Source organism: Rhea pennata, chromosome 4 (assembly GCF_028389875.1).
Source record: "Rhea pennata isolate bPtePen1 chromosome 4, bPtePen1.pri, whole genome shotgun sequence".
In the NCBI taxonomy this organism is placed as follows: Eukaryota; Metazoa; Chordata; class Aves; order Rheiformes; family Rheidae; genus Rhea; species Rhea pennata.
The window spans coordinates 8,474,073-8,617,552 of NC_084666.1; the positions used below are offsets into that span (position 1 = coordinate 8,474,073).

At 41.5% G+C, this 143,480-nt stretch overlaps 4 protein-coding genes and 1 long non-coding RNA gene across 15 annotated transcripts; 2 read left to right on the plus strand and 3 right to left on the minus strand.

Moving 5' to 3' along the window:
* Positions 1–13,983: 13,983 nt before the first annotated feature.
* On the minus strand, positions 13,984–20,697 carry SLBP (stem-loop histone mRNA binding protein). The gene is made up of 8 exons (XM_062574594.1): positions 20,558–20,697; positions 19,884–20,012; positions 18,008–18,112; positions 17,419–17,478; positions 17,048–17,179; positions 16,220–16,369; positions 15,393–15,477; positions 13,984–14,806 (listed from the first exon to the last, which is right to left on the minus strand). The coding sequence occupies exons 1-8, from the start codon at positions 20,602–20,604 to the stop codon at positions 14,690–14,692; spliced, it is 825 nt and encodes a 274-aa protein (XP_062430578.1). The 5' UTR covers positions 20,605–20,697; the 3' UTR covers positions 13,984–14,689.
* Positions 20,698–21,710: 1,013 nt separating this feature from the next.
* On the plus strand, positions 21,711–24,083 carry LOC134140289 (uncharacterized). The gene is made up of 3 exons (XR_009958380.1): positions 21,711–21,782; positions 23,224–23,380; positions 23,951–24,083. It is a non-coding gene; the product is annotated as an uncharacterized LOC134140289 (long non-coding RNA).
* Positions 24,084–25,800: 1,717 nt separating this feature from the next.
* Positions 25,801–39,854, minus strand: LOC134140288 (uncharacterized). Of its 9 annotated transcripts, none has more exons than XM_062575233.1 (12): positions 39,516–39,680; positions 36,257–36,361; positions 35,373–35,504; positions 33,280–33,429; positions 32,327–32,464; positions 31,528–31,644; positions 30,299–30,406; positions 29,779–29,889; positions 29,347–29,454; positions 28,583–28,775; positions 27,298–27,659; positions 25,801–27,193 (listed from the first exon to the last, which is right to left on the minus strand). In XM_062575233.1, the coding sequence occupies exons 1-9, from the start codon at positions 39,596–39,598 to the stop codon at positions 29,373–29,375; spliced, it is 1,026 nt and encodes a 341-aa protein (XP_062431217.1). In that variant the 5' UTR covers positions 39,599–39,680; the 3' UTR covers positions 25,801–27,193; positions 27,298–27,659; positions 28,583–28,775; positions 29,347–29,372. The 9 variants fall into 9 exon arrangements, with proteins under 9 accessions (XP_062431217.1, XP_062431226.1, XP_062431224.1 ...); XM_062575242.1 differs by lacking the exons at positions 25,801–27,193; positions 39,516–39,680 and adding exons at positions 37,744–37,785; positions 39,798–39,813 and having other exon boundaries at positions 27,210–27,659; XM_062575240.1 differs by lacking the exon at positions 25,801–27,193 and adding an exon at positions 37,744–37,785 and having other exon boundaries at positions 27,210–27,659; positions 39,087–39,602.
* A 675-nt stretch (positions 39,855–40,529) lies between these two features.
* TMEM129 (transmembrane protein 129, E3 ubiquitin ligase) lies at positions 40,530–51,181 on the minus strand. Its single transcript, XM_062575243.1, has 4 exons — positions 50,941–51,181; positions 50,063–50,537; positions 47,066–47,225; positions 40,530–44,748 (listed from the first exon to the last, which is right to left on the minus strand). The coding sequence occupies exons 1-4, from the start codon at positions 51,143–51,145 to the stop codon at positions 44,500–44,502; spliced, it is 1,089 nt and encodes a 362-aa protein (XP_062431227.1). The 5' UTR covers positions 51,146–51,181; the 3' UTR covers positions 40,530–44,499.
* Positions 51,182–54,036: 2,855 nt separating this feature from the next.
* TACC3 (transforming acidic coiled-coil containing protein 3) lies at positions 54,037–73,658 on the plus strand. 3 transcript variants are annotated; one of them, XM_062575244.1, is made up of 16 exons: positions 54,037–54,071; positions 57,170–57,350; positions 57,496–57,641; positions 60,037–61,125; positions 62,373–62,472; positions 62,935–63,127; positions 64,133–64,185; positions 65,003–65,136; positions 65,244–65,337; positions 66,066–66,218; positions 69,059–69,135; positions 69,224–69,267; positions 70,255–70,415; positions 71,745–71,851; positions 72,070–72,190; positions 73,481–73,658. In XM_062575244.1, exons 1-16 carry the CDS (start codon positions 54,061–54,063, stop codon positions 73,544–73,546), a joined length of 2,730 nt encoding a protein of 909 aa, XP_062431228.1. In that variant the 5' UTR covers positions 54,037–54,060; the 3' UTR covers positions 73,547–73,658. The 3 variants fall into 3 exon arrangements, with proteins under 3 accessions (XP_062431228.1, XP_062431229.1, XP_062431230.1); XM_062575245.1 differs by having other exon boundaries at positions 54,038–54,071; positions 65,247–65,337; XM_062575246.1 differs by lacking the exons at positions 54,037–54,071; positions 57,170–57,350; positions 57,496–57,641 and adding an exon at positions 59,300–59,318.
* Positions 73,659–143,480: the final 69,822 nt, after the last annotated feature.

Sequence of the window (143,480 nt, forward strand, 5' to 3'; positions counted from 1 at the left end):
AATTGTTAAACTGCTTGTCCCCTCTTATGTAACTTCATCTCCATCACTCTGTGGAGTCTCTTTCCCTTTACAAGGGCAAACAGCCCCGAAGTCACTCATCATTAAGCAGTACCAATCTTCAAGCAAAACCGCATCACATTTTCACACCTTGGAAATATCTCAAACAAGCTAAAGGAAAAAAAGCCCACATGTAATTCTTCCAGACACAGTTGGTTTGCATACCATTTAGCAGTTTGTCACCTGATGAGTATGGGGGAGGCTGTCCCATCCTAAGCCTTCCCATCCTAAGCTTGAAGCCTAAAGATGGGCTTATATTCACACTGAATTAAACCTCAAAATACTTGTGGAATAATGAGCTATCTACTGAGAGTAACAGAATCCAGCCTAGCCCATCTAAGTTCAGGATGTTTGGCAATCCAAAATGCTTTAATGCAGTAAAAGAATCTCATGTTTCAAAACTTGTAATGAGTAACATCAGGTATTTTATATTTTATATATTTGGCCTCTATATCTGACACACTTTATTCACAAGATAAATCTATAAACAACTGCTACACTTGGAAGAACCTAAACCATGGCTCTGGCAAGCAAAGAAGAAAAGCATTTCCTTGTATATTAATATTTACTGCACAGAGATTCCAAGGCGAAAGCACCAGGAATAGGAATAACCCATAACAAATAGGTTATGTGCAAAGTTTTGTGTTTGGTGCATCTGTCTGTCAGATGAGTTTGTAGTCTCAGTACAACTCCCAAATCATATGGACTCAGAGATCACTCCAGCAGTTGTACTGCTTGTGACTTCAGCAGAAAAGCTACTTCTGTTCAAAGTTATTAACCATCAAAGGCTGGTAATTCCCATCCAAAAGAGCTTACTGATAGATATATACACTACTTAGTTCCTTGTAGGATTTTCCAATGGAATGATCTGTGTTCCATGTCCACGGTGAAATAACAGATTTAAACTGTAGCAAGAAAGAGAGCATTAGCAAGAGCTTCCTAATAGTAAGAATCATGAAGCAGTAGAAGTGATTATCTGGAGAGGTTTTGGAGCCCCAGTGGTGTAGGTTGTTAGGAAGAAGGCTAGGCAATACCTCTCAGGAGTGTGATAGATGAAGCTGACCCTGCCTTGGCAAGGGCATCATCTTGCAGACTCTTCCAATCTCAAGTGATGCTGGTGATCACCTAGAACTTGCTTCAGCTGTTGAATTTGAATCACTTCTTCCACCCACCCCAAAATATAGATGTGGTTATAAATTAGAGCCAAATTAGAAGGGTCAGTAAAGAGTATAAGAATGCAAAAGCATTTAACGTTTTAAACTCTACTGGATTGTGACTTAAATCAACAGTTTTCAAGTGGTTGTGACCTTCAGCACAACACAATCCTAAGTGGCTGTGCAACATGAACAGTAAGTCTGTTCTGCTGCATTTCTCTAACAGAATACAACTGCAAAGGATGAAGGAACACATTTTCAGGGATCTCACATAGTTTTTCTGAAAGTCTTTTACTAATTGCTGTAAGATGCCTCACAGACACCATAATCTTACCCCTAGCTCTTCATGGAAGATGAGAATACAACTGGAGATGCAAATTCAAATCTGACCACCCAGATGGGATGGCTGGGTGCCTGGTGAAGGCCCTACATTTGAAAACCATATTCAGTAAGTTCACAACAAAAGAAGCCCAGCATAATTAACACATTGCTGTAGCCTAGAATAAGAAATCAAATGGAGGCAGCAAAGCTAATACAGTAGAACTTGTCTAACTTACCTGTCTAGGTCTGTGCTTTGTGGCCTCTCCCAGCACTTAATTCAGGAGCCATTTCAAGTCAGCGGAAGGATTTCCATTTATCTCAACAGATCTCAGATCAAACAAGTTGTCTGTAAAGCATTTATGTCTATAAAACTTTCAGCCACCAAAGTCTGTTGGATCAGCTACCTGTTCAAATTTATGCAAGTTTTGAAGTTATTTTCTAGTATGAGGTGTAGGCACAGCTGTTGGGAGAGGGTGCTTAGAGAAGGTATTTCTTAATTAAATTATTTTTAAAAGGATAAAAGTGATCTTTCCAACAGCCAAAGGAATGACATGATTTTTCATACTCTGAAGCTAAATACTTCATTGTGCTGAAGGCCAGTGTCTATTCTCTCTGAAAGTGTTGCAGAAAGTTGACAGGAGCTTTAAGAAACCCTACTAGAACTATCACAGTTGTCACTGGGCTTGTCTTTTGTTTGGTTAAAGAGATTATAACTCAGTCAGTAGTAAGCTTTTGATGCCAAAGAGACAGGTTTTTTCAAGATTTCTATGCGAACAGACCTCTCTATGTCTGCTCCATTAAATATACCCACCCAAATAAAGAGAGCAAATCCTTGGACACAGAAGATAAAATACATTTAAATTGTATTAAAGCTATAGTTATTGCAAACTCATGGCGATAAAATGAAGAAAACAAATGAAAATATAAACTGTGTTTCTTCCAGTCAGCCTGCAAATGCTGACAGAAGAAACAAGAACCTGTATCTCATTTTGTTTGGACTGCATGGGAAAGGAGGGAGGACCAGCCAGAGCAGCTGCAAATAACTATGTCTGTTTCAAATTCAGAACAAATCATTTTCCTGCTGTAATTCCTGACAAATAATTTTCTTGTCCAACAATTTTTAGGTTCATCCCATAGGACTGCTGGGATAATCATCCTGACACTGCAGATAACAGGATTGTGATCATAAATCTTAAGATTCAAACACATTCACCATGGTTGGGTGACCACACATTTTAAGGGAAAGAGAGTATTTTTCCCCTGAAAAGATGACAGCACGAAGGGCACATATGCAGAAAGTGAATTCTATGAATTATGGAACAATGCATAATTTTTATTTTCAATTTGCCATGCACTCCTTATCATTTCACCCACACTCTGCCCACTAATCAAGGCAAGAAGGGTTGGCTAGTGAAGCTGGTTCTGGGTAGATTTATTTGTGGGTGTTGCCATTGAAGCAACAGCAAAAATGCCTTTTTTTTTTTCTTTTTTTAACAGAATAATCTAGCCTCTGTCCCAGAATATAAATGACCTTATCTGAGAACGATTATTTTTGCCTACAGAATAACACAACCTTTACTCCAGATTAGCCTTGTGAAGAGCTATTCCAATCAAGTTTGTATAAATGATGAAGGGAAGCAGGTCTATTCTCATTATTTGACCATGGTTGGTAACATTTTGTCTTTTCCCAATGGAAGAGGAGAACTCAGGTATCTAGCGCATATTACTATTACAGAACTACAGAGTTCTGTGTTTCCTTAAAGCATGACAACTTTTGCCTTTTGAAGCTGGTTTATCTTCTGCAGGCAAAATGACAAAAAATACAAAATAAGTTATCAATATGAAACACTTGTGTTAGCAGCTGATGAGATGCACTAATACCCAGCCAAACCCTAATAATAACGCTGACTCATATATAAACCGTCACCTACTTAGAGTAAATGGTTTCGTACGTGAATACACTCAAATCTTATTCAATACCTGAACTACAGTGTGAGCCATTTATAGAACTAACCAGAGTCCTACACATCTGTGGTGATCAAAAACAATCACCTTCAAAAGTGTGAGGACTTTAATAAAAGAATATGCATCAGCGTGCTTCACCCACATAGGCAACATACTTAACTTCTCATGCATGCCACATTATATCACTTGCAAACTAGCAGCAACATAGGGCCAAAACATTATTTGATGCTACTGTGCAAAGCAGAGGAGGCTCTATGTCTGGACTCACTTTTTTCCCTAAGGAACTTGCCAGCAATTAGCATTTTTTCCTTAAATAGCTGTCAGGTTCTGTGCACAATTCTCTTGTACTAGTAATACGTGGTAGATCTTGTAATTTCTGGCCTAATGTTGCAAAGCACTCTCCCCTTCTGCACTCTGCATTCTCTTGTAACTTGTTCTCTGGACACAAAAGATTTCCTCTTTAAAAGAACACAAACAGCAATGGAGCTAAAAACTGGAAGGTGTGGAAATGAAGGACTCTGGAAAAAGCAGAACAAGGATATATGCTGAACTGCAAATTAGCTGGCAGGCTCTAACAAAGGGACCCCTTTGCCTCCATTTTCCCTGTGCTGCAGGCAGTCTTGCAAAGCAAACAGACCTCTACAAACAAAGCACCACTGCTTCACAGACTGCCCAAGCCTTCCTGGAAAAAGTTGGTTAAATCAGTCAGTAAACAGTTTTGTCTGGATTGCAATGAAAGTGACTTGGAGCACAGCGAAAGCTTCTTACCTTCTTTCTTTGTTCCAACTGCAAAGGCTCATGCTACAGGACCCTCATACTCTTGCTACTTGGTTTATATATTCTATGTGCGTGGGAGTGAGTGTTCAGGGATTTAGGAAGGGGGGTAAGGGGGAAGAGTCCAAACAAAACATTTAAATGTAATTCCTTTGATGGAGCAGCTGTGAGAGGGCAACCATCTGAGACTTTATTTTGATAGGATATTTCAGAGACTGCAGTTTTACCTTTATTAAATATGCTTCAGAAGCAGCACGGAAATAATGTATCCACTGCCAGCCTCTCCTCAAATCATCTCGTTTGCATAGTGGACCTCTGTTCTACATTCATATGCAACACCAACTGATAGTTCATTTTCCCCCTTTCTCATGTCCTCCCCCTGCCCTCTTCTCTCTCAAACATTGCACACAAGAGCTATTTCCTGAACAGCACAAGCAAAAAAGGAAGGATGAGGACAGTCTCCTTTGGGAGAAGTCTGTACAATAGACCCTAAATGAGAAAGATAATTCACAGGGCATCATGCCTAGTAATTGGGCTACCTGCTTCATTCCCCAATTCTTTACACGCTTTCTTGGGCCAGACCAGTACATCACTTAGCCCTTATCTCCACGGGGCAACGAGCACGGTCCACCAAAGAACAGTGGAGCAGCATTAGAACTTGGAGCAGCCTAGCAGCGTAATGCAGCCGTGCTGCAGCAGATCCAAACTATTCTGTGCACAGAGCTATGCTGAACTACTTGTCCACAGGAGTGCAAATTACTGCTAGCTTGAATTGCTCTGCACCACACTTCTGTACCTAGTAGATAATCTCTCTACCTGCCCTATCTCAGGACCACCTGAAAAATAGGAATGTTGGTAGCAAGTGACTTTACAGGGAATGCCTGGAGAATAAACAAGCTTGTTCTGCAAATCTGCAACCCTGGGCTCACAAACTATTCAACCCTTTCCATCTAAAGTTGGTTAAATCAATGCTAAGGACACAAGAGCACTACAAGGCCAGGCTAGCATGAGCAGTGGACTGGAATTTCTTAGATAAATGACCACATGGCAAGGCAATGAATCAGCTATCTGCAATGTTATGCCATTTTATTTCAATGGAAATGGGAGAAGGCAGAAGAGTCTTTGAAGTTTTCTTTTTTCAGTTTTATCCTCCATATTCAATGCACACCAGCAGGTTTTTCAAGCTTATTAGAAGAGTCATTTCTGCATATAACTAGGAAAATTAGGTGAGCCTTTACCAATAGGTCTAAACCACTCAAAAATGTAGCAAAGAAACTCAGAGTCACAGAGCTCTCTCTTCATTATTAGCTTCTCTACTATGCAGTAGTGACAATTACAGAGCAAAGTTTAAATGCTCTTCCCTCCCTCCCAAACCATTCATTCACATCTTCATAGCCTAGCACCTAGTTCCCTGGCTAAGCTCGCCAGTACCTCTGCATACTTGGTATTTGCATCATTAATATCAGGTGTGCAAAAACAATAAACCTCTGTCATACACTAAAACGCATCCAATAGCATCTGGATAGGGAGAACAGGCGTAAGGTTACCTAGGAGCTTTAGGATTTTCTCTGAAGCTTGTGGGTTTTTTTTTCCTCCCCCTCTTCCCCTCTACTTCTCTCAATGGTCTAGTGCCCTCAGAGTCCAGGCACAGACACCAGCTGGCCCTAGCAAAGGCCACATCCCCCACTGCCAGTGTTGTTCTCTTCAGCTCAGCTATATGGATGCCTTAATTGCATGCATGTCTTTCAGGCTATTCTCCATGCATGAGCTGTCAGCAAAACCTTGCTGGAAACACTGGAATTTCACATTTTTCATGGAGATTTGCCATATCAAATGGGCAGTTTTACATTTTCCATGAAATTCCTAATGACTACAAAAAACACAGCCATAGCATTTGGAAGGACTTGCTCAGCTTGCCTTCAGGCACCATTTGAGTGTTAAACACATGTGTGTGAATTTACTTAGCATATCATTTCAGGGATGAGATTGGAATATTTTTTGTTGCAAATGACAGGACAGAAGCATGCATTCATCCATTCATAAACTCAACTTGTGGCACTGCACACTGGGGAAGGGAGCTTTTGCATCATTTTTAAAACAGAAAGAGTGCAAAGCCCTGTCAAATGACAATATCCATCCAAGCTGTCATTGCCAATCACTTGAATGAACTGCAGCAGAGAGTATTTTCCACAATGAGATACCAATGGGGGTGACCATTAGGTCAGGAATCTTATTTTCTCAGCTCACCAACCCTTGCAAATAAATTCTCACCAAAAGGAGAGAAAAGCCTCATTGATTTGACAAGCGATCAGACGTTGCAGTTGTCATTTTCCCAGCAGTTGCTAGCATATTTTTGCCTGGTGTGAGAGATATGAATTTCCTGACTTAACCTATCAGGCTCTTAAAGGGATCATCCCTTTTACATCTACATCCTTGTGAAAAGTGCAGCTCACAGCAATAAGCAGACTGAAAGACAGTCTCAGCTTTAAAATGTTATTACAACAGTCAAAGTTCAAACAGAAGATCTACTTTGTTCAGTTAGTTTGACATACTCCATGAACAAGATATTCCCTCACACACAAGCAAAACCACTTTTTCTTTGTACAACGTATCTTTACAGTTTAATGGGTTTGCTTTATGAATACATCAAAACCAAACCAATGAGGCTAAGAAAGCAAGAAAAACTGTATTTGCCCAAGAAAGCAAGCACATTTTCAGATTTCTGTTCCTAGAAATGAACATTGAATTTTCACAACTATTTAAAACAAGCAATCTTAAAATTTTGCACTAAAGTGAAGAAATTCTTGTGCTGAATTCCAGCACAGGTCCCCAATTCTATTAATAGTCCTAGTAAAAGAGACTTGTCCTAGAAGATCAAATATATTTTGGTTGCATGCTGCTCTGAATCCACCTTAACTTTAAAATTTATAGCTTGAAAGTTCATGTTAGACTTGTTACGGAGTTTTTTTTTTTGTAGGAAGTATCTTCTTAGTGTTACTATTCAAAAATTAGCCAAAGTAGAATCACATTGATTCTAATTACATACTTTTATTTTTATTTATTTTATCAGAAGTTTCTTTGGGAATGGTTTCTGACCACAAGGAGAGCATGACCCCTACCATAAGAATAGTTAAGAGCCTGCAGGTATGTGACAGACCTTGGTTTAACCACCTTCTCCAAGTCAGGTGGAGCAAGGATCTGATTCTGCGTTTCCTAGAGGGGCATCGTCTCTTTTTCCATTAAAAAACAAAAAAAAAAAACAAAAACAAACAAACAAAAAAAAGGAGATACAGAAGTTTTTCACGTTATGAAAAGCCTGTCCCCACTCACTTCTAGATAGTTTCCAGAGAACTAGCTTAAGTGCTTGCCATCTTTGTCTGAAGAAAACTACTTCAGCTAGCCTAAAGCTAGCCTTAATTTTGTAAATTAAGATTTACAAAACCCCATTCATTTTTTATTTTTCAATAATAAAACTGCATTAGGTCTCAATCTATGACATTATTATTCAGAAAAAAAAAATCTTTCAGTTTATTGCTGACCTTAACATCGATATCTTACAAGAAAGCAAAAATTAAGAAGATACAGTATCCAGTAAATATCAGAAGCACTTACACCAACTTTTTAGTAGAGATGTATTTTGAGGAGATGAAAATCTGAAGTAGTCAGAATGCTCCATTACAAATAACAGATCAGAAGTCTGATAAAGTATCACCTCTATACTTTTCTCTTCATGCCATACTTTGTCTAGGATAAAGATTGTTCTTGCCAGTTTACTTTGTTCTGCTCCTATTCTTAAAGTCAGTGAGAACAAGGAGAAGAAATTTTATGGTCAAATGCTAGAGAAAAATTTTAAGTTATTCTTTTGGTAAATTGACAGTTTTATCCCTAGACTTAGTATCAAATGCATTTCCCATCTTCAGACTGCCTTTGTTAGTCAGTACTGTATTTTCTCTTACTTATGCATTCTTCGTGTCATCCGCAATGGCCTTACCAGTATATTCTTTTCAGTTATTGCCAATTCCCTATCTTGATTTCACATCCAACACTCCTACTTCAATGTAAATTTCTAATTTGTATTATAATTTTACTGCACTGATCTGATGATTTGTTAGATATATGAGAAACATACTTGTTAAGAACATGTTGAAGAGCATGGCTTCAATCTTGCATTATAAACCAAAGGGACAAAAAACTCATTGTGATCCTCCATTCTTACTCACCCCTTACCAGAGAATAGTTTATAACTTGATGGTATTTGATGACCTGTCCAGGAAGCTTCTGAAAAGATTAACTGGGCACAAAATACTGAAATGAGTTTTCCTAGGGAAACCTCTAAACCTCAGGAAAAGATCAAGTTTTTTATTTTTTGCATAAGGAAGATGTCTCCATAAAGCAATTTAAATAAGCATTTTCAGATAATTGTACCGTGCAGTACTAAGGATTTTAAATTCAAGTGGGCTCATAGTATTTGTCAGGAGGACTTTTCCACCTAAAGTCCATTTTTTTTCCTCTCTCTGTCTGTTGTTAAGTTACTATTATCCTCCATCCCTGTAATAATGGGCTTAAGATCAAGTGAAACTGAAAATGGAAAGAACAGTGAAAGATGACAGACTTGAAGGGATTTTATTGGAACTATAGGTTGCTCCTAAGGTCAGAATCAGTAAGTATAATTAGATTCCTGGCATTTACAACAAATGTAAAGCAACTCTGAAATTTCTTTTGTGTGCATGTAATTAAACATGCACTTTTACTGCCCTCTGCAGTATTGCAAAGTTACTTTGATTTTAGAACATGAAAGCTGATTGAAAGAGCAGATGCAAATCTTCACTTCTATACTGCACTCATATTTCTGAGGACAAAGAATTTTTTAGAAGAAATGGAACAGCCCCTTTTTAAAGAAACACAGAAGGGGACTTGTTTTTACTAATAATTACAGCCCTTTCAACAACTTCCAGGAAAATTTTCAATAGTCTTGAAAAAAAATAGGTCATTCCCAACATAGACAGCTGAACCCTAGCTTAACTCATCAAGAAAGCTCCAGTTTTCCACTTAAAGCTAACTGATTTCTCAAGTGCATGAATCAGCATCTTAATGGATAAATTAGTGTCCTATTGTGTTTAAACACAGTCCAAGGGAGGTAAATAGCAAGCTTAAAGAATGAAGAAGCCAGCACTGGTGGTAATTCAAATATACAGTGGGGGTCAGAACTGAGAGAGGCCAGATCTTGATTCCTGGTATATTTTACATTTAGATACTATACAGATACCACAGAATTAAATACTGGATGTGTTCAGTAGATTCTGCCCAACAATACTACTTTCTCCCCCAGCTAGTCTGCCATTTAGACTACACCTTAAGTACACTGGTTTCTTTGAAAATAAATAAAATGGATTCTAACACTGCCCAAAGTACCTTAAATCTCTCAACTGTTTGTATATTATTTTTCCAAAATTATCCGTATATGTCAGGAAGTACTTGAAGTCTTCAACGCTTCTTAGCCAATCTTCTCAAGTTTTGAGAAATCATATAGATGCATCTCAAGAAAACACAGAAGAATGAGGGATCTTTCAGTATTTCTCAGAGCAGCTCTTTGACCAGTCCAGGTATTTCAGCTGAATATACTCGATCATTCCCCAAGAGACTTCTGCATGGATCCAGATTAAAGCAGAGTTACAAAAAAGTTGCCTTTATACCAATGCCTTATGTGTATCAGCAACGTGACGAAACAGAATCATTTCGATTCCTGAAAATAACTTTACTAAACATAGCCATTCAAACAGTGCTTTGCTCATGTGTATTTATGATTCAGAAATGAATTCATTGAACAAAGCAAATTTTAGTTTGGTTTCCTTAAAGAGACTTAAATCACTGTATTGTCAGGTCCTTTTTTCTTCTGCTTTCCTCTTCCTCCCTAATTTCTGAACTAGCTTTCTAATTCTGTCTATATTTAACAGAAGACTAGATATAATTTTTCTTTCAGCTTTATGATATAAAAACTAAGTAATAAAGGAAGACCCGATTAATGCCCATGCGAAGGAAGAGCAGGGACAGCTTAGCACTAACCTGTTCCGCCTGCCATTCTATCAGCACAGATTCACCAACTATCCAATCAACACAGATGTAGCTTTAAACTGGCCATGGCTAATACTGCTCTCACTTAGCCAGGCATGATATGAAGGATGCTGAAAGAGGATTCAAGACTTCTCCTATGAAAGGAGTAAGAGAATCATAAAACAAAAAGGCACAAATCTTTAAGAAAGCAAGGTTCACAAGTTCTGTGGCTTACATTTAAAAACATTAAGAATTCTACCTAGTATTTCTAAAGTTGACAGAAGTACTCGCCAATTCTCCATCTTAAGTAAATTTCATTACATGAAGTTGCAGCTGAACATACAAATGTTGTATCTTTCATAAGATTCCAAACATACCCTAAAAGGGTAAAGTTATCCCACGTTTAACCACCAGAGGGCTTTAACAACAAAAAGAAGCTGCTTTCCAGCTCCATGTTCAACACCTTTGGAAAGGATTCAAGCTACGTGGTCACTCGCTTTAGACAGCTAGCTAAATGCAATCCATAAAAATCTTCTCTAAGTAGTTGAAGCAAAGCAGAATAACTTCTAGGATTAAGGACAACAGTACAGATACCCAGCTGTCTTGAGATCAGTTCAAAATCTGAGCCCATTTCAGCAACAGTCACCAAACAGTCCAGCTTAAAGAAATTACTAGGCTCAAACTGTCTACTCACACATACCTGGGCTAGGTATGCTGAACAGCACAGACTTCACCTGAGGATTGCTTTTAAGGCAGCCAAGCAAAAATAAGTTATCTGTAAACAGCCAAAGTGCATGAGAGAAAGATAACACAGGATGAATTATTAGTACAGAGAGGAACAGCAAAAGAACCTTATTCTTCAGAGGCAGGGGCAACCCAGCACAGGATGAGTCATTCTTCTATCTTCCAGTACACAGGTGGAAAAGGAACTGACAAGGTGCAACACAATGGAAATTCTCCAGAGCTTAAAAGCCGAGGAAGGACCTGAAAATAAGATGGCATCTGTGCCTAGATAGGGGAATTGGATCTGGTCAAGAAGCAAGGGGTAGGCTGGAAAAGCATCATTATTCTCAAACAGATGACTGTTGTGTATGAAAGCATTTGTAACAGCAGAGTCAGGAGGCAAGCTGCATGCAATGCTGAGAGCAAGATGATCACACCCTAAAGGCCTGTGATAGAAATCTTGGCTGCATGATATCAAGTTAGTTGGCTTTGCCTAAAAGTACATATAAACTACCCACCGAAGAGAGACTCTGTATGAACTTAGAACTATCTCAAGACATTTGCTAAAGGAGAAACATCTTATGCATTTCATTCTAACAACAGAAAACCCACACTTAGATGAGGCGTTTGCCCAATATATTAGTACTCCACAGAGGTACTATGATTCTCCAAGATGTTTTACCAACATTTTTCCCATACTTGAATTTTTTGGTGAGAGAAAGGGTCCTGTATTTCCTTTACAAACCCCAAAGAATGCAAGTCACAGAATCCTAGTGACTGTCACAAAAAACCTGAATTACACACAAAAGCTTTTACAGTATTTTTCATTTAAATATAAGTCTCAAATACCCTAGCTAGAGGCTTCCTGTAAAGAATGTGAAGTTATGCAAGAAGCATCATAAAAAGCTTTCTATAGATATGAAGAGTGACAGATTTCTGGAGAATAAACAGAAGATGCATACATTACAGAGCTATCTCAGTGGATACCTGCTGGGTATGATATTTTTATTTAGAAACTAGTTTTAAGTATCCTTACTCTTTGGAATCAGCCTTTAAGCAATCTTTTTAATATTCCACCGATTTTAACTTGGTCAGTTGTCTAGAGAACATTTACTTCTCTCTCTACCCCCCCCCCTCCCGCCACCCGCTGGCCTTAACCATGCAAGATGCATTCTGACACTCACATATAGGTTAAAAAGATTTAAAAGATTCCCCCCTCCCATTAAAAGTCTCACCTAATCTTTGCTCCCTTAGCACAGGGCTCCAGTAATGCCTCATTCTGGTTCTATTGATTCACTACAGGACTATTTAAGGTGACATTTTATGGCCCATGTTATCCAGGAGATCAAATTACATGAATTTGTTAGTACCTCAGGACTTATATTAATTCAAATTATCCTGAACAGTCTAGGTATATACTTGAAGAGTTCTGCCACTTTAACTGTATCAGGTTTTGATATAATCTGAAGTTAAGAACAGAATGCAGAGATACTAATTCACTGATCACCTAATTACTTACAAAGCCATTACAGTATGATAACAGCAAACTAGAAAGCTTGAGCATTATGCTGGTAGGAAACAGATCTCCAGTAGAAGTACCTGGTATCTCCTGAAAACATGTGAATTGAAACAAAATCTAGATGTAATATATTATTGAAAAGTGTCAAGTTCTTCAAGCTTATGAAAAGAGAATCAAGGTAACCTAGGCAACCTATGAAATATTAGTTTACAGTTACTCAATGTGATTTGCTACAGGATTTTTGCCTTACTCGTTTCACATTGGATAAAAGCACTGTCATTAAAAATTAATACTTTACACTTGACTGATAGTTGTGTGAACTTTTCATTGCTTAACATTCAGACCTGTTGTTGGCTTCATGTCACTCATTACTGATCTTCAAAACAATTAGAAAGTATCCTCAAAAGTCTCCTTTGACAAGTTTAGTACCACTAGTTACAAACAGTAAGTGGCAGAGACAGAACTCTAAGCTTAAAATGACTGACTCACGTTAGATGCATTAACCATAAACACATGCAATTGTCTGGATTCCAGTTAGACATGGAAGAGCTTGGCCTGACCTTAAGACTACCTTTATTGAAAAGGATATAGGAAAAACTTTCTGAAGTGACTGGTAGCTCAGGCTAAAAATGTGACAAAGCTGCTAAGAACAGTAGGGACCATGTGGTCAGGAAATGAATATGAAAGAAAACGAACTAGGGAGACAGCAGAAGGCAACACACAGAATAGAGGGATCAGAACTAGGAGCCATTGAATCGATCCCAATAAACCTTCTCTTAGGTATATGTCCTCACTGTCCTAAGGGCAGACAACATACAAAAAAGGCTGTCTGCTTAACACCAGAGTGCAGCTTTATCTTCATCCCAGCCACAGCTTCCTCTTGAAATTTTCCCCATCAGATCTTAGACAAGAATCTTAGGGGTGCCTGATGGATTAGATAATTAGTAATACTTCTGACAGCTAAGATACACATTTGAAAGTTGAGAAGTTTTAACCTGACAATTTCTTAATACTCACACTCAAAAATTCCAAGATAAAACCAGGTGACTTTCCTCGATAAAAAATTCTGTTTAATAAACAAGACTGAACTTCCCACCTACCTCTTCTAGCAGCGTTCTAGATAACTGAGCTTGATAGCGAGCCAATGGACAACTACTAGTCTCAGCTATTTCTAAGGAGCCTGAAAAATGTCAGCAGGCTTACTCAAATAACTTTAAGCCTCAAATTCACTGCAATGCCTATATAAATGCAAGTAGGTTAGAGAAAGTCAGAAGATGTTAAAGAACATTATACGCAAGTGTAGGTATTAATACCAGTCTCAGATATATATTTTAAAGCATGTTACCAGCATTTTGTTATCCACAGAACACAATTAATATGAAATGAAGCTTAAGAGGCATAAAATAAACACACGTCCATTTATTTTCCAGCAACATCCCATACAAAAAAAGCAATGGAAACATTAACTGCTTTCAGCAGAAAGACTGTACAGTGTTATCATTTACAACAGTTTTACATTTAAAATCAGCAAATTAAAGAGACTTGAGCATTTTGCCTAGACACTGTTTTCTTGAATGCTTTAAGAGTTCATGACTATTTACAGACTTCTCAGGCTACTGCTTTTAACTGCAGTGGCCCTGTTTGCTAGTACTAATCATCACCATGGTTCAGCTGCCACCTGCATTACGTATTGATAGACCTTTCATAGCAGAGCCAGGCAGAAAAGCAAAGTAATACATAGATGGTCAAAAACATCTCCCTACTTTGCTTTTGATCTGCAGGCAGCAAGTGAAATAAACTCAACTATGGGAAAAACAATGAGATGTAACTGAACTATTTATAATTACTTGTGGACAGCATTGCCTTTGGCTATTTTTGTATTGAAAAGTTTTATAAAAAAAATCTGATACACATAAATTAGAAGTTAAAAAGAAGTCACACAACTTAATTCTATTTTTACATAGGTTTGGTCCACAGGATATATAGACCAACCACAGCTTAGAGAACAGTTTAACTTTGCTCAAGTTTTCATACTATTAACAGGTAGATAACACCCAGTTGATTAATCAGGCTAACCTTTCAAATTTAAAAGAAACTTCCATTAAAACAGTTTGCCCAAGACTATTTAACTCACAGTGTTGAAATCTTTAAGTGGCTCACTCAAACATGCTTCTAAGTCAAATTCACCTTCTGCTTGATAGTTGACATGTCTGACTTTTGTGGGAGTGCCAGAATAAGTGTCCTAGAATACAAAGTCAATGAATAATTAGTAGTCAAATGCAACTTCATTATGCAATAACATTTCACTTCTGTAATTCATTTAGCCTATGCTATAAGATGCTTATGAGCACTTTAAATATTAGAGAAAAACAAGACTAGTATAAGACTGAAGAATTTAAATGACTGCTTCTCTGCTCATCCAACTATTTTCTAAGATTTCTTTAATTATATGTTCAAAGGATCTAAATATTCAGGCACTGAAATATTATACAGATTCAATATTCAGAGAAAAAACAGTAAGAAACCCATATTAAATCTTTATGGAAGTTTACTGTCCAGCTGTGCAAAATGCTTCCAGCATACAAAAATAGCCTACTTCAAGAAGCAAGTGTGCCATGACAGTTTTATTAATTATGTCCTGCTTAAACATTAGGTATCACAGTCTTAACAAGTGTTTTCCTATGTACACTGCAGGTCACAAGTGACATAAAATAGTCTGTCTACACCTGGCACCTTACAGAGTCCGATGTATTCAAGCTACCCTGGATATAATTATAATTAATGGATTAATTATTAAAAACATTTATGCAAGTGACAGATATTCTTACATCATTATCTTGAGAACTTGTTTGAGATTCAGTAGAATTGCTTCCTATGGATTCTGTCTCCATCTCGCCAAGATCAACAGGACTACTGTAAAATAATTCAAAAGCATACAGCTTAGTATGAGAAAACTAGGTTTGTTCTAAGTTTATTGCACTTTGTGAGTGTGGTTCTAGAAGTGGTGCCAGAACAAGAACAAAGAGACCTATGGAGATTATAGGGACAAAGTTGACAAGTTGTTAAGACCAAACAGAAAAATAAGTTAACTAACAGTCAAAACATCCACCCCTCTGCTCCAAAAACAAGAATTTATACCACTGCTCTTGAAATAACAAATTAAAAGAGTATAAGGCATGTTTTGTACATTGTATTGTTCTAAGCTCAATATTCCTGAGTCATCTGCAAGTAAGTTAGTCAAACTTTCCAGCACTGCTTTCACCACAAGTCACTTTTGTCCTCTGAGAATTAGCCTACAGACTATTCTGAAAGGACTAGCTTGCCTCGCTGGTGTGGTACATCTTTTTATAGAGCACTGCAGTAGGACCCAGGATTTCACCCTGGGGAAATTCACTAAAGAAATGAGGCTTTTCTTTGCAAGGACATTGGCTTAATCTAGTCTCACCAACTAAGTCCCAAAACCCTCAAAAGTTAGCTAACACATTTGTTTGCAAAAAAACAGAATACCCCTAGATGGCACTAGATATAGACAAGCAGCTAGTGAAAACATTCAGTGATCACTGATGGGCCTCAAAAAGGGCTATGTTGTTTTCTCTGAGCATAAGATCGTATATATTAAGTTTCTTTAAAGATATCCTGAATACTCAATACATACATTTCTTGCAGATCACATCCTTCTTCAGTAGGGGGATCCCAGGAATGCAATGCAACTTTCCATAACTTAATTTGCTGGTCCCATGACCTACGGCTGTACTTCTTAAATTTATTTGGAGTTCTGGGATGAATTCCTGGTATACGATGGCATCTATTCAGATACGAGACAAAAAAAATTCATGCTTTTGCTTTTCACACAGACATATCAAATAGCTTTAAATTCTAAGACTGGTTGCCTGCTAAACAGGCTGATTGCAGCCCAAGCACATTCTGAAATAAGTAACAATCACTTGGACAAAACACTCCACAATCGGCACAACTCTAGCCCTTAAGTGAGAGGTTATCTCCATATTTGCACTTTTGGATTTTCCATCTTTGGGTAGTTTAAATATAGATTAATCAATCTTAAGTCTGAAAATTTCAGCATGCAGCTTCTGCATATAACGTCTTTTAAAGTTAAGAGCAACTAGGCTCTGTTTTACCTTTTAGTTTAGTAAGGGAAAAAGCTGCCTGGAAAAAAAAAATCATTTCTTCTAATTGATTATTACAACTAGAATAAAGAACAGCTTCACTTTCATTTTCGCAACATGAGAAAGTCCTAAGTGATATTCCTCATGCAAAGTAGTTGGGGGAAATAATCCAAGTCAAGTTACATATAATCGTTAGTTTCAGTCATCTTGGAGGGGATAAAAGTCTTAGAAAATCACATTTGCAGATGCCTTCATCTTAATATGCCTCAGGTACCAAGCTTACCCTATTAATATACTTATAATGAACAGGTATGGCATAACTGCACATTTACAGTTTTCCAGAAATTCAAACACCTTACCTAGGAACTTCTTTAATGTATCTATCATATGCAATTGTGTTTTTTCCATAGTTTATCTGTTTTTGTCTTCTCATCAAAACTACTTCATCCGTCTCAAGTTCTACTGAGACAGTGGACTCCTTCGAATCAGAACTAGAGAAAAAAAATTGGGAGTATTAGAAAAGAAATAGGTGAACTTTTCAACTTCTACATGTATTTCTTTCACTGTCATTTGTTAAAAGCAGTTGATAGGGTTCTTATTGAATTAAGATGTTAGAACAGACTTATAATGAACTATTTCAAGTTGAGGATTTTCAGAAGCAACATGACACGTGAAATTGAGACCCATTGTCAGGATTTCCCTCAACTAAGCTAAAAAATTTTTATCTTACCTTCCAGAGGAGGACTTCCTTTCTCTTGAAAATTCATTTATTAGGAGTTTTCTTCTATATCTGTAAGAGTTCAAATCAATATTCTTAAGAATATACACAAAGAGAAAATATAAGATTTCCCCATACACAGAGCTCATAGCTGATTTTCCTCCTCAATTAAATAAGTAACAATCTTGAAGTTAACCCATAGACTATAAATATCTTCCCATTTAGGGAAAAATGGAAAGATCTGTTCCATAGACCCCCAAACTTACTTTTCACAAGTTGTCTCCCTAAAATTCTTGTTATAGTAACTACATACAAAAACAGCAATCAGTGCACTGACATTCAAATTCAGAGATCTAGGACAGGATTCTTCCAAAAGGGTGACATTCAGCAATAGACATTACCTTTCCAAAGAGTATGCTGTGTCACTCCTATAAGACCCCTACTGGGCCAGCAAAAGCTGACCTAAAAGCAGAATTTACTATCTGCATACATTAGTCTGACTTTACTATAATTGTGATGTAAAATCCAACTCAGTACATATTCCGCAAGACAAGTACCATTTCCCCTCCTTTTCCCATTTCATCCTACACACTCATGGTACCTTGCAATTTCTTTGTTAACGCTGGTCCTCATTTCATCTTCTTCCACTGCAGTTCCCCAGTCTGAACACCGTGAAAGGGGTCCAGGGCCTTCTGGTGTTGTAAAACTGAGAAGAGCACCTCTACATTAAAATTTTATTTTAGAATATTTCCCCATATTCCCCCCATTTTTAGCTTACTAGGTATTTCATGTATTATTTATAGTACTACTTATTATTTGTGAGAATATTGTGAGAACTTTCCCTATAGTTCTATTAAAATGTAACCATTTTAAACCTCATTGTAGGGTCTCACTTCGGGTTTGGAGGGGGTGAGTTTTTTTTTTTTTTTTTTTTTTTAACTTTACATACATGTGTAGAAAGGTGCCAATGTTGCAAGCAACCCAGTCTACAATATTTTTCATATTATAGCTGCTTTCCTTCAGAAAACTTATGTTAAATACCATTATAACTCATTTACTCCCTTATGTATTTCCAGTCCACTAAAGTAGTTAAATATTTACCCTTTCATGATCGCAGACCCAGCAGAGAAGTGGCAAAAATTAGAGCACAGAATTAAGTTGTACAACTACTGAAATAAAACTATGTGATGGCACCAAGACCTTCAAATTATGTTTTCATGAGGGGAAGAACAGGCAAACACAAAAAAAAGTTCAATTTTTAGCTCATAAACTGAGATTTGTTCTGACCTTGCAAACTGATAACTTAACAACTGTCTGTATTGTAGCCCATTAATGTCATGAACAGATCGAGACTGCTGCAGGGCAGGGGGAGCTAACAGCTAATTTCAGATTCTTAAATATGTTTTCCAACTTAGCTCTCTGTCCTCCTGATGACTGAATTTCTTCAAAGTACAAACTCAAAACTGTAACCTACAGTCCAGAGCTTTTTCAGTAAATTTGACAATATTCTGGAGAGTTAAGATTCTGCTCAGAAGAGTCCTCTGAAGTCAGGGAGTTAGATCATATCTGAACTAAAACCTGTTCCAACTCCCTCTCTGCTCCCAGATCAGAAACAGGCTTGCACTACTACTTCAGCTTTTTTGTTAAATTCAAATTAGAAGTCCTCTTTACATAAAGAAACCTCCCCAACACACACACACACACCAAAGAGCAGAGGTCCTTTTGCAAATACCTGTTCAAACTACAAACACTTGCTACTTCTAACATTTGCTCACAGTGACCCCTAATTGTGCTGAGAATGCAGACTATCAACTGTTCTCCCATGGTAGAAAAATGTGCATTATTGGCAGGAGCATCCCATAAGTACCTGGTTAGTCCCACCACGTCAGCTTTTTCCTTAACATTCTGTCACACCCTTTTGCACATATTTGTTTCTGTACCAGTTCTACGTATATAGGAAATAAGGGAAATATGAGAGGATCTACATGTTTCTCTTGATTATTTCACTCTGTAACAATCTTGATACCACCCCTACTCAACTCACTAGACCCTCATCCCCACGCATCAGTTCACACTTGAGTAGGAACTCTGGGTCTGGGCTAAGATTGCAAATAGCGCTTAAAACTCTGCCAGAGCAGGAAAGAAAGGCTTCAATCCCACAGATTGACTTTTTGATGTATGACCCAGCCACTATGATGCTGGCTCACAATAAATGGCAGTAAATAAGCATAGAACAGGATAGAAAATGATGAAGACTGTAATGCTAGACATACGAATGAAAAATATTTTTTAAGAAGTGGCTCCAGATACAAACACTAGGCCAGATTTTTTTCCTTCCTTAAAGCTATTTAACACAAGCAATATCTGAATGCATAGGACTTGAAAAACTAAGTTCAATAACCAACCTGACACCTCCTGATGCGTGACGGAGCAGAGACTTGCTCCTGGTGCTTTCGTGCCACACAAGTGTCACCTACCTGTCCAGCCTGCTGTCAGAAGGCCTATGCTCATTTTCACCAAAAACAGATGAATCTGGTTCATTCTTTCTCCGTTTTCCATCTGCTCCACGTTTCCTTCCTTGAGACCACCGAGGTGGAGGCTGTGGGCTGGCAACAGGCAAGTAAAACCAACGTGAAGTAATAAGTCCTTTTTGATCTTTGAAACACTGCCACATGCAGATGTGGTAGTTTATTCATCAGCTTCACTCCAACAAACGGAGCCCTGTGGTGCCAGGGCAGCTTCTGGCCCTAGGGCTCTGCAGAGGGGGAACCGTAAACGCCCCCCCAGAACCCTCAGCCTCTGCCCGGCAGCCGAAGCGAGGAACGGCGACCTGCGGCCTTTCGCCCTCCCCGCCCCGGGGGCTTCGGCCCCGCTTCCCCCGGGGGCCCGGCCCGGTCCAGCTCTGCGCCCGCCAGGCCCCGCCGGCAGCGCCGAACATGGCGGCCGCGCAACAGCGCGCGGGGGCCGTTAACGGCCGCGCCGCGCGCCACGCCCGCTGGCGGCCGGGCCGGGCCGGGCCGCCCCCGCTCCCCGCCACCCCTCGCCGCCTCTCTGCCCCCTCCGCCGCCGGGACGGAGCGAGGAAAGGGCCGCAGAGCCGCAGAGCCCCAGCCGCCGCCACCCCACGCTTCGGGGTGGGAGGGCGGCTTTACCTGCCGGCGGTGCCGCCGCCGTGCGGGCTCCTCTGGCGGAAGGACATGGCGCGGGGCCCTCGCGCGGCGCCGGCGGAGCGGGAGCGGGGACCGGAGCGGGGACACGACGGCGGCGACCCGCTGCGCGCCTCAACCCGTTCGCATCTCCCGCCGCCGCTGGCTCCGCCCCCGCCGCGCCTTGGGGCGCCTGCGCGGGCCCGACCACTGCGAGCAGGTGCTCGGGGGGGGGGGGGGACAAGCGCCAGCGCCGCCGCAGCGCGAGGCCTCTCCCGCCTCTTCCCGCCGCGCCCGCACTAGGACGAAGAAAATTCCCTCTTCTCCTGCCCTCACTCCCCGCAGCGCCTCGCGGGGAGGGCGCGGTGAACGGGACGCCCTAGAGCAACACCCCCCCTCGTTCTCATGGTTTAGCCCGCTCCCACCCGCCGCCCCGCGAGGCCCCGCCCCGCGAGGCCCCGCCCCCGGGGCGTGTTGGCGGGAGAAGGCGGCGCGGTTTTGGCGCGCCCCGGCCCGGCCAACCCGAAAGGCGTAAAGGGACTTGGCGCTAAACCGTGTTTCCTGCCCACGCGAAACAGGGCTGGATCGCGCCCTGCCGCTCCCGTGCTTCCACGCTAACGCGGGGAGCTCTCTTAAGTATTTTCTTTGAACTTGTGAGATCTGGAACCTACCGAAATTTCTTAGTAATTCAGAAACAAGCAGCAGAACTCAAGCAGATTTTTTTAAAGAAGCAACTTTCCTCGGCCTCATTGCCAGCGGGCTGGAGGACACGTCCCGGGAAGGCGCACACAGACTGCACAGTGTTTTCTGCCTCAGCCTTGCCACTGTGTTTTGCTTGTTGGACACTGCACGTAACTATCACAATAGCCGTGGTAAAGGCCTCAAGGCAAAGAGGTTTTATTCTGACACTGAAGACAACATTTTCTTGCCTTTTTTTAAAAAAAGCATTAGAGTACAGGTTTGGACTTTGAATACCAAAACTACAGAAATCTTATATTAAAAAGTAATATGGGTGTTTTCACTGTGGAGCCAGAGGAGGCTTTACAAGAGGCATTTTTCAGCTGCTTGTTTCTCAGACCAGTAGACGTCTCAGCTGCGGTCAGATGAAGGTTACAGCTATCAGTGATGTAATGTTTTTATTATTAAACTGACACTAGCGAGTCAGATACAAGGCACAAAAAATAACACTGTTTCTGAAGAAAACAATGGCCTTTCTGATTCTGTTTTTAAGGTATGCATTTACCCCTGCATGTGGTTAGTTGTGTTTTTGCTTGTACAGGTGCAGCCTTTGCATATTCTTTTTCAGCTTTAAAGGACATAGCAATATTGGAATTCTGTTTTTGGTGGCAGGAAATTATAAAAAAAATCTCTGTCATGACACCTCAGCTGAAACCTTAAAAATAGTAAGTACCTGTTTCTGTTCTGTGACAGCATCTTCTTTTTTCCCCCTCTGTGCAGCAGTTGAAATAACAGGATTTCAAAAAATGCAGCAGAACTAAATCATGGTTTCAGGATACCAAAAATGAACTTTTAAGCACTCCTAAACTGGGTGAGAAATGTTAGTCCAAAAATGCAGAGCATAGTTTGTATTATAAATGTAACTTGGTCATTCAAGTTTACTCCAAAAATGTCTTCTAGCAAGCTCTTTTCTGGATGGTGTATGGCTTGCATGTCAGCCTGCATTTTTACTCAGTCAAGATCATTTTTTCTTAACAAATAGACTACGGCAAACACTCCGTATTACATACACTGGTTACTTGACAGAAACGCAGTTATACGTTCATACTTTTTATAGATCATGGTAGATAATTGGATGGAGTCAGAATAAGTAAATACTGACCTCTGAAACAAATACAAAAATTCTGTTCCACAGCTGCAGTTCTGGTAACAGTGTTACAGAGAGTTCAAAGCTCTGGCAAAGAAAGAGTTTATCGTGGAAAGAAACAGATGTAACTGTGAAAACAAGGTTGCCATGTTCCTGAGAAGAGCACTGACATCCCACAGTTACTTAGAGATACTTGCCCAAAACCGAAGTGATGCTGAGGAGACAGGGATGTTCAGCTCTCATGCCAATACATCTGGTAGTACAGCAATGTGAGGGTACACTGAAACAGCAAAGCAATCTGCCACACAAATCCAGTGACGTAGCAGAAATTTCACTGCTAAAGCTTTCTAGTGAAAACGTAGCTTCAGTCCAAAAATATTTTTAATGCTGATATTTAGTGACATAAGACATTTTGCAAAGCTATATGCAAGTCAGAAATGTTTATTTGTTTATTAAGGTTGTAGTAACAACTGCAGTTCTTAAAATTCGCTGGCTTATTCAGACTAAAACCAAGCGCTTAAACAGCAGTTAGGGAAAATTTTGCTGTAAGCTAAGCCGGTGCTAAATGTCCCCGAAATATGTATTTGAAAGATTAAAGAGAACATCAACAGTGAACCTGTGTCTTAAGGGAGCCTAATATTCACTACTATGACTAGTTGTATCTGAATAACATTTGCAAGATCACCAACAAGATGTGTCTAATGAATGGGGTTTGGATAAAGCACATGTTGAGAAGAAGAAAACGTACAGCTACTGTAAAAATGAAGTGGGGTTTCACAAACTAAAACTTTCTCATCTAACAGCAAGCATACACAGAAATGAAAGATGCTGGCTATTCCTATTGCAGGTCTGTGCAGAAGTAGCGATGCTGTTGCCCGGGAGCGGAGCAGTCACAAGGCGCAGTAGGTGGCAGTACACATCTTAACGCCCTAGAAGAATGAATTGTGCAAGCAGCGTGATTGCAGCGGAAACAAATATATTGTTTTGGATCCGTATTATTTAAGGTGATGAAGACAGTTGTCTGAGGAGCAGCACCTGCTCTATGTTGTCTCAGTCTTTCGGCCTTTCTTCAGCATACATAGACATTCATACAATGGAGAACTAACAGCTTCAGAAATGCAGAAAAGACTGCTCTTTGCCAGCCTGCCCTGGGAGCTGCTCTAAGCCAGACTAGGAGTCTTCAGCCAATAATCTGCAAAGGTTTTTAAATAGTTTGACATCTCAGCAGCTGGCTGGCTTGATTCTTTTTGGATTTTTTGCTTTATTTTGCTTGACTCTTCAAAAGCAATGCAGTGCATGTTCTATGGTTTCAATGTTCTTCATTTGTGAATGGTGAATTATATTTAAATTATTTCAATTTTACAAAATGCATCTGTATTCTCATTAAATATATATACCTGGAAGTTTTCTGCTAAGCATATATTTGGAAATGATTTCCAGCTCTTTAATGCTTTTTGGGTGGAGCACCTACTTACCTATTGCTCCTGACTAAAGTCAGCAGTATTTTGAGAAGAGGTGAGAGAGGTCTGAGTCCACTTCCTATCCACTAATGTTTTTTTTTTTTCCTCTCACAGGTTGTATACAGGTCCTGTGCTTTTCTCCTCTGTGAGAGATCTGTTTTAAGTTGTCCAAGATGCCTGTCTTTGGGTGATAATAGTAGGGCTGGCTCTGCTCTCAATAAAACACTGACATATGAAAGCAGACAACGTAAAAGCTGTACTTATCATAAAGTTTCTTCTCCTTTGCCTGGCCTTGGGCCTTGCTGTAATTGTACCCATTTATGCATCTCCTGCACAGCAACAACACAAATACTTGTGCTCCTGCAGGAATGTTTTTGCTACTCTAGCACTATTCCTTTCCCATAAACTGTTAGGGAAAACAGGATTGTTCCTGAAGCAAGGACCTGCTTAAAGTTCAGCACACCTACATATACAAACCCCATTCACCTTAATCCAGAGCAAGGCTGAAGGGATTTAATAGCATGTTTATCTGAATTCATCCAAGATGACAAGATAGAGGAGAGAGTGAATCTGGAAGCCCCATAGCACAGTTAGCATAGCACTATACACAAGTTAAATAAATTCAGCTTCTCAGCAGAACTATCTGCTGCAAGACAGCTTTGGGATTACAGCTGCCTTGCACTTCCTGTCCACTCAGCAAAGATAAAATCTTTCAGAAAAGAACATTCTCATCTCAGTAGGAATTTTAAGGGAAAGAGGAGAGATCCCGTCACCATGACCTCCAAGGAGCAGTTTTAAAAACAAAATATAGTACAAATAACCAATGACATTTCAGGACTACTAGTGAAGGATTGTTTGTGTAAACACAGATAACTGATTGTCTATAAGGAGCCTCTGCCAGTGGAAGCATGCCAATAGAAGACATGCATCACTTCTTGGAAGAGATTTAAGCCTGACTGGTCAAAGCATAAAATTTATTTTGGCATAGCTAAGAGCTACTAAGCACAGATTTATGAAAAGCATGTTTAATTAAAACAGGTAAAATTAATGGAAAGCTCTTCAGTATAAACTGGGAGCGGAGTGCCAGATTTCAGCTTTGCTTATCTCTGTTATAAACTCTACATTAAATAGTCTTGGCTACAGAAACAAAAACTGAATGTAGTCCATCCATTTGCATAACTGCTCTACTTAGACTGATGAGGTTAATGTTGCTAATTAAAAGATGGTGGTTCTACATTCAATGGCAGCACTGAACACAATGACTTCAGCAGCACTCACCTTATCTGTTCAGTATCACTTTCATCACACTAGTAAAGCTCATCCAATTGTATGGAACGTCCATTAGGGGCTGAATTTGTCCAAAATTTAACTGCTACAGGCATAGCAGTTATTCTATTTCTATTCTCTATTTAAAACAAACAAACAAAAAGAATTTCTTGGCTGAAGATAAATAGACTGCTGAACTATAAATCCTGTGGATTTATGTCTGTAACTCCACTGTATGCCCCATCCATCATAGGTAAAAGCCTATGAGCTCTGACAGCTGAGGTTAGATAAATATTTTCTTGGTAGTCTATTACTCCTAACTGGCAGGTTCATCATCTCCTACAGGACACTATTCTTACAGCAGAATGGGTGCTAGGGCCTCAGCTGCTCCATTTCACTAGGTTACAATGCACTGAACATGTATTTTAACATATCATCATGAATTCAAACTGAGGCTTGGACACAAGCCAAGTTGCACTGCAAACTCCCTTCAAGAGTTTGGTTTGATCTCTGAAGAGTCCTCCCTCCTCCCAGAACAAGGGCAAACGAACAACTACTGAACCAACACATTCCGTTTATAATTAAACGCTGACAACAGCCAAACAGTACTAACAGGAGTTAAAACATTAGTATCCTAGTACATTCTAAATAGAAAGTTAGTTTTAAAAACTAGTTCTTTTGCATAAACACAATATGCCAAAGATTTAAAATATTTATTTACAAACATCATATACACATGCACACTGGAACAACAAGGCTCTACATATTACTTTTTAAAAAGGTGCTGTACAGATCTGTTTCTTGTATAAACACATTCCATGCTCTGAAGTCTGCGACACACAAGCGAGCCACCACTGCGCTAGGGTACTGCTGAACACCATGCCTAGGCAGAGTTGGACAAGTGCCGAGAGCGGCAGGAAAAGTCTAGGAGAGGAGTCACAACCTGCAGGCAGTTCTCCTCACCCTCACAATGCCTTAACTGACTTGACTTTCAGTTAGAGGCCTTGCCCTCCTCCTGGGTTTGTGTAAGCAGAGCACACACAGCAAAAAGGACATTCTTACTATTGAGTGGTAGCTGTAACTAGGGCTACCTTTTTTCTGTTTTTTTTTCCGTTAAAAGCGGTAGCACAAATTCCCCTCCTACATACTCTGAAATGTTGATCTTCCCTGGGAACTGTCAAATTTGTGGTAGTTAACTGCAGTCATGAATTTCTGCACATACGGCAGTCCTTGATGAAGGCAAGCTACTGCTCCTGCAAGTGTATTTTATACAGTGTTGTTCATGTGTAAGACGACTTGCAACATACCTGGAAACCCAGAGCAGCACAGCAGTTCTCAAAGCTCACTTGAGAAAGGTCTGAGTAACACAAGTAGAAGTTATGTTTTGGGAGATACTGGGAATAGTCTCTCGGGAAGCAATTTGCTTCAACTTCAACAGCGTAACAGTCTTCGGCCCTTATGTACACAGCTCATTCCGCAGCAAGGCTGCTGCATATGATCACTGGCACTGACACAGTTTCTGCAGTGGCCTTGCAAGAAGACAAAGTGCAACAATGGCAAAGCTAAACTACTGCAGTGAGAATGCCCAGTGCTAAGAGACATTTGTGTTTTACTACATTTTACATTAAAAAAAAAAAAAAAAAAAAGACGATAAGGATTGTAAAAGTTTCTTCTAACACATGAATCTGGTCTAAACTCCGCTGTAGCCAGCACACTCACATTGAGCATCTAAGTACAATGCTAGACAGATAGAACAAAGGTGAACACAGTAGCCCTCAGCAAGGACACCCCTCATCCAAGAGCAGCCACCTGCTCCGAGTCTGCAAATAGCGCTGTTTTCCTCTATTTCTGTAGCAACAGCAGCCACTGAATTCATCCTCCTCTACTGACAGCAGCTTGGCTCTCTGGGTGAGGCAGTAACAGGTATAAAAGTAAAATCCAGGTATTCAAGAGGTATTCAAGCTGTGTTGTAGTTAAGTCACTCATCCCCTCAAAGAGAGGGGGCTGATTTTGATAAACCTTTTCTTTTCTCCTGTCTCACCAGGATTAAGCAGACTCATATACATGATCTGCTAGCTTCATATACATGATCTGAGAATGGAAAAAAAAAAAAAAAAAAAAAGGGATGAACACCCCATCTAAAACCTACTAATAGTTTGTCTTCAACAACTGGAAGAAATGGTAGAATTATCTACCTTCTTCTGAAGTAGTTCTTCAGGTTGGATATATAATTCTGGTCCAGTAGAGGAAAAAGGACTTAACTCCTTGGTTTAAGAGGTGGCGTTCTTCACTCTGACTCAATATTGGACCAACACACCAGCATAACATTAGTGCACTGTACGTAGCATGATGTCCAAATGGCAAAAGCAGAATCCAAAAACTCAAGTAGCCTTTACAATGAGGCACATAGCACCTGCTAACTCGGATAAAGCAGAAACATTCTCACAAAAGCTTTAGGGAACGTCCATCATCTTAGCCCAGGCTTAATGAAATCCAAAGTTTCACATTCGAGGCAAAGCTTGCAGAAGCCTATCTATCCTTAAAGCTCTGGAGAAACCTAAATAAAAAGGTAGACATAACAGCCTTTTATAAATACATCTAGATGTTAACAGCAAAACCCCGACCACATTACCGTCTTAAATTACAGTGTTTCAGTAGTAGTAAATGGAAGAGAGCACTGCACGTAGTTGAACTTAAAGCACAGTATAAAAGACAAAGCTATATTGTCCATACTTCAGGAAGTGTTATGGATGTTAGAAACATTTAGAGAATGTAAATGACTGCAAAAATAACGAGAGCATTAAATAACTGATGCTGGTAAAGTATGTGTCAAAGAAAAAAATGAAGTACTTGAGCCTCTCCCAACTTCTCACATCATCTTTGCCTATGTACCGTTACCAATGCACAAATTACATTTTCTCTCAATTGCAGTTAACAAATTCCTGTCATATCACAAGCATTCTACTCATCAGTTTTTCCTCATTTAAAAGAGCAACCAGATAAATGTCTCATCGTTTTGAGTGTAACAGCCACATTTCTTTTTCCTGTCTAAGACTAAGAATCTCATTAAAAATTTTCTTTCTAGCAAACAGGCAGGGGCTTTTCCATCATGTAATCCATAAATCAGTTTTCAAGCAACATTCTGTTTCCTCAGATAAGTCAAAAAGGTCCTGCCATTTGAGAGTTGTCAAATCTGAAAACAAAGGTCACAGGAATTGCCTCTCTCTGTATATTGATCTCCGCATCACAGGAAATATATACTTTTGCTCCACAGAGAAGCTATTAAATCCACTCTACATTCAACTTGCTACAAAGATAGCCTTCCAATTAGAATAAGTGATTGCACCCACTGAGTATATACACACCTTATTAGAACCTTACGTAGAACAAAGCTGACTGCAAAGCAGATAGGTATCAACTCACTGCCCAAAAGACTAGAAAGCCTCTCCAAACTGTGACGTAGAGACATGCTTCTTTTACCTGCACATTTCACCTTACGTTGATTACACATATGCTGACTGCAAATCTCTTCCTCTTTCAGGGCAGAAGTTATGAGACTGCACCAGTCTTCCAAGGCTTGATCAGCTGATCCCAGAATATATTCCTATCCTTCAAATCGTTGTGTCACAGGAGAAAGTCTTTCTTCTTTGATATTTCTACATACAAAGAAAGACTAGACATTTTCAAACACTGAATTAGCACTTTAAAAAAAATGATAAACCATAGTCTTATTCATAGTAATAAAGAATTTAGTTTAAAATCAGATCAATGAAGTCAACAGAAAAACTGCTATTTATACATATTTCCACTAAAGTCTTAAATGCTTTTTCCTTTTATTCTCAGTAGAATTCAACAAAAAACTTATCTAGTATAATACTACTTCTGTGCCAAATTCTTAATTGGCTTTATTATGAAGAATATTCTGAGATGACTGTTAACATTAGTTAAGAGACAGAAAAGCTGCTCCTGAAATTAAAAAGAAGCACCACTTAATTGAGTGATAGTAAATTGAAATGTTTATCTGTTCAGCTAGAAAGCATAATATTTCTTAAGTCAAAACTATTACATCTTTTAATTAGGCACTACTTTAAAGACAAGAAGATGGGAAGAAATACCGATCATAAAATAAAGGAGTAAAAAGAGAAACTGATCTTCTTGAACTAAACAGTTGGATGCTGTCGAACTGGATTGCATATGAGGTACTGAAACAGAATACGTAAATTAAGTACACATCATGAACTAACCTTTCAACTTAGATTTTTTCTCCTTATTATTTCAACACTTGCACTTCCCCATCCCTCTCAGGGTATTCTGACTGATGTTCTTCCAATAAACTGCTGCAAAGTTTAAGCCTACAAATAAAAAACAATTCCATTCTGTATCTCTATTTCCATTCAAAACGACTAAGCGGTTGACTTTATTATGGTACCTTTTAATACAAAATACAGTTACAAGCTGCTTTTTAATACAGACTGTCCTATAATGATGCCTATGGTTTGCAATGAGAAAACATTAAGAACGAAGTTTTACCACACAACAAATACTGGCCAAAATATCCCTAAAAAGAGCATTAGAGATGCATATTCTTAATAAAACCTTAGTTTAAAATACAGAAGTAAGACAACACACTTCTAATATGAAATAAATAAAGTCCCTGATACACAGGTTTTTTATACCTCTCAAGCCTGCAGTCTGAGTCTCTGCATGTTTTGTTGTCCTGTAGAAGGTTGGATTTTTTCTGTTTCTGATCATTCCATCCTGAAGAACAACTGTCTGGAACCTGGTCACTGCATAAAAACAAACAACCACCTCTGTAGTCAGCTACAAAACAGCTTCATCTCAAGAAAACAAGACAAGAAGTTTTCAAGTGCTAGGCTTCGCAAGCAAGAGGGAACTAACAGTTATTGGGAACAACAGCTTTCCCTAAGACAAAAAAGGGAAAGCAGCTCAGCATCTTGTACGATTAGCTAATAGCAGAGGAAGCAGAAAGGAGCAGAAGGAAGCCAGACTGAGGTTAGCCAAGTCAAGGAACAAAAATAACCAAACAAACCATATGCTGCGGGAAGTATGGGGCGGGGGGAAAGGAGGAAAGACTAAAGCAGGGCTAAAGAAAACAGTGAAGGAAAAGGAAGTTAAAAAAAGCCAAGGGCAGCTTCACAGCACAAGCATTCTGGTATTTGATATTATGGTATTTACCTTGTTACTTCTGTACCATGTTGTATTGTCATTATTTCATCATTTTCACCTGAGGTTCCCCACTCTGAACACCGTGAAAAAACCTCCTGATGTCCCGATTCAGTAAGACTAGAAAGCAAGCAAAAACGTCTAAAACTACGGAGCTTTTTGTTCCTCTGAATGCTTCTAAGGATATTGGAGCTAAGTAAGAAGAAGAAAAATCCACACCTGTACTAAGGTTCTTAACAAAAGGCTACCAATCCCCTAAAACCTAAAACCATTGTTCCAGTTTTCTTTGTGGTTTTGACAACAGTATGTATAAACTGTGCCTCTCTTCTACATAGACAGCCTACCATTTCCCATTTACAAGACGATATTTTATGTAGCAGCAAGGAAAAAAAATAAGGAAATATGATTAAAAACAATTAGTGGAAGAGTAGTTTAATTCCTAAACAACTTTGAATAAAGCAGTGCTAGCCTGAAAAACTCTGAAATATTCAGACATTTCAAAATGCTTCTGCTTCTCATTTTTTAATCGTTAATCTCACTTTGCCCCACTCCCAGATGGCTGACCTATTTTTTGTTGTTTCAACAAGCCTTTTTTCCCATGCCACCTTTCATAAGGCAGGGAAAAGCATAGCTGAAAAGACACAAAACTTCCCCTTTAACATCCTTAATGAATACACATTTTTCCATAAACATCTGTAGTAAATATAACATGTAATAGTTAAACAGGCAGTAAGTTTCAACATGCGCTGACACTGAGGAGTGCACAGGCTTTTTCATGAGTCTCTATTCCTTTGTCATGACATTCATCTACTTGTACATACTCTGTATGCCAAAAGGCAGAATACAGTGCCTGTAAAAGATGTTTCAGTGTTACAAGTACCTTAAAAATCTTATGTGAAATAAGTATGTCAGAGTCCCAAAAATTTCATATTTATAAACTTTGAAGGAGAAACCACATTCCACTGGAAATCAAGGACAAGACATTACCATTGCTTAATTCTACACATAAAATAATCTGCCCTAAAATAACCTGTGCTGTGTATTTTGACACTGTATTTTCTTCACCTTCGCAAACACTTGTCACCAAGGTTATTCTGGCATGATTTCCTTTCCTCATTAGAATGCAAATACGTTTAGATTAAAGCTATTAGCAAATAGGGGAAAGAGGGGATAAATTTCAGTCATATTCAAAAAGCCAGCCATAATGCGAACAGATCTCCGTACAGAGAATCCTTTCATACCCTTCCAGTGCGTGATACAGATGCACGTAATGGTTTTTGCCCTTTGAGCCTGTAGAGGAGTCAGTACTATTTCGTTTTCTGCGTTTCCATACTGGAGAAGAATCGAGAGAACAGGGACTGCAAAAACGAGACACAGATTTTACATAAAAAGCATTCTTCCATCATCTATGTTTAAGTTTGTATCACAGTTATGCAAAATAAAAAACATACCACACAAGAAGAGTTTTCTCCTTAAAACAAGACACACAAGTTACAGCAAAAGGAACACCTAAGAAAATGGTTCAAATTTTGTAACCACTTGACTGTATTCTGAAAACTGAACCAAGTTGTAATTGCCAGTGAAACTCCACTGAGCTTGGAAGAAGAAGCATTTCCAGCCCCACATGCATAGCCCAGATCAAGACATCTCAGTAGACAGAATTGCATGAGATGCTTCACTGTCACTCTCCACGCTGTCTGCACACAAAGAGAACACTTAGTTTAGGCTCATAAGTCTTGCTTCTGAAGAAGAAAGTCTATTTTCAGCACTTGCCAATTTTGGTTAAAGACACCTCAGTACTCCACTGTATGAGCAGACAAGCAGAAAGAATATTTCCTTTTTCTACTGTTAATCATGCGATCTGCAATGCTGGTACTTTTTCCACACTCAATACCTTGTACCAGATTCAACAGTGTAACTACCAAATGGAGAGACAGAGAAGTAACTGCTCCCTCATTAAATACTTCCCACCAAAAAAGTGATACTAGCAATATGCATTGCATTTTCTCAATTAATTCATCACAAAACTTGATTTCATACCTTTCTGATGCATAGTCTGTCTGTTTGCACTGATTTTCACATTCATTTCTCTTCTGCTTTTCATCAAATCCTGGGCAGCCAGAGTCCTCCTGATCTTTATAGACCCATTCTTGGGAACTACTTGAAGGTTCTGTACTACTAAAATGAGAAAAATCGAGATTTAAAAAATTATCCATCTAGCTTATCACTCCCAGCAGAAGACAGTTCAGTTGCAGTAGTTGATAGTTCATTCACACAATACCCAGATGGTGCAAACATTTGCAACCTCCATCACGGAGGATAGCACAACTGAAGTTATTAACACAATAGTTAAAGTGCTAAGAGAATTCCATTCACTCTTCTCCCAGTTTACTTCCCAACAAATACTAGGTATTAGTTACTGAAGCTAGCCCTGTTACAGAAACACCAAGTTCTTAAAAGATTAAAATAGTCTTTCAAATTTGAATACAGTTGCCACCATCTTCTGCAGAAGATTTAAAATCTCTCCAATCTTTAGCTTCGGATTCTCAACAGATCATTATTACAGGAGTAGGGCAGTTCTACTGCCATCAGAAAGAAGTACCCACCATAGTCTAACCATAGATGAAAATATTATGAAGACCAAGGAATCAACAAGTTTCCACTTATTACTATCCCTTCCTAGAAAAAATAGTTTTATCTTGTGTTGACCAGTGCAAACACGCAGGGAATGGAATGTACTACCGCAAACAGACCACATGCTTTCCCCCACAAAGTGCCTTACTGGAAGTGAATTTAGTCTAAACATTAGAAAAATTTTGAAGACTAACAGAATTTGACAGGGGAAAAACAAGGTACTAGAGGAGCCTGAATGGGACTCCTGTTTCTGAGCCTGAGATCAATTCTCTTTCTTGCTCCCAGTAAGAAATGCTCCAGAGAAAGTAGAAACTGCTGTGAAACAACAGATGAGTGCTGATTAATTCACCCATACACACACTGGCTGCAGATCCCAGGTTTCTTCTTCAGGAGGATCCCAGGCATGCAGTGCTATCTTCCACAGCCGGATCTGCTGGTCCCAGGATCTGCGGCTGTACTTCTTAAATTTGTTGGGAGTTCTCGGATGAACTCCTGGTATTCGTTGATTCCTGTAAAAACACAGTAATATTTATACTTCAGGACATGATTTTCTTTCTTCCAAAAAATCCTTAGTCTATCAGATTAAGCAAGCATCAATGGACTATTAAATAAAATACTCCCACGTTAATAGCTTAACTGAAACAGCTATATTCTAAAACACTGTCAGAAACAAACCACATGAGCAACAACTAACAATAACATACTGAGTCAGACCAGAAGTCTTTCCAGTCCAGCAGCCTGACAGTTGCCAAAAGCAGATGCCTACTGCCTAAGGACAAATATGAAACAGGAGATACTCCTTCAATACTCTCCCTGCCTCCAACTATTTCTATCTCAGATTTCCTGAGTCAGATGTAGTTTCTTCATATTTAATATCCTCAGTGAATTTTTCTTCCACAATTGTTCATGAATTATTACAATAGAGACTGTACACTTCTAAATAGCGCTTGCCCTTTGAGAGTAAAGATTTAAAAAACAAAATACCCACATCCTGTGGGCAATATGCAAACAAGTGAGTAAATGCTATGCCTTTTCACTAGATCTGCAACAGGCAAATGCTATAACAACACTGTTCGAGATCACCAAATGGCTGGAAGTGGCATTTCTCAGATGGTATCTCAAACCCAGATCTTGCCCAACTAAAGACTATTGAAGACCTCCCTAAACCATATCTCCAGTACAAAATAATCCTGTGGTTATACTGTGTCATACTGGAGTAGGCTTTTATGCCTGGGAAAAAAGGGAATATTATAATCATGCTTTAACTCATACAAAGTATCTTTCTTTAAAGTGTTTTTCCCACCAGCTTCACAGACAAATACACAAAGCCATAAGAGTTTGACTATCTCTTCTGTAACAGAAGCAGACCCCTGTTAAGAAATTGTGTTATTAACTACCCTGTTAAAATGCCATCCGGTAACTTTTTTTTTATTATTATTATTTTTAACTAGTTTATCCCATGCTTTTTCTGGAATATCATTCTCACTTGTTTTCCACCTACAATTTAGATGATCACAGCCAAGCTATGTGCATGCCAGGCATAACCATAAGACCAGCTACAGTCCTACCACACTGATGATGAAGCGACAAGAAAAAATACAGTTCACAAGTCACACTGAGATTCTTTGGGGCAGGGGAGGGAGGAGGAGAAAGAGTTATTGAAGATATGATTATGATACTGCAGCGTATCTGTAATTGCTATCTGTTGTAGATTTTCAGTCATCTAGGCTACTTTTAAATTTTGCTTAACAGCAAGCTTGCAGTGTCTACTGTGCTTGGCTGACAATTTTCACAACAGACTCTTAAGTGTAGAATCCAGAAAAAGTAGGGCAACCATAAATAACAAGTAATTTAAAAAAAAACCTCAAAACCAAAACTAAGAAACAGATGCACATCCATATGTTCCCACAGAGTAGTTTCTGAATTCTTATAGTTCTGAAGCAAGTAGAGAGAGCTGACTGAAAATCTAAATGTAACTTAAGTACTACAACTCACAGACTTTGTGAGGCCCAAAGTGTCATGTCAGAGAATGGAAGAAATCCAGGGCTTGATTTCAGTTAGCAACCGAATAATCACTGAAGACTAGTTGCCCTTACCCATACTTAAATGAAAAGTTTTATTCAATCCTCATTCCAAAGTGTCACTTTCCAACACAAATTAACTTCATGTTGATCTAGCAACAGTCACCAGAAGCTTCACAGGGAGCTGACCAACAAAGAATTTATTTAAAGCTTGCTACTGACAACAAGAGTACTCAAGGGTCATGTTTAGCTTTAAGCTAGCTTCAGTGCAGAAAATTCTTAGCTTCCTTTTGACAAAAAGGATTATAATTCACAGGTTTTATTCATTTTTTGTCATTCCTATTTTAAGAGAACTAAAGCCATACTCCGAACTACACGTCTGCAACAAGTAACTATTTACTTGGAAATTTGCAATGCACAGTACAACTTACTTTGGCACTTCTTTAATATATCTGTCATACGCGAGGGTGTTCTTTCCAAAATTGATCTGTTTTTGCCTTCTCCTTAGAACCACCTCATCGGTTTCCCTTTCCACTGGATTAGGGGAATCATTTGAAACGGAACTTAAAAATAAAAGTTAGAATCAAGTTAGTAGCTTCACAATAAGTTATACACACATATACTCTAGAACCACTAGAATATACTCTGATAGATGGCAGTGACTCATTCACAGAGGTGATGGTAATGTAACCAAATGAACCACCAGAACAGATCAGCCTTTTCAAGTTTATGTAATTGCTCAGATTTGTACTAAGTTAACACGTATCTGAGGGTACCAACCGTACAACTACCTTACTAAAAGTTTATGACTAGTTCTGTAACAAGGAAACAAAATGATAGATGATTCTTGCATACATGTAACAACCTTCTATTATTTAAAAAAAAACAAAAAAAAAATCAAAAAACCCCTTTAATACAACAGAGACAGATAATATAAAGGAGACTAGCTTGAATGATCTTATAGCCATTTCTCTAACACTAGAATACTGCTTATGTAAAGTTGTAATAAATACGCAATTTAATCTGAAAAGAAAGAGATTCTGATATGATCTCACTAACAGCTTTTAAGACAAGATCTTCTCTGTGCTATTCTCTCCTTCAAGTTTCCTTCAGGCTTGAAATGAATCAGTTTGGCCAACTTAACGGTGAGAAATCCAGAGTGTGACGGAGAGAGAGGCCAAGATATAGGATACCATCACCTCCCTCTTATGCGATGTGTTTCAAATCTTCATTAACGCATGTAAAGTGGTTGGAAGTCATCAGATGGCTGTTGCTAAAAATCAAAGCACCTATTTAATGATTATGTAATACTCACTTTGTCATTTTTTTATTTGATGTCCTCATTGCTCTGCCTTCTTCAATTCTAGTTCCCCAGTCTGAGCAGCTTGAAAGAGGCTTAGAACATTCTGATATTGTAGAACTGGAAAATAATTAGATCTCTATGTGAACATTTGTTGCTCATAAGTTATTTAACTGACAAAAAAAAAATCAAGTGGCAAATGCAGCTTTGCAAATCAAGATAGCATAGTCTAGCAAGTTACCACCCTCCACAACTGTAACACCAACTGGCCATGGGAGTGCTCCTATTCCATTTCACTGTACAGTCAAACAGATTAAAATATCTCAGCTTAAGTCACCTTCCACTGTGACATAAGACCAATCAGTTTTACTTTGCAGGGAAAGAAAGTGATCATGAAGTGAATTTCATATCAGAACCATAGAGCTGATAACCTCTAAAAACATTCCTAGGTCAACCAAATACTTTTCCATACTACGCTAAGGATTTTTTCCAATACCTCAGTTCTATCAAAGAGCACAACACATGAAGTCACCTGAGGTCAAAATTCAGTTTAAACACTGCCGTCAGTGATTAGCAGAGTACATTGTAAAGGACTGAAGAGATGCTTAAGAAAGAGAGAAGCGTCTACCATATTAGCAGAACTAACATTTTGTCAGATACCAGCATGACTTCATATCTTCCCAAAATACAATTTCAAGGATGTATATACTGTCGTGTAAAGTAAAAAATGAAGCCAGGAAGCTCCTACTTTAATAACCATCTGGATCACTAATATTCTGAGTAAAGAGAAATTTATCAATTCCTTATTAACTAATGAAAAGTGGATAATGCTGTAGTATTTTGAAGCGCTGAGAACTCTTCCTTCCACAAAGTTAGTCCCATTCCTTTGATATTAATGCCTCAACATTTAACATAAAATACAGACGTAGTTTTAGTTTAGGTTACAAAACGTTACTCTACCTAAAATGTTTCATACCAACAGCTGTAATTGCCATCCATGCTGCTAATGTCTCTTAATATTACACAAGATAAAGACTCAACAGAGAAGGAACACATCTATTCTGTCCCCCCCAAAAAAAGCTCCAAGTGCATCTAGTTTGATTTACTGTCATAACATATTGTTAAGATTTTTTATAACTTCAAAGACATAGGGACACCTCCTGCATACAAGATTATTTTTCTCAACCTCTTCAAAAGATCTAGTTATTAACTGAAGCAATATCAGAGGCCACCAGAGATTATAACCTTCATATAATGTAATACTCAGAGATGTACAAATTGTATATACATAAAGTCATGTGCCCTCAGTAAAATATCTTGATCAAATACTCATCATCATCTCTAACTTATGTTCTGGTCAGCTGTTTGCAGATACCTAAACATTCATTAGTTTTTTTTATTTCCTGACAAACACCAATATACCTATCTCCACTACTTCCTCTACCTGAGCCTGCTCTCCAGAATATCCAAAAGAAAAGCAGAATACTCTTAGGACTACCTACCTATAAAATTTGATCTCATCTCAAGTTGTCCTCAGTAAGGGACTGCAAAGAAAATAGGTATTTACTAAAAACTGTGGTACAGCTGAATAGATTAAGCACACTGACAGAGGAAGACAAAAACATTATGGTTTGTCCACACACAGATAAATACGCATCAGCAAAGTAAAAAAGTTACAGCATATTTTTCAAGGGACACTTTCTACTAATACAGAAGATGTTACCATCAAAAGGTTTCCAATTGCTGCCTCACTATATAATATACAATTACTCCCTTTCATAGAGAGTAATTGAAAATTTTATGATATGAATTCTGAATAGCCAAACTGTATGGTCTACTCTTACATAACAAGGCTATCATTTGCTAACTCTATGCTCCATATTATTACAAAACTGTTCAAAACTTCTCAAGTTTTGCTGGATTTCTAAAGAAAGAAGTTATTTCACAGTAAAATGAAAATTTAAGCAAATTCCATATTTATTCCTTACCACTCCACTGAGCGATCTAAATGTTTAGACAGATACTCATCACATACCAAAGAATCTGAACCATTCCAGTTTCTGCATTTCTGCTCTAAAAAGCAGCAGTGTGGTGGTTGTACAGAACTAGAAAACAATAATTTTCATTGTAACCTAGTCACTGGTAGGCACTGAACATCACCTTCTCAAAATAAATATGACAATCTATCTATGATCACTTGTCATTGCAAATCACTGATTAGTTTGGCTTACAGATACATATGATTTGCATCAGTGTTTGACTACTGCAATTAAGATAACTAAAAATTAACAGATTAAAGTTTGGGTAACCAAAAAAAAAAAAAAAAATCCTTCCTCAATCAAAAAGGGGGGGGGGGAAAACATCAGAAGACCTTCAGCAGTGTTTATGGAACTGCTGACATACGCAACATCCACAGACTGTCCTGTAGTAGCAGTGCATTAGTTTACATATATATACACCATCCCATTCAGCACTAATCTTTGAGAAAGAGGCCAACATACAGAAAACAACATACAGAAAAATTACTTCAACACAGGAAACAGGCCACCTAGTAAGAGAGAAGTAGGTCAAATGTTCACTTAGAAACACTTTCAGACTGCAAATTCCTTACCAGAGACTGCTGTGTAGTCTTTACAATTATAGGAGAAGGAATGAGAGTGCGGCACTTGCAAACACAAGGTCGGTCAAGGATTACTTAAGAATCAAGAGTTACCTACATTTTCCCTGGCTTCCTCTCCTGTTGTGGGCCTTTGATTTCTGAATTTCTCTTACATGTTAGGTTACTAAGCAAAACACCTTCAGCTTTCAGTGAACACAAGACCTGGCTTCTAGGGTAAAGACGCACCTGCAGGCCGGCCTCGGCCTCCGCCCCCGGGAGGGGACGAAACCTCCACACAATAAACACGCTTCTGCGCGAAGGACAGACCCTGCCGCTGCAAGCCCTCTGCTTTTTCGAGGTGCGCGGGAGGAAAGGCAGGCTTTCGTCGCTTTAACGCTGGACTAACAGCTCCTGTTTTCTTCCCTCGCCTCCTCCCCAGAGCTCTGCACCCGCGGCCCTCCGGCAGCTTCCTGTCCGCAGGGCCCCGGCAGCGACTGCTGCGCAACGCGGATAATTTAACCCCAGCCGCGAACCTAAGCGGCGTCTGAACAAAACGGCGCTTCTAACACGGTCGCTCCCGGCGGAAGCGCTGCGCTGTCAAAACCTCGGTCTGTCCCGCGCCAACGGTCACTGCTGGCGACAGCAAAGGACAGCGCGGCGCCAGCCGGGCCTCACCTACAGCCCCATCGGAGAAGCCAGGAGGGAAACACCGGCCCAAAACTCCGCCTCGCAGCCGAGCTAGGCATCTGCTGCCGCATTTCTCCCCGGGAGCCGCCCGCGGGGTACCGGCCCCTCCCTCACGGCTGGGGGCCCACGCGTCCCGGGAGCAGCGAGGCTGCCGCCGCCCGTCCGGAGGGAGCAACGGGGACCCTGCGCGCTGCGCTGCGCTGCGCTGCGCTGCGCTGCGCTGCGCCGCGCCGCTCCCCTCCCTCCCGCCGCCGCCGCCGCAGCTCCCACCTGCGCGGCCCGCGCAACATGGCCGCAGCGGGCGGCCCCGCCCGCCGAACATGGCTGCGCCCCGCCGGCCGCGAGGGCAGAGCGCAGGCGCGGGATTCCGGCCGGCGGGAGTGTGCGCAGGCGCCGGGGATGCGCGCATGCGCAGAGCGGCTTGCGGAGCGGCGCGGGAAAGGAAGCGCGCAGCAGCCCGGGGCGCTGAGGCGAGCGGGAGGTGACGGTGGACGCGGTCTGCGGGCAGCTCAGCAGCGCGGGTGGCGGGCACGGCGACAGGCGCTCCGCGGGAGTGCGCTCCGCCCAGCTGTTGCCCGTGACAGCTCTAAGCAATGCCGGAATATAAATTTTGGATGTTTGTGTCTATGAGGGGTTATCGCCACAGTATCTAAGAGCTTCTTAGGTAAGAGATTTCTGGCAGTTCCCCCACTGAGTGAATGGGATCCAGTGTCCGTTCCTTGCCCCAGCCACTTATGGAAAGTTTTTTTTCTTTTTTTTGATACACAGATTTTTCATGACGTACTTCCTTTATGTATGGCCTTTGTATTCTTGCATTGAGATTTTTAGTAGGAAAATTTAACGAAGAAGTAAGTAATTGTCAGATGCTCCTTTAGGAGTAAGTCCTACTTTGTATTGACTTATCCTAAGCTAACACACCGTATGTAGATGAATGTCTGATTTCCACCCAAACAATGTTTTGGACTGTAAGAAGTAGTTAAAATGAAAACTAAAAGTCTTAAATACAGTCAATTGTACTTTTATTCAGGTAGTTTTAAAATGAACTACATGTATTAAGCCTTTTGCTTAAAGGCTATCCAAATACAAAACAGTTTTAAAATATATAACTATCTGGGTAAAAAACCTCCCCACACATATACCTGTAGTATATCTTTGGAAGAAAGTGTCTAATAATGCCTGTCAGAGCTTGAATATTCATTTCATCTTAAATATCTAAAAAAATATGTCCTTCTTAAGAAGCAGCTGTCAGAATTTAATGATGTGTTACTCAGGTTTAGTCCGACTGGAATGGCACATGGCTGCTGTCTACAGAGCTTTAGTGCAATAAAAATACTCTGAAGTGATCACATAACAACCAGGTATTCCAGTTTCAAGTTATGGCAAGCCTCATTATAAACAACTTGCATTCGTAGCACAGATTTCATAAGATTCAAAATATATCCTGGTTGGATAAAATGCCTTCCATGGTCAACAAATTATTGGCAAAAATCAACAAAAATTGTATTTTGCCAGTAACTTACGGAATCGTAACATTTCAGATAAAACACAACAGTGGCAATGATACATATAGCCATGTACTCAGAAATACCTATTAAGCCATATATTAACTAACACCTATTAATACCACATATGTGGTATTTATACTGACACTGTGCATCGACGAATAAATTGTTTTATAGCAGTCATTAAATTTACATTTTCATAATATACTTCAGTATACTAACATTGCCTATCTACAAGGCATGTTGAAAAGCATGCACACAACTAAAAAAAAGCCCAACTCTAAAGCCTTAATAGTTAAAGAAATTATTATTAAGTAAATATTTTATCCTATCACACTATTTGTCTCATAAGTGCTGCAAAGAGAAATATTCCAAATACTACCTTTATGTTTATGAAGCATATCATGATCAGTTGGGAGGCAATATATTTCTTTTTCCTGCAAGCAGTGACCTTCTCTAGAAACAGCCATACATGTGTGTGTGGTTTTTTGGAATGATGATTTGAAATTATCATGAAGACAAACACCTATCTTAATGTTTGGCGAATTACGCAAGACAAATAAGATGCAAGATTACCTATGCAGTCAGAAGTCATGGCTGCTTCTTCTATCATCTCTAAATAGTTCATATGGATTTTTAACAAGTTGTTTCTTTAACACAGCCTTTAAGAAGCTTACAAACCTTAGAGGCATGCCGGACTACTTTGAGAATTTGAACTTGAGAAAATGCTTGTTTTAGAAATATAAGCCAGGCACCATTATTAATATAAATCATCCTTTTATTTTACTAATTATTACTAAGTCTTCTAAGAGGCACTTCTGTGGACAGAACACTACCATGAGTATTATACATTTTTGAATACTACTTTTGTTATACTGTCATATTGGCAAAAGAACTAAAATGAATAAAAGCAAAGTCCCCCTTTGATTCCACTTCAAATCATCTCAAAGATAGATTTCTTTAAAGAACAAAATGACTGCACAAGCAATTGGGAGACTAAAGCTTTTACTACATGAGATATTGTTTAACATTTTTTTTGTATAAAAACATCTGCAACTACATGTGTGTCTATAATCTAAGGTTCTCAAGGCCTTTACAATTTAAGCTTCAACTGTCTTAACAATAAATGTATATATTTATTCCAAATTGAAAAATAAATGTATGAATTGAGTGACTGTGAGCAGCAGAGCCAGAATCTGTAATCCTACTCCCCCTTCTGCAGCTATTTCAAGGACCACATTCCCTATATTTGTGCCACAGAAGTAATACAAAATCCTTACTTGTAAAGGCAATTGTGTAGTGAGGAGCTGCACATAAATGACACCACCTGGCCCAGTCAGAATCTACCACAGATTTAAAAAAGAAAAAAAAAATGCAGAGAACATATCTCAAAATTACAAATAACTTTCCCACAAAAGTACTGGAAAATATCTTAAATTCAATCACTGATCAGTGCCCTGATTTTTTTATTAATTTTCAGACTTGTCAACAAATTTGTCTGAAGGCCTCAATTTTATCCTATTCAAATGAGGATGAATGTTAATTAAGATGTGGGAAAGAGAGACAAATCCATTCTGCCAGTCTAAGCATCAAATTTTAACTCCAAAATAAGTAGTAATAATCTAAAATAAATAGTATGAAAACCAGGAAAAAATCGCCCTTACTAATAAGTAGCACAGACGATTGCATAGTAAAGGTTGTATATAACCACTGAGATTGCTGAAGTAATTAGTGTCCTTAAACCCAAGCAGCCTGGCCTTTTACGTGCATATTAGAAAATACATACACATACATATATAAGTTATAGGTCAGTTCTCATATGATGCTGCCAAGTCTTTTGAGTCTTTATCCAAAATGTGACTTGCAGTCACATGTGTAAACATATCCTAGTTTGTCTGGCTCTAAGTGCAGTTTGGTGTTTTCACCATGTCACCTATAGCTAGGCTGAGACTTTAATGAAATATTTCATGGTTGCACTTCCAGTACTTGTACCATTTTTAATGTTCTGTTACCTATTTCTGCTAAAAGCAGTCTTGCACATCATGGTAATTAAGACTTTCTCAATCAATCACTGGCATATCACCTATATTAGTGACTTACTGATAAGATCCTTGTTATTATGCAAGTAGGAAATATTAGGGCCTTGATTCTCATAGACCAAAGCATCAAAACATTCATTTCTCTAGCTATTTGTCCCACCTCTCTGTCAGAGGTTACTGCCCCTCCTAAGATGGGCAACCCCAGCAATACCTGTACCTCAGTCAGTCAGTACAATGTGTAGTTCAGCGTATGAACTCAAAGTGCACATTCTCCAGCAGCTTAAACCTCACCAGGCAGTAGGCTAAATAATTGTCCATTGAAGGGTGACAGACAACAGGGACACTAAGCACTGTATTTAGGTCCAGGAGTGGAGCTCTCTAAATTCAAAATATTTCTCATAAATTTTTATTTACAAATTACTCTGATGCAGACCACATTATGTGCAGCAGTACCCTGCTAATGCTAAAACAGCGACTACTGCTTATGATCAGTCTCTGAAGTATAAGAATGAAAAACTTTAATTATGATGGTCATTCTTGGGACATCTAGCATGGCAACTTATACCTAATTCTGGCATCTCTTTTAGTGGAAAGGTTATCCTTTAGAAAACTTACAGGCTTTGAAATAGCTGAGCATTCTTTCCAAATATTTAAACAGTTCAAATGTTTGCTGCATTCCCTTCAAATGTTTTAAAAAAAAATCAACACCCAAACAGCATTGAAACTAAGCAATACAACTTCCAGGAACATTTAACTACAACAGTCTACGCACAGCAGTAGCAGTGTAGGTAAACAGGATACATTTCTGAATTCTTCTGTTGTTTGAAATAAATACGTCCATTAAAGTACCAGTTAGAGGCAGATTAATGAAATACAAGGTCCCTGCAAGAGCCATACATCTTTAGAGATTAAATTTCTTAGTCTAGTGTAACCAATCCCTTTTAAGTGAACAGGACCAGCAAAAAACACACAGCTGGTGTACCCATTTGGTGAACACTTGCAAAGATGAACATGAACATTACCAATGGATCAAATAATAAAAGTATCAATGAAATCTAATCAAAGCAATTTTCTCAGCCCTTTAGTAAAGAATCAAAACATCAATGTTAAAACTTGCAAAAAGAATAGTATGTAATACATTCATGGGATACCCTTATTCCATCCAAGACATAACGAAAACAAGAAAAAAAAATGAGAGAGAGAGAGAGATTCCAGAACTGAAATATTTGGTGAATAAAAACACACGAATAAAGGTAAAAGTGGAGAGGAACTGAAAAGATGATAGGCTACTGTTTTCAAGGCTGTCAAAGAAAGCTCTAGAGCTTGCACCTATGTAGAATGTCAAGTATAAAAAAGAAACCTAACAGACTTTTTAGCCAAACCCACTATGAAATACATTTGAATTTTAAAAGTAACATATCAAAATATTATTCATCGTATTATGCAAACATCTAAAATGCAAAATTTGGCTCTGCAAGTTGGGCAAGGCACTCGGCTTGACAGCCAGGTCTCTGGGTGTTGCTGATCCTGCCGGCTGGCAAACCATTTGCCCATGCAGGTGAGGCACCACATAGGACGACAGTAGCATTGCTGGCATTCTCCTTCATTTGGCTCTTGGCAGTTCTTGATGAGCTTGATATTTGCGTTAGTCTGCATGCACCCTATGCAAGGCTCCAGTTCCTGAAGGAGGAAAAAAATGTCAAAACTATGAACTTCACAGAATGGCTGATTTTATTACTTTTAAAAGGCTCTTAGCAAATTATCTCCACAGGCGCATAGCAAGAAACCTGAGTTGGGCAGAGCCTCCAGGCAGAACTGCCCCACCAAAAGATATCATAGATATCAAATTTCATTTGATATCAAGATATCAAATGCTTCCAATCTCCAGAAACATGTTTTATAGGAATACAAACTAACGAATGAGAACAAAGTAACTCTTTAAACGGAGAAAATTCATAACTGCTGCATGAGACAGATTAAACAAGTGACTGAAAGCAAACTTTCCATCTCTCTCTGGAGGGCTCCATCTGCTTACAGAACATAGCAGGTAGGGCAAGCTATGCAAGTAGCTATCTTTACCATTCAGACATGTTCTTTTTTCACAAAACACACAATATATAGTAAAGAAAATAACAAAGCAAACACTTCTCAGTGCTTGTTACAGCAAGTTTTCTTCCTATCTTCTTTCTGTGTAAATAGGAGACATAAATAACAGGGAAAGTCTGGGCTCTACTGAAATCAGTGGGTGCTCCCCTTCAAAGACCAGAAATTTACATAATTTTCTTCAAAGGTATTCCAATAACTGGTATTTCCCCACAGTTAATTATATCACATGAACTTGCAGTTGCATATAGGGAAACCATTTTGCTAATAAATAAATAGTAATTCACATTTCCTATGGCTTGTACAGCCAAAGCTCTCCATGAACTTTGTGTACAAAGTTCAAGACACAGCATACTGAACAGGCAAGGAGACCTGACAGCTCTGAGAAAGGAACCTAACTATCTGCTTTTATACTTAAAAAATGGAGATGCTCATACATCATTTAGCTCGTAAAGGTGTTTTAGGGGCATAAATGAAAAAAAGAAGCAAGATGCTTACTAGTATAGTTACAATAAAACTATGCTCATACCAACTGCACAGCTAAGTAAAGTGATGTTAAGGTTGACTTAAGATAGCACCAAGGTCACAGAAAGCAGCTCTGATCTGTGGTCTGTAGGTCCCATCTCCACTGTCTCTTCCTCTGTCAAGTGTCTGTTCAACCAAACGGTCAGCTTCATTATGGAAGGAATCCAGATGAAAACTAGCCTTCTTTCTTTGCCTCTTTTCACTTGGATCATTCCTTCCAATCAGGTTCACTGCAGACAAACTCCTTTCAACACAGGGAAGACGAGAGTGCAAGAAGCAGGACTGCTTCTTTCAGAAGCTGTTTCAGCTTCTAGCTTGTGAAAACAGAGGCCTATCTTAGGCTTCAGGTAGGAAAAGCTCCAGTATTTAGAGGTTAACTAACTTTTTAAGCTTACTCGCGGATCTTCAGAATAGGGGAAGATCCCACGTTGTATTTTAAATCTCCACATCATAGTTTTGTTCTTATTTATCGCTATCAATCCAAAACTTAATACTAAGTTTATACTTAAATATGTCACAAATTAAAAGCCTTTGTAAGAAAGCAGCTCTCTCAAACAGTATCTTTTTTTCCTTTTTAACGTGAACATCTCTTTTCACTGCTTATTGGTGCTGCAATCGGAATGCACAACCATGGTATGAACAAACATATCTGAACCAGCTATATTTTAGCTAGCTCATGTAACCATACAGTGAAGACAACATATAAGCTGCATGAGACTGCCTGTGATATGAAGTACTCACTCTATCAGCTGGAACATCTGCAACAACTTCACTGGAAGGTAACTAGAGCTAGTTCAGTATATTGAACAGTGCTCTAGTCATGCTTCTGACTGCGGCACAAATACTGTAATGACCAAGTCTCTGAATATTACTGAAGGAAATATTCCATGTCCTTATTTACAATTAAAGCAAGCCTCAATTAAGAACCGTTGATCTATTACAGGAAAAGATCCATCAAAAGCTAGCTTTCTAGAACAACAAGCTGTAATAGAGCAAACCGCCTAAAGCATAGTAACAACTACTGTGACTCTAGCTCCCCATAAACATTCTGGAAATGTAACTTTATCATTTCCAAATGTCTCAGGAAAAAAGGTTTATATAAATTATTATAAGAACTTTTTCCACTATGGTATCTCTCATTTCCCAAATATTTAATGTTTATAATATAGTTAGTTTCCCAGAAGGAACAGAAAAAGCAGCCAGCTCCACATTTATTACATGTTTACAGAAATGGAAGGTGAGCCATAAGCAAATACAGTTACTAGACCCAGTAATCAAAGGCTCATCTACACTGAAAAGCAGACTTATTACAGTCTTCCACCATAAATAAATAAATAAATAAATAAATAAATAAAATAAAAAATCTCACCTGATTGCTTGGAGCAGGGTATGTCTGGTTGATTTCCACCAGAGATGTAAATGTTTCTAGAAATAAATCACTGAGGCTTTGATGGATCACCACATTAGCTGCATTGCTGATAGGAGCACGGAGCTTTTCACGGAGCTCCCCATACTCCGTGGAGTTCAACCTGAAGAAGAGATGGAACAAAACATTACCTTGGTTATCCATTCAAGTACTTTGTTCAGCAAATTGCAGTAGTTAACATCAGAATAGTGAATCCTCTGAAAACCTGTTGAGGTTGGTGCGTATTGGTCTGAATAAATGCACAGCATTTTGTTTCCTTTTGCCTTCAGTGGTGGCTTTTGGTTAAGCAATAAAAAAATACACAGTTTATTATATTTTTCTCACAAGTGAACAAAAACATGAAATCCCACATGTATTCTAGTTTTAGCAGGCACATACGGAGACAGATGTTTAAAACTGGCTTCCACTTTAGCATGCTCAACTTAGAGCACTTCTCATCAATGTCTTCCCCACTCTGGAGCTGAGTACCAGGGTTCCAATAATTCGAATAAAGTCACATACACATATTTCAGAAAAATCAGAGCCAAAATATCTCACATGAGACTTCCTTACACTGACATCCCAAAATCATGATCTCTCTTTCAAAATACAGTCCTTTAACACTTATGAAAGGGGACAAACAGAGCTTTAAGAGTGGCATTCAGGGACAGGATGTAACTTAGACAATAAACCATGCTTTCTCCTGCCTTAACCCCAACCTGCAGGTATAAATGAATAAATATAATTTCAGGCTTTATGTCCAGCGTGACTATCATAGTTTCAAACTGCCAACAGGACATACTAGACATAAGTTAAAACATCATACGAAAATAAATTTAAACTAATTACTTTAAAAGCCTAAACAAAAGAAATACAAGTAAATAATCAAGCATAAACTGTAAAATACTGCATATTTTCTGCCTGCCTTGTTTCTGCCTATTTATTTATATTATGTCTAAATTTTAGTTTATAAGCTCCTGAGGACAGAGACTAGTTATTACATCATACGTGGCATATGTCACCTATGTATATAAATATCAGAAGAATATCAATCAGTATCAAGTTTATGTACTTTCATGATCCAGTTTTTATGTGTAATTGTAAGTTTTACAAAGGCTACAAAGAGATCCCAGATGCGACCTACAATTTGATCTGAGGCAGTTTTCATACTGTGTCACTTCTGCTACAGTAAATGTCTCTTAAGTAAGGCCTACAGACTACCTGTGGCACATGAGGCCTGGTACAGACCCTGTAATGAGACATTTCTGTTGTTACTGAACATTTCTGCACAGTTCTGAATTGCAGATTCAGGATTCCCCAGCAAAATGTTTCCACTCATTAAACTGCTTTCACGAAGGAGCCCTGGGAACACTGCCCTGAAATTCCTCATTCCTCCTACCATCAACTCAGTTCCCCAAGGAACAGATCCAGTACAACGCAATACTCGCTTAGTTTCAGCTCCAGGTGCTCTCCATTGCTTTAAGCGCTACAGAATAATATTGATGTTTGCTAGTAGATATTACCTCTGCAAATAACAAAGACCTTTGTATCCTGAGGAAGAACTCACACTGAACACAGAGGGGAAAGTGTCCTGTCTTCACATTTTTCCTTCATTTCCTGATTCTGAAAAGATACAATGATCCAGTGCTCTTAGAAAGGGAATTTTGTCCTACTGCACTTTTCTTAAATCCTGTATCATTTTAGTAGAGATTTACTACTTCTGACAAGTTTTATTACAAGAACTTTTAAACACTCCTTCATACTGTTTTGTTTAACCACGAAAAGAAAATTCTAGTTTTATTACTCTGGCACTAAAGCACTCACAGAAGAAAACCATTAGTTGTTGAATAATTATTTGGTCACCACTTCCACAATTCTATATAAGTCTCTTCTCTTACTATTCTGTCATGCTTACCTTAACTCTTATTCTGAGCTCTGTTTACCAGAATCTAACACAATCATCTCAATGGCTTCCTCACACTTGCCAGACTTTTAGGTGAATAGAGTGGTCCTGGCAATCTGCTTACCTTTAACTACCACTAAATACATGCTGTTGTTATCTGTTAAGAGAAGTTAATTCTTACATGAACTGTTGCTTTTCCCTCAAACCCTGTAATACTCCTTTAGTCTAATCTCCAAATTGTGACCACTTTAAGTGCAGAAAAAGCTGAGCAGATACTGCTCAGCTGCTGATACAGAAAAACTCAAATTGTTAGGAATTACTAGCTTAAAGTAGACCTGACTGTATTTACTATTCTGTGTAAATTTTTTTCTATTAAAACAATATTTTTGTAATACCAACAACCCACTGCATGACATACGTTTTCAGAGCAAACATGCTCAAATGCCTTTTCAGACTTCGTTTCAGGAGCGTGAGTACAGCTTTGTGTACTCCTTTTAATGACACAAGAACACGAAGATATTAGCATCGTTCTAACCAAGAGTGTTTGTTGCAAGTTTCTGCTGAACTTGCATTCTTGTCAAGCTACACAGACTGCTAAAACAAACAACCAACAGCATGCGCCCTTGGTAAACAAGCACTAACAATTCACAGCATGTTTTCCATGATTTACAATTACTAGAACATGTAAATCAAAAGTGAACCTAAATTACTTCCTTGCTTCACTTGAAGTGCAGATTTAAGCTTGCAGTAAGCCAGTGAGAACTCTTAAAAGCAGAGAATAAATTAGGAGTCTAAAGCAGGAGGAGGGAAAAAGAAGTCATGGATGAGCAATAGCCAGTTTTACATAAATCACTAGTTCTTTTCTCCCAAAATTTGGGAGACCAAAGATTTTTCCATTTCTTTCCTGTTCTCCATCTTTCACCCACGTTACCTCCTCCTGCCTCTATCACAATGCCTAGAAACCCAGAAGGCAAAATCCTGGAAGACTTCTGCCAAGAAGCACTCCATTAACATCCCTAAATAGTATACATATGATGATGTAGCATATTTTGTTTTACCGAATATCAAATGCCTTCACATAGGGATTAATACTGGCAACGCGGATGGTGAGGAACTGCACAGGCATATTTGAGTCTGGTGAGAGTTCGTGCTGTCTGGAGTCTGTAACCGTCAAATGAACATCCTGCTGCTGGGCAACGTGTAAACAGTAGGTGGTCACTTTAATCACCCAAGTGTCTGTAACAATCACCCGCGCTCCTGGGGCTCCAGTAGCAAATTTATCAATTCTCCTGAATTCCATGTTGATAGAAGAAGCTACTGCCCTCCAACCTGACTGTGGGAGGGCATGAACAGCAAGCGTCCGAGCTAATGGATGATTATTCCAACCTTTCCGTGACCAGTAATATGCCAGGGCACTGGTGACTGCTGGGAGGAGAACGGCAAAAAAGAAGAAAGTTTTCCATCCTTTTGGAGCCAGGTAAAAAAGACAAAGATGTTTTTCCGGTGCAGCAAAGCACATACCAAGGTAATATCCTGCAAGGAAGAAGATTTACTTTCAGAAACCAAGTACACGCATAAACACGTATCCCTCAATCTTGCAGTTAACCTTACCAGTGAGCTCACCTAACAAATCTGTTTTATTTTTGGGCAGTAACTCACATTCCAAGCCTTCTGGCCTAAGCAATTTAACACAAGTACTAACCTGTCAGATGTCACTTATTTCTACCAGAATTATATCGCTAAAGGGAGCTGATGAGAACTTACTGGTTAAATAAAATGTTATGGCTTCATGAGGACACGCACTCCCGTGCAGTCAACTACTTTCAAAGCTTCAAAAGCGCCCCAAGATTTCTAACGCGACACACGCCGCTCGCAGCCACATCTGCGGGGAGGGGAGAGGAGGTCCCCGCGCCACAGCCTCGCCGCCGGGCCTCACCGAGGGGCAGCAGGGAGTGCGCCAGCAGCGTGCCGGTGCTGCGCCGCAGGTGGTACTGCACGAAGGCCGCGTCCTCGCTGCCCAGCCAGGCGGCCAGCAGGCTCTGCACCGTCAGCCCCGCCGAGCGGACCTCGTCGGGCGGGAAGACGAAGCACACGGCGAACACCACGTAGGCCAGCGTGAAGGTCACGGCCGAGCTCTCCATGCTGCGCTGCGCTGCGCCGCCGCCGCCGCCACCGGACCCGGCCCGCCGCCGCCGCCGCGCGGCTCCCTGGGAGCGGTAGTTCCCGCTCCGTGAGGCGGGGAGCCCGGCCCTGCCGCCAACGGCCGTTACGGGCCGCGCCGCGCGTGCGCCGCCGCCGCGCGGCTCCCTGGGAGCGGTAGTTCCCGCTCCGTGAGGGGGGGAGCCCGGCCCTGCCGCCAACGGCCGTTACGGGCCGCGCTGCGCGTGCGCCGCCGCAGCGCGGCTCCCTGGGAGCGGTAGTTCCCGCTCCGTGAGGGGGGGAGCCCGGCCCTGCCGCCAACGGCCGTTACGGGCCGCGCTGCGCGTGCGCCGCCGCCGCGCGGCTCCCTGGGAGCGGTAGTTCCCGCTCCGTGAGGGGGGGAGCCCGGCCCTGCCGCCAACGGCCGTTACGGGCCGCGCTGCGCGTGCGCCGCCGCCGCGCGGCTCCGTGAGGGGGAGCCCGGCCCTGCCGCCAACGGCCGTTACGGGCCGCGCCGCCCATGCGCCGCCGCCGCGCAAGGGCGTCTCCTCGGGGAGGGGAAGCGCTCCTCAGGGTGCGTCTCGGAGGCCTGGCAAAAGCAGCGAATTCCGGTTCCGAGCTTAAAAAAAGCTCTGTGGTTTGGGGTAATATCCGTCTGAAGTAGGCAAGTGGCTGTTCGCCCCCCCCCACCCCCCGAGGCCCTGGAAAAACCTTCTTCTGGGGTTTCCTGGTGTTTTTATGTAATATTTTCCTTAGAGAAGTATCAGGAAGGAGACTTAAGACCTTAAAGGGTTGTAAAGTGATTAGAGAGATTTTAACATATGTTTGTATGCTCCCAAACACAGTAAAGGTGTAGGCCAGATTGTGGTCTCTGGTTACTAACGAAATACAAATAATTATTAACTACAAGCATCATTGTTTCTCTTAGAAAACAACCCCCAGCACCACCTAGTCACGCTCTATAACGAGTAACCACGTACTGTAACGTTTTCCTATTCCAGAAAAAGGAGGAAATTGCATAATTGCAGAAGGATGGCAGAGAAAACATCATGCAATATTATAATCTACTACTCGTAGCAACCTGGGTGAATAGGAAATGCAGCCCATCTCATTGTGAAATCTTACGCCAGTAGATGGTTGATGTGGTGTTGGTAGAGATCAGATTTCATGGTGGTTTAGTGATTCTTGTATAAGATTGTTGAGTCAATAAAACTACTTGGATTGCATGCGTTGCATTTCACTACAAAACACTTCATTGTTACCAGCTTTATTAATTTCAACAACCATTTCATTGTTACTGCCTAATGACTCAACTCAAAAGAACTATTTTAATTTCTGGAATGGAACATGACATTTAATAATTAATAATAAAATATTGTGAGATGGCAAATTTTCTTTATGTGGTGTTATTCACAAGACTGCAATGCTGTGGGTACATTTGGGGCTACAGGAGACTAATAGTTTTCTGTTGGGAGGGGGAAAGCAGCAAAATGCTCTTAACAGCTACATAGGACAGTTGTGCAAAAGTCCTGAGGGCAGTGGAAGTTCATGTGGATTTGTTTATCAATACGGATCTCTGAACAGAACCAAAATTTAAATGTGGACCTTACTCTTCTAAAAATTTTCTGTTTCTAACCTAATCCAAATTCATCTCCACATAGGTATGATTCACCCTCTAGAGTCCTCTTTGAGCCCAACTCACTGCAGGACTGAGTCTTGGGACACTCCAGTTTTACCAAGGTTGGTCATTTTTTCACAAGGTCTGGTCCACAGTCCCAAGCCCCAGATTTCTTTGCAGCAAACATCTATGAGGGTGATACTGGAGTTGTCCTCCAAAATTTTTGCCCTGTTTTAATATGCACCTTTAGCATTTTGTCCCTGTCTTCTTACCTCCCTCTTTTCAGTGGCCAAATCCCCCATGCCCTGTTTGTTTAGTTTTCTAAAATTTTCCCCTGTGAAAAATCCCCTAAATCCCTTACTTTGGGATTTAGAGACACAATTCTCCATCCTCAAAAGATTCTTTACATGAGTACCCAGCAGTCTGATCTTAGATTATCGGTAAAACCACAAAGACCTTACACAGTTCTTTCCTGAATAACACTTTACAGTTCAGTAACTTAGAATTCAGTGCTTGACTGCAGAATGTTATTATCACAGCACTTCACAAATGCCAAAGGCTGCGAGCAGCCTCCTTGCTCGCAGACTTACACACATCCCAATATACACGAAGGCCGTGTGACGGACGACTGCAAGGTCAGCATCCATCAGAGCCCTCACAGCCCGCTGCCGCGCTGGGATTTACAAAAGGCAGCAAAACACCACTTCTCTTGTGCTAACTGGGGAGATTTTATTGCATGAAGGACTTTTCCAAAGGCAGATGTTGGTTCTTCCGGTTGTAATAACGCACTGAACACGGGGTTTTTCCTCCAGTGTTTCAGCCGCTGCCCACCTCAGAGGAGCGCCATGATGGAAGCCTTCGAACTACCCTTCCCGGCATGCCCCACCGGCGCCCCACCCCCTCCGCGAGAACACCCTTCCGCGGGGCTTATTGGCGAGGGGGTGGCGGCTGGTCCCGCCCCCTTCCAGGGCGCTTTCCCGATTGGCGAGGCTGTTCTGAATGCTCCTTCCTCATTGGCGAGCTGGGGCCGCCGTTGAAATTTGAAATCCTGTGGTGGGGTCTGAGGCGGTGGCTGCGGCGGTGGGAACTGCGAGCCCGCGCATTGCCTCAGCCGAGCGCACGGCGGGGGCTCGGTACCCGGAGGACGCCGGCAGGTGCGGGGACGTTGGGCAGCTGGAGGAGGAGCAGCACCCTCGTGGCGAGAGAGGCTTGGGGAGCAGTGGGCCGCCCTGCTGAGTTGGGGAGCGGGAGGGACGGGGGCGCACTCGGGATCTCGGAGGCGCCTCCAGGTGTTTCAGGATGCGGTGGAGGTGTGGGGGGTTTTGTTAAGGGAGATTAGTGTCGCCTCTGTGAGCGGGGAGTTGGTGGTGTGGGGCTGGGGACCTGCCTCTGTGAGCGTGGGGGGGGGGGTGGTGGTGTGGGGCTGGGGACCTGCCTCTGTGAGCGTGGGGGGAGGTTTGGTGGTGTGGGGCTGGAGACCCACCTCTGTGAGGGTGGTGGTGGGAGGTTTGGTGGTGTGGGGCTGGGAACCCGCCTCTGTGAGGGTGGGGGGGTGTCTCTTGTCAAGGGGTCTTGGGGGCACCCCAGTGAGTTTGGGGGTGCCTCAGGCACACCCTGGTAAGCTTGAGGGTGGGGCTGAGGGGTCTCTGGTGTAGCTGGGGGTGTTGGGGCTTCCTGTGACTTGGGGGGAAGAGTAAGACAGGGCTTGGTCACTTGCTGTAAGGCTGGGTGCCCTGATGCGTGTTCTTTGCCTAGCTCAGGGCAGTCCAGCACGCATATGCTTCACAGCAGCATGTGTCTCAAGTATTTATGAATTGTGGCAATACATGTGTTTTAGCCTGAAACACTAAGCATGTGCTTTATTCTGGAGGCCAATATTCTGCAGCTCCTCTGCTAGAGGATCTCAGAGGATAATTAAAAATTTTAAAAAATTCTACTCTTTGCCCTGTGTGTTCAGTGATCTCCTTAGGCATATGTGGATCCAATGGAGTTCTAGGTATTTCTGTTTAACAGTCATCAGGGCACAAGTAGCTGCTGTGAAACTGTAATTAAAGGAGTCTGGCATCCTTTTCAGGTCTTAAGCAAAGCCTGGTCTTAGAATTAATGGATTCCCATGATTTAATTACCTGATATCATTGGATTTATGTTCATTCTCAAATATGGAGTGAAAGATTTAAGCACAAGTGGCAATGCATATTATTTTAAAATATGAAGTAGTTTCATTCTGGGATCTTGAAATGGCCATAGTGGGAAAACTTGCTGGTTTTCACAACATGAATTTACATGCATCGGACACTAACCACTTTAAGTAGGACTTTTTTTCTTTGTTTTTGTTTAAAGATTTCCTCCTATTTCCTGCAACTGCTAACTAATGAGACTGAAAATCGAGATCAGTTCTTGCTTGCACATATTTTAAACACATAATTATTTTAATGATTTAATTCCATAAAGTGGAGTGTTCCTAATATACCATATTCACTCACAGTTTTAGATATATGCTTTGTGTCAGTATACTGTGTATTTAATCTGATCAAGCAATGGGGTATAAACATCTCAATGTAATAAATCTAAAGTCTTCTGTGAGCAACGGAGGCTCATTTGAGGTTGTGTTGGAAGGTACTGTCAATTTTATCTCATCTTAGGCTTTATTTTTAAACTAGCTAGCCACATTAAATAATCAGAGGTTTTTAAAGATTCAGCTTTTAATCAGTTGTCTCAGTTTTAGTTTGGAGTAACAAAAGGAAGCAGTGAAGCTGATTGAACATTAAGTTCTATAATTTGCTAATACAACTTAGGTATACAACACCTTGGGCTAAAGCATGACTCAAAGAAATAACAAATGCAGTTGTAACCTGCTTGCTATAGTTTGTGTTGTGTTGCTGATAGTGTAAAACTCCAATCTAATGTTGTCTGTCTTGCACACAAAGCAGCAGAGTTCAGTACATAGTGAAGCAAATATCTGCATAAGGATTAATGTAAGAGTGGGAGAGACTTGAATGCACGAATTTAAACACATAGACAGTAAATTTGAAAACATAATGTTTTCATTAATGTTTTTGTTACCTTTCTGAATTATTGTTTTTGTCATAATCTTCAGATGATTTACTTTCAGATGATTTACTTGATTGATCTTGGCTCACTGATGAATAGAAAAGAAGCTAATTGTTAGGTGTTTGATCTTAAATAAAGCACTTGCTTTCTGGACTAGATTACTATTTCAAATGATCTAGCATCTCCTCCAGCTGATGATCCTGATTATCTTTCATAGGTCCTTGTCCGCATCTCTCCAGTGTGTTCATTCTTATGGAAGAAATGGCTTTAAGTATGACTGATAGCTATGCACTTATGAGGAATCATCCTTGTTGGGCAATGGTTATGCCTAATTCTTGCTATATGCTTTCTATTATCTAATTCCCCCCCCCCTTTTTTTCTTTTCAAACACCTCCCTGCATCCTGCCCCCTCCCCCCCAGCCCCTTCAAATCCTCAGTGAGGCTGCTACTGATTTTTTTTAAAACCAACCAGAGCAGGCTCTAATGGGAGGTGGACTGAGTTGAAGTTCTGTAAGTGTTAGCTTGCACGAGATACTTGATTGTTTTTTTTCCTAACTTGTTTTCCTCCTTAATCTTAGATGTAGTGCAAGCTTTAGTTCTTCACACTTGAAATACTAGTAAAATTATTTATGTTAGAGATATATAAAGCTTTACAAGACCATAAAAGATAAAAGCAATGAGTAAGAAATATGTATTTCTATTACAAGCGTTCTTTTTTTCCAGATTTTTCTACTAATAATGCCTACAAAACAAGGATTCTTATGCACTATGTACCTTTACAAAATCCATGTATGTTTAGACAGTGTAGGGAAAGTCTGAATAACTTTATTCAGAACTTTGCTCCTAAACACATTTGCTTTGCTATTTACTGGTGGTATGGTGTGGTAATGAGTCCATGTGAATAAAATGATGAAATGGTGATTTGCTCCTTGCAAAGACTATTTTTCCTAGTTAGATGCCTTACCATAAGACACAGGACTGCACCTCAGTGGCCCTACTGGCCTTAAGGAGTTGGGAATGAAGAAAACACTAAATGATGGAGCTCCCTTTAAAGGATTGGCAGCTCAATTAATAGGCTTGTATGTCAACTGCAGAAAGTATAGTATCAGCAGTTAACTTTTCAGACTCTTATCAAAAGAGGAGTGTCTGTGGAAATGCTGCATTTAAATGCCTGCAGGGTGGTCTGAGTTAGCTTTCCATATCAGGATTTTTAATACTCTTAAAACTCCTTTTGCAGCTGTTAATCTCACTTTGCTAGCAAGTGCTAGGCTTCCAGTGTGTTTGATTATCTGAAAGTGCATCTGGCCAGCCACACCCTTATTCATGGTGTGATGTTGTATATGTGCTGATATTCTAGAATGAGTCTGCAGATTTTAAATGCGGAAAATGGGGAAAACTGTGAAAACATCAGTGATGATCTAACAGCGGAAGACTGTAACTTTTGCTTTACGCCACCGGAACCTACAGGAAGACCATCCATTCTGCGCCTGTCACAGAAAGAAAACTTGCCACCAAGAAGTGTGGCAAAAGCTATGAAGGTAAATATGCTTTTGCATTGATTATGTTCTTCCTTCTATGGTCTCTGACATTGAACTGAACACGGGTGCTATCTGAAGCTTGAAAATACTGTGGTGTTCATGTTCTTCCCTTTTCCTCTTCTCCCTTCCCCCCTCCCTTGCCAAGGTAACCTTTCAGACTCCTCTAAGAGATCCTCAGACTCGAAAAATCTTAAGTCCTACCATGACAGACAAACTCGAGGCTACTTTTACACTGGACGATTGCAAGGAAGGACCAGAGGATGATCTTTTATCTGCATTCAACAATGTTGAGTGAGTAGTGTCACTGCTAATAGTCTTAACAATGCAGGATATAATCAAGATGATTGTCCCTCATTATAAACTTGTTTATTTAAAATGTAATTTTTTAGTGATCTAAACTGCATGAGAGGATCAAAATTAGTGTTGAACTTGATGCACAAACTTTTTTCAAAGTTAAAACTTTCTGAGAAGTAATAGTAGTTGTCTTGGTTGCAATACTGATTGATGAGCTCTGTTTCCATCTCTGCAAGTATATTAGGCAGAATACAAAACTATTTCCTACGATAACTTTTTCCTAACTTTTCTTCCTGAGACTGTATAACTATCTGAAGCTTATCTGACAAGTCTAACTTTCCTTTTGAATGTCAAGTACTATTTTATCTCTTTTTAAATTTAATTCTTAAAATGTGTCTTAAGTGTTAGCTTGAATTAACACTTTGAGTCAGTGAGTGCTAAGTTTTTTAAAAAGCAACCTGAAGTGAATATAATGTCAGTCCCAAGTTACAGCTAGTTTGTGCATCTCTAACGTAGAAGCCTGTGCCCAGCATGGCTAATGCAGCTGCCTAGAGAAGAGCACAAAGTCTTCAGTGTTACAATTTAGGGTTTTGCAACTCTTTGCTAGAGATATTGTTATAATAGTGGAGCAATGATACGATGCTATTATGTTATTTAATAGCTCTCAGTGGATATTTTTCTTACTGAATTTTTCAACCTTGTTTTAAGCTTATGTAAACATCTGTAAGCATCTAATGCCTAGCAGCAAGAAGTTTCAGAGGTTAACTTCCTCATCTGTGGAGGAGTATGTCCTTTTGTTTGTTTTAAACTACCTGTTAGTTTTACTTAGCCTCCTATTCTTTCATTTGGGAGGGGGAGAAGGGAGAAAGATGGAAACAGTGGATGATTAGTCCTTGACTTCTCAGTGCCCCTTAAATGGTTGGATTCACTTCAAGTTATTAACTTGCATGTATACTGTAGCTTAGAAAAGTACTTCTGAGTAAGCCACTGCATTTTTTTAAAACTATTTGCTTACTGCATCTAACTCAAACTTACTGTTCACCTGAAAATCATATATATTATATATATACATGTAATATAAACACACACACAGAAAATTGAAAGGGTTGGCCACTAACAGTTTTTAGTTAAAGGCATAATTGTGTGTCAAGGCATTGCTTGTACTGTGTAGATATCCTTTTTTTCTTGCTACAAGCAAATGTATATTTTAATTTTAAAAAATGCATGTTGCTAAATTACTTTCTTGGAAGGACATGATTTTTTACTATTCTCTCTAAAGTTTCAATCAGATATCTTGTTCTCAACTGGCATTTATTAGGTTAAATACTGAAAGAAAATGGGAGGGGCTTGACTAGTTAGACAAGTCTGGGGCTGAACTGTTGCAGGGAAGCAGCACTCAAACGGGTGAGAAGAACTTACTGACCTTTATCTCCAGCCTTTGCTTTCAGGTTTATCAAAGTAGTATTTTTACTGAGCAGCTTTTAATCATGTTCTGCTTTATAGCAGATATGAATGGCACACAAATAATTACTTTGCATAGGGACAAAACAATGGGAGGAAATCCTGTTTCAGGAAGTAATGGCTTAACTCTCTGTAGTCTGAGGATGAGCCTCAAAAAAGTTAACCTTGGGGAGATAACATGGAGAGCAATAACTTGTAGAATATCCAGCAGTAGTGAGTATACAAACTCTTTAACTTGTTTCTTCTGTTAGAATCTTGCCTCTTTCTCCTACAAGAAAATAATTTCTCTCTTGTAAACTACTTTGCTCTTCAGCTTTGGTGTTATACAGAGTTGAGAATACCTGAAGTCCAGGTTTTTTTCTGACACGTAGGACCTCATAGACAAAATGCTGGTGCACGCTTTCAGACACACAAAATCAGCCAGAATGACCAGACGAAGCAATGGATGAAATGGGAGAAGTGAGTCATGATCCTAGCCTTGTGAGTTAGTCATGACTCACAGACAAATCACCATAAAGATGTACTACTAGTTGTGCCTATGTTTGAGCTGATTGTTGATAACTCCTCCTGAGTATTGCATGTTTCGGGCTATTCAGTGAAAGGGAAATGTCCATTTCACTGTAAGTAGAACTGTCAGTGTTGAATGGAATAAGAGAACCTAGCTGTATCAAATGGATAGCTTAGGAAAACTGAGTACTTTTAAGGACTGATTCTTTTTCCTGTAGTTCATGTACACCATCTCATAATTGCAGGTTGTTAGGTGGTAACTGATTCTTTGTTATGCTATTCTATCAGCTCACACACTACATCAAAAATTCAGACTGTTCTAAAGCATGCAAAGCTACTTGTGCAAATCATCTTTTTAAGCATGATTTGAAATGATGTCTGGAAAAAATAGTTAATCATGTGTGATCTGACTCTTCCAATGCAGTGGAAGTCTTCAAAAAACTGAAGCTGAAGAAAGTAATAGAGAGGCAAATATACAAATGCCAGAGAAGGTCAGCACTGCTCCTTACCCGGATGATGAGATGCCAGTGAAGAGCCGAGGTTCCTACAATATTGACTTTGATAACTTAAATGACATCAATCCATTTCAGAGTTCAATGCAGCTGCCCAATTCTCCTGGAAATCTACAGAAGTCTTTTGTGTCTAGCAGCCCTGAGAAAGTTTCTGAAAAAAGTAGTAACTCTCTTCCACTAGAAGATACAGTTCCTTTTCCTTCAACTTCAAGTACGGAGAGCACTAGTGCAGAGGAAAACAGAGTCTTCTCTGGAAAAGAGCCTGTTTTGACAGAGTTGGAGTCTAATAACCACAAGCTGACTCCTAAGCAAGCAATCAGTGACTCTGTGCAGGATGTGAAATCTACTTCCAACATAGTAAGCCACACTGATAACTCTGTGGAATCAACAGAAGCACCTACATCTTCTGTACAACTATCTGCTGAATTAGATTCTAGTAGTTCTGATGTAACCAGTTCTTCTAAAACTGGGGAACTGAAGCTTCAGAATACTTTGGTAGCAGAAAAAACCTCCACAGAAGAGTCAAAGCCTGCAGAGGAGCCTGGTATCTCCAAGGAGGAGCCTGCAGAAAAGCCTGAGACCACCAAGGCTGGACCAGTAAAACTGGAATTTGACTTTGATAATAGCACTGCTAGAAAACCACCTCCTAAGAAACTAGGTAAAAGAACTGGAATTAAGCCACCTTCCAAAAAAATTCCTAGTGCCAGAACAAAAACAGAGAATACTGAAGTGAAAAGTGTAAGTAATGTGGAAGAAGAAACTCCTGTTCCCAAAGCATCCTATAAGTTTGACTGGGATAAAGTTGACGATCCAAACTTTAATCCATTTGGAGGAGGCTCTAAAATTTCCAGCTCACCCAAGTACCCTAAACCTAGCTCTCAAAAAGTTCATCTACAAGAGGAGCAGGATGGTGCCTTGTCAAAGAAGGAGTCTCTTCCAGTGGAGCAGGATAACACACCAAGTACCTGTGAGGTTCTTGAGGAAGGAGATCCTGAAAGTCTGTAAGTAGATCTGCTTAACTGATTGTAGAAGTATCTTGAACTCTTCTGTGAGAAAAGAGATGGTTTGTCTCTTACAACAAATGTACTCTAACTTCTTGAGTTTCTCCCTCACGTAAATGAGTGGACTTTTGAAATGCATTGTAATCTCTAGCATAATGGGTTGTGATGGTAAAGATCTTACTGGGGAAACCATCTGGAAATGGCTGGGTCTGTGCAAAAATTATTCTTAAATCATGAGGAAGGGAAGAGAACAGACTTATGAGAAGAGCATTAATCCCTTGGTCGAATGTTTCTTTATCCTCACTTCTTTATCCTCACAGTGAAATAGAGAGGACCAGGTAGCAGCTGCTATCTTTTAAGAGAACTATGTATTTTGATGTGGCTGGGGAATTAATTGGCACAATTATACTTTATGCAACTTGAAGAGGGATTAGACGGTCCTGTTTCATATTTACAATGTAGAATTAAGGACTAATTGAAGTGAGCTAAAGTACTGGCTGAGCTTGGTGGTGGTGTTCCTTCCTTGCATTGTCTTGGGATTTGAATGCTATCTCTAATTCAACTGCTTCCCATGAATATTGCATTTTTATGGCACCAAATTAGATTAGAGTTCTCACTTGAGAATGGGAGATGGTGTGTTTTATTTACTAGGAACTATAACTATTATCAGCTTTTCTTTTTTTTTTTTTTTTTTTTTTGCGTTACTATAGGCAGGTACTTGCTTGAAGTAGACTCTCATGAGATGTAAATTTGGCAGAAATGAGTGTCTGCTCTCTTACTCCTTGTATACCATGATCAGCTACTTGTAACTTGGTAAATATTTACACTGTCATCAATAAATGAAGTGTTGGACTTCTAATGAAGCTTTACACTACTAGTTATGTTGCATTATTTTGGTGGAAAGAATAGCAGGCTGCCTTAAATCTTTAACTTTTTGACCTATCTTGTGCTTTACAGATGGAAATAAGTCAAAGGTATTAAGTCAACTGTAAGACTCTTCTGTGATACTACTGTGATTTTTCTCCCTTTCTTTCCAGATAGCATTGATTATAATGAACTGAGCTTTCTGTTGCTTAAGTGTCACCAGGCAAGACAGTGAATTTATCTCCACTCTTGAAGCTTTCTGTACTACAGCAGTAGAAGCTCTCAAATAAGCTTACTTTAATTCAGTGTTTCAATATATCTAGCAAACAGTTCAGAATTGTCTAGATGACTTGGATTTGGTGATAACTTTTTTCTTTCTTTAGGGAAATCAGGAAGCAGAGTGTGGCAGAAGACAAGCCAGGAATTCAAGAAGACAAGCTAGGAGTTCAAACAGAAGCTGAACTTCCAGGGCAACTAGCCGTGGTAATGTATAGCAAAGATATCCATTTCTTGGCCAGTTGTTTAGTGAATCAAAATTATTCTTGACTTCATTATGACCTTTGTTTGATACTCTGTGCAAGAATTGTTTTTAAGCATCTTCACCACTTTTAGATCAAATATCAACTATGCGTAGACTTCTTTTGAAGGTAACATCAGAGGCAACTAAATTAGTAGCTTAGTACATAGTATCTCTTTCTCTGATCAGCAGTATTGTATAAGGACAAACCTACGGGTTTGGATTCTGTGACTCCTGTCTACTGTGAGCTATGCTCAAACAACACCTTGATAATACTCTTTAGCTTCCCTGCCTGTAACTTCTGGAAGTTTATGTTGGCAGCCTAGCTAGTTTAAAAACCAATTGATCATTATTATGATGCTGAATATATTCATATTACTTGTAAAGTGTTACATTAACAATAAAAAGGGTTGCTTTTCTTTTTACAGGAGAAGAAAATGAGTCCCTCTAAACTGTCTTCAGCTAATGTCCCCTCTCAAGATACTCTAGTTTCTGCTGACAGTGGAAAAAGCTCAATGCCTGCAGAAGAAGTTAAACTTAGTTTTGACAGAACTGAGATAATAGCAGATGACCAGACAGCTAGCGCTGAACCTGAAGAGCAATTCAGACCATCAGCAGAAGGTAAGAGCGGTTTTTTAGAATCGCCTTGGAAAGATGCTATGAAAATAACTGCTCAATATGTTTGTTTTTCTACTTCAGTACTGACAATTGATGCTACTTTTTGTTGTCTCCTTTTGCTATCTTTGAAGGATTGTAAAAACCATGATAAATAGCAGGGGTGGGAAATATTTGGAAGATTACTTCTAACCTTCCCTGTATTATACTAAATTCCAGTAGCTAGTTACTAGCAATAATCTGTTACCTGAGAGGATGAACATTATTTTGGCATAGAAATGGTATCTTTGGAGCTTTGGTGACAGCTTTCTGTGCTGAAAATATATACTCTGCCATCAAAATCACTTAGTGTTAAGCACTTTCTAAACTGAGAACATTAGAGCCATATAACTGCTTGCCTATATTTGAGTCTTGTAGCTTATTGCAGGCCCTCAGCACTGCTTGAATGCTGCTTTCTTGTTGCAGCATGGGTCTTTCTGCACTTGCATATGCATCTTGAAAGCTTACTGCATAGCCAAGGCTTTGAGCCACTTGGGAGAGTTGCTTGTAGGAGCGTTGTGTGGCAGGATGAGCAAATGACTTGACTGCTATACAGTGTGTCACATAGTACTTGAGTGGAATTGATGTATTGAGAAATGTCCATGATAACTTGTGTGATCACAGCTGTGAGATGTGTATTAATGGTCAAACTGGTAACCTTAGCCTTTTATGTGGCACTGTATGAAGAAGTAGTGTGCTTGCCACTTTAACCACAGAACAACAGAATTTCTTCAAATGTGTTGAATTATATGAATTTAACATGCATTTGGGGGCAGATGGAGGCTGAAAGTTCATTTGACTTAAACTTTGCCTTTTTAATTCTGTTTTGAAGTATAAAGCTTTTAGCAAGTAGAAAACTAAAGCTGATGAGACAGAACTTACTTGCTTTTTACCTGTACATATCTGTTTCTATCTGTAGATGCTTCACTGTAAGATCATATGACAGTATCTTTTGTGTAATTCTTTTTCCAGTTCTTGGAATGGGCATAGAAATAGACTATCTGGAACAGTTTGGAAGTTCATCAGTAAGTATGATACTGAAATATTTTGTTACCTTTCCTGCCTAAGGGCAAAGGAAAAGGAAACTGTCAAGCCTTAGGTGCTTTTATGCAATGACTTGGCTTTGAATCTGACTGTAGAAATATGTTCTATTTCAAAGGAATGTATCTGTAAGGCTGGGGGAGGGATGTAGTTTCAAGCAGTTCTGCTAAGGAACAGAGGTCATGTGCTTTTAGTTTGCAAAGGTGCTATTTCTGTGATTGGTAGCAAAAGTGAAATGGATGATGTTTCACATCTCTGCTCACCAAAGCTGTGAGAACATAATGCTTTGGAAGTGCAGGATTACTGTTGGGAAGCAAACTTTCAAAGTTTTTTTTTTTTTTTTTTTCCTCAGGAGGTCTGTCTAAATCAGGAATGTCATGTTTAAATTAGTGCAGCTTAATTACTTTCTCTTCCTTTGGACCAGAGTAGCTATGACTATACAGTGAATTCAAATTGTTTTTTAATCCCATGATATTTGTTTTGTTATGATAGCAAAAGCAGAGGCTGACGTACACTGCTCACTCAGTTTACATACTGTCTGTCCATGTCAGATATGTCTGCTAGTTTTGAAAAGTTCATGAAATTTGCCCTTTTGGCTCTATCTGAGCAAAGGACTTTGAGTTCACTTAATGTTACATAAGGACTTAAACTTGTGGGCACCAAATTCTGTTATATAACTTTTCTCCTGAGAACAATACTCTGGCCACAGAAGAATAAGCTCACCCTCCCTCCAGAAGACTGTGTGTGTTAGTAGATTTACTGCTTTATAGCATAACACTAGTTTTGCCTCTTTCTCCTCAGTTCAAAGAGTCTGCTTTGAGGAAGCAGTCACTGTATTTGAAGTTTGACCCTCTGTTGAGGGACAGTCCCAGAAAACCAGTTTCTGGTACTATTGGAACAAATACGAGTTCTATGACTGCTCCACTTCAGTGTAGGTATGTATTGATTTAATCTAACCTGTAATACATAGCCATATAAAGAAAGGCATCACTTGAGCAAATGTAGGCAATTGTGTTCATTTTAGTTCTGTTGCTGGTTTAAGCAGATTGCTTGAGGAAACTGAAAAGCCTGCAGTGAGTCTTCAAAATGAAGAAAAACCAAAAGGACTTGATCTTCTGGGAACATTTACAACTCCTGTAAGGATACTGGAAATGATACCAAGTGACTTCTTTTGTTTGTGTGGGGAGGCGGGGAGGGGCAGCAGGGGGAAGGGGTCAGGTAGTGTTCTGGATTCAAGATTTATCATGCAAAACTTCTATGGATAACAGAATACTTAATGCTTATTTAAACTGTCATCTTAGAAATGAGGTTGGGACAGCCAGTTATATCAAAGCTGAACTTTTTGATGGACTTCATGTCCTTGCATATCATCTCTTTTGTAGAAACTAGTAACAGTACACATCTTCTAAGAGAACTTAAACCATTCTTAAGACTGCTTTATATGAGCAGTTTTTCATGCAGCTGAAGCCACAAAAATAAGATAAGCTCTTGTTAAATGTACTGCTAGAATGAAAAGCACTAAACTTCAATTAAACTTGGTGCTTTACAGCTGAAGGCTTATAATGTGAGCAGTGCTTTTGAATAGAGATCTGCACAGCAGTTTGGAATAAACTGGTGCTTAATTTATTGAGGATATAGTGTGTTGTCATATGTTTCTGCTGGTCATGACTGGTAGATAGCAGTTTCTTTAAAGCCTCAAAAATAGTTACAAAATATCTACAAGGTAGCAAAGTTGTAACAGTTGTGGAGGTAGCTTGAGATTTCTTAAGTTAAATATGTTGAATTAGCTTGATATATTCCATATGCAGCTAGGCAATTGTGTTGAAATCAAAATCTGTTAACTCCAATTTTTCTTTCCTTGCAGGATACAGGTCCTCTAATTCCACAATCTCTGATCAGTGATGTTTCACCACTGACTTTTGCTGCCTCTACAAACACTGCAGTGGATGCTATTATAGATGTGCTAAAATATAGTCAAAAGGACATGGATGCAGCTGTCGAACTGGTTAAAAAAGAGGTATGATGATCCCTCCAAAGCAAAACTTTAACCTTGAAAATCCCCTTTGTGTGGTTTATGGTACACCTCTCTACCTGAATCTCTTTCATCAAACTTAGAATAAGCATCTCATCCAGAAAAGCTTAATGTAAACTTGATGGAAGTAAGAGTTATAGAACTCTTCGGGGCTGATATCTAAGGAAATATGTCAAACTTCATTTTCAGTCAGCTTCTGACTAGTATTAAACAAGGATCTACTATCAAGAGATGGAATGTATGGAGGCTTAATATCGGTGGTCTAAGTACTCTTCATTAAACTGGGTAAGAACTACCTGTCCTTGCCTACAGGAAGGAAGGCTGCTTTGATTATAACTATATCCTTAAAACAAGGTGAAGCTGTAATGGCAATTCAGTGAAGGGGTGTGGTGTCACTTTTGTGTGGAATGGGGAGGCACAGGACGAAGGGAGAGGACAGTGTGTCCAGCTGCTAAACTAAGAAAAAGTCTGGAACACACTGGAGAAAAGTAGTGTAAGAGGAAGGAAGGAGTCAGTGAGATGTCAAGAGTCTTCTGCAACTCTATTGCTATGGAAATTGCTTTTTACCTCACTTTCTGATGCAAGAAGAGTAGTATATCCCCTTATTTCAAAATTGAGTGCTGCTTTTGTTATGGCTTTTGGTTTATGTAAAGTTACCAATACCAATTAATGTAAAACAAATATTTATACATAAATTTTCCTAAATCAACATGGGAAATGATGCCATTAGTTTTCAAAATTAACTTCTGAAGAAGCCTTCAAAATGACTGACCAACTTCACTACAGTTAGTGAGCCTAAGGGTACCAAATGATCTCTAGGAAGATTACCAGTGTCTATGGCTGCTTGCTGCTTTACAGCTCTTTTCCTTTAGACTGCAAAGGTGCACTTCTAAGAGTGAAAATTTTGCAGAACTGCTTTGTCTGTCATTTGGGAGCAAACTTTTACCTTCTATATTCTATAGTGCATGAAATGGGAAATAAGTACAACTTTGGCAGGGGATAGATTTTAGTGCAGTGAGCAAAAACAAGGAGAACTTACATAACAGAGTAAAACTTTGTAATAGCTTAGTTGATGGTCTAATTTCTGTTTTCAAAGAACCATTTTAAACAGGTAAACATAGTTGCAGTAAGATAGATGCTACTGGATGACTGTAGCAGGATATACTATACTAATCCAGAAGGACAGCAATCTGAATTTAAGATGACCTTAAGTTTCTGTGAAACTACGTGTGTGTGGAGGAACCCTGTTTTCCTTCTGGATATACATAATTCATGAATATTTGCTTTTTGAGGGGTTTATTGAATTATTTTAGTTGACTTAACAAATAAGCTTTTAAGTGTTTCTGTCATTTCATGCGTTTTGCTTTTGTTAAATTTTATTTCTGCCCTCACAGTCATGAATATCTTTGTTTAGTTCCATAATGAGTTTAAACTTGTCAGGTTCTCTATCTTTTGATACTTTATCTTTTACAATCCACTTAAGGTATGACTCTCAAAACTACTGAAAGCCAGAGCTTGCTGAACTACAGTATACTGGGCAACTTTGAGGGGGAAAATGAGAAGTAATCAAGTGCTCTTATTTAAAATTCCAGGCTGGTTTGTGTGTATGTAGGCTCCTTTGTCCTTAAGTAGCTTCCCACATAAAGTAGACTATCAGCATTACAGTTTTAAAAAGACACTCCACCCCCCCCCCAAAGACAAACAATTTCCTGTAGTTCAAGGCAAAAGATACTACCTTGCTTATAGTGTCTAATACTGTTACTGTGAATACTATTACTGTGAGCTCTGCTTTAATTTAATTGTTGTGATATAGGTATGGATATTCTTCAAGATGGAGTACTAAGTTTGAGAATGTGATGGGGGGAAGGTTGTTCATTGCATAAATGGCTTCAAACTGCAACCTCATCTTGATCAGAATAATTGTATATATTGTGTGTATATCAAGAGATTCAGTTGAAGATCTCTGCCTAAGGAATAGACTATCCTTATTACAAATAAAACAGTATTTTAACAAATTTAAGTCCTTGTAATGGAGAAAGTTTAACTTAATTCAGAAGTTCACTAAAGTTGAACAAAATGCAGAAGAATGTAACTCACATACAAGGTGATGCAAACAACTGAGTTATCAGGATATATTACTTTTATATTTACTAAAATCTCGTGCCCTTTTGGCACTTTCTATGGCCAGTTATTTCTTTCCTTAATGCCAAAGTATGTCTCTTAGAAATATCTTGAAGATGTATTGATTGCCATGTAGTGTGCCTGAAGGCTCTTGGCATTCACAGTTGATAGATTGTATTTGCACCACCAGTGAGAACCTTAAGTCTTGGTAAACTTAACAGCAGTGACTTCTATGAGTGAATAGATAAGTTTTTAAATGCAACTGCCTTCTGATATTTGCTCTTTTCTGTGTTAAGATTTGTAGATTTCTATGGCTTCTTTTTTTTCTCTTTCATTTTAAAAGAGAATAAGAGAATATTACTACTATATGGTTGAAGATCACTGGCCAAGGAACAATGACCTCTATGTCAGATGAATAAGAGTAGTCAAGAGGTGGGCTGAGATTACTCAAGTCTTGCCACTTAACAGATACCAGTCACATTCAGTTGGAATTACTTCTGTGAAACCAGGGTATCATACTAGTTCATCTTATTTAACCTAAACTTTAAATGAAACACTTAACTTTGATTTTGTCGAGCAGTTAGAATTTAAGTTTTCCCCATAATAAATTCTAAGTACACCTAAATTACCTTTCAGGCTGTGTTGATACCAATGTGCATCACTTCCTCTGAAAGAAAGCTTTACTTTTCCCCCTTTCCCCCAAGGTTCAAGAAAAGCAGTTGGAGACTCTAGAATGGAAAAAGAAGTATGACAAGCTTCATATGGAATACAAGGAAATGGGGTAAGCATCTGCCTTTATGTATCTGCTTATAAAAAGCAGCTAGAGGAAGTAACTTATGTTCAACATTGTTTTTCATGTGTTATTTCAGAAAAATAGTTGCTGAGTTTGAGGGTACGATAACACAAATGATGGGTAAGTATCATATTTACATAATAAGTTTGAGGGGGGCATGCTAAGCATAAGACTAACTGAAGTCAGTACTCTTTCTTTTAATGGCATAGCATTTCAAGTGCTTAGGGGTTGTGTATGGCTGCAGACAAGACAGCCATAGGTCAATTTTCTTATGTGTATTCAAACAGTCATGGTAGTGTATGCTGATATGCCTTGGTAGGTAATAATGACTTCCTAAGTTAGGCATGAGCATACTAAGCTTTTTATTTGACTTTCCAGTTGAGTGTTTTTTAAGAACTGGCAGATCTAAATGCCTGCAGCTTGTGTTAAATGAGGTCAGGTAACAAACAGTGACTAGATGTCAATAGAACTTCATACTCTTAGCTGAAAGCTGAATTTGCTGAATCTATGCTTTACTTAAATTTAGTTCTTCAAGGAGACTTGTATGTCAGCTTTTTTCCTACTTTGTCAAAAAGTAAGCCTATGGAAAAACATAATTCAAGTGTACTAGCAAAAATTTGACCTGAGAAGAGTTTGTACTCACCTAGCTTGTTCTAGTCTCCTCCCAGATCTTTCAGCTACTGTGTATCCTTAAAATGAAAAACATCTAAATGTTGTCTTAGATTCCTTGTTTCTATTGTATCATCTCAGGTTTCTGCTGTGGTAAACTCAAGTGCAGTATCTTGATTACATTGTGGTAGAACTAGAATAGAAGCCTTTTAAAGTAAAGCCATGTATTTGGACAAGCTCCTTATAAGCACAACCCTTAATGACATCTGGAGTTAATAGGAGGTAATATTCAGCAGATTAACAGAATAAAATCTCTTCCCTAAACATAAAGGTACAGTATCCTTTGGGAGGAGGACTAAACTATGAAAGCCTCTTTTTAGTTAAGAGAACAATAAATTAGAAATGTGGAATTATGTCCATGTCAGATTTCTTTTTCTTGTTACTTGCTGCATTAGTGTAAAACATAAGAGTGTAACACTGTTGCCCTGTCTTTCTTAGAGGATGCTCACAAGCAGAAGGAGCTGTCAAAGAAAGAAATGCAGAGGATGATGGAAGAGAAGCAACAAGTTATTTCAGATCTGAACTCTATGGAGAAATCTTTCTCTGAACTGTTCAAACGTTTTGAGAAACAGAAAGAAGTGCTAGAAGGTTATCGCAAAGTAAGATGCTATAATGCAGATCTCCTTCAAGACAAAGGAGACTTGCCTTTTATAAGAGTTGGAGAAGTGATGAATTTCTAGAGCAGTAACTTGTTACTATAGGCACTACCTGTAAAACAGGATACTGGGTTGTGGCCTGTTTAAAGATTAAGAATTGAATTACTTAATAGGTATTAATTCTGGCTTAAAGAATGATTATCTCTTTGTTAGAAGCCAAAGTTTCCCTCAAACAAATGAATGACACTTTTTTTTTTTTTTTTTTTTTTTCCCCTGGATGCTTAAAAATACCACTGTTAATCACAGACTGACTCAAATGTAGTGACTCTTGCACAAGGACAGCTTGATTCCCTACATTCTTGATGGATGCTCAAGAGGTTTTGCTATTGCAAAGTGAAACATGTCCTTTATTGGATGGGCTCTTCAGCTTAAAACAAAGCCTAGTAAAGTCAGGTTTTTGTTCTAAAACATCTACAGCCATTTCTAGAGATGGGGGAGCTGAAGTTTCCAAGCTAATTTTCCTATGCAGGAAAGGCATAAAAGCTGCATCAATTTCTATGAAGAGGATGTACCTTGAGATGAAACTTTCCTCAAGTTATCCTTTACTGTCCTCTATTTAAATTCAAAATCAGTCTTACAAGGTTCATGGTAGTCCAACTTTTAGGAACAGGCATTGTCTGTCTTGCCATTTACATATTAGTGTTGCAGAAACTTATGTTGAGGTATCCATCTTATCTCATGTCCATTTCTGCTCTCTACCATGAATGTAGAAGCTTTCTCCTTAGCATAGAGCTAAAGCATCATCTGGAGACAAGAGTTGCTAAATCTGAGGTCTAGAATTAGTGGGAAGTCTTAGCACTTTTCTTCAAACAGTTTCAACTTGTGATAATAGTTCAAAATAATAAAGGAGCGATAAAGTTAGCTTTGCTATTTAATGTTGGATGCATTTGCACCATAGCCTAAAGCCTGAATCTTTCCATGGACTCCTGGAAGTACTTGGATTTTAGTTATTCTCTGGACAATCACAAGCTAAGGTGAAGCTGATTGAAAGAACAAAAACTGATGAGAGATAATTAGCAAGGGCCCAGTGGCCTTTTCTTTTTACCAGAAGCTTTCTACTAGATAGGAATGTATCTTGGAGGTGGGGCAGAGGATAAACTTTAATTTGTGCAAAATAAGGGAGGTTGAAAAGAGCAACTACACCCACACCCATTTGGGAAGCTAAGAGATTTATTCACCTTATCTTTGCAGACATGTGGCCAGGAATCTGCAGTCTCAAAACTTAGCTCCTAGCATGTAAAAAGCTAATTAAACTTCTCTCTCCTGGGATAGAATGAAGAGGCTCTGAAAAAGTGTGCTGAAGACTACCTGGCCAGAATCAAGAAAGAAGAGCAGAGATATAAGGCCCTAAAGGCACATGCTGAAGAAAAGCTGCATCAGTAAGTACCATGACAAGGAGTCAAGTACTAGGAGCGAAGTACTTCGCCCAATTGGAGTTGCTGCAGAATGTGGTTCGTTAATGCCAAAAATTCAGTGTGACTTCAAACACACTTAGTTTGGGGATTAATATTCAAAGTGCAAGAATCTGCTGTGATTCGATGTCAGCAGTTCTGCTCTGCTGTCTGAGGGCTTAAACACTGTCTTGCTTCAATTCCAGAGCAAATGAAGAAATTGCCCAGGTACGGAGCAGAGCCAAGTCAGAGACTGCAGCATTACAAGCCAGTCTCCGCAAAGAACAAATGAGGATCCAGTCCTTAGAGAGGAGCCTAGAACAAAAGGTTAGTCAAAATGTCACTAGTGAGTCTTTTAGTTACTTGTCGAACTCGTTTAAGAAATACCTTGTACCAGTGCTAGAAATAACCGTGCTAACTAGCTATGCTGTTTTTGATGACTGCTGCCCACGCAGATGCTGGGACATAGCCACTGAAACTTAGGGCATAACTCTAGCGTGTTAGAACTATGACTCACCTATGGTAACAAGTCTTTTGCTCATACGAACTTTTGCATGAGAAGTGATTGATCAGGCTACTGTGTTGAAGGTTATCTACTACTCCATCCCCTTCAACAGTTCAGAACTTAAACATCTTACAGGGCAGGATTTGAGTGAATCTTGAATAACTGACGGGTGCAGCTTGTTCCTAAGCATATGATTTACAAGCCATCAGCACTGATACATTTTTTTTTTTTTTTTTGGATTGGCTGAACTCTCTCAGTATCTTTCAGGCCATTAGGCCTGATATTCAACTGCAGTGCTTCGTAATGCATAGATGAAGTTTTAGAATGCTTTGGGAAGGCACATGAGTTTGACTTAGAACCTTTTAAAGGAAAAACTTTAAAGGTTTAAAAATTATATTGCTGGAAATGCCTGCTGCTAGTTTTATGTTGCATCATAGTTGTAGTTTTATGAGCATTGGAGACTCAAAGTAATGCTGAAACATTCCTGCATTTCTGAAGAAAAGTCTCATGGCTGTGTTAGATTTTCAGGCTTAGGGCTGGGTTTTTGGTAGTTGAATAAATAGGTCTTTAAATAGTGAGATGAGAAGAAGCCAATTAACTCAGAACTAGTTTGGCTCCTGTTATAAATTCAGCAACACTTTGTGTTAAGAACCCCATTAAAATGGGTAGCCATATAAGGAGTAATAACTGATATTTCCATATCAGTTATGGAAATATCAGTAAGTCTCCAAATGTCATCCTACAAAAGTTTCTTGTGAAGATTGAAATCTAAACGGTCAATAGTCTCTTGAATTTGAGTGTGTCTAACCAAAAGACTTGAAACATAAGTTATCACACTCAAAGGTTGCTGATGTTGATTATGGGGAAAGTCTGCAGGAGAAGTAAAGAGATAATATTAAGTAAATTCTGTTGGCTCATTTGTCAAGCCTATTAAAGGTACCTTATAAGCTTCTAAAAGTAGACTGTCCTTTAGAGTAAATTTTTGTAGATCAGTAGCATGTAAATGGACTTTCTATTCCATGTGTTGGCAAAGATGACTATTTGGGACTCAAATCACTGTATCATAGCTTAGACATAACAGAAATTCACTATTCTTTTTTTATTCTTAACAGACTAAAGAAAATGATGAACTAACAAAAATCTGTGATGACTTGATTTTGAAGATGGAAAAAATCTAATAGCTGAACTGTCTTGTAAATATGTAGTCTCTCTGAATTCTTGTCCTGTGTGTTCACTCTATTTTTAATTATGACTGTGGAAAAAATAAAACTCTTGATTTTCACTTTTGTATGTTATTGACTATGTCTTTTGTATGGAAGACCAATTTATTGGTAAGCTCATAAATACTCAAGCTCAGTTGCCCCTTCTGGTACGTATCAATGTTCATTATGAAAAACGCGTTCACATAAGTCATTCAAAGTTGTAATCCTGTCATCCTCAGTCTCTTTTCCCTATACAGGAACACCAAGGTTCTGTACTGACAGCTGCTGGCTTTGCTGGTCAGGGTCAACATAGGACATGTCTCTATTTTGCACATCCCTCAGTCTCCTCTTAAACAAAATGTTCTGGAGTTACAAGATTGTAATAGAGCTTGACCTGTGCCAGATGCCATAAAGTAAGAACATCCAGTATGCTTAAGCTTTCAGTTATGCTCTTGCCTAGTCACCTATGTTCCTTCTTTATCTCTTATGCTTATTATTATGCTTATTATTATTATTTATTTCTTATTTTTATCTCATCTTATGCTTGCTTACTGGTGTGAACCTTAGACTTATTTGCAGTAAACAAGACCAGTTAGTAATGTTGAAGGTGAATAATAAGTGAAATATCTCTTACAGGTTTGTCTTACGGAGGGCCTTGAGAGAAATACAGTAGGTTGCCCTAATTAAAGGTGTCTTCATCTCAACCTCTGACCTGCAATAACTGATATCTCAGATGTCCTGTTTTTTACTTAACAGGATTGCCTCATTACTGGCTACTGCTTTTTATTTATTTATGCTGGGAATTCACTCCTTCACTTGCCTAACTAGTTGTTGAATTTTTGCTCTCAGGAGTGTTGCTGGTATGTTCTTAGCTTTTCTTATTTTGGAGTGGTTTATATGTCAAGGTAATTCTCCAGGAAAGGAGGAAAAATGCTAACAGTCCCTAGCAGGCCTGAGGTCTAATCTAGATAGCTAGCAACCTGTTAGTAGCATGTATATTGGCTATTGTATGTAGAATGAAGATCCTATAGCTCAGAGCAGGTTTACAGTTAACTGAGGCTCCAAATTCATGGTACATGGGCTTTTCTCTATCTTCTGCACTATCCTGAAAGTGTCTGTATAAAAAAGTGGTAACAATGTTGTACGCTCAGCTTCTGCTGAAACTGCTCTATTGCTTGCTTGAATTTAAGTCTTAGTAAAGCGCCAGATATTAGCAGAATAAACTTCTTACAGAAAAGACTGCATATAAAGTTTGTTGTGGTCTTAGCTTCAGATAGCAGGCATTATTCAAGGTTATGTTTTGGGAATTGATGTGGTCACAAATGATAGATCTGTTCTTCCTCCCTTGGTAAGGGGAAGTGAAGTGCTAGGATTGTCTTACTGATAGGCTTACTAATCTGGGGAAGGGGTACTGACTGGGAGAAACTTTTGTACTGGGTCACTGCCCAGTGCCCTTTGGTACATCTTACACAAAAAGGGAAGGGTAGAATAGAGTGGAGAAGTATTCCAATTCAGCAGAATTTCAAGCTAGATTAATGTAAAATTAAGCTGTAAATTCACACATTAGGAATGAACTTGCAATACTAAATCTTTCCAAAAGATGTAGCTGCTGCTCTTTGGTCTATTGATTGTAATAGACTGGACTTTGCTTCAGCGCATTGCAGAGATGGAAATTGTCCCTCTCTACTCTGGCTGCACTTAACGGTAAAAAGACAACTGTTGTGATAAAGGATCCTTGTTGGAAAGGACAGAGAAGTGCAGACTGATACATACCAACAGACTATGTAAATAGTGATAATACCATCTGAAGCTTCTGTGCTGCAGATACCAAAGTGTTAGCATTCCAGTGATTATAATAATTTTTAGAGTTTGGGGACAAGGTCTCTTGTCATTGCCCTTCTATTCTGCTCATGAAGTGTGTGGGTGGGTATAGCCTTTTCCTCTGTCTTCAGGCAACAGTGGAAGCTGCAGCATGAGAGAGTCCTGGGATCCTCCATTTGTTCCTTGAGGTGACCTGCCCCAAGATCCCCTTGTGGATTCCTATTGACTGCATTGTCTCTGCTCTGGTATCCTGCTAGGTGAAGGGAGGAGAGCTGCTAGCTGGAGAGAGGGGGGAGTATTAATTCAGCTTATGTTTATCCTGTTGCTTGAGCATATAGTCCTTGCAAACATCACAGCCCTCAGTCCAGTAATTGAAGTGGATGCAGAGGAAAAGTCCGGCTGAATGAGGCCAGCATATTGGATACAGATGCTGTGGTAGGATCAGTGCCTGACAATTTTCATTTTGTCTGTTATCAAGCATGTTATCAAGAATTGCACATTGTGCAGCAAGTTATTGCGTCTTGCTGTTGCATAATAGACGCTGTACAGCAGTAAAATGTGAAAGATAATCGAGCACACTTCCAAATGCACACAAGATAACTGATAGTATCTGAAAACCAATACTTGGATGGAGATCACTGTTAAATGTCTGAATACTAAAAATGGATGAGTGGGAAGTTTTTGAATGTGTGAGGTCCCAAAGCTTAGCATCGAGGCATTAGCCGGCTTTCAACCTGGATGATTATTTTGCTTGCCAGAGATTTTTTCCTACTTTGCTTGATTCACTTTGGCCTTTACTTAAACAGCTCAGAAGGAATAACATTTTTCTGTGCATGTGCAGCATGCATTTCCAACTAAATCAATTCTCACACCATCTGTAACAATTTATTATTTTGCAATTTGTAACTGAAAAGTATTGTGTAAATGTTGCCCTCCTTAGTTTAAAGCATATATATATACATAGTTTAAAAAAATATATATATGTTTATATATATATATATATAATCATCTCAAATGCTGGACAGTCCCTTACAAAGGAATTCACCTTGAGGACATACAATGTAGGTGGCAAGATACAGGTTAATAAGACTGTGTGAGGTATTGTATGCTTGTTTCAGTGTAATTTGGTTGGTGTACAAATCCTCAGATGAGAATCAAGCTGGCCAATTTGTTACTTTAATGCTGTTTAGTCTTTGGCATCTATCTGCAAGTAGATAATAGAAAAATATGATATTGTCTAATGCCTCTCTCTGCTTACTTGGCTCTATTTATTATTTGTACTAATAATTGCTAGGTGCTGTACAAACAGAAGATGACAGTTCTTGCTCCAGACAGCATGTTCCTGGTTTGAGTGTATGGGACAAGCAGTAATTCAGAGCTAGCAAGGGTGGATCAATGCTGCTGAACCTGCCAGTGTAAGCTCACTGCGTTTCTGTGTTTGCAGTTAGGGTTTCCAGAGGCCTTTTGCTTTTAGCACCATTTTATGGCTTTGCTGGGTTCCCTGTAAGGGTGAAGTGTCGTGAGGATACACAATTGCCCTTTGCCTATGTGGCAGTATGATTGAGAAGAGCCAGTCTGTGCTGTTAACCCGCACTGAGCTGTACCTGGATGTTGGGTAATGTTTTCATGGGCATGGGACTTGTCTGTTAGACTTCCAAAGCAATTTCATTGTGTAGCCTTGTCTAGCGTGGTCCAAAGTCATCGTTTTCCCAGTCATTTCAGCTCTTGTTCCACCATAAACAATTTTCATCAGAACTGTCTTAAACTAGAGTGGTCCAACCCCAGAGTATTCAGTGTTTTCAATAGTTGAAGACTTCTGAATCAGAAGTCTTTAGCTTAATGCCTGCTAGATTTGGAGAATTTCTCCTGATTGACCCCAAGATGGATCCCCCAGAATCAGAGGGTTGGATTTCAGCCAACTTTCTGGTCCTCTGATGATGCCCAAAATAGTAAAGAAATGCCATAGGTGGACATAGAGTTATCTCAGGGCGAAATCAGAATCGAGGAAGGCTGACTCAAAACACTAATTTCAGATGGACATTTAACTACATAGCTTTACTTTTAAGGTTGCTGTTTATATGTCCAAGTCGGTGTTACTTTTTCTTCCTGTTATAGAAATTTAAATTGCACAGAAAATGCCAAAAAGTGGAACATCTATTCCTTTTTCCAGAAGAAGAATTTGTTACCTGAATGAGTAAAACAGAGCATTTTAAAACCAGTGAGGGAAACTAATACTTTCTGTTAAAAACAAGCTTATAAAACATTTTATCACTGTACTATATGAAGAGCTCACAGCCTTTTTGGAAGCCCTTAGATCATGACATGACTAATCTTATGACTCTGAAAGATCAAAAGGGCTTTAACTTTGTCAAATGGATTCAGTCACAGTTTCTACTCTCTTACAGATTTCTTTTCCTTTCCAGTATGCCTAGTACAGAAGTACAGACAAATTAAATACTCCACAGGAGCAGGAGAGAAGGAAGTTCCTTGCAAGTTTCACCCTACTTTTGAATGATTTTGGTGCCAGTAAAATTAACTGTAGTTTACTTCATGTATTTGTTCTTCAGCACTTGCTGCCAGGTTTTTGCCAGTGATGTCTGATGGCTGTTTGAGTGTCTTGCTAGCAGTCTGCAGACTAGGCATGTGGATGTGTCAGACCTTGAGATATATGTATATATTTTCCCTCTCCTTTGGGAGAGGGTAGTGGTGTAACTGCCCATTTCTGTCTAAATATACTTGTATGGTAGATCTCAGCGGCGCAGAGGCAGGTATGATATTTTAATGGGGCTAACGCATTATGGGTTGTAACACCCAACAAATGTGTTCAGATGCACTTAGTTTGTTAGGCTTGATGAAGGAGCCACCTGGGTTACAAAGTATGGTAAATCTTTCTCCCTGAGTCTCTTTAAATCCACCTAGACTTACAATGTAGGATTGGGTGGAGGGAAGATCTCCAGATCCTTTCAATATGCACTCATATTTTCCCTATTCCAGACTAGGTGTCTAGTCTGCTTCTACAGTGCCAGGACAGACTTTAGATTTCTGTGATGGGACAAATTTGGTAGGATGGCATGGACTTTTCTAATCAGCCATTTAACCCCAGCCCCCCATATTCCAAGTTTGTTGAGCAATATTGCCTCCTGGAGCCTAGTTAACTACTTTTCACTTTATTTTAATGGCTTAATAAAAAAGACTGCTTTCCAGTGTCTTAACTTCTTCCCCAAAGAAGTATAGTTTGTCCACAGTGTCATGTCATGTTTTTCAAATCAGGAGCCTACATCACTCCTCCTTAATACAAGCAAATGTTTCACTTCTGAAATTCAGTTAACCCATTTTCTTTTGTACAAGTTGCCACTTCTCTATTATCTTCCTAGGAGATGCACAAAACAAGAGGAGAACAGAGTTAACAAAAAGGTGATTCTGGCCTCAGGGAGTAAAGAGCGTGTGTTAGCAAGTGTGAAAGGCCTGTGCATCCCAAAATGCAGGAGGACTTCACTCAGTGAGGGAATCCAGATGTCTCCAATGAATTTCTTCTCAGGGACATGTCCCCCAATATAAGTGAACAGGTACCGTCTGCCATCTTGGATGGCAGACCTACAAAAAACACTTTTCTGAACCTTCTGGTTATGAAAAGTTCCATTATGCAGAAAGTTCCACTTCATATCTTTCTTTTGGTTTTTAAAACAATAAATCTCTGCCTTTCTTTCCATTAGTAAATCCAACATGACTGTGTTTGGGAGGCAAATGACAAGTGTTACCCAGACTCTTGCAATGAGAAGTTGTCTGGGAGCACACATCTGACAGCTGATAGCTTTATTTATAATCATGGCGCCATAATCTGGCATTCCATCTGAAAGCAGCTGGTATTAAAAGGGAGAATTATGTTTGGGTTGGAAGAGAGGTAAATGTAGGTCTAAAAATAGAACTATAGCCTAGCTCCTGAACTGTGTTCAGCAAAGCTAAGAAGATGGAGATTTGATGGTTGTTCTCCATTTTCCCAGTCATGGTATCATCTATTGCTACCCTGAGGTTTTCTGTGTTTTTTTTCTATGCCCCATCTCCACCCCCATCCCCAAGCCTTTATGCAGCAAGTCGTTGGAGATCATGGGTAATGCTAATAATATTGATTATTAGATATTGTAATTAAGATAGGATTTAGTTTGTCAGAAGGTACAATGGTCTAGTTGATGGGGAGCTGAATTTGAATGCTAGGATCGAAGTGCTGAGTAGTAATGCGATCTTGGAGAAACCTCTTTGGTGCTCCATGCCTCACAATGCACTTTGAGATTTTCAGTTCTAAAAGCTAAGTGTGTTGCTAATATTTTCCATCCGATGGGCAGCCTGGAGCTAGCACTGCACATTCTAGCAGCCCAGATCCCATGATAGAAAAACCATTGTTTCAATAAATGAACTAATTAACAATGAAGCATCACATCTGGTCAAAAAATCTCTGCTGTAGTTTCTATGTGGATTTCTGTATATAAATAAAATCCTTTCCAAAGCAGTGTTTTGATCAGCAGTTGTTTTCAAACAATGGAACTTATATGTGTACCAAATCTGAAGTCTCCTGCTGAGATCTAGTCCTCCCAGAATCTAGGATATCAAGGCTATCGAGTTTGCTGTGGGTTTAACTCTTTAATGGAGGTGACGTACATTTAAAAAAAAATGTGAGCGAAAGAATCCCACTTTTCCAACTGGAAACCTGATTTTAACTGATCCATAGTTACCTGCGATAACTCTTCTTTGTGATGTACAAGTGGCCTCTGTTCATTGTAGAAATTCACCTTTGTTTGCTGTCTTACAGCTGGCGTCTCTGGCAAGTTCAAGTATACCTCATACTGTCTCAAGCTGCCTCCTAGCTTTGCTCTAGGTGTCAGAAATCATGCTCCCCTTGGAGGACCTGTAGGTAACGTGCTTAGTCACCCTAAAGGAGACCAGCCCCTTTGCAGGTGAAGATCAGGCAGAAAATCTTGGGGTATGTGAAGTTGCACCAATATACTTGAGGATCTGACTTACGATCAGTTATTAATTAAGCTTTCTTTAATCTTGGCTTGATCAAGATGACCTTCAAATCTGAATGAGCAGAGGCTGGCTGCAGCCCTGGGATGAGATCAGCCCTGGGCTGTGTTCAGCAGCACCAGAGAAGTGGTGAGGGGGAAGTTTCTAATCAGAAAAATGAGCTACTTCTACATACAAATGGAAACAGCCCCATGTTTAAAAGCCTCCATTTTACAGAAAAGAGTCTCGAAGTGGTGACCACTTAAGGTTTAGAGTAGCCACTGCTCCGAGCAAGGCAGAAAGCCCCTTGTGGGTGTTTTGGAGGCCTGGCTGTTGCAGAGCCCTCAGCAGCTGGTGCTTTATTGTGTGTTGTTTATTTAACTGGCACTGACAAATCCATTGCTCAAACTCTTGACATTTCAGTACTTGGAGTGAGTCAACGTGAGCACTGAGTGTTATTAACCTCTTTCTGGTGCCTTAAGTCCTTTGAGTGACGATTATGCAAGGAGGAGCCTGGAGTCTGCTTGTCTGCTTGGAATCTGTAATTCATTCCTTGAAGTTTTGCTCTCATCTTTTACTATAAATCCAGTAATGAGACACCCTGGGAAAGTGCTTATACTTTCTGCTGTAGTTAGTGACAGTGTGGAGACAAAGGAGGATACTGGTCAGAACATCAGCTGATGGTGTGGTATGAGGTGACTGAGTAATATGTCTAACTGATAATTACCTGGACCAGCTGTGACTGTACTAAGAAACATTCTCAGTTACGTTTCCACGTATTGAGAGTATTATGTCCACCCAGGCCACAGAAAAATAGGTGTGGAAGTCTCTGGAAACACTTGAGAGTATACATTGTTCTTGTTTGGCTAGATCCTGAAAGGGAAAGAGTCTATCTGGAAGGAAATGAGCTCTCAATGACCTTTAGACTTACAGGTGCTCAGTATTTTATAGGATTAAGTTCTAAACTGAGCATCCGTCCTAACCTAATGCTTATCTGTCTATTTCTATCTGCATATATATGTGTGTCTGTATCTATATGTGTCTACGTTGCTCCTTGTTGTCTGGTGAAACCTTTCCAGGATGTCAGCAACAGTATGGATAATGTGTATGTATGTTTGTTGGGAAGTACAGGTAAAGATTATTTTTAGTATCTATCTATTCTTGGTCAAGTTGCTACTTGTAGTGTTTTGTAGAGATGGAGCTGGGGTCCCTAATGTCCTTGTTGGGATCTATGAGAATGAAGTCATTGCGCAGAATTGACTATTCCCCTTTTTCAGTCATTACTTGCAGATGAAGGTTAGCACAGTCAGAAGAGAGATCTTCAAAGCAATGTATGGGACATAGGCATCCAAATATTATTACTTTTCAGTTAGAGTCAGGGTCCAACTATCTTCTGAATTTATAAAAGTGGCTAAGCTTCTTGATTCCACCAGCCATATCCCCAAATCTTCGTGTGGCTGACAGCCACCAGCCTTGGCCTGCGTGCCGGGGAAACAGGAGTGTAGTTCATAGGCAGGAGATGATAGGCCTTCCTCAGAGGTCCGACTGCGAAACAAGAGTGATCCTGGCATGTAGCCTGGTCTCAGTGACCCCAGCTCCCACACAGCTGGGGATTTCAAGTGCCCCTTACAGCCCTCAGTAATCACAGTTGGCTCTACTGTTGTGAGGCAGAAACCCTCACTTCAGAAATAATGCTAGAAAGGGAATTTTCCTCTGTAACTAACTGCTCCAGAACTTTTCTGTGATTGTGAATGAAAAGGGAGCCCATCCTCACCCCAGAAAACTTCCAGATGAGAGAGGCCAATATGTTTTCCACTCTGTTAAGACAGTATTTTACCAGGTCAGAGAACTGCTGTAGCTAAACAGTACCCCTGACCTATTGGCAGCAGTCATGCACGCTTTGTGTTTGTGACTGCTGGGTGTTTTCCAGCTGATTTGTGGAAGGACAGGGAAAAAAGTATCTTGATTGCTGTAGACAATCTGTATGAGGAATTAAGCTACCTGTGACTATCTCCTGTTCAAGCGTGAAACTGCTGTACACTTAATTACTTGCTTTGCTCCAATTCTCAGCTTTGTGAGGAATTTATGGAAACTTTATCTCCTGACAACCACTGAAGTAATTACTTCAGACTGCATCTTTCAGTTAGATTCTGTGGTGATTTAAGACTGTAAAATCCAGAAGATGTTGAAGAACTGGATAGAAGGGATTTACATTGCAGATTCTTGTATGTAAAGTGCAGCTTAGATTTTAGTTTGATCAGTAATGAGTGAAATACAAAGGAAAGGGCTGTCACCAAGAGATTGCAGGAGAGATGAACCAAATATGAGCCCGGTGAACCAAGATGAGCTAAATAGGATTACAGAAGGTTTTCTGTAAAGACTTTTACAGGGTTGTAGTGTTAGCAACGAGCATATCTCCAGGACTATGCAAGTGGCCAAAGGGCACTTGAGCTATGAATTCACAGAAGACTCTGGTGGTCAGTCCCCAGAGCCCAGGGCACCTGGCAGCCATGGGCTGCCAACCCTATGGGCACTACTCTGCCTGATGTCTGGCAGAATAAGCTAGCATGATTTTCAACCTGTGGTTTGTGAAATGTTGGGGCTCCATGAACGGTAATTATGTGTTTTAAGTGGGCTTAAATTCTCCAGGCAGCAGTTCGCACCTCCTTTGGTATGCTGGCAGAGATGTGCAAGTAAGAAAAGGTGAAAAACAAATTGCCTCTTTCTCTCTTCCCTTACAACAACCAAATCAAGACAGACCAAACTGGCAGTACATACACAGTCTGCAGTAAGAGGCAGGAAGGAATTAGTCTTTCGCCTTGGCTGTAAAACTACATGTCATCAACTTGCTCCATTCCCACTGTGAAAGCTAAAATACTGGGTTAGCACCAGTGGGAACCAACAGTAACTCAGTAGTAGTTATAAATAGATTCAAGACGCATTTCAGTGTGGATCTCATGCATGGGAAGCTAGAAATACACTGGTGCTATGAAGCCAGATCCTCAAAGGGATTTAGACACATAATTCTCATGGATTTCAGTTGGAATGAGGTACCTCCTCATGCTCTGAAGACCTGAGCGCTATTCCTTCTCTACAGTGTCCCCGCTCTATCCACTGCTTTGCGCATGGAGGGATGGGAGGCTGCTGTGAATTGCAATGAACTCCCCTGCACTTGGCTGCAATTTCCTTCTGCTGCAATATGTTTATTTATGATGATATATTATTTATGATTCCAAAGGTATCTGTGTAAAGACCCTATAAATAAATATATAGCTGAAGCAAACTGGTATTACCCTAGTGGAATCAAGTGTTTCCTCCTAGTAGAGAGCTGACCTGCTTCCCACTCATTTCCTCCGGCACAAAATGTTTGCAGCTTCTCTAGCTCAGGAGGCTAGTGCTGCAGTAAATTGCCTCTCCTCGTTATCTCTCTTTTCACAGCTCTGCGGATGGTTCAATAGACCACTTTCAACTCTCAGCTTTCTTTTTAGGCCAGTGGAGAGATGATCTCTCTTTTATAAACACAGCTAGGGAGGTGACACAAGAAATTCTCCTGGATTAGATCAGCTGATCTGTCCCGGCAGGAGTGGAGAGTGACCTGCAGGAAGGAATCAGCATGTTGTAAAAACTGTGACTTTCAAAGATGGGTAAGTTGGAGCCTGGTTAAAGGTCTGCAGAACACACCCAGGAATTTTCTTTCAAATGATCTACCTGATTGAGGAGATGACATATGAACTCTGAGTGCCATAGGGTAAAATCACATTTCTTTCTCTCTGTCCTGTTCCAAAACACTTCCATCCTGATAAAAGCAACAAAGACCCAGCATCCCCTTGCACAGAAATAACTGGAGTTAAGAAAACTTCCTTGCCAGAATAGGCCAACAGAGATACCCTCTGCATTTTTATATACCACTCTAGGGGCTTGCAAATTTTAATCCTGCAACCCTTCAGCTTCGTGCTGACGAGCAAAGGGGACAAAGGTGCATCCTGGGCAAGGCCGTGTTGATGGGTGCCACCCTGTCGCCTTTCTGTAAGTTTACAAAAGCAGATAGTTTAGCAAGGGAGGCAGAAACCTCAGCACCCCACTTGTTGTTGCAGGAAGGAATTCTGATGCTCCTGGTGCCCAAGAAATTCTTGCAAACGACCTCAATTTTACCTAGACTTGGAACATTCAAGCTTCTTAAATAAGTTTTAAGAGGCGCTCTCAGACCGAAACTTGCTGACTGAGAGAGAGTGCCGCCACAACAGGGGCTTTATTTCCTTCTAATCTCTTTTTTGCAGCTACTGGTGAGGAAACAAGAAGCTTTTTTTTTTTTCTTTTTTTTTTCTTTTTTTTCCCCAGCCTTTTCTTGCTGTCAGACTTTTCTGCTGGGTTTTTTGTATGCTTATTGTGACTCACGGCTGTGCGCACCAGAAAGTGCCTGAGTCTGCATAAGAAATTGGAGGTGACCTGGAAGGGGGGGAGGGAAAAAAGAAAAAAAAAAAAGAATAAGCTGTAGTTTCTTGTGAGTTCAAAAACCATATGCTCCCGAACCTGTTTGCCAGTATATTGGCTGTCACTCTTTTTTGCCAGGGAACTGTGTGTACGCCTCTGCTTTCTCAAGAGCACATTGTGTGTGTGCAATTGAGAAGAGGCAGTTTGGCGCCAAAATACTGCCAAAACACTTGTTCAGCAGGGAGAGATTTTCTTCTCCCACCTTCCCTCTCCCTCCCCCATCTCCCCTCTTCCTCTTTGCCTCTTCCTCCTTGCTTCTTCCTCTCCTCCTCCCTTCTTCCTCCTCTCTTCTTTCCCCTCTCTCCTCTCCCTGCTCCTTCCTCCACCTCCCTCTCTCCCCTCCCTCTTTGCTCTCCCTTCTTCATCCTCCGTGTCCCCCTCCCTTTCCTCTCTCCACCTCCTTCACCCTCCCCTCTCCACCTGCCCCCTTCTTCCCTCTCTCCCTCACCTCTTTCTCCTCCTCTCTCTCCCTCTCCCTCCCTCTCCCTCCCCTCTGCCCCTCACCTGTTCGGGAGAAGCGCGTGGAGATTGGCTGGAGCTGGGTGTCCGATCCGCGCAACGGCGCGTCGGGATCCGAGGCGCGACGGTGGAGGGCGAGGAGCTGCTGTTGTTGCTGTGGCCCGGGAAGTTTAATGTGAAATGCAAATATGGATAGCTGCTTTCCCCTGGATTTTGTGGCTCTGGTTGTAATATTTTGGTTCAGGAATGTCTATTAATATAAAATAATACACTTGGGTGACTTCTGTAGGTGGCAGCCAGAACGGATTTCAAAGGCCTCCGAAAGGAGGCCCTCCGTAAAGGAAACAAATAATTATACATTGTTTTTTATTTTGTTATGTTTTTATCTTATTTGCATCCAAGAAACTTTAAATAGACTTTCTTTGTTTGTCCACACTGGAGCAATATAACCAGGGAATTTGGCAGGATCCCAGATCCTGGCAGCAATTGCCAATAAAAGCTCGCTGAGCAAGTACAAAAATAAAATCACACAGTATCATTTTTAACTTTGATTAAGTTGTGCTGGATTGCTCCAAGGGAGGTAATGGTGAGCTCCAAGGGGTTAGGACCAGCATAGAACGTGAAGCACATTTATCTTGCAAGTGTTTGCTTTGTGCTACATATGTAGTTCCCATGCTGGGGGAACAGTTTCTCAACAGCCCACTAATAAAAGACTTCAGGGAATAAACATTGCAACAACAGGAACAAATGAAAACCTTTATACTATAATGCACATAACAAGCTGCTGTCAAATAATAAAGCTGAATATGCTTTCAAATGCTCCCTGCCATTCCGGGCGGGGGTTGTCTTAGGTTTGCCAGCAGGAAGCTAAGCTTTCCTTGGAGGAGGCCAGGGATGTGCTACCTCCTCCCTCCTCCATGGCCCTGCAGAGTGGGAGACTAGGGAAACCAGCTCCTGCTTTTTTGGCATCATGGTCTTAAAGTATGGTGGTTCAAGAGCTTCTCTGGAAAGAAGGAGGAGGAAGGCAAGTGTTTGGGGGATGGTCATCACCACCAGCACCTTGCTGTGCCTGTTGGTACATGAGGCCAGATCTGAGGGACAATATGCCTTTGCTATGCCCCGCGGTACTGTGTTCTTGGCCAATCCTCCCTTGCCGCACATCATTTCATGTGAGTCATGGGGACAGTTAGGTAATTCGTGTCAGCCAGGCTTGTGTCTCATGTTTGGCAAGATGGGGAATTAACAAGGAAAGACTCTGAATTCATAAAATTAACTAACAGGAACTATTCCCAGGGATGTCAGAGATGTCCCCATCTCTCCCTGAGGCCCTGGAGGCTGCTGGCTGTGCATCAGCGCTAACCTTATGCCTTAGCCGTGCTCTGGTCCTCAGTTCCTCTTCACTCCTCTGGGATTTTAGGTCTAGTCTCTTGCTTAGGATGTTCTTTGCTTTCCCTAATGCCTGTCCCCAAACATCTCTATAATACCTCTTTGTGAGTTATCTCTGCGTATGTGTTCAGAAACCAGGAGAGGTGTCAGCCTAATTCTCAGGCTCCCTCAAATGCTTTAAGGTGTCAGCCTAATTCTCAGGCTCTCTCAAATGCTTTATTGGAGACATTTTTGTAACATCTCAGGGTCTTTCCTCAATGCCCAGGATACCAGAAATGATGGCGATGTCAGTTCTTCAGAATTAGCCTGTTCCCACTCTGTGTCCAAACCCAAGGGGGACGTGGTACAGCTTTGGGACCGTGGTTCAGGATTGCCTCTCCTTTGACTTTTCCTGGAGTAAAAATGCCTTTACATGGGAGGCAGAGAATTGGAGAGGAAAATCCTCTCACCCTTTCCTGTTCAGCCCAGCCTTGAGGACTGCTTAGACACCTGCTGTTGCAGTGGAAGGCTCTAAAGCTTCAATCACTCAATGTCCTGCTGCTTTTTTCTTGCCTAGGGACTAGAAACAAAAGACTAGGTGGGGACACAAAGGAGGTCTTTTTCCCCATGTGCTGTTGTCCAGAACTTAAGTACTTTTTTTCTTTGCTTTTCCACATCACTACGCTGTACTACAATATATGACTTCCTAGTTGATCACTCCATCCTGATTCACAGCTTTCTTTAGCTTGAACCTATTCAGCTTGAGTGGCTGTTGATTGCATTAATTCCCTGGACATTTCTGCTGGCCTCACTGTTTGGAAGTTTAGCTCTGTTGCCCTCAGTAATTCCTCTTGAAAATCTTGGGTCCCACAAAGAGATCTGTCTCAAGCCAGGAAGTGTTTATGCTTCTCAGGTCACATGTGGATGCCAAAGTTCTCAGCTGTGGAGCATAAGTTTCTATTTCATCCTCCATTTCTTGTTTTCAAGTGAAAAAATGAAAAAGAAAAAAGCCACACAATAATATTTCTCCACATTATTCCGGTTGCTTCAGTCCCAGCACTCATCAGATAACTCCTCAGCCTTTGTATTCCTTTGGACGGTATTCTCGGCAATAGTACCCCACTCAATTTATACACTTTTTTCCACAGTGAGGCAGTAAAATCAGTTGCATCTACATTTCCTCCCCTTTATTGCCCTCTTCTATTCTGTTATACACTCTCTGTTCTTGTTTCCACATTGGTCTGAGCATTTTTTCTCTAGAAAGCCATAATTCCCAAGAGCCCAAGCACCTCTTGGCACCAGTTTCCTTGGTTTCCACATCGTACATGATTTGCCTACTAACATACTCTTTGCCTGGTCCAGGATGTCTCTGAACTGACCTCTGTCATCATGTTTCACAGACCACATGCTGATGTGACTTACATGCCTTATAACGGAGTTTTATTTTTTAACATAAAAAAAGAGAGTTAAACTGTGATGAAGACATTTTTTTTAGGCAGGGTTGTGTTTTGCCTTTCTACATGTGTCCAGAGCACAGTAGGTCAACTCTGTTCAGGGCTGCAGAGCAATCCTTGCACTAGGAGTTTCCCAGAGGATGGTGAATTCCCTGTGCAGTGAGCTCCCTACCTACAGGGAGAGAGGGAGAGATTCAGTCCCCAAACTCAGATGTCTGGTTCTGGGGGCTGCCAGCAGGGCTGGCTGGTTAGGAGAGGTAGCCAGAGCCCACAAGGGGGAAACTTGGGTGACTCAAATGGCCCTGGATGCCATGAACAGGCAACCTGAGCCTGTGTGGACTTTTCTTTGTCCCCCAAGCACTGGTGGAGCAACAGCTGGCAATCTGCAGCTCACTGGTATAAAACGTGCCAGTTGGTTAACACAGACAGTGGCTTGTGCTGAAGTTTTATGAGAGGTTTTGTTTGGGCCAGCTCTCCAGCAGGCTGTATGTATGGGTTCACCTGCCAAGAACCATGCTCAGCTGAGTGTAGGAGCAGGGAGACGTGGACATGGTCCTGGAGCCTGTGCGAGGCGATTCTGCTTTGAGCAGCGGGTTGGACCAGAGGATATCCAGAGGTCCCTGCCATCCCCAGCTGTGCTGTGACTGTGATGACCATTCCCCGGGGTGGCTGGTGTGTTAGGGCTAAGCCTTGCCCAGGCTTGAGGGGTGCAGCAGGGAGATCTGGGCAAGGACATGGGGTCAATGGCAAAGGATACTGCTCAGGACAGAGCTCACTCTTATTAGCTCATCACTAATATAAAGCTTCCTCATTGCAAATAGGGAATGGAGGTACTCACCCTTCTACTTCTAGCCAGACTGCACCCTGACTTCAATTTTTTATCTTTGGCTACCAAAACCAATCTTATCTTGTTTTGATGGTCTTTTCTAGCTGTGGAGCTGTAAAGCTCATTTCTTTTCCCGCTGTCTCTATCCATTTCCTGAACACTTCATCCCCTGGCCTCTCTTTTTGGCTTAATTTAAAAAGCAGCCCATTAAAGGTCTATAAAAGTCTCTCACCATTCCTATATCCTGCTAGCAGTCTTAGAGTATGTTTTCTACTTATTCTCTGTACTAGGAACAATATTTTTACTCTGTTTGTGCAGCATTTAGTCTTACAGAGTTTAGACCAGAAAAGAAGGGAGCTCCCTGTGGCTGCTCCATGTTCCTTGTATTTGGGAAGGTTTATTGCTCAGGCATGACACAGCACAAAGCCAGGTAGCCAGCTCAGATCTGGCTCTGTGGCCAAGCAGATTGGTCTCCAGGGCCTCTGGTTCAGAGTTGTGCACTGATGGCTCATGGCTGTCCCGGCGAGCTTTGTCCCTTAGGTTTGGTCTGTGACTGTAGATAATAATGTGGAACCCTGAGCCATGAAAAATTCTGCCAAATCATTATAGAGAGGAACAATTACAGATGTGCTGTTTGTAGCTACAGTTGAAGACATTCCTCTTGCTCATGTATAATGTTATTGCAGCTGGGAGGAAACTGTTGTCACTTTGGTGACCTCAATTTTTTTTGTTTATTTGCACTGCAGTGATGGTACAACTTTGCAAGCTCTTGCATAGTAATGGAGGTAGCATCTCAGTCATGCACCTCCACCTGGCTGCAGCACGGCGCCCCAGCCCTAAAGGTGGGTACTTGGCATGAAGGGACTGCCTGGTTCCTCTGAATGCTTGTGCGAACCAACCTCCAATGACACCCTATCTCAGACCCCCTCCAATGGCCACCAGCAAACTGCAACTGCAAAAGATGGATGTGAAGCACAACAACCTCCATCCCCTTGTCCCTGCATCTCTGCAAGCTTTCCCTATGCACATCCTAATCTAGCTGCTTCCCTGAGACTGGCAGCAGCCCTTGTGGGTTGGCTGTGATGCTAGAGGTTCACACATCACTTCACCCAGATTGCAGTGCTTTAGTTACCTCTGGTCCAGCTCCTCAGGAGATAAGGGTATCACATTAAAAAAATGAGAAACTTTTCTTTAGTAGGTTTTGGGCAAACAAATCTGTAGCAAATGCACTGGCTGGGCAAACCCCTCTTCTGACCCTCTCCCCTTCTCTTACTGGGGATGGGGACAAATTTACTGCAAGCAAGAGCTGATTAACTCTTGCCCTGGCCAGTTAGTTACTGGAGAGAATGGCAGAGAAAGGAATAAAAAGCCAGACTCTGGGCACAACTCTGTCATCATAAATGAGAGGAGAGACATTTTTGTAGGCAACATAGGAGTCAGAAGATAGCTTGGCTTTCTGCTTCTGACACGTGCTGTCCTTTAATTTCTCTCTGTTTCAGTTCCCTAGCTGTAGAAAGAGTCATTCCTCTCTGTCCCCTGCTGCCTCTTTCACTTCTTCTGGCCGTAAAATCTTGCTGCCAGTCAGTGTCTCCCAAGACAGGACTGTCTCGTGGGCTCCTCTGCTTGGGGACAGGCCAGTGGAGCCAGCTCCTGGGCTCTACTACTCTGTCCTGCTCAGGGTGTTACACCAGCTCCCAACTCCAGAGCGACTGCTGCAGGGGCTGCCTGGGCTCAGCCCTTGTTGTGGCACAGTTGCCCCATGAAAGCTGCTCCAGGAGTCATTCATATTTGTCCTTTCTTTGAAGCCCATGGATGTCAGTTCGACTGAGAGGCCAAAGGCTGCTTTTTTTGAGCAACAATGAACAAATCATGTTCCCGCGAGGGAACAGAGGGGATGGGGCTGCAGCCTGGCACTCCTGCGGGCTAGCAGGATTTCTCGAGGAGAGGAGGCCTATACGACTGTACCACCTGTCTATCATTCTCTTCTGCTCCAATTTGTCCCAGTTTGAAAGAGGAGAAAAGAGCTGTCGTGTTTCTGACTACCCAGGCAAGCGAGCCATCTCATGTTGCAAAAAGCCTGAAGAAGCTATAGCAAGCAAGGAAAAATCAAAATAGTACCCCTCTAATGGACATGGGAAAATTCCTGTGTTTCGGGAGGGAAGGTTGCTTAAACAAGAGGGGTCAGTCTGGTGTCTGCACCGGCAGCCCAGCTGGAGACCTGCCAGCTAAAGGGTGAAGGAGGCACCTGACGCGAAAAATTTGTCACAAGGCTGTGAATGTAAAATTCTTTTCATGTGAGAGCATGTGAGAGGAGAAGAGCAAGGAGGTTTGCTTTCATTGATTTTCTTTATGAAAACCCACAGATTTTCTTTGGCCGCTTCTGAATCATTCTGTAGCACGTTTGAAAACATAAAAATACATTTTTCAGGGAATAGCCAGTGTTGGGCAATAAGCCCTTCAACTCCCAATGTGTTTCCATTGACTTTCACATATTTCTGTCATATTTCTGTTGGCCTGTGCTATAAGTTAGATGCTTGCTTCTATGCTGCTTTGGTTAAGGTTTAAATGGAACTAAAATCCCATCATGCTTTGCTGTGTAAACTTGAGCCTGGCTAAATTTTTGAGGATCTTTAGCTTTGCTGAATTCTTTTCTTTCTTTCTTTTTCTTTTCTTTCTTTTTTTTTTTGGTACATAGAACCATTGGTCAAGAGCTCTTCTTTGGTAGTAAATGAGTGTCCGGTTCATATTTATTGTGTTTCTTCACGCAAAATTCCAGTAGCTGCTGTTAGAAAAGATTTACCAGTAAAGGTCTGGGTGACTTCTACGTTTTTATACTGGTACTTCTGCTTTCAGAATAAGTAGATGCAGGACACATGTATGTTCAAATAGCATCGTTCCTCCAGTGCATCTGGCAACTGACTTCTTGTGCAACCTGTTTAATCTCTCTGTGCCTCAACTTCCACACGGTAAAATGCTAACAGTATGGGAATCTCAGGAGGAAGCCCCAACAGGCTGATCAGAGAGCACAGTCATAGGGGACAGAGATAGAAGCAGAGAAAAATTAAATTGACTTTCACATAAAGAGCTGTAATATCCCCTGATACAACAAATTACCCCTGGGTGTTTATTTTTATAAACATTATGAAAAGAACCTACTCAGGGTTATGGTTATGAGGAATTCAAAACTGTTAACCCACAAACGCATGAAATTGCAATGCATGGAGGAAATGCCCCCCTAGCATCTGCACTCCCATCGCTGCGTGAAGCGATGCAGCCAGCATCTGCCACACACGATTTGCTCCCTCCTTCAGCCTCTCCCCAGAGGAGGCGCTAGGCATGCAGGTGAGGATTTGGATCCATCAGAGATTGCCTGTTCGTTTAAACCCACGTTGTGACTCAGGCCTCAGAAAACTGCCGGATGCATTTTAAAACTACTTGTTCTAAAGAAACAACCAATTTTGGGTTCTTTTTTGTCTGTGTTTTTTCAGCCTTTCTGCCCACTGTGAGGTCTCAAAGCTTTTGCTGTTCACCATGCTGAGATACCCACCTGCTTACTTGACTTCAGGGATTACAGCTGGAAGAACAGAGCCCAGGGGCTAATTCAAGGTGCATATTAAACTAATGAGAGTGAGAATCACTGAGTGGCCATGAACTGAACACAAAACTGAAAGACTGAAAAGTTGGCATGTTAACCCACCTTTCCACCCTCTTTTATAAAAGAGACTGACAAAGCTTGAAAGGATGTTTATACTGGAGCCAGATCCCATTTAGTGAGTTGAACTTCTCCTTCCCCCTTCCCCTGAATCTGGCATCAAAACACTTCACCAGAATAAATCTAACAGCTATATAAAGCCTACTATTTACTTTTGATCCACTTATTTGCTACTTAGTGCATGCTTGCCCAGTTAAATCACTGGCTACTCGCTTTGCAAGCTGAGCCCATGCTTTCCTAGGTGTGTGCTCAGCACACCTCAGCGCTGAAAAACGTTGTAGGCTTGTGTCCTCACCTAGAATTTGACAGCCCTCTCCTTTGATGTCTCTCTTAGACGGTCCTTCCACCCACACAGACAGAAGTGTTAATCTCAGTGAATAGAGCTTTCTAAAAGGGGAGAGGTCTCTGATCTACATAAGATAGTTGTCTTGCCCCTTCCCTCATCATGGGGGAAGGAAAAGGCATTTCCAGATGGTTACTCTTCCTGCTTAGCATCCTTGGTTTGGGATAAATTGCAGCCCCAGCAGAGCTGGAGGGAAACTCGAGACTGGTTTTAGAAAATCCCATGCTCCAAGACAGGGCTGACTCCCATAATCACCAGAAATATCTGTCCAGTAAGTTCTGGGAGTAGGCTAGGCTGGCAGTGGAGAATCCAGTGCAATCCTAGCACTCTGCTAGCTCTGCTTCTAGAAAGTTTTTCTAATGCACAGCCAAAGTCTTCACTGCTACAAGGTGGTTCCACCCTTCACTCTGCTATCTTGAATGGATGAAGAGGACTTTTTATGTACCAGAAGAGCTATTCCTCTCCCCTCTCATGTCCCTGCGGGGCTCTGATAACTCACCTTTCCTGCACTGGTATCACTGAGGAACATTCCCCCCTGGGATCTCTGGGGACAATCAAGCCCAGGTGCCTCCGGCTTCGTGTGGCTGCTCCAACCAGCCTCGAGGTTTCTTCTTTCTTCTGAGAATGGGTGGGGGAAGCCTCAGCAGAAACCACTCTTGTCACCCTGAAAAACACCCTTTTGGTACCACAGCCTCTCAAAGAGCTGCAGTTAAGAAAAACACTGAGGCTACTCTGTCATCTTGGTTGGAAGCCTTCTTGTCAGTCAGAGATCCTCAGGGAGATGGTAGAGAGGTGGCAGAAAGTGATATGTTTGTTAAGGATTGTCTTATCACTGCCATGTGTCCCTGGGAACAGACTGGGACTCTTTCCCTCCTCTCTTACCTCTGCTCTACTGTGTGCCACTGGGCAAATTCAGAGTTGGGAATCAAGGCAAGCAACTGCACTGTCAAGAGGTTGGGATGGAGGGAAGGCTAGAAAAAAAACTGTTTGCTCAGGCTTCCTGTGTGTGTGTGCTGTGCCTTCAGTAACATGCAGGAGGGACTTTCTGTATACATCTGCCAGGATCTTTAGCATATAAGACTGAAGAATAACCTCCAGTCCTTGGCGTGATGGTTCTATGTCACTGCTATAAATCAATGTCAAAGTTGGAGTTGGGGTTTGGTGATTTTGAAGGTCTAGTCAACAGAAAACCCTTGCAGACTTTGCATATACTTATATCTCATAAAACTGAAGAGGACTGATTTCTCTGTACGTATACAAGGTGTCATAAACAGAAAACATGTACTTCATATACTGCCACTAGCAATGTGTTAGACTAGAACTATCTAGCCTGACTTGTTGTAGGAGGAGAAAAGCTTGAAAAATCACAGCTTGGCTGATTGAAGTGCACAAGCCTCTATCCTTTCATACTGCTCAGTTATTATAGCTCCCCCCTTAAAAGGAGAAGATTAGCACTCTATTTAACAGCTCTTTATATGACAACACACCATAAATTAAATTCAGTGTAGAGGGAAGCATGTGTGCCTCTGGGCCTAGTCTCCGAGCCTTCTTATTAGGAATATCCCAAATCAAGATGCTTTAAGAGCTCTGGGTTTTGCCACAGTTAAAACACCTTCAGATCTGAGACAGTTTCTCCTGGACAAAGCCCCAGAAAGAAGTGAGAATAGGCTATAATGGGGGCATTTGCCAGATTGCTTACTTTCCAGGCAAATGTTTCAGCATAGATGAAGGTATGAATTGTCTGGGAAGAATACAGAAGACTAAGAAGAAAAGATCATGTGCAAATGGGGGAAGGAGAGATTTGGAGTAGGCTGTTCCAGTGGCATTCTGGAGAAATTGGAGGGAGTAGCTTTGAATGTTACACTTGTGCCAACAAGATCAGCATCTGGCCTAAGGCAGTCAAAGGCTGAAAAGGAGTTGAGTGAGGTGGTTCTTGGATGTTTAAGAGGATGTCATGGAAAGAAAGTAAAATAAGAGGCAACTGAGTGATTAATTAAAAATGTTTTCCTAAGGGCTATTGTAGCTTTTCCATTACTTGAAGTATCTCAAGCTCCTGAAATACTCAGTAGATGCAAACTCTGAAAAGTTCTGCCTTGAATTCTCAAGAGAGTCCTATAAGAGATGTAAACCTTCATAATTCTGAGACTGGCTCCCATGAGGATGCATTCAGCTGCTGGGCAGCCAGCAGATGTGTGATGGGAGGATGTGCCAAGGGAAGAGCTAACGCATTTGGTGCATTATAATTTTATGCACTTAGTGACCCAGAACAAGTAGGAACCCAAATGCATCTGGATTCTGCTTTCCTGGTTGTAAAGACAAAAGCCAGCTCTCACTCTAAGGCCCTTTTAGTTATGGTCAAGACAAAGAATACAGATTGGTCTTCCACAGACTGCATAGTACATGTTTCTTCCAGTGTATTTTATCTAGTTTATCTCCTGAGATGGCAATTACAATTCCTCAGGCACAGGCACAGTGAGCAGAAAGTCACACCACAGAGGTAACAAAGCTCATATAAATACCAATAAATAGAGCCTGGAATTAGAGACGCTTCACTTTGCTCACTAAAGAATGTGGCCAGTGCATACAGGCATTGAAATGCCATTTATTTATGACTGTGGCATTGCTTAGCCAAGGAGAAATGGTAACAGAAATGTGCTTCTGCCTCTTATTAATAGGGCATACTTTCAAATACAAGGCCATATTCTGACCTCAGTTACTCTAAATGGCTCCGTGTTGATAAAGGAGGGACACTGGGTTATGCTGTGATATAGAGATAAGGATCTGTCCTGTTATCTGTCTTTATATTTTGATCTTAATTTCAAAACCATTGAAAGGCTGATTGATCTTTAAAATAACAGTTGCTCTCAGGAATTGTTCCAAGTGTGTTTAAAATTGGGCTGTAGAACTTATAATTAAAAGGAATGTGCAAATTTTAGTCCATTCCAGATTCAGCTGCAATTAACATTCCCATTACTATGCTGATTTATTCCTGTACAGTCCCTTGCTTCTCAGAGAGAAAGAGAGAGAAAATGAGATCAAAGACGCACAGTCCTGGTACTTCAGTCTCTCCTAGGAAGTCTCTGCTCTCTCCTTGCAGAAGTACTGCTTTGGCAGTGCAACTGAGGGACCACGCTCTGCTCGCTGCTGCTCCTGCGTGCCTGAGACCACGGCGTCCCGCTGCTTCCGCACGGCAGCTTGCACCAAAGCGCTGGAATTTCCTCCTCAGGAGCGGCAGAGAGCAGCCTGCATCCATGCAGCTGAACTCCCTTTCCTCTCCAAGAGGAGGTTTCATCCATTCCTGTTGGTAATGGGGTCTCTGGTCCATGTTGCCTTGTTGCTGTGCATGGGCATCATGTGGGAGGCCATGGACAACCACGGGACAGCTCTTGCACTGTGCTTTAATCCCATTTACGTTACCAAGACAGACGAAGAGCTTAGTCTGGTGACTGCCAGTGAAGTCTAACTCAGCTGTTGTCAAAATAGCAGATCCTGCTTTCTGGGGAGGAAAGGGAGGAAGAGGAAACACAGACGAAATCTATCAGTTTGCCTGGTTTTGCTGGTCTACGGCTCCTGCAAAAGCGAAGCAAAGCACAGATTTGTTGCAAAAACAGACAGGACAGATTAGGACTCTTTTTTTTTTTTTTTTTTTTTTTTTTTTTTTTTTTTTTGGTGCATCCAGATCTTTCTCCAGCTTCTGTGTGTGTATCATGATGCAGATGCACACAGCTGCTGTACTGTCATCAGTGGTGGCTTAGAGCACTGGGGCCATGCAGGGCTATCCTTTCTTATACGTTCTTCAGTGCTTTGGCTAACTCATTTTTCAGCATATGAAGTTTCCAGCTCATTCTGGGAAATGCATCGTGCTACTCTGTGCTCATTTCCAGCACACCAAGTCCTCTAACTGACAAAGTTCCTCCCAGGCCAGGCTGCTGATAACACTGCAAACATCTAATGAAACTTTGAATCCTTTTTGAGCAGCCAAAGCAGGCAAAGTGCAGCTGCACACTTTGATAGCTACTTAAGCCACATAAAACAGTGATGGAGCTAGTGAAGAATATACCCGTCTTTCTGAGCTGAGCCTGCTTTGCTTAGCTAGGAAGTCACATCACACTTTGACCAACTATGCTTATTAAGGCAGCATTAAAGACAGCTGCAGGGTGCTTTGTAGAGGTTGAAGTGGTTGGGCATTAGGAAGGGTTTTCTCCTAGACCAGAAGACAGAGGGAGTAGGTTGTTATCCTTTTGCTCTACTCCATGAGCATCGGGCATGCCCCATTTGCTAGCATTACCTCAGGTTTTCATCTCAAAACTCTGATTTTATCTAATCAATTCCTTCCTGTTACAGAGAACTACAAGAGCTTGTGAGTTAAAGATTGATTTCTCCTGCTCTTTTCCTGGGGCCTGTTAGAGTGATTTCATATGGTTTTCAACTATAGGTCCTGAGTTTGCCACGTGGTCCCTGGAAGTATTCACAGGCCCCCAGCACGCCACGGTGCTGGGAGGAGTGTGCAGTGGGCCCTTGTTCTGAACAGGGTGGGTGTCTGTAGGGATGCACAGAATGCAGGGACCCAGTTTGTTTGCCTTTAGAGAAGCAGCAGCAACCCTGCTATTGGCCAGCAAATCAAAAGCAACATCCGCAGGTGCTGGCAGCTCTGTTCCTGGCTGTCACCAGCTGTTTTCATAACTGTCCCCAAGTTTATTCCTGCCTTTCACAGCAGTAAAACACTATGCAAGGATCGTGTACCCCCTGCTGAAGAACCTTCTGCTGCAAATACATGCCGTGCTACCTCAGAACAAGATATTAGCAGATAGCACATCTAGCTTCAAATCACATCCCTTTTGCCTTGAACTGCACAAACCACAACTCCCTTCCTTTAGTACCTCAGCCATATATGATGACATATTGGTTTTGCAAGCACTAGAAGTGCTCTTCAGACTGCCACCTTCTCTTTTCCTCGCTAAAATGCTGCAATTTCTTGTGTCACCATTTTTTCCATAAGCTGCTGTTAGACGAATAGCAGGAGAAGCGGCCTTGCACATGTTGGAGCAGGCTGCAGGTGGTGCTGCTGGCCCAGGGAAAGCAAAGCTGGGCCCTTTTATTGCTGATCGTAAAAGCTCCCAGTAAAAGCAGCATTAACTGATCAAATCAGAGCAGTCAGAGAGATGGGGAAAACCAGGGCAGCTCAGAGCTATTGGTGCACTTTGAAGGGTAAATCCAGAGCTCTGGTGCTGAGTGCTTTTGTATCCAACATGGCACAAAGAGGCAGCACAGAGTGATTCTGGACCACTGACTGCACCATGAGGCAAGGTATTCCCATTGGATTGTCCTCTACAGAGCCTGGCCCACGGTGAAGCAGGACAGTGTTTCATCTAGGCCACTGCTTCTCGGGCAAGGGCTTGAGGCTCTGCTGGGAGATGTAAGAAAACAGGCCGTGAGAGATTAGGAATAACTGAACCCTGGGGAAACTTCTTCCTAATCCCTAGTTGCTGACTTAAACCTTGAGGATTCTGATCTCTTCCAAACCTCTTATTTTTTGTTTGTTTAATATTGGCTATTATGGCCAGCTAATCTTGTTAGCCATAAATGCAAACAATTCTCTTTAGATTCCTGCTAGATTTGTTGGTTATTGGAGAAAAATCACAAGCAATTGAATTATCGTGGCCTAATGAATTACTGTGGCTCGCCTGAGTCTTGGCCACTCACTGTTTATGGGCTCTTAGCCTGTTGCAATTGCACAAGGGAGCTCAGCAGCGGTTTTAACTCACAAGCTTACTCTACGTTTGCAGAAGGGTATGATCTCCCCTGACATCAGACACTGTTTCAACATCACTCAACCTGCCAGGGCACCCGGGTATGAGCCACAATCTGCTTAAACCCCATATCTCAATGACATCCTGCAGCAATGAGTTCCACAGATAAATTGGACAGGCTGTGATGAGACAAAGTATTTCCTAATGCTGGTAGTGTGTTTGCAGCTGGCCAGGTGCCTCCAGCATTCCAAAAACCTTCTAGCTCCAGCAAGAGAAAGTCAAGGTGACCACGCAGATACATGGTGCTGTGATCTGCCACCGAACGCCCACCTAGCACTGCACGCCCTCACCTCATTTTGCGTAGAGATACTTATGGAGCAACCTCCAAAGCCCTTCATCTATCCTGTGCACAGTGCCAGTATTTGTGCCACTATAACAACATTTTGAGGTAGTTTGGATTGGACATTTTTTGTCACATGGTGGGAGGAACGATAGGTAATGCTGAAATTTCAGGGCTGAGTCTTTATTTAAGGGTTGGCAGAACTCCACAAATCCTGAATAAACACCTTCATCAGTGCCTTCAAGTAAATCAGGAAAACCAGCCCTCCTTGACTCTATTTCAGGCTTGCAAAGACTTTTTCTTTTTTGCTTTCCCTCTCTCAGAGGAAGTTTGTATCAGAATACTGCTGAAATTCAGCACCCTTCATTTGCCTCCTTCCCCCCCCCACTCAAAAATAGAGGCACAAAAGAGGTATTAAAGGCACCGAACATGCAAATAATCAAATGTTTTCATATACAGAAGAACGGTTGCTTTTAGTAACTCATCCTAGAACACGACGGCATTAGAGGTTTTGGAATGAGGGCCTCCCAACAGCATCAATAAAGGGAAAGGGTCCAAAAAGTAAGCTAAACAGTGCTGCTGCCTGAATATAGCCTTTCATTCAGCTGTCCCCGTGCTGTTTCAGACTCATTTCGGAGTTTTTTTGATAAATGATGGAATTTGTATTTTTTGGCTCCCATTCAAGAGTTTATATTTTCGTTCTATAATTTCCTTAAACATTTAATTTCCTACATTAGTTGACGGTTCCTTGCATCTGCCGGAAAATTAGTTCTGGTGCTTCTGTGCCTGTGCTGGGAATTTATTTTTTTTTTTTTATTTTAGATTTTTAAGCTGCAGAGAGAGCAAACTTGCCCGCAGGCAGAGGCTGTGTTGGTGTACAGCCTTGCAGCTTTACAGCTGATACAAGATGAGAAAAGGGAAAGAGATTTACGTCAAAGGGCTCCAGCCTTGAAGCTGTCAGAGGATCTTTTGGTCTGTTCAGCTGCCATACTGTGAGGTTTCCAACATATCTGAACTCAGCACACCTGACAGTGTGGAATAGGTGACAAGTACTGGGAAAAAGATTTTTCATACAAATTCTGCAGTTCACCTGTAGAACTTGCTGCTGCAAGATGTTGATTATGCCAGGAATAGGCACACAAAACACAAGGCAGTATTTGCCATAGCCTCCCACCTCCCACCGCCTCCGAAAATGAGATGCTTCTCCTGTCAGCACACCTCTTTCAGATGGAGCAGCCAGCACATCTGCAAAGTGGCAACCCCAAAAATCAACACAAGGAAGCACTTTTCCAAACGTCTTTTAGGATTCTAGGGAAAAGCATATTTCTGACTCACAAAAAATGGGTGAGCATCATGAAAACAGAGACTATGGCAAGAGGCTGCAGCAGAAGTAGGAAATAGCTGTGTAGATAACAGATTAGCTAGGGACAGAGTAACGAGAGTGAGAGGCAAACTTCTGCCAGAAGAGCATAGTGAGGGAGCGGATCATGAGGACCTTTAACAGATCTGTAGGCCAACATGATGCAATTCTCTGAGAGACTTCGTAAAAGGGGAACCCACCTAAAGCAAGTGTTGGCAGTCAGCAGACCACCTGGTGGTCTCAGGTGTCTGAGGTGTCTCAGGCTGCCATTGCTCCTGCTCATGAGAGCTCTTGGCCATTTCTTGCTGGAGTTTGTGAGAGGATGTTGTGTCTGGAAGTCTGATTCCATCTGTCCTGAGGAATCGAATGCTTTGAGAAGTATCGTTTGACTCCCTTGTGTCATGACTCATGACCTGGGTCTTGAGTAAACTCAGATAAAAGAGGTTTTTGGAGCCAAAAGCCTGACCCCTATGCTAGAAGCATATTCTTGTGCAGGTTCACAAGAGAGCAGTGTATGACTCTAATGCTCCAAACGGCTCCAGCTGTCTCCAAAGGTTTCCTCCTTGTCAGGGACTCTTCAGGAGGAGGTGATCATTGATTCTACTGATTTGACACCCGCACAAGCTGCCCATCCAAGGTGAATCCTCATCAGTCCTTATTGGGCAGCTATAGGATGAATTTGCAGTGATGCAAAAATAGCAGGATCTGTCTCAAATTAGATAAGTTGTGCATTATATACAGGTTATTAAAAAGTTGAGAAATCGTAATTTCCTTCATGCTTGTTTGGAAAGACAGGCACACGCTTTGGACTTCTGCAGAACGGATGTTCTTGTCTCTGCAGGAAGGAAAAAGAGAGGTGAAATCCTTGACAGGTGGGATTTACCATCTAAATGGGCAGGCTTTGCTGCAGTGGGACCAGCTGAACCTGGCCTGTCAGCAAGTCCAGCACTCACGTGCTTGTTGACTAGGTTACAGCATTTCTAGGATTTAGGTCCAGTCAGGCAAACCTGCTCCTGCAGGTAGTCTTGATTCTTGTAAAAATCTGAGCCTGGCTACCATGGTATCCAAGGAAATCAGTTTTGGTTTGAATCAGTATAACATCATAGGAGATAGTGACTATCTCCCAGTTAACACCAGGTGAGATGTTACCACAGAAGACTAATCTCAAATGTACTTTCCAGTCTTTTCTTAAGAAAAGCTTCCACTGATTGGACCTGAGAATTTGTGTCATGTCTTAGTGGAAATGACCTTATGGACTGATTCTACGTTTCTATAATTCTGTGAAGGCATAAATAATTCCCCTTGTGTATTAAACACAAAACATGCAGTTTGTTTGTGGCCACGGAGAATGTGCATTGAAATCTTCCTACATCCTGAAAATACTGGGAAGAGAAAAGACTCTTTTACAGGTGGAGAAAGTGCCTGCCACAAGAGCTGCACAGAAGGCCATGGGCTCCAGGAAGAATCTGTATTTGCAGGCTGTACCTTTTGCCAGGTGAAGGCCTCTCTTTGGAAAAAATAACCCCCCTTCAGAAAAACTCTGCCTAATGCTCTGTTTTTGGCTGTTGGCTAGAAGCACCCTCACAGCGTGTGACATGTTGACTCACAAGTTACGGTGGAAATCAAGCTTTCAGAAAGTATGTCCACAGTAAAGGAGAGGATGTGATCCTAACTCAGTGGGGTGTGATCACTCGGTGTGCCAGGAAACCCATAGGAATGCATTCCTTATTTACTTCCAGCTGAGCCCTGGGGACAGCTCTTCACCCCACCGGCAGCTCTGCAAGAGGCTCAGACCAGCCTCAGGGCTCAGCTGGAAGTGATAAACCCACCTTTGTCCCTGTACCTCCTCAGTCTCTACATTGTTTCCTCCAGCATAAGATTTAGGCCCATGGAGAGACCTGTAAAGGGTCTAAGAGGAAGCAGTGGACACACTAGCCTGCATGGCTTACCCAGAACAGGGTCTGTGCCTGGAGGAAATGCTTGTGCACGGCTCTAGGATGAGGATCATAGGCCTCTGTCTTTCCTCTGTCAAAAACTCCACTCATTTCCTTGGGTTTTTTGATCTGAGCAAGGGCTTCACGGCTCTTTCCTGCCGATGGCTGGATTTCATCTCATTCCTTTCTACACAATGTGCTAGTTGTCTCCTTCATCCCCCTCTTGTTCAGCAGGCAGGGATGTTAGAAGAGCTGTGTGTGGTCCTGGCCAGCCCCTGATCCATGCTTGCTCCAGGAGAAATTGAGGTTTTAAAGGTAGAAGGAGGGGGGTGGAGTGGGGCTTATTTTTCTTGATACCAAAAACGTCTGGAAGAATGAAGTTTGGCTAGGAAATTCCTGTGCAAGCCACAAGTCACCTGAATTCCCAGAAAGGCAATGGTTAGAGAGCGCAAAACAATATGTGAAAGAATATCAGACATGGAAAATGTACAATAGCAGTTCCTAGGCCAGACATGTTTGAAAAATTAAAATGTACGATCAATTCTGCCATTCTTTTTTGCCATGTGATGTGAAATTTGATGCTGGGACTAGCTCACTTAAAATGGCACAAGGGCCCTTGTATCTCTGGGATTTAGAGTTACAGCTTTTTGTTGAGAACAACATTTTCACCAGTACCTCTGAAAGTGAATTTCTTCGGGGTGTCTCAGCTCACTTCTCTGCTCTCTGGTTCAGATCTATTCAGATCTCGTCTGGGAAATGATATAAAATTGCATGTTGGTAAGTGATCACAAAAGAAGGACAGATTTAGGCAGACAAACTGTTGGGGACTTTAGGTGGGATTCATCCCCCTTCACTCAGCCCTCTAACCTGGCTGTCTAGGGTCCCTCTGTGCTTTGGAGAATAAGAGGTACCTTTGCAGGGTGATTCGTTGGCTTGTGAGACAGCATAGGGCAATGAACCTGCTCTGGTTCATCTCTCCTGTCATCATCTCTCTTCATGATGGAAAAGGGATCTGGCAACTACCACCAAGTCGATGCCTAGCTTCTAGCTGGCTTAAGTAAGGTAAGAGTAGTCCCACTGCCTTCACTAGGGATTTAAACTGCATATAGGAGCTCTAATACCTGAGGGACCAATTTTACATCAACGTCCATGGCAGAGAGAGGCTTTCTTGCCCAGAGCTAGACCTCAACTTGTTGCTTAGGTCTAAACACTTCAGAGTGGTAATGGAGAGAAGAGATGGACAGTTTGGGCAGCACTGTTCTCCAGTGTAATTTCACTGACAAACTGGACAATACAGAATTTTTCTGAACCGGGCATGTTTAGTGCTGGTGATCATCTTTCCCTCAGAAGGGTATAAACTGGTGTTGTCCTACAGTGAGCTTTGTGAGATGGCCTGATGCCAGCCACCTCCCACAATGAAGATGGGACTCACAAGGAGTAAATATGCCCAGTTTAGGCATGGCTGGTGTACCCTCCAACTCGTTGGCCATTAGAAGGTAAGCACGGGGAGGGGGACTCCATGTCTGGTGCTCTGCATGTACCAGTGACTCCTGATCCAGTCCCAGAGGCCAAGGAAGGGCTGGTGTGGTGTGGCATCCATGACATTTTCTGCTGCAGTTCCTCTCTCTCTGCCTGTCTGCACCATGGAAAAATCATCATGGGTGCAATTCTGCTACACATGTCTAGGTAGGGATGTCCCTGGAGTGCAAACAGACCAAGACAGTATTACAGCTGGCTGAGAACTGTCCATCTCCCCTCCCCTCCCCCATTAAATACAGCTTAACAAAACTATAGTCCATAGTTTGATTTTACTATAAAAAATAAACAAAGTCAACAATATTGAAGTGAAACATTTGGATTCAACTATGCTCAACATTTATGTCACGTAAGATGCAAATCTGATGAGTCACTCTCCTACGTAGACCAAGCCGTTGGCTGGACTACATATCCCATGAGGGACTACAGCCTTCTGCCATGTTCCACTTCTGTGGTGCACCCTGGGAGCTGGTGATGTATTTTGAGATAGGATGTCCCTCCGCTTAAGCTGGTCTGCAGGGAAGACTGTGACAGTGAGGTGCTTGCATTGCAATCTCAAAGCAGCTCAGCCAGGTGCAATTGCAGTCTGAAACATGTCAAAATGACCTATAAAGTATTGCTTCCCAGAACACTTCATTCTGTGAAAATGCTTTGATATTTCAACATTTTGTCCCAAGTCATAAAGGAAACAAATACTGAAATATTGGAAATTCCTGTGGGATGAAATTCCTGTGAAGTTCATTTTTGCACTTAGTGAAAGTAAATATAAAAATGCCTCGTGGGTAATTTTTTGTTTTTGCTCCCTTAATTAAAGCTTCCTGATTTTTCCACAGTGTTAAGGCTGACTTCAAGAGCTTATTCCCTTCAAGTCTCATTGCACGCAAATAGGCCTTGAGAGGTCTCAATGCTGTGGAGGGAGGGGTGTGTGGAAAACTCGATTTTATTCAGAATAGTTCAGGCAGGGAGGAACAAAACCTCCTCCTTGCTTGGTTGTGGGCACCTCTTTGCAGAGCACTGATCGTTGCGCTAGTTTGCTGGCTGCTGTCCATCAACGGGATACTGTCAGGAAGAAATAAAAAGATGCACATTTTTTATTCATTTTTTCCCTGGCATATGTAAAAGTGCTGTTTGTTGGAAACCTTTTCAGTTTATTTTTAATAGTAGCGTGGGACGTCAGGAAACATTCGAATTTCAAACCTTGAACAGCGGCAGAATTCACATTCCAAGTATGTTCACAGGAAGGCTTCCTGATAGCCAGCAAGGTGTTCACCGGTGCTGGCATTTGTCTGCAGGCCTCTTCTTTATCCTCCCCTGAGTACCAGCTCAAGTGCTGATGGCTGGTGAGTTTATTACTGCTGTGTTTTGCAAGAGTTTAATGTCAGACTGGGGTTTACAAAGCAGCTGGCATTTTTGCCAGAGTTAGTCCATGGGCATTCTGAGATTCCTGGTTTGAGGTCCAGTCTAGCTCTGCTTCACTGTTCACAAGTATAAGTTTATGAGTGGCGATGTCAGCTTCTCCTCCAAAATCTGCTGTTCCCATCAGCTCTGTAATTGCTCTAGCACAAACTCAGCACCAAAGTTGTTACCTAGGCTTCCTCTATTCAGGACAGTGAGTAGCAAAGCATGCAACACTGCCGTACTGTTGTCCGTGTAGTAATTGGCAGGGCCTGGCTGGCTGGCAGCTGGACTCCCATCATTACTCGCCAGCCCCTTCTGACATGCTGATTACACCTTTACCAAATGACCATGTAGCATCTCTGACATCCACATTGCCACCTCTTGATGTCATGCTCAGACTTTGGTGTCTTTGCTGTGTTTGGAGTTTGCAGGTGGCCCTTTGAGCAGGGTAAGTTTGGGGCTGTCTGTGCAATCAGTGGGGACTGCTGCCATGTATGTCCCTCATTTTTGCCGGTTTTCCAGTATTAGAGCTCCCCAGCATTGCTATGTGTTACTCAGTCTTGAGTCAAGGGAGTAATTTAGGACATTCGGCTCTAAACCCAAGTGGACTGTTATCTTGTGTACAGACTACTCCCTAGCATTTCCAACACATGCGTTAGGAACCTGCTTATTATGTTTGTCCTTGAAAAGGAAAATATGACATATAAGAACAAAGTCCCAGGTTCATAATAGCTGCAGGGTATAAGCACAATATTTACAGTGTGGTGATCATGGGGAGACACAGAGGGAAATGAACTTAAGGCTCTTTGTATTTTGAGTTAGGCCATGGCCCCACTCTAGCACAGGTTCAGAGATGTGACATTTCCAAGTGACTTTGAATCCACATGCAGACACAGATTCTCTTGAAAATTGCTGTGCTTCCTGTGTATCTAATTTGGGATTAGTGGGCCAATACCAAGGTAATTTGAGCAAGTGGTTTTGGGCATACAGCCCTCTGAATGAACTGGTGTGGCTCCAGAAGGCACAGCTGTTTTTCAGCCCTTCTTTGCAGACTGATACTGGTCTGCAGCTCCTCAGGTGGCTGTTGCTGCTGTCAAATTGACCATTGCAAAAACAAGTTATTTTAGGGCAAAAACTGGGATGTCTGAGCCAAGCAGACAAGCCAGAGAGTTAATGTTGCTGGGGCAATCCCTGTTGCAAGCCACAGCCTTTGCTGGCAGTGTAGTCTGTGGGGGTGGATTGCTCAAGGTGATGTCTGTGGTCACTGAACTTGCTTGGCGCTGTCACGGGAGTGTGAGACCTGCCCTAGGCAGCTCTCTAGGCCTGGGTTTGCGCACACTGCCTGCCTTTCACCTGTGCTTCTCCTGGAAGATCTGACCTGAGGCAGATCTTCCAGTTTCAGAGCTGGTATTTCAAAGGACTCAGGAATCCACACATCTACTCAGCTTGTGCTTTAGAGGCATTGTCAAGACAAGCAGTGTTAGTGAAATGGAGGGTGTTGCAAATTTCCGTGCTACCACCTTCCAGACCCCAAGCTGCGTGGGTTGGACACAGGTGCTGACATCACCCAGGTCTCATCAAGTGACTAATCACCAGTCCAAGCTTTGGGTCTCCCAGGACAGACCCTGTTCCCCACACCTTTTTTCAGTAATGTTACCTGGTTGTTCAGGACTTCAGAGCATCTTCTCTTTTCCATGCCCACAGTTGGGTAGATATGCTCACTCAGAGTCCCCTGGTTCAGAAAACTCTAGTGTCCAAGTCACTTCTCTCATGGCAGTAAAGTAAAGCAGACCTACTGGACCCTCTTAAAAAAGAATGAGAGAATTACAAGTCTGTGGAAAATAAAGAATAATCCTGAATACAGTCCCCCTTCTTCTGATCTTGTAGGCCAAGTAGTATTGGTGTCGAGTCTGCACCTACGCCTCTTCCACTTCACTGCTTGCTGAGAAGTTCTGTTAACAGTAGATTGTGGGAAGGGCCCTTTCACAGAGAAACAGCTTCTCTGCGTAGAAAAAAAATGCTCTGTTTAGTGAAGAATTTGCAATTCTCTTAGCCATAGACTCAGATCAGCAAATTGCAGTCTGCTTCCCCCAGACGAGTGTGAGCAGTGCCTTCAGGACCATTGGCCCAGCAGGTGACACAGCTGTTTTGGTGGAGGAAAGCCATTTGACACTGATAGCCCCTTTGAATCTGCTTTGAGGTATGTTGCTCCTGCTTGCTGACCTAGACAGGATGATACCATTCAATTCTGCATGTATGTGTGTTGGAAATCACCATAGGAAACTGTAGGAGAGCCTTACACTCACCAAAAAGCATCAGTAAAAGAAAATGAAATCTTCCAGACAAGAGGGAGTGACTCAGACTTCACTATTGCAGAAGTAAGCAGAGCTTTAGGCTGTTGCATTGCACTGTGTGCACACTGCCACTTCTTCAGGGATGGTATTTAATGTGGCCAGAGAAGAGCAAGCAAACATAGTTATATGGGATTGTTTCACTCCATAACAAAATGTTATTTTAAATATAACAAGTGCTACTAGTCCATAAGTAGCAATGATTTGTCAATGTTACGGTACAGCAAATACCTTAATCTCAGTTGCTGTCCCTTTTCCACAAAATAATGAAACTTCTCTAAAATTCCCTGTGCTTGGGAGATTTTGGCCTCAGCTGGGGTGAAGGAGGGCAGAGCTAATAAGGGAATGACTTTAGGGAATCCCATGGTCCCTCAGACGCACCCTCAGATGAACCCTGAACGCCCCCACTACACAGCTCCAGCTGGTGAGAGCCCCTGGCGACTCCTGAGTGAATTAGTTCCCTTTTTACCATATCTCCTCTATTAGATCTCCAAGAGCTAGTTGCTCTTATGTGCAAGAGCGATAACACAACAGGACCCTAATCTTGACTGGCCTCTGGAGAGAATGCTACCAACAAGAATATTGATGCTAAATAATGATTCAGAGAAGAGAGATGTAGAGGAGATGACTGTAAATTAAAAAATCACACAGATGGAGGGATGCTTGTGGATATTTGTTTTCATTATATTTTGAGACTCCTAGAAATCAGGTTTCAATGCACTTGCCAGACACAAATATAGAAAGTCCTTTAAACATCAGAACAACATACACATTTGACTAGTAAGAGGAATGAAGAGATAATTTTTAAGCTGGATGGAAATTGTAAAGTATTGGTATGTTGAATGTGAAAAACCCATACGCAAATGCAGAGTCCAGGGAGGGAAGACAGCTAACATTGTCGATATAGCCTTAGGAACATACTTCAAGAGGTTAATGCCTGGGAAGCTGCCCAGCACTGTGGGAGAAACAAGTAGGAGCAGTTATCACTGCCTATAGCTATCTACAAGATTTTCCTAAGAGAGCAAGAGGGGATGGGAAGCAAACAGTGAGTCTTGCCCCTCTGCTCCCCCCGTGCTGTGAAGCATGTCTCTCAGGGTGCCACGATCAAATACATGCCTCTGCTCCCCCCATGCTGTGAAGCATGCCTCTCAGGGTGCCACGATCAAATACATGCAATTGCAGTGGAAGTGCATTTTCCTTTGCTGTGTATGGATATGCCTGGCTAAATGGCATTTGGGGCTATGTAAACTGCTTAAAATAAACAAGAGGGCAGACAGCGAAGTATCAGCAAAGCTGATACTGTGAAAGAAACTTTCTTGCAAAAAAAGGCATGTCTTTGAACATACTGGTTCCTCCCTCAGGTGCTGAGGGATTTGCACCCTGCTTCATTAGTGGCCTGGCTGTGCTCCGGTTCGTGATTCAGAGCAGACCTGTCCTACCGTGTGCACTTCACCCTGTTCCAGGCTGACCAATTGAAGAGTTTACTGTCTGCTCGAATAGGGTGATAGAAACAGCTCAAGGAGAGTTCGTCGCACGAGGAGAACCATTTCTGCCCTGCTCCTAAGGGGCTGGGAAGCTTCGTATCATTCCCTAAGTTAGGCAAGGCTGCTGAAAGCTACCCTCTGCCTCCTAAGGGCTGCACTGAGTAGGTGCGTGCATCCTGCAGCTAGAGACACCCATCCTCGGATCACAGATCTGCCCTGAGAAGCCGCCATGTGGACCTGCAAGTGGTGAGGTTGCTTATCTTCTGCAACATACCTGTGCCTGGAAGTCACAGTAGATCTCTGCTTCCTCCTAGCCTTCTCACACTGGTCCATTTTATGCTGCTGCCTACCCAGTAGGAACTAGATTAAGGGTATTATTTTTTTCACTGTGCACAGTCCTGTACAAATGCAGAACACCTAGGACACACCGTGGGTGAATCAGTAACTACTCTCATTTTTCTTCCAGATTTGCATATCTTTTTATGGCGGAGGAGGTGGCTTTTGTACCTGAGGCAGGGGGAGACCCTCTGTAGTACTCCTAGTATTTGCTTAACTACTTTACTATGAGTATAGATCTTCTCTCTTTCTTTCTCTCTGTGGGGGCAAAACACTGAGCAAATCCCCCTTTTCAAATCAGAGATCAGATATTATCAGCAGGCACAAATGAATTGTACATTGAATTTGGATCTCCTCCTCTGCAGGGGGCTCTGGGTCTGCTAAACTTTCGCACTTGATAGCTGAAATCTGCTTGTGATTAAACGAGAAAATGAGAAGCAGACGGCTGAGGTGAAAGGTGCGGATTGCTCTGTTTTACTACACCGCTTGTGAAGGGGGCTGGTATATTATATTGCACCGTATTGGAAGAGGCGGCGCAAGAGAGTAGAGCCTGACACGTCCACCCAGCGCAATTGAATCAAGTGGAAACACTGTGATTTCGCTTTAATGCTAAGCTCCAGCTCAGTTTCCCCTCTGTTAAAACCGGGCAAATATTGCAGCCTTAGCAATTGCTTTGACAGTGCTTTCTCCCTTCAAAGCCACGGGCATCTGCAAGCGTGTCCTGCCTCAAGAGGGCCAGTGCCACCCACTTTGCAGCTGGGGCTTGCCAGGGAGCAGCGGATGCTCCAGGGCCTGAGCTGGGTGAACTGCCCAGGAGAAGGAAAGGACCTCGCTGGGAGCTGCAGCAGTTCACAGACTTGCAGCATTGCAGGAGGAGGGAAAGGTGGTTAAAAGCCCTGTGAGGGCAGGAAAGCTAGGTGGAAGAGAGAAAGGAGGAGGTGGAATTTGATGATCAAAGAGGCTGCATATGCAAAACCAAACATGTCTGATATTTGCAGGAGCAGTTTTGTCAGGCTGCTTGCTGGAATGAAGGAACCAAGCCAGGAAGAAAAGGCTGCTTTTGAGAAGCTAAAAAATTTCTTTCAGGTTTCAGACACTAAAGAGACCATGTCTTCCAGCTAATCCAGATGAGGGGCAAGGAAGATGGATAGTAGATGGCCTGATTTGCTCATCACTTCCTGAATCTTAGCCACCGTGATAGCGAGGCACCTCCTGTGACACGCTGGGCCAAAACCTGATCTGTGTGCAGCCCACAGACGGAAGTGTCAAAAGAAGAGTGAACAAACTGATAAATTAAACATGTGTAGCCAGGGTCCCGTCACTGCTTCAGGACTAAGTGTCTGAGATGCTAACAAAAATGCACGATGACTTGCTGACATCGGCATTCCTGGCAGGAGCCAGCAAGGCAGTATTGGCTGAAGCAAATTTTAAGCTCAGATCCAGGGTCACGGAGTGGGAACAGCAGACTACAGAGATATCCTTTGGTACCTAATGAATTGATTGAAGCTGTAACATTTGTAAACAGGGGTGGAGTGCCAGGTCCAGTCTTCACTTACTTCTTTCCAAAAGCTTCCTCTTTTGATTTACTTCTCTCCGCTCTCACCTTGGCAGTGCACTGAGATCAAGTAGGGACTTGCACTCTCTGTGGGCTCAGAAATTGCTTCTTAAAACTGAAGACTTCAAAATACGAGCCAAATGAATCCGTACCATCTGACCAGTGTGGTCTCTCAGCTGCAGGGGCGATTGCAGCTGTTTCAAGTCTTATCACATTTCTGGAGCAGCCAGTATCTCCAGCGTGAGGAATTAGGCAAAGGCCAGAATACAAGAGGGGGAGTGGGAAATTTGGATTGGAGAAATGAAGTGAACCTTTGCCTTGACTTTCAGGCTAGGCATCTATTGCCAAAATAGATGAATAGTGTTTTTGCATGAATTATAAACACAGCAAATCCTTGAAGCAACATGTCAGTTCCCACTGATTGGTTCATGTCTTCTTAGCAGCTTGGAGCTCGCTGCAGCACCGCTGGGTGCCTTTCTCCTGGGCAAAGGCTGACTATGCACAGAGCATTAAGCCAGTTAAAAGTTGTTACAAACCTTCCCTGGCATGCACTGACGAGCACTCATGCAGTACAAGCACAGCTCTTGTCTCAGTTAAAATGGGCCGTCATGGTGACACAGGATGTCTCCATAGCTCTCCTTTCAGGTGGGAGGGGGCAATTTAAGCATATTAAACTGCTGTGTTTTTACAGAGACTCTGAAGTGCATAACCCGAGAGATCCTACTGCGAGGATCAGACACTTTATTCGAGTCAGTAGATGAGGTGGTGAGAAATTAAGAGGATTAGCTGCTGGTCCAAATACACGTCTGCTGCAGCAGCCAAATTACTGTTAGACTCAGGGAAAAAAAAATGTGTTAGTTCATATGCTTCCTTTTGTATTGTCTAAGATTTCATGATTCAAGGATTCAGAGTTCACAGGGGAGTTAAACTCGTGCAGCAGCGAAGAGGCAGATTTCTGCAACAGACCCTTAGAAAGAAAATAAAATCAGACATGTCATCAAAATCACCCTTGCAGTCACTATCCAGGTAGTGGTCAGAGTCGCAGGGGGGCCCACAGGACTAACCGGGACCGGCGAGTGCTAGCGGTGCTGTCCTGAACGAACTGTCAAGCCTCTCCTCTGCCTGGCTTGCACCACGCGCCCTCTGCTCCTCAAAGTCAACAGACTTCCCACCACACCAGCTCATGTCTGACCTCATGCAGATGGTATGAAGTTGCATCTAGGTCAGGCTGTCTTGAGAGCGGAGACCCTTTTCGCCTCTTGCTGTGCTGCCTCTGTAGCAGCTTCAGGATCCCACCATGCAGTACTGCTGGCTGACTGCACGCAGGTCTGAACAGTTAAAGCAATGCATGTGGACATCCAGCAGGATCTTCCTTCCTTGAGTGTCACCAAAATGTAAAACCAAGGCTACAAGCTTTCCCAGGGCCTGCTTTTTCCACGATAGAAAAGAAGAAAATGGGCAGAATTTGGCCTTTAGAGCTGTCTTGCTGTTCTGCAGCCCTACTGGAGCAGGGCTGGGGAAGAGGCAGGTAGAATGGGGCAAGAGGGAAGAAGCGCAGTAGTGGCAGGGCTCCGGGTAGAGACATTCCTGAAATGTCTAGAAAACCAGGCAGTGGCCTTTGTGCATGCAAAGACCCTCAGCAGGACCCTGCAGACCCTGCCCTTGTGTGAAGAAATCCCTTGGTTGCATACGATCCCGTGACAAAAGCAGATGTAGGGGGCAGCTGGAGGCAGTGCACCGTACCAGTGAGGCGGTGCGGGAGACTCTTGCTGGAATGTGCTTCGGACTGGGCACAGACAGCGAGGATCTCCCCCCAGTGCTTTATCTCCTCTTTGCTTACCTCTCCTGCTTCCCACTAGCCATCCTCACCTTCCTGGGATATATTTGCTCAGGATCTTTCCCCCTAGCCCAGCAATATTCCTCTGAAACCTTGTATTTCTGGGTCAGCCCTTATTTCTTCTTCTTTTTTTTTTAATGTGATATAAAACCAAAGGTGCAATTTATTGAAGTTACTACAGCAGTCCGTGACAGAATAAAGAGAGGTAAGATCCATCTAATTGCCCAGCTGCTAGCTATGTGCCCAAATCTGAATTCATTTAAGGTCAAGTGGAAATTTTTAATTCCATTGTTTAGTTTAACTTGTGGCTATAAAAAAAAATCAGGCCTAGAATGGCTGACCCTTCAGAGTTCATTGCCTATATATGAAGCTAAGGCAGGAAACAGTGAACATAAACTACAAGAGACTATTGCTTTGGACATTAGGAAAAGTAGAAAGGCAATGAAGACTGGAAGATATTAACTGTGAAATCTGTTATGGGGATCTGTGAAAATAGGTTTAAATCTTGTCTTGGGGCAATAGGTGGTGTTATATGAATCCTGAGATCTTTTTCAGCTCATTTTCTGTCATTCAAGGGAAATTTTCCCCTACTTTCAGCTAGGTGCAAAATTTTTCTCTACTCGTGGTCCCAATGATTTTGTTACTGTCTTGACATAATATAAGCTAAGGTGGTTTCTTTTCTGAGGAAGGTGATAATATCTCCATATGTTAATCTTTAATCCTGAATTCCTTTGGGATGACCATAATGATATAAGCACAGTTATGATTTATTATTCTCTGTGCTTGACGCATATATGTCCCTTTCTATTCTTTTTCTGGAATTGATTCATGCCATGCCTATGCATTGCTTGCTTGTAACAAACTTGTTGATTCTAGATTTGAATTTGCAGTGTTCAAGGAGATCTGTCTTTGCAGCCTTGAACAGTTTACTTCAGCGGCCCTTTGACTCCCTCTGGATTTATTTTGTGGATATAAATAAAGCTTATTCTGCACTTCTGTTAAGTGTGCTAAATATAAATAGAAAGAAAAAGCAGCGTACATAGAAGCATGGAGAGTGCAAGGAAAAACCTCTGGTTAAATTGTCAGGACTCCTGTGTGTGTTTTTATACCAAAGCTCTGCTTGGCTGAAGTCATGACCATTACCTTGATCATGATGGAAATCAAGGCCACATTTTATGTGTGTGTATTCCTTAGTCTTAACCTTATCAGTGCAAAATTGTTTTGCAGCTCGTGGGGTGTTTTATGAGTCTATGAATAATTTGGTTCTCTATCAGAATTAAGTGTATTGTTACTATTAATAGTAGCAGCCCAAATGCCATCTTAACTCTCTGCTGGAATACAGTGATATCCTGGTGGCATGAGAGCCATGCACAGCTAAGAAAAGGTAGAGAAGAAAAGCTCAGGAATGAATTGTGGGATTAATGCTGGCCCTGCTGAAATCCACTTACTACTGTTTTCATCCACATAGACCTTCCTTCAGGTCCATAGGGTTTTTCCTGGTTCTACAGATGTTCTTTGGCCATTATGGAACCATGTTAAATCCTTGGCTGTTCAGGGATGGATTTTGCAAGACAATAATTGTTTGGAAATTCCCAAGTAATGGCATTTGGAATCTCTTCTTTATCTTTAAAAATAAACTGTTTAATAAAAAGAAGAGTGGAATTAGAATGATAATGGTGAAGATGGAAAGACCCTTAAGAAGCTCATGCAGACTATAATTTGTTGACTAGCTCAGTCTGGTTCACTGAACCCTTCTGCATTCAGTGGTTCAATTAGCTCTGAGTGTCTAGAAGAGTTTTGCAGCATTTCCTGGTTAGAGTAGTGGATGCTAACCAGTAATCACAGAATCACAGAATGGTTGAGATTGGAAGGGACCTCTGAAGATCATCTAATCCAGCCCCCCTGCTCAAGCAGGGTCACCTGCATGTTAGACAGGATCACATCCAGGCGGGTTTTGAATATCTCCAGAGAAGGAGACTCCACAACCTCTCTGGGCAACCTGTTCCAGTGCTCCATCACCCTCACAGTAAAGAAGCTTTTCCTCATATTCAGATGGAACTTCCTGTGTTTCAGTGGAGCCTATTGCCTTGTGTCCTGTTGCTGGGCACCACTGAGAAGAGTCTGGCCCCATCCTTACCCATAAGCTCTTTATCCACCCCTAGGCAGAGTTCAATACATTCCAGTTTCTCTCTCACATAAAGAGCAACTCCACCACCTCGCCTTCCTGGCCTGTCTTTCCTTAAAAGCACATAGCCATCCATGACAGCATTCCAGTCATGTGAGCTATCCCACCATGTCTCTCTAATTGCAATGAGATCACGGCCCTGTGACCGCACACAGATCTCGAATTCTTCCTGTTTATTCCTCATGCTGCATGTATTGGTGTAAAGGCATTTCAGAGAGGTAATCAACCATGCAGGTTTCCCATGAAGGGTGCAAAAAGATCCTCCATAGTCATGTACCCTGTGCACTTCCCCAGCTACATGCACCCACTGGAGGCATCCTGACTTGAGCTGACTTTTGCTGACTAACCTGTCCCTATAATTCTCTCCTTCCCTCATCTTTCCTAGTTTAAAGAAGTCCCTGTAGGCAAAGAGAAGCGTGCTCTGCTTAGTGAGGTGGGTTCCATCTCTCCCCATCAGTTGTCTATCTTCAGACAGGGTCCCATGGTCATAGAAACCAAAACCCTATTGCCAAAACCAGTGGCACAGCCAGTTGTTAACTTGGAAAATCCATCTACTTCTCCCCTCCTTCCCTCTCACTGGCAGGATTGAGGAGAAAATAATGGAAAGACACAAACTAGACATATCTGAGGCTTGTTTTTTTGCTTTTCAAACTCAAACTCAGAGAGAGAGTGTGAGGGGAAGAAGAATAAAAAAAGGACAAGTTTGTAAGGCAAGGAGATGTTTTCTTAGACTACTTTATCTAGAAAGAAAAATTTTAACAAGCTATTAGACTGCAGACCACAGACCTGAGGAGGACTTATGTTCTCCTCAATCATGTCTGGTCAGCTGTAAAAGGTGGGCCAGATGCCCTGTAATCTGGTGTTTATTTCTAGCTTTACTTGTTACTACCCTTTGAGGTTTGCCCATTATTGATTATCACAGCCAACACACAAGCAAATTAATATGTTATCTTGGTAACTGGGGAGGTGTGTGTGCTCTTAGCTCCCAGCAGACAGTGAGGAATTCAAGTGAGCAGAGACCTCAGTGAAAGCATGCTGAACAAATAGAAGATTAACAATATTCATTTCTTTGAGTAGTAGAATGGGTAGTTCCTTCAGTATTTTGGCACTCCTGCTTCTGATCTTGGGACCCTGAAGAACTGAGGGGAAAAGAAAGAAGAGGAGAGGAAAAATAATAATAAAAAAGCCACTTATTATTCAGACTTTTCAAAACTCCCATCAAAGGGTTGGTTTGCATTTTGGACATGTCTCAGTGTAGGTTGTCATTAGTGACAGGCTAGCTATATTTGAATAGATAGCAGTGACAACCCAAAGCCGCCTCCCAGACATTTTTTTTTTACTCTAGTATATGGGAAAAAAAAAAAAAGATTTCATTGCATTCTAAAATACGTCTGCAGATGGTGTGCACTCCTCAGCTCTGGTTGGGGCTCAAAGTGAAATGCCACAAAATGCCTACTATTAACAGCACAGTCTGCCCTGCTATGGTAAGAAACTCTGTTTGCTCCCGGTAGATTTGGAACCCAGTTCCTATCCATAGTGTTTTCATATGAACTTTTTTGGATGGCACGCCAAACTTTCCGAGGTTTGCCAGTTTCTGATTATAGGCTGGTTCTTGGGAAAGGGAGAAAGGCCATAATACCAATTCTCATCATGCCCCAAACGTGGGCTGCATCCCAGGACCACTGAGGTCAGCAGATCAGTTTCAGTGGGTGTTACATGCAGTCTGAAACCACAGTAAGACTGCTGAAGCCCTTGGAAGGTGGATAAAGTTTATTGCTATTTCATCTGCAGTAAGTAAGGAATTTGGACCTTGATTCAGAGAGGAATTTAGCTCCCTGATCCTCCCCGGCTTCCTATCTGTGGTGCAAGTTAGAAGCTGAGTCCCTTAATAGTTGTGCCTGTAAGCTCAATGCCTCATTGTGTTCATATCTACCTAATATTGTTTATTTTATTATTGTATAATGAGGCCCCAGCTGGAATCTGGGCTCCCTGAGATAAATGTTGTGTAGACATACAGTCTGGGATTTATCTGGCCAGATGTTGATGTTTACACTGGGCGTGCCTATATCTGAGCTATAGGCAATGGAAACAGTACAGACAGTACAGTCAATAGAGAGTAGGACACAGTTCAGCTCATCCTGAAGTACTCGTCTAAACTGATCTCCTAAGGAAGTGTCTTTCTCTCCACTGACTGCAAATGGAGCTGGGGTGACTAGCTGCAGTGACACCTGTGCTATCGATGTCTAAATTTAGGTGGGAAGTGTCCCATCCAGAACAGGATGAAATCTTCTTCCTTCTTCAAAGAGGTCACACGCTCTATCGTGAAGACAGCTTTGAGGTTAGGAGCGAAATGCAGAAGCAGTGAATTTTAGTTAAGATGATCCAACAGAGCGAGGAGTTGATACCACCCGTGCTGACTCTCAGGTTTGCTACCAATTTTGTGCACGTTCTTCTAGTGATTAATCTCACTCATGAGACAATCTGGTCTTTTTTAAGCTGCAGTCTTTAGAAATAAGGCATCTAGAGTTATTAGCTGCTCTTGAAATCTTGGTCTACCTGGTTTTCCTCTCCCTTCCACTTCCCCTCTATCTTTTCACTCTCACTCTCTCTGGCTCAGTTGTTTTGATTACAAGTGCTAACTTTTCTCTTTTGCAGCCAAAGTTCATTTATTCTAGCAGGAGGATTGAGGATTTTTCCTAACTTCCATCATCTTTGGAACAGAACAACAAGTTTTAGAAACCTAATTCTCTAGTGGCAGTAAATTGGCCCATTTCACCTGAGCTCAATAATGTTTTAGACCAGCTGAGACTGTAGCTTTTGATCTTCAGTAATACGCCTCAAACAAAGATGGGAAAACATGAAAATATTTGCAGAATTTTGTTTTATGGATCATAGGAGAGTTTTCATTCATTTCTGAGTTGTTGGAAAAAAAACAAACCATCAGTCTTTGCATGTTCAGTTCAGATGCTGTCTGAGCAGATGGTGAGAGAGTATTTTCACTTCAACCTCTCCGTGCGCACTCACACAGCTTAACGCAACAGGCCTTGATCTCAGCCTGGGCCTGTGACCATTCATGCAATACAGATGCTAGAGGACATTTTCTTTTCTCACGTCAGACACTGGGTGTGTTTCCATCCCTCAGATAAACTGTAGTGTTTTTACTTCCCTTTCCACCATGGTACTGATTATCCCAGAAATAGATAGGAGCTGGAAAACTCTCTGTTCTGGAGCTGAACTATTACTGTGATGCATCTGGCATTGTGACTGGATCCATTTTTGGAGCTGTGATAATTTTGCCTTTGCCTTTGTGCCAAGACTCTTTTTGTCTTTAAATTTTATTATTCTTTTCCCTCCATGAATTTTATTGATTTTTCATCAAGTGCTTGTTATTTGATTTGTATTCTTACTTCATATATCTTTCGCTTTTCTTCTTCATCTTTTTACTTCTGCATCTCCTTGATCCTCTCCATTCTTTTACTTCGCTAGGTTGCTGGCTAGGATCTCACAAGAGAGGCTCTGAAGCTGAGAGTCATGGAGTTATAATACTGTCTTTAAGCTTAACCCTGCCTAGAGAGAAGCTTAAACCCTGGATCAGATACTCACCTACTGATAGCACAGAGATCTCATCACTGCAATTATTCTAGAAGGATGTTAAATTTCCCTCGTAGGATGTATACCGAATTGATTCAGAAAGCTCTCATGCTCTTCCTGGAAGAAGGCTTCAGTGTTGGGGCTTCTATGCAGACAAGTGTGAAATGTCTCTCGCAGACTGTGGCCCATGCTGTAGTGATTGTTGATTTTGTTCTGTAAATAGTGAGTGGAGGGACGCTGTGTGTGGTGTGTGGAGGGAGTGAGGGCATCCATAGATGGCTGTTCCTTTCTAAAGGAAAACGAGACAAGGGAAACACAGGCGTGAGAATATATCCAGTTATGTTCATTATGTGGTCTGTAGCATACCACATGGAAGGAGTATGCATAAGCATCACATTTGTCTTTAAGGTCTCTGTAATGGGCAGCCAGGGCCATTCAGATAAAGGAAAACTACTAGTAACACCAGTGAGGTGGTGCTGAGGCACGCTTGGCTGGCGTCATGGATTAGGCAGAAGCGGAAAGGGAGGCCTGTAAGGTTTCTAGTGATGCTCGGAAGAATCATAGAACAAAAGGAGAAGGTACTGGGGAAAAAAACAAACAAATGGCATAGCCAGGCTTTACACCTTTACTGTTATGCCGTTGAAGTTAGCTAATGCCTTTGAAGATGCTGGCTTAGGCATGTCATCAATATATATGTGTATTTTTTTCAAGAAAGACACTTCTGTAGTTAATACAGACCAGAAACCAGACAGGACACATCCAAAGGGTGTGCCCAGTGGGCAGAAAGAGCTGGAAATGCAAGGATCACAAAAGACAACACAGCACAAAGTGATCCTGGAGTCCTGTATTTCAGGGATTTACTGTCCCTGCCATGTACAGCATTCAGCCATCACCAGAATACCAAGCTGTCTGCTTCTCTTGCTGGGACTCAGCGTAAGGGTTCTTCAGTCCACAGGCTTTCCTCAACTACTTTCTTCCCCAGTTTGGCACTTCCCAGCATGCAAGGCCAACTAGGCAAAGACATAATGTTCTAGGATACAAAATGACATGTCACGGCACATATGAAGGGAAGCTAGACTTGGTGCTCTTCTCTGATTACCACTCTAATGAGATATGCTAGGGAGGAAAGAGCTTCTGGCTGAGGCAGGAAATGGCCCTCCTGTGTGCAGCTCTCAGAACTGGCTAGACTGCTCTGACCTTTCCTTTTGAGATGTTTTCACTCAAAGGCAACCCTTTGCCATATTACCAAATGATCGTCTAGAGCATAGGAAATTGGAGGGGAAGCCAGGAAGGTGAGCGAAACGGAGCTGAGTCAACATGAAACTCCTGGGGCTATAGCCCACAGGTTTGCTGCATGGGACAGGCCACCGCTGCGGCATTGTAGAGCAATGAGGCCTATAGGGATTAAATGATGGCTTCACTCAGGAAGGTGGTCCAGGAGTAGTTTCAAGAGTGTCTTGCCATCCATAAGCAGATACTAATTTTTCTGTGGATGATCTGAGATGCAAGAGATTTTCGGGTTGCTGCTTGGGTACCTGGAAGACCACTTTTCTTATTCTCTTGCCTTTCCCATGGAAACATAACTTTATTCTCAAGGACTCTGCTATCTTGGAAGCTCCATGAATATGAACTTTGGGTGCCTTCTGTCAAGGAAGGCAGGATCTTGTCCATGATTTGTAAAGCTCTTTCAGATCCTTGAGAAGCAATTACTATTTTGACCCTATTGTGAAATGTCCAGGGTTTTAACTCAAGACGTAATTTCCTTTAAGGATGAGTTATTTCTGTAGATGACAAGAATATCCAGCATTATAGTCACAACACTTTAAAGAGAAGATAAACAAGAGCTTTGGGAAGGACATACTCTTATGTTTCAGGGCATAACCATTGTGAATCAGGAAGTAATTCTCTTTAAGGCCATTTATTCCATAACTGGTGGCTGCAATTGGAGCCAGACGGTCAGAATCAGTATCCCAGGGCAGAGGCACCTCTGATAGTTTGTTACTTCCAGGTTTTGCAACTATTCATTGAGATGAACAAACTTTTGTTTTCTTCTTGCAAATTTGAACATCTCCCCACTTCTTGTATTCCCATACTTTATATTCTTCTTGGCACTAATTGCTTGCTTTCAGTCAATGTGTTTCTGCTTTCCAAACCTATAAGCCATGACTAGGGGCACAGTTAAATTTACATCCCTTTGCAGATGGCCTGTTTCTAGCAATGTCACTCCTTCGATTTTATTTTTTCGCTGTCTTTATGCTCAGGGACAGACACTGCTTAGTGGGTCTTTGTAATTCTAATCTTTTTCTTACAGTTTGAGGAGCAATGAACTTGCAAAACAAGATCCCTTTCTCCGGGGAGAGAAGGCACCTGAATTTAGGCCTGTCTTTACCACCCACTAAGGATGTGTGTGTCAGTTTAGAGGGCTGAGAACAGTGTATTTGTCGTCGTTGTAATGCCCTTTGTTGTTTCCATATAGTTCCCATTTCTGTAGACACCATCTGTTTGTTGGGATTTTTTTTATGCCTCATCAGTACAGGCTTCAGGAAATGCCATCTTGCCAGGTGGCATCTCTATTTGCTACTGCTACAGTAGCTCTAGAAGCAGGTGCAGTTTGTGGAATAATGTAGCTTTGTGCCAACCCATTACAAGCCATGGTCCATTCAGGGACTTGGATGAGATTATTACTTTAGCTCAGCTCCATTTGAGACGTGGGGATTGCATCTGAAGTGCCACTGGCAGCTGACTTCTCACTTTGATTTATGCTAACCTTAGGGCTGCTGGTAATTACATGCATGTTCTTGTATTCAGGAAGTTTATGCAGTAACCAAGGAGCAGGGACTTCATGCAACAGTGGGAGGATGAATTGTTCATTTTGATGAGTATCTCAGACACTTTGGGGCATATGAAAAGGCCTGTTTGTGTGTTCCTTCTTGTCACAGCGGAAGGGCTGGTGGAAGGAGAATTAATAATATTGTAGCTCTGTTCTCCAAGAGTTTCGGAATTAACTTGCGGGTATTTCATCAGTCCAAATAATACATGCAGAGCAACGATTTTCTATAGTGATTCTATGGCTTATAAACAAGTTGGATGGCCAGCTGGGGTTTGCTGTCTTCTTGGTATTCTTTGCAAGTAGTGTAAGTGGGGAAAGCAGTGGTCAATACGCAGTTTTCCACGGCACCTCACCTTCCTACTTCAACTGAACCCAAGAGGCCACTCCAGAGAGGACAAGAAGTGATCAAAAATCCTTCCTGTACTGGTGCCTCCTCTGTGAGTGCCCCAAAAGATGCGATTTAGCTGGTGTCTTACGTGGGGATATCTGTTCTGATCTGGCCAGTGACCATTAACTCTTCTCTTCTAAGCTACCAGGTATTTCATATTTTAGATAACATTTCTGGAAACAAATCCTTAGACTCTCATTGTCTTTTTTTTTTTTTCCCCCCACTTACATGCACTGCAGGAAAAGATCAAATACAGGCAGGTGACTAAATAAGGCTTTCCTGAACTCAGCATGGAGCGATGTTGTATTATGAGTACTTGGTACATTTTGCTTTGTCCAGAGCAAGTTTATGAGGAATGTGAAGTGCCTAGACCAAGTTTAGAGATGAAGTAGAAATGCTACAAATGAGATTCCTTTTGAATCACCTGCTGATGCTCAGGTGAAGAGCTTTTCATCTGGTATAACTCAAACACTAAGGAGTCATGGTCAAGAAAACCCTAACTTTCTTTGTAATTCTGTCTTCTATACATCCTTCCCACCATTCATAAAGTCCAGTGTAAGTCTAGGGTTGTAACATAAGGGACAGTGGCTTTTAATAAGAACAGTTATTCCTGTTTAGTAGGCACATGGCCTACTAAAACTAGAAAACTCTTCGGCTGGAAGAGCGAGCCTTCCCACCTCTCACACAAAATGAAGTGAGGCAGATGTTAGTGTGTTCACACCTCATCCTGACTTGCATGGGTAGTCAGTGCATCTTATATCTGCCTTGCTCCTGCCATCCTGCAGCAGACATCAAAAATGCCAAAATGGGGTGTCCCTCCCTTACCTTAAAGCAAAGCTGAAGTCTTCTCTGACATTCCCTCAGCCCATCATCACTCTCTTATTTTCATTTGTGACATTTAGTGTAGTGTTTCTATGCACAAACGAGCACCAGATTGCTGAAGAAAGTTGTGCTCATTTGCCTTGCTCCAAGCCATAAGGTGAGTGTTCAGAGCAGACTCTTACAGGCTGCTTGTGTTTCATATGTCAGATTAATCCATTGCAATCCACACCTGGTCTGGACCTCTTGAAGCCATTCAACCTGGAGGGTAATACACTAATTTCCCCCAGAAGCCAGCTCTTCTATCACTGTCAAGAATATCCTTACATTCCCTTGCTGGTGCCAGCAAAGCTGTAAATGTGGAATCTATTGCAGGCTTTTATCATCTTCCTTTACAGCTGCTCTAAAAACGTTTGTGCAAGTGATCCCTACTCCTCAGCACTTTCTGCACATTGCCACAGTGCACTACTACTTGTTTCAATGCAGCTCATCGTATTAATAAAGAGAATTTGCTGATTTTTTTTTTTTAATCCACAGAATGGTTGTACCCAAGAGACAGAGACAAACTTAGAAACACTTTGGAAAACACTGTCTTTAGTAGAAAATATAGGGGGTCATTCACTGTGTAGTTTCTTCAAAACAAATCCCAAACTGAAAATACCTGCCAGCGCTTGTTGCTCTTCCTGGGCCTGATCCAGAGCTCCGCAGAGGTGTTGAAGAGACAGCTCTTGACCCAGGAGGCTTTGAGTTAGGCCTTTTGTTTGTGTTTGTTTCTCTTCAATATTTAGGTATTTGCTAATATACAGACTTACTATAAAGTATGCTGTAAGCAGAGCTAGTAATAGCTCACTAATAAAGGTCCGATAATGACTTTTGACCTATGTGAAAGTAAAGATGACACAGTCGTTCCCTCTGCCCATGTATCTTCCCTTTTTCCAGTCACCTAGCCAATTTCAAACTGAGGTTGAAAGAAAGGGGAAAATCTCAAAAAAAAATGAAACTTATGCAAGTTCTGTGAAAACTGGCAGCTGAGTTTCAGAGACAGAGATGTGGACTAGTGTCCTAAAAATGGGGAGAACTGATCAAATGTTTTCCAGTCCAGTCTGTTTGGCCATGTCCTGTAGGCCGCTCAGGGCTATGTGCTAGCTGGCCAGGCTATTAGCATGCGCCTTTGCACAAATGATGGTGTATTTTGTTGCTTCTGTGGTGTGGCAGAGCAGGTTAACGTGGGCAAAAGAATGTATTTTTCCCTTGCCTTGTGCACAGAATCTCCTGAAATGCTTTTTTTTCAAATGAACTTGAAACATTTAGCCTGCAGCAGATATCCGGAGCATAACACTTCAGCCCACACAGTTAAGGTCTGGCAAAATAGGAAGTGATTGAAAGCGTGGTCTCTTCCAGGACCATTCAAAAGGAGACTGCGAGCTGAAAGGGGCAAGCTCTGCTACTTGTTTTACCCTTGCTTGATCCCTTAAAGAGCTAGATATTACAGCCATCCTACCTACACTCACAAGAAATATAACTGAGTAGGAGTAATAGAAGCCATTTCCCGAAACAGAAACTGTAGACAAGGCTGTTCAGAGACTGAACTGTACTGCCAGAGATGTTTCACTGGAGGCCAGCTGAAGGGAAATCTGTGGTCAGGGTATTGTTTTGGTGGAACTGTGTGTGTGTGAAATGTGCCAGAAACACCAGAGAAGGAGAGAGGAGGTGGTAGCAGAAAGCCCAGAGTTGCCACAGAGTCGGCTGCAAGCATAACCCCAGCCAACCGCTAAGAGGGTGTTTTCAGTACAGTGCTGACCAAAAAAAGAGACCAAGAAGACAGGGAGAGGCTCTTCCTTTATCTTTGGTTCCTACTGTGTCCAGAAGAAAATGATAACATGGACTTTCTCTGTTGATAAACAAGACTACATCAAAACTACACAACTTAATTAGCTTTTGTAAGGGAAACATTCCCTATGATCCTAAGTATCACCTCTGGTCCATGGCCAAATGATACTGCAGTATATTATGTATATGTGTATATATGTGAAAGACATACATATATACATAAAATAAAAGAAAGATGATTTGGAGTAAGTGTCACTTTACAGGTTTTTGAAAGAATTGTACTTAAATTTAAGTTTATTCCCATTAGTCACGTTCAGTGAGATTGATCTGATTAAAAGTAGGTGCGTGGAGCATAGATCTTTCCATGGGAGCTGGATTCTGTACTGATGTTTTCTATTCTTTTATATGCTAGGGCATAATTCTGCTTATCTTAAACTAGATCTCTAAAATAGGCCAGACAAGTGTCTCCTCCAAAATCATCTCTTTCTGTTTCTATCATCTATTGAAGGTTATGAGAGTGACCAGCTCTAACTTGTAGATATCTGAAATTAGGTGAAACGAATTCCACCCCTACAGATCATCCTGTGTATGGTGCCTAATGCCTATGCTGGAGTGGGTGGTCTGATCAGCCTGGTCCCAGGCTTTTTGCAAGTGGTTTCTGTACGCAGTCCATGAAGTTTCCTTTGCAATCGAGTTTTAGCATCCCCTGGATGGCAGTGAGACCCTCCAGTTCTGACTATATGCTGGTCTTTCTGCAGGAGATGTGTGTGACATGTCTCACTTCTGCATTTTAGTAGTCCAGCTGCCTAGCCTGGACACTGTTTTGCTCTCTGTGGGATGACTGGTGCCACTGGGTTTGAAGCGCAATCCATGAACAGATTTCTAGCAAGCTTATAAAAGAAGCCTAGCAGGAGGAAGGTCGTGTGGTGAAAGCACCCCACTGGGTGGCAGGAGATCTAAGCTCTGCTCTTCGTTCTGCCACAAAAAAACACTGTTGATCTTGGGCGAGTTTCTTACGCTCTCTGCTCCACCACAGTTTCCCCATCTGTAAAATGTGAAAGATTTTTACCTACCTGGCTGAAAACTGAGGACCTCAGAACTGGAACTCGAGGAACTTAGAGGGAAACTCTGGTCTGGATTTGCTCATGGCAGTGTCTACTAACATAGATTCAGCTGGTGCCTGGCAGAGCAGAAATGTTCAAATTTCTCTTTAAAATAGCTCTTTCATCAAATGAAAGAACATACCAGGAACTGGTCAGCAATATGGTCTGCAGTGGGGCTCCTGAAAAGGGAGCAGAGCAGTGAGTTAATAGCTTCCAGGTAATGAGAAGAAAGCAGGGCTGGTGCTTCTCAGATACACAGAAATTAAGTAAATAATAGGGGACTGACCCAGAGAGCTCATTTGTTCTGAGTGATCCCAACCATCAATTGCTTGTCACATGGGGTCAGGTTTAGCTCAGTTGGTTAGAGCAGGGTGCTGCTAATACCAAGGTTGTGGGTTCAATCCCCATACTGGGCTATGCTGAGGGTTGGACTAGATGATCTCCAGAGGTCCCTTCCAACCAGACCATTCTATGATCTGTGATCGTCTACATAGTAGGGACAGCAAAGAGAACAAGGCAATCTCACTTCATTCTGCTGGTGGATATTAAACAATAAACAACACTGTAAAGCTTTTGACTTCCACTGGCATGAATTAAAGACTTTGGTCAGCTTGGCCTTGGAATTGTTTAGGAGGAAACCGATTCCTTTTAGCCTTAGAGAGGGTCCAATTTAAGCTGTTTAGCTGAGCAGTGTGGAAAATACAGCAGTTTAGCTATTATGTGGTCAAATTGAAGAGCAGGCTCCATTTACTGATATTACTGGATCCACAACCTCACATCCTTTCGGAAACACCATACTTACTACACTTTCTATCGTGTGTTGTTATGACCACCAGAGATGAAAATCCAGCATGTTTTATCCATCATGTTTTTTGGCTTCCATGTTGCTTAGATGTCTTATATGTCCCTCAGTACATTCGCTAAAGGGCAACACATGTTCATTGCAAGGTTTGCACTCCAATCAGAAATGTGTTTTGTGACAGACAGACAGAAAATGTTTTTTGCTAGAGCTCAATGACCTGATAGTTTGTATATATAAGTGTAGCCACAAAGACTCTTATAAAAGAGAAACATTTCTGAGAGACCAACTACTTATTCTTTTAACCTTAGAGCTTTTTAGGTTGGCTACAACAGCATCTTGTTTTACTTCTGACGTCCAGAGATCGTATCGATGTGTACAATATCCAATTTGCTGCTTTAGATAGTCTCTGTTACCTGAGACATGGCTTCTGTTAGCAGCATTGAAAATTGCAGGTCTGTGCTTCCAGGACAGTCCAAAACCAGAGGCCAATTTTTAGCGTTGACCTATTTTACATCAGTGTGGCTTCTCTATACTGATCCCATTGATACATCACGAATGAACCGAGGTGATCGCATGAACACTGGTACTTTGTCTGTGGCTGACAACATTTTGAATAGAGGTTAAATGTTATACTCAGCTGCCATGAAGTGATACAGAGCACAAATCTGTGAGTTTTCTCGTAGCTGAGACTATGATCTAAGTTTTGAACGATGAATAATATAAAGAAAGCAAAACGTTAATTCTGCCTGCTTTATGGAAGTAAAAGAGTGTTTCTCTGTTCGCAGCTTCTCTCAGGAGTTGTGAATGCACATGGAAGGGTAATGACAGAAATATAAGGAAATAAAAATTTCAGGGCAACTGCTAGTAAGTGAAGTGTTAATCTTTCCCCATGAGGAAGTGATGATCATTTCCCAGCAACACAGAATGGGAAGAGAAAAGACATGGTGAAGTAATAGAAAAGTCAGCTCAGTTCAGCAGGCCCTGTCTTCACCTGGATATAAAAGGAAATGCAGGATAAAGCAAATAAAACATGGGTCCCTTTGCAGAAGAAAAGAGCCCCTGTAAAGTGACTCCGAGGCTGATAGCAATGCTCATCGCTGGTTCCTGTCGCAAAGGAATAAAACACGATTTTGAGTAGCTCCACTGCCTGAGAGGCTTCTGATGCCGTACCAAAATGAGCATGCAGGTTCTTTGGTAAAGAATTTTATACTGAGACTGGATGAAACAGAGAAGGGACACAATCCTATCCTGGCAGGCAATGAGCCTGGATGATCTTAGAGGTGTTTCTCCATGTCTGTCTTCCCCACTTTGCACAACAGTGATTAAGTCTCTAAGCTGCCAGTGTTTATCCAAACTCTTAGTCTGGAAAATAGTCTGGAATCCTTTGTAAAGAGAAACTTCTGGTGCATCTTCCTGCCCCCTCTTAGTCTAGCTGTTGGAAATGCTGTGTGGCCAGCAGTGTTTGCAACATCCCTTTGCTACCACTTCTGGCCCAACTCTTAGGAATTGCAGAACCACACGAACAAACAAACACAGAATGATGAAAGCCCTAATAGCAACACACTTCAGGGAAAGTCTGAGAGTCTACAGGAAGGTCTGCTTGAACCTTTGTCCTTTGCTTATAGAGCTAGATCCTGTTCCTGCTACGAACGCTGCTAGCACAGTTTCTCAAAGTGCTCCCACTGTGCCTCTAGCTATGTGTGGGTATTATGAGGAGAAATTGCCTTCTTTATGCCTTTCCCCCTCATCATGGAGGTGGGCTTTAGGGGCAGGCAGGATCTGTGTTTGCAGCTCCCCATATTGGTCCTCCATACACTAGCCAGAAGGCCAAAAGTGAGCAAGGACATGGTGAGGACACCATCCTTTCCCTGTGCTATTCATGAAGGATATCACGGTCACAGTTGACCTGCAGTCTTCAGACCACCTCTTCTTTCCTTGTGCTTGTTTACTTTTTTTTTCCTTTTGGTCAGTAAAAGACAGTTTATTGAAGCTATGTTTCTTGTTAAGAACGTTTTTGTGGTCCAGATGGTCTGTCATGTCTTTTTTTTTTTTTTTTTTTTTTTTTTTTTGTGTGTGTGTGTGTGTGTGTGTGGAAAAGAATTGGAAAGTTTGGTTTTCATTCAGTCATAGAACATAAACAAACATTAAAAACTTCACAAAAGAAGAGCTTGTTTACTGGTGTAATCACAGCACAACCCTTGTGGCAGAGCCCAAACCAGCTTCTATGATGTTGATGTCACGGTGGCTGTTGTGAAGGCTACGCAGGATACATGTACAACACTAACCATCACAACCCACACAGACAGAAGCAGAAGTTTATAAATGGTTACCTAATATGGACACCCCATCCTCTAATCTCCTGAAAATAAATATGAGCTTTCCACTTAGATTGCTGGAGAATCTGGAAAAAGTATGCTTGTTAATTGACATGGATGGGATTATAAATTATCAATCAACCTATAATAAAATTGCCTTATAATCAGCACAGAGTTTGAATGAGTGAGCACTTCTGTCACTCATGTCTTCATTTAGTAGGGGATTAGGAGACATCAGCTTTATTTCTGGCACGACCGAACATGGTCTCCACTAGAGATTGGTACTGCTATTATTCACCATGATCTGAACAAGTCACTTGTGCCTGTACCAGTGTTGTTTCCATCCTGGCTAAGAAGAATCCATCCATCCCATTCACAAATAGCACTTTTTCCAAGAACTACTGTTTGGTGCCATGGATACCATGTTTCTGGAGTCTCCAAGTTTCCAGAAATAATCATTTGTGTGCTTGGTTGCTTTTCTGCAACCAAGGAAGTGCTGTACCAAAAGCTGACTGAAGTGCAAGAAGAGTTTTTACTTTGCAGGAAAGTTTAATACAAATGTTGTAAATTTAGGTGACATTTTAAATGGAGCCTCCATCTAGGTTGGGACCATTGATGTCAGTAGGGCATCAAGACAACAGCAGTGTTCTCAGAAGGATGATGCTGCTAACAAGCAATGGCTAAGTTTGTTGGCAGATGCCAGGGAATGGCTAACAGCAGGATGACGTGCCATGGTGAAAGCACAGGGACAGTCTAAAAATGTGTATTTCTTTGGAAAAAAGCCGTGGAGGGAGAAAGTAGGTTTTATTGATAAAACATTGGCCTAGGACAAAAAGGAGCTGGGTTAAATACTATTGCTGGCACAGACTTTGGGTGTGCATCCAAGAATAAGTCATGGGACCTTCTGCCCTCGTTCTCAGCCCGTAAAATGGAGATGTGGAGGAGGATAATAACAACCCTTTTCCTTTATCCTTGCTTTGTATGTGTTAGACTAGAAATCTTGGGGGAAGGGGCGGCATCAAAGACAATAGAGGCTTGTTCCCTTTTCAGGCCTCTGTGCACGGCTGTGCGACAGACAACAGGTTGTGCTATGTGAAGGCCTCTTTCAAGGTTATTATTTAGTTGAGATGAGTGTTTTATTCTGGGCTTTAGAAATATACAATGAAAAAACCCAACTGTTGCAAAGGTCGGTTCATCCACCTGTCCTGGGCAGGCTCTCAGGCTGAGATTGTAGTGTATACTAGCATTTACAGTATTTTGCTTTGCCAGGCTCAGATGCAAGCTCAATGTCAATTTGCAGAGCAAGGTGATAGCTTAATTGGCAAACCTCTGAAAGTGAACGTTTGGGCTCAGCAAATTTTAACCTTCCCTCTGGGACAGCATTTCTTTATAAGCCTAAGTCAGTTTATCCAGGATTTCGCTTTCCTCAGAAGTGCTCTCACAACTGGGAAGATAACCTTTACCAAGTGAAATATTGAAAAGGGAGAGGAGGATGTGGATTCTCAATTTTACATTTCATTTTAATTTTGTATGCTTTTTATTGTAATGGCAGCATTAAGGCAGAGAGAAAACACAAGTTCACTTTTTGGGGGTTCTTTTTCAGAAGGAGAAAGCCCCGATTTTCTTCAGTAACTAAAGTGAAACAACTTAAACAGTGAGAAAGATTCTGTCATTAAACTTTGAAATGGAAAGGTTTCTCAATTTCTTTTCCCTTTTTCTTGAAGAAATGCACATTTTTGACATAAATCCATTCTTGGATAGAAATTTTTTTGGCAAAGCATTTTTTAGCTAGTTGTTGAAATTCTAGATTTGTGGGTTGGTAGATTGCAGGGATTACGAAACTGACTCTGAAGAATATAAACTATTCTAAATCATATCTATAAGATGTCCATACAAGTGTCTATAATGGAAGATTTCCTGAAATATGAAATATTTCACTGCTAATTATTTTAGAAATATTAAAAATAGGCCGTGTATGTGTTACTATGGGGGGCTAAGTACTTACGTGTTGTCTTTGGTCAATGCACTAACTGAAGGAACCCTGCTTGAAAATGAAAGAGGATTATGTTGTAAAGAAAAGAAAAAGAAATGATAAACACACATAACAAAAATTGAGAAAAGTCCAGAAATACTTATTTGCGTTACCCAAGATGAATGTACAAAGACTAAAAAAACCACTGCATGTGGCTGATAAAGTTTAATGTTTTGTTTTCATTTTAAAATACTTTGGAGTTGTGCTAAGCAGAATTCCTGAGGCTGAAGGAAAACTCAGGTACTCCAAACAAATACTGTTTGAAGTCAAGGTTTTTTGGCAAGGTGTTTTGCAGTATGCATTGAAGAATTCCATCCAAGATATTTTGATACCTTGTTTTAGGAAAAGAAAATGCTGAGGATTCAAAGTAAAATAAGACCGCGGGGGGAAAGAAAAGCAATCTGTTTTCTTGAAACATCCTTCAGAATGTTACAGATTTTGCAGAAATTTATGGGTAGCCAGAAGCATCAACTGAAGTCCTTACCGTTTACCAGCCTGTTATGCCAAATTGGGTATTGGAGAATATTTCCCTTTTACATGTACTTGTATTATTATTTTATGATCTAGAGAGGTCAAGTTCAGACTAGCTCCTTAAGAATGTCACTCCCCAAACTCCCCTGAAAATCCTAAGCATGAGGCGGCACTTTGTGTTTTGAAAAATCTGCTCATCAATCATCACCTTCCAATATTAACTAATCCTTGCAACATCCTTGTCAGATGTGCAAAGATAAGGCAAAAAGCAGATAAATTCCAAATCATGAAAGGTTCTCTGATTTTGACTAACAAGATAACAACATTGAAATCATGGGCATTTCTAAACAACGGTCCTAACTTAAATAGTAAAGGTGTATGGACACGTATCTTCCACTGAAATTAGGAGATGATGAGGAGATGCTTCTACTACAGTCAGCATTTTCAAGTCTTTATTCTATACCGCAGAGATGATTTATACGTTTGTGGGAGATATTATAGAGCTATAGGAAATATTGAGGCCCGTTAAACATTTGGAATGAGTGCACTGAAAGTTGTCATGCATTATCTGGGATTCAAGTTGAGCGCTTCCAGCCAGATCCTTCACTACCAAAAGCTAACTGGTGAAACTTGATTTTATTGGTTGGCGAAAGGCCCATGTACCTCAGCTGAAGGTCAGGCGTACCATTTGCTTGCTATGCAGAAGCAGGAAAATAGGAGAATTTCGAGGCAGCTTTTCATTCCTCCTTTTAAATTTCAAGCTCTGATTGGTCTTTAGAGGTAGGAAAAAAGATGAGAAAAATCACAATATTTCTTCCAATTCCCTGATGGAGAGGCGTATGCGGAAAGGGCTGTGGAAGCCATATATGATTAAAGGGGCTGGTATGGCCAATGGACTCTCTTCTGCCAGATGCAGTCAGGAGATGGATGGGGAGTTTGGCTGTGGACACATGAGCAAGCTGCACAGCCATGTCCATGGGCTTCCAGAATGTGTTTAATTTTATCCTAAGAAAGTGCAATGGAATCCAGATGAATTGACACCAAAGGTGCCTGTTTTTCTCTGCTCACTATGAACCTAGAGGTTGACATTCCAAGTTAGATGGGATGAATCCCAGGCCAGCTACTTCAGCAGGGGCTGTTTTAAGGTCTTTAAGGTCTTCAGGATGAGCTGTTGAACACTAAAACAGCTTTGATGACCTAGCCTTAGAGTGATTTTATCTTAATCAGGGGCAAAAGTAGAAATCATTGATGTTCCCAGGTCTATTTCCCAAATGTAGACAACTTCCTCCATTCCTTATGTACAAATAGGATGCATCAGGCAGTGAGGCTCCTATTTATGATCTGTTAAGATTCCTAGATGTTTAGGTCTCCACTCAGCATCCTTAAAACACCTTGCCACGCCATCTCGTAGCGATTGCAACAAACCCGCCGTGCGACAGAGTCGTGGTCTGGGCTGCAGCAGAGGCGTTTCTCCACCATAGCGCGGTCATGCGCCAGGTCTGCACGAAGCGTCCGCTCTCAGCGTCGCAGAGGGACCCTGAAAGATGAGGCTGCAGGCACGAAGGCAGCAGGGGGAGGTTTCCGAAGACCTTTCTCGAAAGCTGAAAACAGGAAATGTTTAATCAATCTCTGAGAAAAAAAATAAAATAAAAAAAGAGGCTCTGAGCAGCCAGGATGTTTGTGAAATCCCTGCTCCGTTTATTATGATGCTGAGTTTCAGCTGGCTGTTTTATTAAAGACAGCTGGGACCCATTACTTGTGCATTAACACTGAGCCAGCTTTCATTTTAAAACTTACCCGTTGCTGGGAGCTTTCCTTAATACATTCCTGCTGCTGCCAGCACCATAATCTACACCAGCAGCCGTGGGGGAAGATCACCTCGCTTTACCGTACTTCTTATTTCCGGAGAAAGGCCTAATAAAAATAAGGCTGGCCGAGGAGGACCAGGATGACTCCTCTCTTTGCTGCGGTGCTGATACGGAGCAAGGCTCGCTCGAGCGAGAGGCCAGCGGTGCTTCCGCCAAGACGACATCTGCTCGTGAAGCAAACCCTTAACACTTGTATGCAACCCTCTCCTAATTGCTTTCCAGGGACATATTAGAGCTTTTTGCAATGTAAACTCTGTTTCAGTACATCACAAATCACTGTGTGATGGCTCCGGCACAGATTGTAGTGCAGGCTGGTGAGCCGCGTTGTGAAAGCGGGGGAAAGCGAGCCGACATGCTTTGGCAGAGCTGGAGGTTTGTCTGCACGGCACGTCGGGACGGATTGCTTGGTGAGCACCAGCGCCCGCCCAGAGCTGCAGGCTTGGTAATTGCTGTCCGTGTCCTCCCGCATGCCAGCGTGTATCCCCCTCATGCAGGGGGCACCAGAAATCTCCATGACCTGGGAGGTGGCAGCAACCCCCCACCTCTGAGCTGCACCGGATGAATAAATTCTGCAGTATGGGTGGAGGCCAGGACTCTTGTGCCCTGCAGAGCAGGAGGTGCTGGCTGCTCTCCTGCCTCATCCTCTGCTCCCAGAGGTGCAATAAGCTGGTGCGAACTCAGATCCAGATTTTGTGCGGGGGTCGAAGAGGTAACGTTACCTTGCCGAAACTGTTTTTTCAGCCAGGTTTCATAACAGAGTGATGCTTGTGCTGCGCACAGGGTGTTGCGTTCGTGCACGCGTGTGTTTATGCAGCACATGTGTTCCTCAGCTAGTTTTGAGCTCACGAGCCAGTTACAACTGAATGTAAATGAAAGGTAGAGATTTCAAACATATTAAGTTCTTACAAGCGTAAATAGGCCATTGGCTGGGGAAGAGAGGCTCTGGTAATGCTCTCGCTAATAGACTGTACCCTGACCTCAGACTTTGTTAGACATCCTGTATTCCACCCAGCCGTGCTTCATTAAGTGTTTTAATTGTAGCAGACATTTCCATTCCTGTTTGTGCCTTATTAGATATGAGAAAGATCACCCTTCTCCCATGTCCAGTAAGAGGCATTCGGAATATGTTTCTCTTGCATTAGATCTGACAGCTGACTGTGGAGTAAACTGCCCTGAGGATGAATTTCTTTCTGACACATTTTAGCTGATACTAAGTTACTACCACTTTATTTCTTAGTAATACCATGGATGCTTCCTTGCTCTGTATAAATATCGGGATCCCTTTTTTATTAAATCTTGGTAGTGTCTCAGCCCAGTGAAATCACACAATTATGAGTTCCTCAGGTTACTAAGAGCTTATGTATTAGTATATTAAAAATACAGTATAAGCATAGTATAATATAGTATATTTGTATATAAAATATATATTATATATATTAGTGTATTTATATGTATATAACTATAATATAGTATGTTAAAGGAAGGGTTTCCCTCCTTCAGTGGTGTCTGTTTTACACTGTTTTCATTTTCATGCATTTGCACTGTGAACGAGGATCAGAGGGCATAATGTCTTTGCTGTCTTTTTACCATGCGTTATTTTGTACCATATTTCTTAATGCTTTGTCTGCACCCAGAAAGGGAACTAACATCAGGTCTGACAGTGCTGATGTTGCTGTAGAGCCCACCTGCCTTCCCCTTGGCATGCAGAGGTAACTGTTGGTACCCAGACTGCTGTAGCTCCCCCTGATATCTCTCCTTAAAACTCACCTTTGTCATTATTCCTCCGTAGAATTTGGTAAGTGATAAGTATTAACGTGCTAGGATTACTTTGTAGTAATCTGTAGTATTTGGTCACGTCCTTGTGTTTCTCTGTTGCCTCTTACCTTAGACTTCCAGAGATCTCCAGGAGGGTTTTGGGAAGGAAGGGAGGCTAATTCAAGGAAAGGCTGTAGACTTAAAGTGCTGCCAGAAATCTCCTTTACGGAAGGAATAGTCCGTACTTCAGAACAGTGACATCCCGTCTGCCATGCAGCACGTGAAATAATTGGAGTGATTTTGAAAACTCGTGTTACACTAACAGTGTCTCGAGTCCTTGATGGCACGATAGACTACTCAAACTCCTCTCCTGTGATGCACACTGGTGTAAAACCTGTGCTGTACCTTCATGTCAGGGCGGCCACCCAAAAAGCATGCCTCAGTCTAATGGGGTTGCACTGAAGCAGAGATCGCAGCAAGGAAAGAGACTGTTCCTGGGAAACAAATTCAGCAATGCTATGTTGCATGTAACTATTTAAATTTGATTTACCAGCACGCTGCAGAGAGATAGATGCCTGGGGAAGCCAATTTTGCTTATCAGAGCCCACCACAAATTATGTGTGGAAGAGAAACCACTGAACCTTTGGAAAGTACACTGAATTTTTTGGAAAGTATTTATTGGGATCATTAAATACTAGGCCTATTACTATGGGGTATAAGCCTGAATGGAACCGATGTGCGTACAGAGAGATCCACAGCGGGGTGTGTGTATTTGTCTGATACTTCCAAACCCTTTCCCCCCCACCTCCAAGGTTGAAAAGCATGTATTGAAAATCCTCATGAATGATTTTGTTTTTACTAGATTGGCACATTTCAGTGGAAAAGTAGTTCTCTGGAAAATTCCTGAATGTCTTCAGTGACCACTACATGAAGCAAGGGAGAACAGGGAGATGTGTGCACGCAGTCCTCCCAAGAAGGCAATGCGGGAAGCACAAATTCCCTGTTACGTAAGTGACCTGAGCATCGCTGAAATGTCTGACCAGCTTTAGGGGATGCGTAGGTCCATGCCTGCACTGAGGTGAATGAGCTACTCTGTATTGCTTTCTTTTGGGTAAAACTCTCCTTTCTGTCTGCACCCTCTGAAGCAAAGGGTTAGGATGTGCTAGAAACATCGACCTTCGTAGAGAGTGGTCTTTTGCAACACTTCTTCAATTCCATTGCCTTGAGCCACTTTCTCTTCTTTGCTCCTCTGTTGCTATGCAGAAATTGTCACCTGAGTAAAAATGAACAGTGAACACACTATTTTGTACCACATCCCCTGCCTTAGCAGGGAATTAGTTACTGAAATTAGGTAAAAGGAAGGATCTCTGCAGTTCATTGCAGTTTGCTTTAATGAATTCAAGAGCAACTGGGTCAGGCCCTGGGCTTGAGTAAATCTATGTAGCTGCACTAAACCAGGTGATGATCTGCCCCATTATTTTTCTTACAGTGCTGCAATTTGCCTGGGACACTTGGTTTAACATTCACATCCTGAGTCTTGCAAAAAGTGCCAGGGGAAATTTATAACCACAAGTTAATTAACCATGAATCAGTTAATATTTGGGCAGGTGAAGTGATATATACATGCAAAGGATTAAGCTGTCAGAAGGGACTTCAGTTTTAAATCTCCCAGGAAAGTTGTCACCTCTAGCAGCCTGCTGGTCTCTAAGTTAACGCTGTGCAGGGTAACTGCTGGAGTATGGATTTGGAGAGAAGTGTTCCTCTATTTTCTACAGTTCCTGGAGTTTCTGTATGTATTCCCGTTCAACTCTTGCCTTGGGAACCTGCCCATGGAACTGAATTTATTCTTTGGTTGGGGGACTAGTCCCTGATAGACAGTTTGCTAGGTGAGATACGTAGGCTGGTGCTGTACAGATCACAGCGATCATCATGCTTCCTGCTGGCTTTGGAGTACAGACACCTACAAGGTCTATGCAGACCCTGCTGTCTGCAGAGAGACACAGGGAGCAGCTGTGAGATGAGCTGTGTGCAGCACGAAGGATTCGGCGGTGAATTTGAGGACTTATTCTACGACCCATCTGCTATTGCTTCCCTTCCTGGCCAGTTCTGCCTTAGGATTTATATTCTAATCAATCCCACATTGCCCTTTTTTCCTGACCAGGGCTGGAAAGAGCTCGGTGACCATCTGACATTGCCTCGGCTCATGCCGGTTATGTTTTATCACACCCCAGACCATACCCCATAGATGCAGACAGAGGTGGGCATCTCCACAATAAAGCCAGTTGCTTACACCACCTCGTTTCTTGGACTTGTGTGCATCCGCCAGGGCTTTATAACAGCAGCTGAATCAACTCTTCAGCTGAGCCACTTGAAGGGGAAAGAGCAGTAGCGTTTCTCTGCCTGGCAAAGCTTACATATAGTCAGAGGGGACAGTGAAGAAGCCAGGACACGAGGACACAATTGCTTTTGTATGTCCAGTTGCAGCGGCAGAGAAACCTAAGCTTAGGAATAAAGCAGGTGTTTTTTTTTTTTTTTTTAATCCTTTGCATGGTCAGGGAGGCTGGCCCAGGGTGCTGTTTGTAGAGCTCTAACTGCGCTCTTTGAGAGGGAAAAAGAGAGAGAGGGACGTGCCAGAGCCAGCACAGGCTGGTAATGCACAAGAAAAACTTCTGCAACTGCATGTTTCTCCATTTTTGTGTGTCGATATGATCCAAGGGGAAGTTTGCCTAGTGAAATCTCACGTTTGCTGTAGAGGATTTCAACGCCACGCTGAGCCCGCCCGTGGCCGGGGTCAGTCCCGCTGGCCCCGAGGCCGCAGGTAACCTGCTGTGGCCAGGAAGGGATTAGGAGCTGCCGAGAGCAGTGTCGGTGACTGCGCGCTGCTGTGGACCAGGAGGAGACGATGTAACCGTACCGTGGCCAGAAGCGACGCTCGTACTGAAAGACCTCAACGAGCACCCGGACGCGGTTGCTTTGGCACGCTCGGCTGTTCTTTAGGACGTTGACGTGGCTGTTCGGAGCTCCCTGAGGTGGCAATAACCTCGTTTCACAGAGCTTCAAAGAGCCAGGTTTGATATAACAAGTTCATTTTTTCTGCCTACTTGAATCTGATGAATGTACCATGTCTGCAGTAGTTGCTGACTAATAGTGACAGTTTCCATGAAGAAAATGAGCGCGAATGGAGCATTAAGAAAGCTCTGCTAGCACCACTTAAGGCAGGTTTTTCTCGGAGCTAAGAGCTCATGTTAAATCTTTGCAGTTATGTAATTGAAGGAGGGAACAGAGCTGAGTTTCCTCTGCGTGGGATAACCCTTCTAAAACAGTTGGAGAAATAACATCTTTGTAACGGCATATGCCTTGATTTAGAGATTGCCACTACAAATTTTCTCTGCTTCACTGGTAAGGTTCACAAACCTTCTAACATTTTATGACCAATGAAGCAGAGTAATATTAAGAATGACTCTCCTTGCTACAGTAAGGCTTTACAGGCATAAAAAGCTAGGTAAATACCTCAAATATACTCTCGTGACACCCACTGTGTCCGCTCACTAGAGCAACTATAACTGCTCTGTATCTTAAATGTTACCTGTTTTCTATGGGACTGATTCTGCCCACTTTAACGCATGTGGAATAGCAGTTTGTGTTTAGTCCCAGATCAATGAGGGTAGAGTCATCCCCCTTCTCCCCCCAGAGAAACTGCACAGATCATTAACACTACAGAGATTGTCTGAAAATGAGCAAATGTTATTTGTAACACAGTCATTTTTACAGAAACTGTGGAATTGTTATTGCTGTAGGAGGGTGATTTGTCAGTATTTGGGTTGTTTGCAAGCTTGGGCAAACCAAAAAATAACTTGTAAAGTGTAAGGCCAGATGTTGCCTTCACACTCTGTATGAATAGCACCATTGAAATCTGGGGACTGCTCCTCGAGTAAGATGCTACTCCAAGAGTAGGAGCGGAAGGACCCGACTCTTAGCATGAGAGTCATGAATGAAACAGAGATAGCAGCTTTCTGTGTCTTTTTATGGAGCTGCTTTTCAGTGTGTGTCTGCAAATTCAGACAGAAAGCCTGGTGGGGAGAACAGGCTGCCATTTACTTTATGCTTCAAAATATTTACTCTACTCTAACACCTACCAGACCATCTCATCAGGCACTAGACTGCACTGTATGGGAATGTACGTGCTGAGCTTGACATGACCACAGTGTGAAAGTTTTCATGTGAGTAGGAGAACAGCGCGCAGTGAGAGAGATGGATATCCATTTGGTTTCCCACAAAACAAAATAGTTATTAACGATTCTGCAAGTTCCCCTCAACACTAATTTCCTGTTTAATTTAATAGGTGGAGAACGTCAGTGTTTTGTGGACTTAAGGGCTCATTTTTTGTCCCTGATTCCAAGTCCCTCATGAACCAGACCCCTGCAACAAGCCTATGTGATCGGATCCAACCCAGGATGTTTACTTCTTGTTCCAACACATGGTTTCTAACTTTTTGCCTCCCTTGATTATAAATCTCTCCACTGCCAAAAATCTGGAATGTCACCCAACACACGTAGGAGTTGGTTCTGTGCTCACTTACCCCCACATCCATCAGGAGCAGTGTTACTGGAGCACAGGAAGTTACACGGACATGAGATTAGAATCAGATCAGCTCTAGCTGATTTCCCCCAAAGCCAGTCAGAAAAAGGGTATTGAGTTAGCTCTTGGATGAATGCTTGATTGGCAGAAGTTGCTTTCAACAGACATGCTGCTATGACATTTGGAATATGGTGCTTTTATTAATGCAATTGATGAAATTGCAAAGAATCCCCATTTAGATTCACAAGGCAGAAATAGGTTGTTAACAAGACTCTACTGCATTTGTCTTAAACACATTAGTCACATTCTGGGAGCCTAATTTTGCTGTGACTTGCTCATTCATTTCACTGGTAGTGATTTCACAAGAGCACCTTCTGATTTATATCAGCATAACCAAAGATCAGATTGAAGTCTTCTGAAAGAACACTTTAATTTCCATTAGGGTCTGTTCCCTTATGCTTGATCTGCTGGCAGCTCAGAGCCTGCACATGTATATTTGTTGTAAGATCTCTGATGACCACAGGGAAAAATGCCCTGGGGAGATGCCGGAAAAGCATGCGCTGTATGGAAACTATAACTTACCCAGGTGCACAGCTCTTGAGAAGTCTGAGCCTCTAAGGAGCTGAAAAACTCCATTTCCTGTGTGGGAGGAGAAGGTTTCGTGAAGATTTTCAAATGGGAATAGAGATGTTTAAAAAACAGACAAGAAATAATTATTATGTATTCTATAAGCTTTATGGGGGTATTTGTATGAAAATTACCAAAATGCATCCCCTGCAATGAAAATGGAAGCGGCGTGCAGGGGGCACCACAGCCACAAGGAATGAGCTACGTTAGGAAACTTGCTTTATTACTGCCACAGTGCCTGAACACACGAGATGAATTGTAGCCCCCACCGTGCTGGGCACCACACAGAGATAGGATGACAGCTAATACTTGCTACGAGGAATGTACAAACTCAAGAGTCAGGACGACAAAGGTTGCATTCTTAGAGCCCCTTTCTCCTGTGGAAATTGTGGCCTCAAAAGATTCAGGAACTTGTTGAGACAGCACCAAAAAGTTGTGCTAGGATGAGGAAGCTACTGGAATACCAGTGTGCTGAATCTCAGTCCAGCACTCACTGCACTAGCCACTTCACCCTTGCTGAGGCTGAGCAGTCACTCAAGCACATCACAGTACCCAGGAGGCATGCATGGCAGCTGGGAGAAAGTCCTGCCCCTTCACCTCAAAGTGAAAACACACCACTGCACATAGCTTGGCTGACTTCCCTGTGCTGTGATAAATTCCCCATGAAACCACACCTTCATCACAGGTGTTTTTGCAAGCAGGACCTACTTCATGCTCTCCCCATGGACTCCCCGGTCTTCATATAGCCTTTCTGAAGTCACCTCAGCTTATATATAAACTCCCCTTAGCTCAGATGCGCTTGTACTTTTTTGCAACATAAACACCTCTCTTCGCTGCTAATGTCTTGCTCATTGCTGCTGAAACAGAACAGCAGCAGCTATTTCCTCCATAGGTCCGAAAGTCTTTATGCTATCCAAGAACTACTAAGTGCCTTTAATTGTTGGTAGCAGTATAGTTCTTCCAAGGTGCAGAACATGAGCTCTGTGATCCCTGCCTGCAAGTGGAAGCACTCAGTCCCATGTGAAGGAGGCACTGCAGGGTTCACAGTTGTCAGTTTTTGGAAGAGACGATCAGCGAGAGCATCTGTATAGGTTAGGAATCTGTGTCTTAATGGTCTGAGGAGGAGGGTAAGAAGAGGGCAAATGGGTAATGGTACTTCTGTAGAATATTTTCCTTTCTGCCAGTGATTTGTAGCTAAGCCAAATGTAGCATCGCTGTATTTAATAGCTCTGGATGGAGTCCTCTTCCGTAAATTTTCCGAGTGGCTTTTTGAACGCAAACACATTTTTGATATCCAGAGCCTCCAGCGTCAAGAAGTTCCGCAGTTTAAAGAAGGAGTCTCTTTTTGTGCACATTTTGAATCTACTCCTTCTGTTTGATGCTTAGTTGCCCTTTTATCAGCAGGGAAGGTGAGCAATCCCTTCCTGTTGATTGTCCCTGTTCCATTAAGGAGGCTCTAAGCTTCCAGTGCCTCCCCTTTTCTCTCATAACTTTTTTTCTGAAAAGACCAGCAACTTGTGATTCTAGTTGTCCCACTCCTCTGAGCTGGAGGAGGTCTAAGTCATTATTATTTGATTTTTCTTGTTTTTACTCCTAAAATTATTCTTTTTATGAGTAACACAGCTAATAGTAAATTAAATGCTTGAAAATACAAGCAAACCTCATCTTATAACTTTGCTAATTCTTCACTCTTCTTTTTCCTCCCTTCTAGCTTGCCTAGGCAGTCTGAGAAACTGCCTTAGTGCACAGCAATGAAGACAGTAGGAAGCATCCTTAAATTACCTTTTTATGTGACGGAAACATTTATTTATGATCAATCTGTGGCTTGAAACAGGACTTTACATCTCTACAGCAGCTCTTTCACAGCTCACAGAGCAGAATATCAACATTAATGGGCTTAAGTTTACGAAGTCTTATGAGATCACCATGCATTAGACATGCTTCAAGTGTTACCATCTTACTGAAGTGATGAAGCTTCAGCTTTGGGAAAAAACAAGGAAAGTTCTGCCAAATGTTTTTTCTCCTCCTTCTTTCAGTCTTGATCAAATAATTATCCTGATTTTAGAGACAGGGAAACTCAAGTACCGACCGATCAGGTGGCTTGGGCTGTGCTAATGGGCAAAGCTGGGGCAGAAATTGGACTAAGTTCAGTTTCCCCTGACTTTATGGTTTAAATCCAAGCTCAGCCCTTATTGAGGGTTAAGAAACACTCTGCAAATTGTTAACTGAGAAGCATTGATTAGTATTTTATTTCACAGAGGAACTGGAAGCAAGGCTGTTTCTATGCATGATTTAGTAAGGAGGTAAAGGTGAAAGGAAAATACTCAACATCCATCTTGGATCTTAAAAATCTTAACTTAAATGCTAATGAAAGCAGAAGAATCTCACAGCACCACAAACCATGTCAGAATTTATGTTCTAGTTCATACCCTGGCATTTCATTTCAGGAGCAGTGACATACCTAATACACAGTAGAAAAAACTGAGATCAAATAATATATCTTTGAAGCAGAACAAACAGCAAGTACAGTGTCAGATGCTTTGAACAGTAAAACATTGATTCCAAGAAATGCCAAAGGAAACATGCTGCTACTACAGTTTTTTCCACTGCTATTTATTCAGCATAGGCTGTGAATAAATAATTAACAGTAGAAAGCTACGTGGGATTAAACTTTGGTAATGACAGACACCACAGATAGGATGTACAAGCTTGAATTCCTCCTAAGTCATAAAAAGCAGTAATTAGACCTGGCTGGACAAATGCCAACAAACCATTTTCATTGGAAAGTACAGTCCTGTTGAAATGTAAGTACTTTACTAAATCACACAAGTATTTTTAAAAATATTGTTGTGGAGGAAAGATAAAGTTTCTGAGTAAATGAATGAATGAAGTTCTCTGAGTAAATGAATCTGAGTAAAACAAATTTTTAAAAATTTTGTTCATAAGTCATGTTTTGTTTTGTTTTGAAATTTTAAAATGCTAAAATTGATTGCTAACACAAGAAAAAGAACTCAAATGACACTGTATAATCAATCCTAAATGCAGTTTTTATCTTTCAAAAATTTCTGCATGTAATGAGCAGTGGAAAGGGAGGGAATTATATTTTAATGCAGCATGAAGACAGATGTCAACATCTCAAAAAAGATTAATCCCTACTGTCAGCAGTGCCCAGGCCACAGATCAACCTCTGGCTCCTGGGAAGTTCAGTGCAGACTGTCTTGCATCCGTATGCCTTATATTTGCAGTATGGGATTGCAACAGTTATCACCAGGAGGAACTTTTCCACCAAGAGCATCCTAGATTTTTTTAAAATTATGTAGCTATGGTAAAATTTTTTTAATGCATGCTCAGCAGAGAAAAATAATG

Excerpts from the sequence above, each read along its gene's own strand:
- TACC3 (XM_062575244.1), top strand. Across the intron at positions 57,351-57,495 it reads GTGTGGCAAAAGCTATGAAG|GTAACCTTTCAGACTCCTCT; the intron begins GTAAATATGCTT and ends TCCCTTGCCAAG. Across the intron at positions 63,128-64,132 it reads ATTCAGACCATCAGCAGAAG|TTCTTGGAATGGGCATAGAA; the intron begins GTAAGAGCGGTT and ends TTCTTTTTCCAG.
- SLBP (XM_062574594.1), bottom strand. The coding sequence starts at position 20,604 with ATGTCCTTCCGCCAGAGGAGCCCGCACGGCGGCGGCACCGCCGGCAG. Across the intron at positions 17,180-17,418 it reads AGGAAGTCCTCCTCTGGAAG|TTCTGATTCGAAGGAGTCCA; the intron begins GTAAGATAAAAA and ends TTTTTTCTCTAG. Across the intron at positions 15,478-16,219 it reads GGATGTGATCTGCAAGAAAT|TAGTCCTGTTGATCTTGGCG; the intron begins GTATGTATTGAG and ends ATTATTTTACAG.
- LOC134140288 (XM_062575233.1), bottom strand. The coding sequence starts at position 39,598 with ATGCGGCAGCAGATGCCTAGCTCGGCTGCGAGGCGGAGTTTTGGGCCG. Across the intron at positions 33,430-35,372 it reads TATATTAAAGAAGTGCCAAA|GAATCAACGAATACCAGGAG; the intron begins GTAAGTTGTACT and ends GTGTTTTTACAG. Across the intron at positions 29,890-30,298 it reads CATGGTACAGAAGTAACAAG|TGACCAGGTTCCAGACAGTT; the intron begins GTAAATACCATA and ends GTTTTTATGCAG.
- TMEM129 (XM_062575243.1), bottom strand. The coding sequence starts at position 51,145 with ATGGAGAGCTCGGCCGTGACCTTCACGCTGGCCTACGTGGTGTTCGCC. Across the intron at positions 50,538-50,940 it reads GCACTCCCTGCTGCCCCTCG|GATATTACCTTGGTATGTGC; the intron begins GTGAGGCCCGGC and ends TCTTCCTTGCAG. Across the intron at positions 44,749-47,065 it reads ACCCTGCTCCAAGCAATCAG|GAACTGGAGCCTTGCATAGG; the intron begins GTGAGATTTTTT and ends TTCCTCCTTCAG.